Source organism: Rhinolophus hipposideros (genome assembly GCF_964194185.1).
Source record: "Rhinolophus hipposideros genome assembly, chromosome: 5".
Classification (NCBI taxonomy): domain Eukaryota; kingdom Metazoa; phylum Chordata; class Mammalia; order Chiroptera; family Rhinolophidae; genus Rhinolophus; species Rhinolophus hipposideros.
The window spans coordinates 2,854,943-2,996,428 of NC_138051.1; the positions used below are offsets into that span (position 1 = coordinate 2,854,943).

At 53.6% G+C, this 141,486-nt stretch overlaps 2 protein-coding genes across 2 annotated transcripts; one reads left to right on the plus strand and one right to left on the minus strand.

Moving 5' to 3' along the window:
• Positions 1 to 14,296: 14,296 nt before the first annotated feature.
• CYP11A1 (cytochrome P450 family 11 subfamily A member 1) lies at positions 14,297 to 27,640 on the plus strand (the record flags this gene model as incomplete). Its single annotated transcript, XM_081049185.1, has 9 exons — positions 14,297 to 14,565; positions 18,981 to 19,136; positions 21,011 to 21,210; positions 22,222 to 22,425; positions 23,180 to 23,337; positions 25,940 to 26,106; positions 26,368 to 26,446; positions 26,941 to 27,138; positions 27,509 to 27,640. 9 exons carry the CDS (start codon positions 14,297 to 14,299, stop codon positions 27,638 to 27,640), a joined length of 1,563 nt encoding a protein of 520 aa, XP_080905311.1.
• Positions 27,641 to 29,602: 1,962 nt separating this feature from the next.
• CCDC33 (coiled-coil domain containing 33) lies at positions 29,603 to 113,470 on the minus strand. Its single transcript, XM_081049183.1, has 17 exons — positions 112,681 to 113,470; positions 99,613 to 99,746; positions 95,620 to 95,729; positions 93,985 to 94,101; positions 90,818 to 90,909; positions 89,270 to 89,381; positions 84,028 to 84,157; positions 83,337 to 83,470; positions 82,351 to 82,422; positions 70,261 to 70,455; positions 35,978 to 36,143; positions 35,636 to 35,724; positions 35,288 to 35,419; positions 35,112 to 35,202; positions 33,977 to 34,143; positions 32,857 to 32,943; positions 29,603 to 30,476 (listed from the first exon to the last, which is right to left on the minus strand). Exons 1-17 carry the CDS (start codon positions 112,788 to 112,790, stop codon positions 30,093 to 30,095), a joined length of 2,322 nt encoding a protein of 773 aa, XP_080905309.1. The 5' UTR covers positions 112,791 to 113,470; the 3' UTR covers positions 29,603 to 30,092.
• Between the last annotated feature and the right edge of the window lie 28,016 nt (positions 113,471 to 141,486).

A 141,486-nucleotide genomic window follows, 5' to 3' on the forward strand; every position in this document is an offset into this window, starting at 1 on the left:
ATGTAGGAATAACTTTGTGGTATTCTAGAAGGGCCTCTAGAACACCTCAAAAGACTGTCTTTTATGTTAAATTGCATGGGAAGCATTGTAAAATTAGTGATGAAAAACTTCCGGGGTATATTGTGTGTGTAAACAATGGTTGTAAATTAAACGAATAGTTGGGGTTATGGGAAAACCAGGATGGCCGCTTGGTTTTTCCCGGCTCCCTGGCATCATCACAGTGCATTTAAGTTGAACTTAGATGAAGGAAATTATGAGCTGACGTAATTGACAGGTGACGTCTTAGACTTTGGCCAAGGTTTGATAAAGTCACTTCAAGAAAATGTCAAATAAGTAACTGCTTTCACAGCGAACTCCCAGGAGACAAAGACTTCAGTTTTGTTTACTGGAAAGGACATCAAATAAAAGACTTTCCAACCTCATCGGACGAGACCTTATCAGGCGCCTAATCACAGATGGACATCTACCCCTGTTTCTGACACTCGCTTCTGTCTACAATGGACATCAAAGACTCCTCAAGGACAAGAAGCTGCTATCCCAAGGCCTCATCATGGCCTGTATACCTGTGAATTAATGTTTAACTCAGAAACCAATTGTGTGATTATCTTTACCTCTCTGCTAATGACATTGGTCATAAAAATAGTTATTCTTTGGGTTTTTCTATATAGTCTAACTGTTTATGGTTACCAAAGATGTATAAGGTAGCTATTAATTCTCTTTCTGTGGATTGTGTAAATGTTCTACAGGTCAAATACAGAAAAATGAGACAGACGACAAAACTTAGGTCATGATAGTTCACAGGATAGAAATGATCCAGAGTGGTTTTCTTTTTTGCAATGAAGGCCATAAGACCTGACTGCCTTCCATTTACCTGCCCTTCCCTTTTTGGGAAAATTCGGACTGAACTCAGATCCCATGGTTACCGTATTGCCACGCCCCCAGGGGTCCTCTGTTTCAGCAACACGATGTCAATACTGAGACTTCCTGAAAATGAGCCTTCCTCGCGTAATGAGACCACACTCTCCAACCAAAAGTTTGGTTATCAGTGCATCCTTCAGACTGATATATGACCAAAAGGTGGAAACTGTGGACAAAGAAAAGGGGGCTATGGAAAGTAACCTCACAGGGTGGTCTGATCATAAATTCCTCACTGGGCAGGTCATGGTGGGTAGACACGCCCCAAGCGTATAACTTCTTTAGTGAAAGACTTACCTTTGCCTTAAGCAAGTCCTGTCCACTGTTTCTGTGCATTTAGGTTAACACACCTTTGAAATACCTCTTTTTAGACCCCTCAGTATCAAACCACCCTCAAGAGAACACATAACTATCCTGTAATCCAATCCCCACCTTGCCTTTCCCCACCTCCACGTAATCTTCCTTACATTCCCTCCTTAATTCCAAATGCATAAAAGAAACAGCAAAACTCATTCTCTGGAGCATTTGAGATGTTCCCTGGCATACGTCACCAGTTTGGCTCAAATGCTTATAAAATTTATCTATGTTCCTTACTTCGACAAAGTTGGAAGGGGCCCACAGGGTAACTGAGTGAAGGTGAGATCTGGGGCTTGTTCTTACACCATGGGAAAGTCTGGCCCAAGTAGAGTAAGTTCTCATAGCAGGGCTTCATGGCTGGGGCCTGGAGCCAGCCCTCAGAGCTGCCTTTGGCAGGGGCCATCACACTGGGAACGCTCCTCTGCTGAAGGCTTGGGGCCCTTGGCTGCCAGGTCCCACCTTCTCCCCTTCCCCACCCCGTTTTACTTTCTCCCCAAAAGTTCTGTCAACTCTGTCCCATATTTCCCTTCGTTTCACTCTCTGGCCAGAAGGAATAGCCCAGGATCCATTACAAGAAACAGTTTCCAAAGCGGGATCCCCTTTCCTCCAGGATACAAGCACTCAGTCTTTATAAACCTTGGATATAGGTAGGGAGGAAAGTCTCCCGACCTTTAAATGGCCACATGACCCCTCTCAGCCCTCCCACCGCCCCCCAAAAGAAAGAAAAGAAAAGAACAATGAACAGCAAAAGGAATTTAGTGTTAATTTAATAATAATAAAAATGTTTTAAGAGTCACACTCTGTTACTTAAGATTAGAAATGTCACAATCTTGAGGCTTGTCTCCAGAGCTGGTTTCTCTCCAAACATCCCTGGGTTCTTCCCAACCCCCGACCCAGATTCTTTAAACTCTTAAGAGTCAGGTGAGATGAGAACACAGAAGAAACCCACTCTGAGGAAGGAATAGGGTAGGAACGGGGTTCTAGTTCGACCTAATGACAGTATAACACAGCCTGGAGTTAGCTGTGCCTAGGAGTAGAAACAGGAAAAGAAGCACATAATTTTCATATGTGGTATATACACAAGAGGGTGGTAGAGTGGGATTAATGAAGTGAAGTTAGGACTTTTCTAAGTGCTTTATTATCTTACTTAATCTTTGCCACAATCCTGAAAAACAGGTATGATTACCCTCATTTTAAAGATGAAAAAATTAAGCCTCAAGTAGCTCACTCAAGGCCAATGACGATGCATTGTGTGACCCAGGACTTGAACCCACGTCCATCTGGCTCCAAAGCCTTTGCTTGTTTCACAAGGCAAAACTGCATTATTATGTCTGTGGTCTGCATAGTACCTCCTTGCATTTGGAGACCGCCTTTCCCCCATCCTGTGTGGTTCCGGAGGCCCCATCCATCACAGGGGCTGCTAGTCCCTGGCTGCAGGGTGGGTGGTGGCAGGCCTGGCATAGCCCTGTCCTCTATGAGTGAAAGGGGTGGGTATGTGGCCCAGACTGTCCGATCAGAGTTCCTCTGCAAGATCTGTGGATATTGGAGCAGGGGACCCTCTACCTCTGGGAGTGTGAGCTGCCCTGGCTTCCTTCTTGCCATGTGCAGGTGGCTGCAGGAAGACACAGCCAACGTGGGAGAAACAAGAATCAAGAGACAGGGAAAGAGTTGCAGAGAGAACACGCGGGCCCCGAAACACCATTAGGTCACCAGCTTCTGCCCTGACTTTTTTCAAATTTATGTCAATGAATTTTACTTATTTATGTGTTTATTTTTGTTTAAGCTAATTTGAGCTGAATTGCTGCCCCTTGCTACTGAAAGAATTCTGATGAATTTTATTCTCTAATGAAAGTTCTTCCCTTTTGGGGAGGGACAGGTAACTGGCGTGATCACAGTTCTTGATGGCAAGTGACAGAAACCTAGCTGGAATTGGGTGATGCAGACTGGGGTTTACCAGAAAGGCAGAGTTGTAGCTGGGCCTCTGGGGCTCTGGGAATGAAACAAGGTCGTAGCCATGACCTGTGCTCAGAGCTCTTCTCTGAGCCTCTTCGGCTTCCTTCTCTCCGTTGGCTTTCTCCTTCCCGGCAGACAGGACACAGCCTTGCCCTCATCACCTGACCACAGAGAAGGACTGTTGCTTTTTCCTCACATGAACTTTAGAAAGTTCTGGAAGGGAGTGCACATGGCCTAGTCTGGGTCAGTTGACACTCAAATAGAACTATGTGTCATCTGTGGCCAGAGGGAAGACTTACTCAGGACCCACCTCTGTGTTTTGGGGTCTTTCTCAAAGAAGAGGGGTTTATTGTGAGACAGAGAATGACCCCAAATGGAAGCTGTGGTCATTTGTTCTGTGCCAGATGCTGGGGACTTCTTTGGTTCCAGGCAAATCCCTCCCCCTGCAAATTCTGTAGTGATTTGAGCAATAGACCCAGATGTCGGACAGGGTGAGATTCTCAGCTTTACTCTTTGTTGGAAGAACCAGGCTTCCTTCCCATTCTCTCCTTACTTGTCCTAACTTACTGTGGCCAAGACTGCTAGTTGGGCATGTCGCCACCAAATAAAAACTACATTTCCCAGCCTCCATGTAGCTAGGTGCAATCATGCTTCTATATTGTGTGGGACCTAGCAGAAGGCTGCTTCAACAGGGTCAGCAAGGAGGCCCCTTTTACCTTCTTTAACTCTTCTTCCTTTTTCCAGCCAGTAGCACAGCTAGGGCTTTAGCAGCATTTTGGGGACATGGTTGCGGGTTAGCATGCTTGATGTACATATGTATATACCGTGTTTCCCCGAAAATAAGACCTAGCCGGACAATTATCAGTAATGTGTTTTTTGGAGCAAAAATTAATATGAGACCCAGTCTTATTTTACTATAATATAAGACCGGGTCTTTATAATATAATAAATATAATATAATATAACATAATACCGGGTCTTATATTAATTTTTGCTCCCAAAGACGCATTAGAGCTACCTTATGTAGGGACACATGGTATAATATGAACAAGAAATACATATACGATGGAGCCTGGGTTTTCCATGGAACTGACTCGCTAGCCCTGGCCTGCCCGGTTCTGGTTCCCTTAGTGAGAATGTGCAGGCTGGTGATTTGGATCTTCTGTTTATCGACCCAAATCTGCTCCCAGTCAGTGTATCACCTTCTAGATTACAGGCCACATTTTAGATGGATCCCAATATGTATGACCTTCACCCTGAGAACTGCAGGGTAGTTACAGAGTGCAGGAGGCAGGAGGGGGGGAGTGCGCATGGCCTTTGCAGCACTGGCCAGCCCTCCCAAGAGACAAAAGAAAGGCTCAGCGGCTCAGCATGCCTGTTCACTTGTCCAGCCATACCCAACAGAGAATTCCCTGTCCCATTGCAAAGGGCTTCGTGACAGCGGACCCTAACGTCTGATCACTTTTAAGAAGGTGAAAGTTCCAGTTTGGGCACCGACAGGAACAGAGGGAAAGGGAGAAAAGAATCACATGATATACATTTGTGCACGTATATATAATATTTATAAGAAATGCACGTGTGATTTTATTACTTCCTGCAATAGTCTGATGAGGTGGGTACTAATTCTCTGTGAGCAGAGGAGGAAACCAAACATCTGCCAGGGGCCCCACCTGGTGAGGAGTGGATATAAAACTCAATCACATATTTGCCACACTCTTAAAATTGTCTACGGTTTTCCCACCTCACACAGGTGTTTAACTGTCTGAGTTGGAGGTTGAAGGCACAGAGAGGCATCTCGGGAACGACCTTATGGAGTTTAGAGGGTGTAGGACCCATCAAGACCAAGTGCACGGACCTGTCTCACTATTGGGACCCCACTAATGGGTCTCCTGGGATTTGGTTTTGATCTAAAAAATCTAGCATATGAGCATTCTGTCTGGGAAAAAAGATGAGAAAATGCCAGATGTGTGAGTGTCCCGGACTTTCTTCTAAACTGAGTTTCCTCAGAAAGAGGGTACTTCTCAGCTGACTGTCACTTAGGTAAGAGCCCACCATCCCCTGCGCACAGAACAAGTGGGGTTGCCCTTGAAACATGCCATGATGTTGGACCGTGTGGCTGCTGTTTTCTTCATTCCTACGAGGGGATCCGAAGACATTTGATTCCAAGCAGTAGAAATCCCGACTTAAACTGGCTGAAACTCTAAAGAGGATTTGTTGGTTCACGTTACTGGAAAGTCTCAAAGAAGACCTGGCTTAGGGCTGGTCTAATCCAGCATCTTTCCAGTGGCCGAGTTTCTTTACATCTTTCTATAATAAAAACTGGGTTCCCTTTGTTACAAGATGGCGGCCAGAAATCTCAGGGCTGAAAGCTTCATCAGTGCAGATTCAGATGTCCATGGATGATTCCTTGAGCCTTTACAAAGTGGGGCCCAATTTTGTTCTCCTTCAGTGTGGGCTGCACTTAGTGCCTAGCCACCAACAAAGAGAGAAAAGCAGAAGTAGTGGTGTGTGCTTCAGAGACTAGGGGCACAGAAGAGCATGTAGCTTTCTGCTTGCTCTCGCTCAGGTCACTGGTTTGGGGGAAAGCCAGCTGCCATGTTGTGAGGACATTCAGGCAGTTCTCGGAGAGGCCCTTGAGGTGGAAGAATGAGGCCTCCAATCAACAGCCAGGGAGGACTGAGGCCCCTGACAACAGCGGCTGAAGGTTTTGGAGTAGGGTCGGTTTAAGCTGGTGAGTTGGGAAGCTGATCTTCAGCCTTGGCCAAACCTCAGGTGACAGCCTCCCCTCATGAGAAATCCTGAGCTACAGCCACCCTGCAAAGCTGCTCCTAGATTCCTGGCCTGCAGAAACTGTGAGGCAACAACATTTGTTGTTTTAAGCCACTAAGTTTTGGGGTAATTTGTGAAGCAGCAATTGATAGCTAACGTATTCAGCCTCATCCAAGGAGAACTATGTGCTTCTAGGAGTTCTTTCAGAAAAGTGAAGAAGCTTCTCTCCCAGAAGTCTTCAGCAAACCCTTCCTCACGTCTCGTTGGTCCAGACTAATCATAGGCCTATCCTTCAACCAATGACTGGCCAGTGGGTAGGATGGGGCCGATAACCTCCTGCCTGGGCCACACCTGGTGGTCCATGCCCCAGACACATGGGTTGACAGGGAGGTGTGGACGCCTGACTAAAGCTGGGTGCTGCCAAACAGAGGACCACAGGTCTTCCAGGCCACACCGATCAGAGCTCCTTCCAGGGAGGAATGTGGACCACTTAAAACAAAGGGATTGGCTTTAAATCAGGAATTTATAAATGTCACCTTGGTTCTGAGATTCTGTGAAGGAAAACAAGTTCACCACTTTTCCTTGTAGAAGCTCCTTGACTCAGTGCTGCCTGTGAGACATGGCCTTCCCTGGCTGATGTCATTCCAGACTCGAGGTCATCGGTGAGGCAAAACGGCCTCTCTCCAAACTCTCTTTATCAGAAAGTCCATGCCTGGGGGCGGGCAGCAGCCACTGTCCTAAGGAGAATAGCAACCGCTCTTGATAAGTGCAAGTATTTATTTTATTTTATTTTATTTATTTATTTTTTTTTTTTGCTAAAAATCTGTTGCTTTACATTTGTATTGGAATCCTGGGTCAAGTGGCTGTGTAGTGACAACTTTCATTGTCATGAGTAATCTACTGGCTGAGAAAAACAACAGAAGGGGTCAACAGGACATTAGCTTGTGCATGCTTGTGCAGCTTTGTTGAGATATAATTCACATACCACACTATTTACCCATTTACAGTGTACAATTCAATGGTTTTAAGTATATTCCCAGAGTTATATAATGATCACTACAATCAATTTTTGAACATTTTCACGTTCATCACCCCCCAAAAAGAAACTCCATACCCTTTAAATATCATCCCCTCAGCCTAAAGCAACTGTCACTCTACTTTCTACTTTGTTTTTCCTTTGTGTGTTTTAAATACATCTTTTATTTGCCAGCAGGTAAGATTTTGAAAAATAAAATGGAGTCATATACCTTAAAACATAAGGTATTGTGTAGATTGTTGTCATGACATGTTTTATATGGCACGTGTGTGCTTTCTGATATACACATTTTTACAAGTGGGCTGTAGTTTGTTGAAACTATTATGATGGATTCCGTTTTCTGGGAAGGTGGTGGGTGAAGGGAGGGTTGGGTATAGGCAGTGAGCTCAGCTGGGTTGGTGTCTGGGTGTGGTATGGTGGGGGGTTGTGCAGGCAGATGAGACAGCCAATGTGCTGGCAGGGAAGAGTTCACATCCTGGGGTGCGTGGTAACCCATTTTGTCAAGATCGTGGAGTGAGTTCAGAGTGGTCTGACTGCAGACCTCAGTTCAAGGGACCCAGGGCTCCTTCTGAGTCAGCCATACTGAATCATGGCCCCAGATCAGAGCCAGCTGGGGAGGGATGACGAAGACTGGGGTTCAAGGTGAAATTCCTTTGTTTCTTCAAGTTCTTCAAGGGCTAAGGGCTGAAGGCCTTCTCATTTCCCCACTTCCTCCTCTGGCCTTCCCCTCTGTCATCAGCGAGGCATTTACTCTGTGCAAGTCTGCAGTGGCCTCACACAGAGCCAGCTGCTACTCCTTTCTGGACCTCAGTCTTCCTATCTATTTAATGGAAGACCAAAGAAATGATATCTAAGGGCCTTTCCAGGTGTCTCTGCCTGTGACACTTAGTCCAGTCATCACTTTACAATTGGTAGGGTGTTTCACAGTATGCTCTTCCTACCATACTGTGCCACTTCTTCCAGGCATGGAAGTGGAGAAGCAGGAGCTCCTTGGTGTTCCCAAATCCAGGTGCTTGGGAGCTGGGCCCAGGCTCCCCGACCTGCGCCTCCCACAAGCACACCTCAACCTGGGAGCACACATCCCTATTTCCACCAAGTGCTGGTCTGGTTTGCTGTCCAGAGGCTGTGAGTGATTCTGAAGCCTTGGGCCAGGAGTCCAGGGTGATACACTGGTAAGGGTGGCCTGTGGGGTGAGCTTCCGGCAGCTGGACAAGGCCATGTCCTGCTCCCTGGGGGCTGAATTATTCACTCTTGGAGGGGTGCAGTGAGGTGAGGGCAGGGCCCTAGGGGTTCACTTCTTGTCTTGCAGTCTGTTTGTCCCCTCCCTCATCCCGAGCCCTGCTCATCACTGCCTGACACGGTGTCACCCAGAAGTGACTTTCTCTGGAGCTGATTGTCTTTCTGTCCCCCTGGCTTTGCTCCTACCCATTGTGTCCTCCTGCACCTGGGCTCAGGCCTTCCTCCTACCTGGCCTCTCCTTTTCCCCTCTGCTGCCCTCCACCTGCGTAGTTTCCCTTATTTTTCCCATCAGAATGAAAGTAAAAGGCATCTGACTCAACCTGTCTGCCCCATCCAGGTACTCCAGGCTCCTGCCCCCATCATGCGCCCCTCCAAGGGGAGGTCCACGCCATGACTCCGGAGTACAAGGCCTGTGTGTGTGTATGGAGGTGGGGGGTTCGGAGGACAGTGTTCTCTGACTCCCGGTGGCCCTGCCGGTAACTCATTTGACGGAGGTGGACATTCACTTTCGGGGAAGAATGGAACATTTTTCAAGGTTACCACCTGGTAAGAGGCAGGGCCATTATCATAACTGGTTGGTTTGAATACAAGTTATGACTAAACGCCTCCCTTCTCACTTGTTCGATGGAGTTGATTCTTCACCTGTTGCCTTGGCGAGGGGGAAACCAGCAGGCTGTGCATAGTGATTTTTAACTGAGGCAAACCCTGCCCTGATCTAGCCCTCCAAATAGCAGCTTGGTATTCAGGGCACAAACGCACAGGAATGAGAAATGCCCACATGCCTCAGTTAGGTTTGACAAACTCATGCCGTCTCCCCTGAAACTCGGGCCTCTGGGCCCTCTCCTGGTTCTCTCTCGCCTTCTCCAACTGCTTTTCCTTTGTCCTCTGGCTAGGATTCTCATCTTCTCCCACTCCCACCATGGGGAGCAGCAAGCCTCAGCCCAGAAACCCACTTCCTCCCTCTCCATGGAGGCTGGAATCCTTCTGGCCTCACTGACTCATGGCTTTTCACCGCCTGTCCCCACATGGTGCCCTTCCTGAGGGCAAGGCCTATGTGTCTTGGACCTCTTCTCTCTGCCTTCACCTGGCCCAGTGCCTGGAACACAGGTGTGCAAGGCCACAGGTGTGGGAATAGACACATGTACCTGCCCCCCAGGGTTGCTACCCTATATGGTCTAGCCCTATCTACCCACCCAAGCTGACCTCTGAACCTCAGAGTTTTGAACTTAAAATACTAAGGCACAGATAACCTCACTCACAGAATGTGATGCAGGTTTTCCGAGAGATAGTTCAAGAGCTTTTACTAATAAATGGAAAATGCTTACAACAATTTGGGTGAAAACACAGCAGCACACTAAACTGTGTGAACGCAATGACCACAGCTGTGTGCACAAAACCCCCGGAGGGCTTCTGGATCAATGTGGTAAGCTTTTTTCTTTGGATTCATGGCACCAAGAAGGCTCCAGACCTGGGAACGTAAGCCACAGTGAGGCAAGTGAGCAGTCCTGTACTGAAAATGTAGAAGATGCTTCCTTAGGGAAGACGATCGGCCTCCCTGGAAGTCATATAACCACGGATACTTGGGGCCTGTCGGACTCCTCCCTGACGGCCCTGTCCCAGAGCCACAGCTGGACAAGCTCCACTTGCACGCTCCAAACTGGCCAGATGTGTGGGTCCTGACTCTTAAATTTGGAGTCCAGGCACAACTCCTAATGGACTTCCCCAAATTAGCAGACATTTGAGGAAACTTCTAACATGAAAGGCAGGGATGAAAACAAATAGAAAAAGGAACTCAGAGGAAACAGGGATAATACAGAGAGCAAAAGAAAGCCAAGTTAATAATAATAATAATAATAATAATAATAATAATAATAAACAAATAAGTAAAATAAACCAACAACAACTAGAAAACAACTCTATGACTTATTTCTTCAGAGAAGCTATCATGTCCATATTATGTCTACATGCAGCTATAGGAAAAGTTCCTAGGAAATTGAAAAACAGATAGTGGAAATAAAAATTACAACAAAGGGATTAGAAGCTGAAGTAGGGAATCTCTCATTAGGTGGAATGAAAAGACAAATGTAATATGGGAAAGAGAAGAAAAGGTAAATAAAAGATAAAGCCAGGAAATTCACAAATGAATAATAGGAGTTTCAGAAACAGAAAAGATAAATGGATGGGAGAAATTATTAAATAAATTATGCAAGTAAATGTCCAGAATTCTGAGAACATGAGTTTCTAGACTGAAAGCGTTTGCCAAGTACCCAGCAAGGCCAGATGTGGCAAGATGCACTGTGAAATCTGAAGCAGCCCAAATCAGTAGGAGGTCCTGAGTGATGAGAGGGGACAACGCAGGGGTTCCGGAATCAGAACAGCTTTGGACTTCTCAACAGCAGTTCCAGGAAATGGAAGACAATGGAACTATGCTTTCAAACATTATTTTAAAACATGGAAAATTATTTCCGATCTAGAATTCTATGTCCAGCCAACCTCTCAATCAAGCATGAGGGCAGAATAAAGATATTGCCAGACAAGTAAGGTCTCAACATTTTACCTGTTATGTACTCTTTCTAAGGAAAATACTGAAAATAGGAGACATGGGATCCAGGAAACCGGATCAAGAAAAGGGAAATTTCCAAGGTGACAGTGAAGGGAGGTCCCCCCGGATGATAATTGTTCATAAGCTCAGAAATTAGCAGCATGGGAATGGGGAACGTGAATGGGTGGAGGGTCCCAGAAACAGAGTTCCTATGAACCTGATATGCTTGATTGTGTTGAAGAGAGATTTCCTTTCCCCTCTGGCAAGAGGCATCAAGAGTGCGGAGGTTTGGAGCAGACAGATTGCTATTTTTCTTTATAAGCTTGGTAGTGCTGTGATGGTCAGTTTTACATGTCAATTTGGCTAGGCTATTGTCCCCAGTTATTCCATCAAACACTAATCTAGGTGTTGCTGTGCAGGCGGTTTGTAGATAGGATTCAAGGCCGCAATCAGTTGACCTTAAGTAAACGAGATGATCCCAGACAACCTGGGTGGGTCTGATTCAATCAGCCGAAAGGCCTTAAGAGCAGAACTCAGATTTCCCTGAAGGAGAAGAAATTCCGCCTGTGGACTGCAGCTTCAGTTTGTGCTGGAAAGTTCCAGCTTATCCTTACTGAGCCCCTGACCTATGGATTTCAGACTTGCAAAGCCAGTCTCACGATTGCGTAAACTAATTCCTTGCAACAAAACTATTAATGCATATCTCCTACTAGTGCTGCTTCTCTGGTTGAAACTGGACTGATACGTTTCAGATTTTAAAAGTATCTACATAAATTATTTGGATAAAACTATTCATTGTAGTAAAAAAAAATTTCAACCACTCAGATAAAGAAAACAAAATAATTAATTAGAAAAGGACTGGAAGGAAATATATCAAAATGTTGTTTAGCAGGGTGGTGGAACCACAGGTATTACAATGGCAGTCCCCATAACAAACCTTTGTGCTGCCCTCTTTTCATCAAATACCACCTGTCATGAGGTTTTCTTTCTGGTTCTTAGAATGTCCCCTTAATGAGTTAAAGCTTATGAGGCATAAATTAAAAATAGAATGAAACAAAATGACTTAGCTGTATTAATTTAGATGCAAACAATGTTTGAAGTGTAGGAGTGTGATGGACTTTTATCGATATAATTAGTTGTTTGCTGTAAACAATATTAGAAACAGAACCACTTTAAAATGGAGCTGGTGCTACCAACCCAGAGGAACTGCCTTGCACATCTTACATCTCGAACCTTGGAATGTTAAAAACAGGGCAAAACAACCTTTGGTCTGGGCCTAGGTCTACACTGTGTCCCTAAGAACACAGTGTCCCGACTATTTGCAAAGATAAGAAAGCAGTTGACTACCGGACTGATGACAACTGGATTGAAAATGAACAATACTGTTTAGACTTAATACCACTATGTTTTATTACCTGCACCAATAGAAATTCCTTCCTTCTATTGATGTCATTGTTCCCCTTCCCTTTCTCAAAAATACCCCCTGCCTTGGTCTCCTAATCACAACACTATGTGGGCTTCTGCCTAAATCAATGGGTTCAGAATAGCTATTCTTATTGATCTCAGTAAATGCTGGTTGCCTCTCACTTTGAAAGGCCTTTTATGTTTAGATTAACATTACTGTAATATCATTTAGAGTTTTCAGTTGTCAAGAACAGAATTCACTCCAGCTATTTCGCAAGGAAGGGATTTATCAAGGGATACGATGCAGTTCCACAAAATCTGCAGGAGGGTGGGTGGTCAGGCTTGGCTGCCTGCCAAGGTGTCAGGAATATCACCCACGTTACAACCCAGGGCTGCCTCGGGGCCATTCACTGAGCCCCACAGAGCTTCCATCCTGCAGCAAGCCCAGGCTGGAGGTCTCTCCATCACATGGTGCCTACTTCCTCACCAGGGATGCTGGGAAAGAGCGTTGGAAAATTCTTTTTAAAAAAAAGATGATTTAAAAAAATTTTTTTTGAATTGCTACTGGGTACCTTATTTGAGCCAGAGAATACACCTACAAGCAAGATCTCAACAGACTGAGAAAAATGCTTCTTAGAGTGGCAGTTTGCAGCTTCTTTTATGCATTTGGAATTACGGAAGGAAATAAGGAAGACCATGTTTTCCCGAAAATAAGACCCAGCCGGACAATTAGTTCTAATGCATCTTTTGGAGCAAAAATTAATATAAAACTCAGTATTATATTATATATAATGCATATATAATGTATATATATAATGTATTATATTATATTATACCCGGTATTATATTATATTACATTACATTACATTACATTACATTATATTATATTATACCTGGTCTTATATTATAGTAAAATAAGACTGGGTCTTATATTAATTTTTGCTCCAAAAGACGCATTAGAGCTGATTGTCCCGCTAGGTCCTATTTTCAGGGAAACCCAGGATTACATGGAGGTGGGAGAAAGCAAGGTGGGATTGGATTACAGGATAATTAACAACATTACGCGCTCTCTTCTGAAAAGAGGCATTTCAAAGGTATGTTAACCTACGAGAGGCACAGAAACAATGGGCAAGGCTTGCTTAAGGCAAAGAGAAACCTTTTACTAAAGAAGTTACATGGCTGGGACATGACTCCCTGCATGACCTGCCCGGCTAGGAATACATACATGAGCAGCTCACCCTCCGAGGTGACTCTCTGTGGAACCCCTTTTCAGCCACAATTTTGTATCTGGCTTCTTTCACTCAGCATTAAAGATTCAGGAGATTATATTTTTTCTTATTTGTCCTTTTCCTCAGCACTCTACAATGAGTAAAATTAGTTTATTTTTATAATTAGTAGTATCTTTAAAAATAGTAATAGCAATACCTGCCGATTACATTTTCAGAAAATGGTATTTTTTTGGCAAGCAGAAATCATTTACATATAATATATTCTATATATATAAATTGTATATATATTACAAATGTATATAATATGGTGCCTGCTTCCTCACCAGGGACGCTGGGAAAGCATATAGTTGTGTATATATATGATATACATACGTATATAATGGAGTTGCAATTAAGATGTTTGCTGCCCCAAAGCTGAGTTGTCTCTAACCTTCCCTCAGGCCCCCCCATTATTACCCCCAACCCCAGGCTGTTGGCACACGCTGGTAGACGTCTGCCAGCAGCAGGGTGTCACTGCAAGGGCCAGCAGGGGCCCCAGCCGAAGAAAGACACAAACCTGTATGATTTCTGTACCATTTCAAGGGCCTGTTGGGGCTGGCCCTGAGGACAGAGACAGAGGGCTCTCCTTGTGTTTCTGCGAAGCTCTCTGGCTGCAGAAATTCCAGACTGAGCCTTGGTACCCCCTTCTGGGAGGGGCTGCGTGTAAGCAGGAGCCAACAGGAAGAGGAGGGCAGATGACTGCATTGTCAGTTTCTCCCTTAACCTTGAGCTGGAGGTTATAAGTTGGGCCCCAAGGGATCAGGGCCAGAGTCCCTTGTCAGGTCCTGCTGCAGTGGGAGTTGTAGGGACAACATGCTGGCCAGGCCACTTCCTCTGCGCTCAGTCCTGGTCAAAGGCTGCCAACCCCTCTTGAGTGCCCCACAGGAGAGCCCGGGGCATTCCAGGGTGCCCACTGTAAAGGGAGCCCGCATCTCCACTCGTGCGCCTCGCCCGATCAGTGAGATCCCCTCCCCTGGTGACAATGGCTGGCTAAATCTGTACCATTTCTGGAGGGAGAAGGGCTCACAGAATTTCCACTATCACCAAGTCCAGAACTTCCAGAAATATGGTCCCATTTACAGGTAAGCCTGGTGGAGTGCGGGGGCTGGTGGGACAGGGAGGTTGAGGGGCCTAGGCCTCCTTGCTGCGCTCCCCTCTCCCCAAATGGTCTGCTTGACCATCACAGGCTCTTGTCTGCTTTTTGACTTTATTTCTTTCATGCCTGGGGATGGTGGCAGGAGAAGGGGTGAGGCTTCCCAGACAGCGGGTTCATTCCCCAGCTCCAAGGCCTCAACCCTTCCCAGGTCCTACACCCTTTGAAACTTTATGGGTGGGGGAAACGGGGGGGTGGTAAAGAACAAGCCCTGTTAACTGTCTCCCTATATCCATTACCCTCAGGACCCCTCGGGAGGCAAATTTTATCATGCCCATTGTCAAAAGGGACTGAAGCTCAGAGAGGTTAGGATTCTTGCCCTGGTCCCCCAGCTAGATCCCTATCCTGCTGGGATGCTGGCCTCGTCCCTCAGCCCTGTGCGGCTCTGGAGCGGCTGAGTTTGTCCTTCTACTTGTTTTGGCTTCCACTTCTCCAAGCACCTGCCTTGCTCTCCTGTCAGGAGGAAGGGACTTTGGTCTTTAGGCCTCTGAGCTCTGCCACTCCTGGGGTGGGGGTGTTGGTGGGGGGCCCCTGGTGGCAGTCTTTGTTTGTTCTGGTTTAGCAGTTTCTAATGAAGGTCACCTGCAGGCCACACCTGAGTTCTTTCCTGAGAGCATAGCTGAAGGGGATGGGAGGTGGTGGAGGTGGTAGTTGGGACAGGGAGAGAACATCAGGATGGACAGTGCATTTTCCTTTGAGTGAAATGGTAAGATGGGGAAAGGGCATCATAGGACATGTTGGGGCTGGCTGGCTGGGTTGGGTGCAGGCAGGAGGGCAGGTTTGGTTGTGTAAGGGTCAGGGGTTCAGCTGCTCATTTAATAGGGTCATGTCTTCCTTCTCCCACCACTCCTTTGGAAGTCCAAAGTGCCCTTTCCCCAGCTGGTTTGGAGGCAGGGAGGCCCCAGTCTGTGTCAGGCTTAGGAGAAGGTAGCTCCTGAGACTGTCTTCTCTCTTCTCTCCCGTAGGCCTGTCAGTGTCTCTCTTCCCATCCTCACTTCCAGGTGACCTCCCGCTGTTCCCTGCTATCCTCCAGCAGGAACTCTTTATTTTATCAAACCCCTTTCTGTTTTCTGAACCACTTTCACCTGAACCTTGCAGCATGCCCTTGAAGTTGGTGTTATAATCCCCATTTTACAGATGAGAAAACTGAGGCCCAGGGAGGAAAAGATCTTGCCAAAGGTCTCACAGCTCATCAGGACAAAGCCAGGACTGGAACTCCAATTGTCTGACTTCCAGTTCAGCGTGGCGCCATTATATTTTAGCGTATAGCCTGGAAATGACAAACTTCTGAATAAACATGAGGAATTTAGACTATAACTTTCATAAGTTTTTCTTAATACAAAGGCTGTTCCTGTTCATATTTATTGAAGAATTTGGAAAATATAGACAAACACAAATAAAAAATTGACATCAATATCTGAATTTTGATAATTTGTATGTACCATTAGGAATGTGACTATAGTATATATGCTGTTTGGTGTTGTCCCATAGCAATGTATCGAGGACTCTTTTCCTCTGTAATATGATTTAAAATGGCAGCGTCATAGGCATATGATGAATAAGCCATGTTAGCCAGTTTTTAAAGTGGACACTTAGCCCACTCTGGGTTTTTCTGCGACTAGACATGATGACATGATAACCCTCCTCATCCATCAGGCATCATCGCCCCACGTCCGGCCATTGTCTGGGCTCGATTCCCAGAAGTGGAATTGATAATAAAAGCAGTTCAAGGACTTTGCTGAACCAGGGTGGGGGTATGGAGCTAGTGGTGTGAGGACATGTGGTAGCTGGAAAAACACTGAGGGGATTTTCTGAGAGACTTGGGAAGGTAGGCTCAGGGTTTATAGGTGAGCGGTTAAAGCAGTGCTCTCTTTTTCCCCCTTCTCCTCTCCCTCCTCCCAGTTCTTTCTTCAGACAGGGAAGCAGGAGAGCAAGGGAAGGGGAAGGGGGAAGGAGGAGGAAGAGGGAGGGAGAGAGAACTCAGCTCGTACCTGTATGTATTTCTAATATTTTGCCTTAAAGTGTATATTGAATTAACTTTCTTTTGCAAAAGACATACATACATAAGTGAGAAGTGGGATTTTCTGTGATTTCCCAATTATTGTATTTTATTATTATTATTTTTAAAGATTTTTATTAAAAATATAGCAAACATACAATATTATATCAGTTTCTGGTGTGCACCATAGTTGTTCAACATTTACACACCCAAAGAAGTGATCACCATGACCAGCCCAGCCACCATCTGACCCCGCACCAGCTGTCACAGTAGTATTGACTACATTCTATGCTATATGTTACATTCCCGTGACTTGTTTGTTTTATACCTGGAAATTTGGACCTCTATAGTCCTTCACCTTCCCGCACTTTTTAATTTTTCAATTACAGTTAACAGTCAATATTATTTTATATTAACTTTAGGTGTACAGCATATGGTTAGACAATATATAACGTAAGAAGTGGTCCCCCTGACTCGTCTAGTATCATAGTTATTAGCACCTTATTGACTATATTCCCTGTGCTGTACTTTACATCCCCGTGACTATCCAACATTTGTATTTTAAAAGAGGCTGTTTGCAAAGTGTCTTGTGAGGTTTATCTTCGGACTAAAAAAGAGTCTATGGAAAGTAACCTTGCAGGGTGATCTGATCATAAATTCCAAACTGGGCAGGTCATGGCGGATAGTCCTGCTGCAGGCATATAACTTCTTGAATGAAAGGTTATTGTTTTGTTTTGTTTTTTAAAGGCGGGCACAGCTTACAGGGGCCCATGCGGGGATCGAACCGTCAACCTTGGTGTTATTAGCATCACGTTCTAACCAACTGAGCTAACCGGACACCCCGAGTGAAAGGTTTTTAGGCAAGCCCTGCCCAGTGTTTCTGCACATCCAGGTCAGCACACCTTTGAAATGCCTCTTTCAGAGCCCACCTTCTAATGTGTGACCACCCTCAAGAGAGCACAATCTGAACAATCTTTAACACAACCCTCACCTTGTAATCTTCCTTTCATTCCCTCCTTAATTTCAAATGCATAAAAGAAACTGCAAAACTGTCGTTCTCTGGAATCATTTTAGATCTTGATTCCTGGCAATTGTCCTCAGTTTTAGCTAAAATAAACTCTTATAAAAATTCTCCACAAAACAAAAAATGAAAGGAAAAAGATTAAAAAAAAATTCGGGCGGGCCTGGTGGCTCAGATGGAGCACCGTGCTCCTTATGCCTAGGTCAACGGTTCGATTCCCACATGACCGGTGAGCTGCGCCCTCTACAGCTAAGATTGTGAACAACAGCTCTCCCTGGAGCTGGGCTGCCGTGAGCAGCTGGAGGTTGGCGTGAGCAGCTGGAGGTTGGCGTGAGCTGCTGTGGGCTGCTGTGTGCTGCTGTGGCCTACCTTGTGCTGCCATGAGTGGTGAGTGGCCAGTGTGAGTGGTCAGCAGCCAGTGTGAGTGGCCGGCAGCCGGCGAGAGCTGCCGTGAGCTGCCAACCAACCGCCTGCCTCAGCCGGGGGAGCGCAAGGCTCATAATACCAGCATGGGCCAGGGAGCTGTGTCCTACACAACTAGACTGAGACACTACGGCTTGAACCGGAGTGGCAGTGGAGGGGAGAGGGGTGGAAGAAGAGGAAAAAAATTCTCTATAGGTTTGGACGTTTCTTACATCGACAATCTGTACCTGGGGCAATGTTGTTCTAATAGAGACAAAGTGCTTTGTTAGGCCTATGACTCTTGGAGACAGGGTGCCCGTGCCCAGAATTTGAATTCTAGAGCCTAGAAGGGATTGACTGGCCCAGTGTATGACCTGCAGAGCAAGCAGTCCAGGGTCACTCCAACAGCGACATGAAGGAGCCATGTTTCTGAGCCATACGGTGGGTGAGAGAGTGCTGAGGGTATGAACGCACAGGAAGAATGTGCGTAGGACGAGCATGGGATGGAGCACTTGATGGCCCGCGAGGCCAAGCTGGGAGCAGGCCAGGACCTGGGGGACGTGCTGTGGTACAGCGGCTTCCAACATGATAATATGAGGAGCATACAGCTGTCACTTATAGAATGCTTAACAGAAGTCATAGACATAGACGCCATATCATCCTATCCTCTGGCAACCAGTGGCAAATACAGTGTGAGACAGGCACTGTATTTTTCTCCATTTTATAAAAGAGGAAGCTAAGACTCAGAGGGGTGAGAAGCAGCGAGAAGGCTGTGGAAACGATCCACTTCCAGGGCATTCAGCTGTGCATTCTCAGCCCTGAGGTGATTACAAAGAAGCTGAGCCCCCTGTCCTGATAGCACAAGGTCTGCGCTGCTCTCCTGGAATCCTCATGTCATAACCCTTCTCCTCCTCCCCTCCAGGGAGAAGCTTGGCAACATGGAGTCAGTTTTTATCATTGACCCTGAAGATGTGGCCCTTCTCTTTAAGTTCGAGGGTTCCACACCAGAACGATATTGCATCCCTCCCTGGGTCGCCTATCACCAGCATTACCAGAGACCCATCGGGGTCCTGTTCAAGTGAGTCCTCGGTCATCTCCCAGGGGCTGGAGGGAGATGACGGGCAGCTGTGGCAAGGGCAGAGGCTGGGTGAGGGGCTGGGGCATGCTTGCCCTGCCCTTTCTGGCTGGGGCTCTAGGCAAATCCCTGTCATCTTCCTGCCTCTATAAAGGAGAGAATGGTGATGGTGAACTGCTATGGCAACCATCAGGGAAGTGATCAGGCTGAAAGCTCAATGAGTAATTGAAGACCTTGAGAAGTTTTCACTGGTTCATTCATTAAGTCCCGTCTTATTGAGCACCTACTATGTGCCAGGCCTTCTGCCAGGGTCTGGGGGTTCAGTGACAAGTGGGGCAGGGCCCCGCTACTCTGAGTCCCTCACAGTCTGAAGGGGTAGTGAAACACATGACAAATCGGTATATTTAAGTGTAGTGGATATTGTTTTCCACCAAATTACTCATCACAAATTTAAAATGTGACCATATCAAGTGTTGGTTAGGATGTGGAGCAACTACAACTCTCATAGGTTGCTAGTGGGAGTGAAAACTGGGGCCACCACTTTGGAAAATGGTTGGATGTGACCTCCTGCAGTTGAACACTCACATACCTATGATACAGCAGTTCTGCTCTCAGGGATATACTCCAGAGAACATTCCCCTGAGGAGGAAGTTACTAGAATGTTGGCAGCAGTGCCATTCATAAGCGCAAACCCCAGGAAAACCCCTAAACGCCCAACAGGGGTGTGAATGCGTGAGTGGTGGCATATGCCACTCAGAATGAACAAATGCAGTGACCCCCAACAATACAGATGATACGTAGATAAAATTGAGTGAAAAAAGCAAACCCCCCCAAATCATGACAGCTTTTTTGTATGAAGTTGAAAATAAGCACACATTTTAAGAAAGTATATTTTAGAAATAAGATGTCAATCAGATGAAACTGTACACGAAAGCAAGCAAGGGAGTCAGGCTGGTGGTCCTCTCAGCTGGGGATAGGGTTTCCAGGCGGGAATTCCTGCCCGTTCTCAGGAATTTTTTTCGCTTTCCTGTTCCCGAACCCCAAGATATAAACTGTTTTCTGTTCTCCTCGATAAATCGTTTCCACAAAGTGACGGCCCATACTACCAACCACCTGGGTTCAAGGAGCCGATTTTCCTGATTTCCCGAGCAACTTTTTTCAGGATTCGGGTATGGGAAAGCAAAAAAAATTCCTGAGAATGGGTGGGAATTCCCACCTGGCAACTCTAGTGGGGAGGCCCACCTGGGCACACGTAGGTGATTGTCAAGTGCCCGGTTTTCCTATTGGGCGATGGGTTTGTGATATTCTTATAAGCAAACAAAGTCCCCAAAGTACAGAGGGCTTTGCAGGGATCTAACGGTCAGATGTTTCCAGAGTAGGCCATACGCTGAGGTTTGTCATTAACCCGGTTTGGGCACCTGACATTGCCCACCACTGTGAATAATGGGACATTCTAGGGGTGCAATGGAGAGGTTGGTCAACTGTGTCAGAGGAAGTGACATACTGGGGCCCTTGAATGGCAGGAGAAAGGAGAAGTGGCAGGGAAGGCATGCCTGCAGTTGAGGTGAAGACTAGAGGGCTTGAAAGAGTCTTAAAGTCTCTAACACTGAGTTCTGGGCTCGCAGCAGTGGGGGGGTGATGGTGGCCAGGTTTTGTTCTCCTTCACCCGTTTTCTTCCTGTCTCCTCCCTCAGGCCCTGCAGAAGCAGGGCGCTGGTGCGAGGCAGAGGGTTTGGGAGGAGGTGAGGGCAGGTGCTGGATGTGGGTGCTGGACTCTGAGCTGCGGCTCAGCCTCTGGGAGAAGCCCATCAGCCCCCTCTGTGTTTGTGAAGCCTGGGGTTTGTCACCGTGAGGGCCCAAGGGCCTGTGTTTCCTCAGGAAGTCGGGAGCCTGGAAGAAAGACCGGCTGGCCCTGAACCAGGAGGTGATGGCTCCAGAAGCCATGAAGAACTTCATCCCCCTGCTGAACGTGGTGTCCCAGGACTTCGTCAGCGTCCTGCGCAGGCGCATGCAGCAGCAGGGCTCTGGAAAGTTCTCAGGGGACATCAGTGATGATCTGTTTCGCTTTGCCTTCGAGTGTAAGGGGCTTGCACCTCCCTGGCAGCAGTCTTGGGGGTGGGAAAACCCAGTGTCCCACTTTGAGACCCACTTTGAGAGCATGGACTCTGAGGACGTGTTGGGATTGGCTTTGGGACGTGCTGCTGACCACACCCTCTGTCACAGCTGAGCAGGGGGAGCTGAACACTCTTATCTGGCATTCGCGCTACGGGGGCAAGGGTCTCCACAGTGTAGGTCCCCATTGCCACTACCTTCCAAAGCCAGAGCGTGGCGCAGCCCTCCATTCTGCAAATTGCTCCTGGGACATAGACTTTGGAGGTCTGGGAGGGGAAGGGACGATTGGGTCATTGATCTGAATTGGGTTTTCAAGGGTGCAAAGGAGTCATTCGATGGGATATGGAGGTTGGGCGGTCCCGGCAGAGGGAGCAGCACATGCAAAGGACCTATGTCTGCGTGGGGGTCATGTGACCACTGCAGGCGATTTGCGATGCTCAGAGCTCGGTATAAAATCAACGTTCTAATTCCTGAGCCCAGAGACAGAAATAACGTGGGGTTGTTATAACTTCTTAGGTCCACCAGAGTGGGTCCTGTATGGCCAATTGATGGGGTTTTGTCTCCCATTCTCCTATCTGGCCTGTTTCAGGAAGTATTTGGCCAATTCGCTCAATTATAGATGAGAAATCTCTCTTCCCAGATGCTGCTTGGGGTGTTGTTGGAAGGTGGGTGGGGAAATTTCAGCCCAGCCTGGGCCTCTTCCAGCCCTGCCATAGACTGCTTTCCACCTAAGTGATGCCTTTCCAGGGCCTTCCATTTGCCCCTCTGAAGGACCTGAGTGGTTGTCAGAAGGGCACTTTTTCTCTGCCTTGTAGTTGCAGCCCTATGGGCTTCAGGCCTCAGTTTCTTCACTGAAAAAGACTGAGGTCGGGTCCTGGAGATCCCATGGGCTGGCAAGGGCGGGGGTGGGGTTCCTGGGAGCTGCGGCTGCAGATGGCAGGCTTGGAAAGGGCTCCTCAGACTGCTTATCCCTGCAGCCATCACAAACGTCATATTTGGGGAGCGCTTAGGGATGCTGGAGGAGGTAGTGGACCCTGAGGCCCAGCGGTTCATCGACGCCGTCTACCAGATGTTTCATACAAGTGTCCCCATGCTCATGCTGCCCCCAGACCTGTTCCGTCTGTTCAGGACCAAGATATGGCGGGAACATGCGGCTGCATGGGATGTGATTTTCAATAAAGGTGAGGATTCCTCTGGCTGTTCCTTGGGCAGCTCAGTCTGGGGGCCGGGAAAGCCCTGTCTACCTCAGGGGGTGGGAAACCCAGGCGGGTGGGGGGCAGCGGGGGAGACAGAGAGCTGGAAGCCCCAGGCCTCGGCCTGCCTCTTTGTCTCCACATTATGTCAATGGGCAGTGAGTTGTCTTATAAGAAACCCACACTATGTTGGGCAAGGATGGGCATCAGGAAGGCCCTGGAGGCCTGGAAATGGTGGCTTGAGGCCAGCTGTTGGGGATGATGAGATTTTTATGGAGAAGAAGATTGAAGATGCCCATCGTTTTCTTCCAAGGAGCCCATGATCCCCATCATGGGTTAAGGACTAGTGTCTCAGATCTGGCGATGGTGATAGGTTGGGATTTGGGTGAGAGACATTAACCAAGTAAGGGAGAGAAGGCTGACTGAAGTGTGGCAATGATGCCAGACCTGGAGTCAGATCCTGCCTGCGCCCCTGACGCCATCTGACCTTAGGCAAGTCACTACCCTCTGTGGGCTTTTCTTTCCTTACCTGTAAAATGGGAATGATATCGCTTACCCCACAGAGTCATGGTCAAGAATTAAATGAAAAAACAGATAGGAAAGGCTTAGCAGATAACACATGCTTGGTAAAACGGCAGCCTAGAGAGTGTAGGGCTGCAGAATCCCCAAGCTCTTGGTACTACCTCTTACCAAGGTTCCGTTCCTTCACTCATTTTTTTCGTTCCTCCTGCCTGCCCCACAGCTGAAAAATATACCCAGAACTTCTACTTGGACCTGAGGCAGAAAAGAGACTTCGACAAATACCCCGGCATCCTCTACCGCCTTCTGGGAAATAACAAGCTGCTCTTCGAGGACGTCAAGGCCAACGTTACAGAGATGTTGGCAGGGGGCGTGGACACGGTGAGGTGGCCTCAGGGGCGCCCTGTCCCTTCCCGTGGCCCGTGCCCCTGCCGCAGCAGCCTGGCTCATTGGAAACCCTGCCCATGTGGGGTAGACCCTCCTTTCCTGCCTCCATTTCCTAAACACTCATCTCCCAGGCGGGGAAGGTCGAGTCAGTCGCCCATGGAGCGCTTGCTGTTGACCCATCTTTTTTTCTTAGCCGACGAGAAGGGAGTGATGAGGCATAGGTGGGCCACGCAGTCTGTAGAGGACAAGTCCTCCATTCACAGGTGGGGACACAGCTCACTGGATTCAGGAGGGCAGGCAAAACCTCAGAAAAGCTGAAAGCCGGTGGAATCGCCCTGGGCTCTACCTTGCACTGTCTTTTCTGCCTCTCTACAGGCAGCATGATACCACAGAGAATTATTTTCTTGAACATCAAAACCTGTCTTCCTGTGTACCATCCCCTTCTCCAATATCTTAAACTTTCTCAGGCTAATGTGATAGGGAGGGTTAATTATTTAGTGTTTATTGATGATTAGCTATGATTCAGGCACTGAGACCATAAAGATGAATACAATAGACTCCAAATGTTTCAAATGGCTCAGGGAGGTGGAGTATATTAGTTTGCTAAGGCTTCCAGAACAAAGCACCGCACATGAGGTGGCTTAAATAACAGGCGTTTATTTTCTCACTGTTCTGGAGCTAGAAGTCCAAGATCAAGGTGTCAGCAGGGTTGGTTTCTTCTGAGGCCCCTCTCCTTGGCATGTAGATGCCATCTTCTCCCTGTGTCTTCACGTGGTCCTTCCTCCATAAATGTGTGCGTCCTAATTTCCTCTTCTTATAAGGACACCAGTCCTATTACATTAGGGCCACCTCGTTTTACCTTCTTACCACTTTAAACATGCTGTCTCCAAATAAAGGCACATTGTTAGGACTTCCACGTGTGAATTTGGGGGTGGGGACACAGGCCAGCCCTGACAAGCAGGCAGTAGTGCACAGATGACACCACACCATGTTATAGCACTGGATGGGCAGGTGTGTAGCGGGTACTGATAATGCTGGGAAGAGGGGAACGACCCCCATGGCCTGGTAGGTCAGGGAAAGTGCTCCACAGAAGAGCTTAAATTCAGCTCATGTCTTGAAGGCTGTTACCAGGAGGCGAGAGGAAGAAGAGCATTTCAGGACTAGGGAGAAGCCTGCGTCAGGACCTTGGGTGGACAACTATTTCCTAGGTGTCTTAGTATTGGGGTGCTGTGATGGAGCATTTTCAGTCCCTGTGACAGGCGGCAGGTGGAGCCTTTGAGCGTATTTTAAGACGAGATCTCAAAAAAAAAAAAAAAGAAAATGCTCACCCACACCAAAACAGCTATTATTGTTAGGTAACATTTATTCAGCCTGTATTACTCATATGGCAGGCAGAGTCCTAAGCTTTGGACATGTATTAACTCATTTAGTATTCACAAACAAAACTCTGAGGTATGTTGCTATGAACCCCCTTTTTCAGATGAGAAAACTGGGGCACTTAGTGGTTAAATAGCTTAGTTAAGGTCACACAGCTAGAAACTTAGTTGACTACCTTTGGACACAAGTATTTCCTGAGTAGCCACTCTGTGGGGCTTGGAGAAGTAGTATAGACTGGCTTCTTAGTCTGGGAAGGGAATTCTAGGAAGAAGAAACAGCACGATAAAGATTTCTGGGCTTCAGGAGCTTGTAGCTCAGTGCAACTGAAGTATTAGGTGCATGTTGGAGAGATGTTGGGGGAGGGGCTGTGAGCAGCAAGCAGGTATTGGTCAGCCTCTGGATTTGATCTGGGGGATTCAGGGAGCCAGGCAAGGATTTCAAACTAGGAAATGACTGGGTGGCACTTTTTCCATGATTGCTCCTTCTGGGAGGAAGAAGGAGGGTGTCCAAACCTCTTGGACAGAAATATGATCCTGGGTAAGATAACGTTCGACCTGCATCCTAGCCCTGGGAGAGGGGGCTGCGCCAGCTGGGGGTCCCACCCTGGGGGGACCTGGGACTGTGGGCTTGATGAGGGCCACTTATACCCCAGGGAAGCGCTAATGGTCACAACCTCCAGCTAACATTGGTATTAACTGGTTCATCGCAGTACATACCACAAGCTAACAGTTACAGGGACAGGAGCCAGGTCTGGTTGTCTTGGTTTCAGTATCTGTGAGCTTTGCTGCAATAGGTAAATGTGAAGGTTTGGGCAAGTTCTGTTGGGGCGAGGGCTGCCTATTCAACTGGCATTTCAAAAGGAACGGCAGTGAGGCGGGACAACTGTGAGACCCCGGCTTTGGCCTGTGGGGGCCCCTGCAGTGTCTGGAGGAAGGCATTGGCTGTATGGGCGCCTTCTGCTGGCTGGGGCGATGGTGCGTTCTGGCAACAGGAGGGCCAAGCACCGAGAAAAGCGCTGCCCCAAACATTCCTGCCTGGACGGGAGGAAGACTTCGTGGACATTTGCCTTTTGAGCTGGGCTTTGCTTTTGCGGATGATGGTCTCTGGACACTGGGACAGGGTGGGGAGAGGTCCTCAGAAATGAAAATTTAGCATGGGTCTGAGTGCCCCAGGAGTGACAGGCCCTCCTGGTCTTCTGTACCCCCACACTCCCTGCCAGACATCCATGACCCTGCAGTGGCACTTGTACGAGATGGCACGCAGCCTGAGGGTGCAGGAGATGCTGCGGGAGGAGGTCCTGGCTGCCCGGCGCCAGGCTGGGGAAGACATGGCCACGATGCTGCAGCTGGTGCCACTACTGAAAGCCAGCATCAAGGAGACATTGAGGCAAGCCCACCCCCACCCACCCCCTAAATCCTGGACAGGGGCAGTGTGGTACCTGGGCTGGTGGAGGAGACTAGTAGCAGGAAGTGAGAAGTCTGAGGGAGACAGCTGGGAGTGGGGAGGAAGAAATAGAGCCCAGGTCCTGCCTCCAGATATCCCCATCCTATCCCATCCACCTCCCCCACCCCCCACCCCCATCTGTGCTGGGTGGGGCTTTGTCCCCGCCTCTGTGAACATCGGCTTCTGAATACCTTCCTCTGGCAGACTCCACCCCATCTCCGTGACCCTGCAGAGATATGTGGCAAACAATTTGATTCTTCGAGATTACATGATTCCCGCCAAGGTAGGTACAGCAAGAGGGCTGCAGGTCCTGTCAGTCAGAGGCGGGGGCAGACCTGCAACTGCATGCAGAGGCCTCCAGATGGTGGTGATAAGGGCTTCCACCTGCCTCTTCCTGGAGCTGGTTGGTGGGCCCCTGGCAGCCCAAAGTTTGAATGATGGGCAGAGTGCTGGCACAGTGGGTGATTATCTCTGGACTGCTGCCCAAGCCCAGGGTTAGAAGGGACGTCCCGCAGGCTTCCTGGGTCTCGGGGACTCTCAGGTACTGAGGAAAGGGTAGGACTATCCCTTGGGCCCTCCTTGGCCTAGCAGTTTCAGTCCTGCCTGTTGGAAGGGGTGCTCAGGGAGGGGTGGGGTCTCGTTCAACGTCACACAGTGGGCCGTGTCCGTGCTGGACAGCTGGGCAGCCAGGCTGGGGAGGAGGAGTGGAGAAGCTGGGCTGTGCTCCTGGCTCTGAGGAGGTGAGGCCTACTCAAACTCTGTTCACCTTGTCTCCAGACATTGGTGCAGGTGTCTGTCTACGCCATGGGCCAGGACCCCACCTTCTTCCTCAATCCGGGTAAATTTGACCCCACCCGATGGCTGGGTAAAAACAAGGACCTCATCCACTTCCGGAACCTGGGATTTGGCTGGGGTGTTAGACAGTGTGTGGGCCGCCGGATCGCTGAGCTCGAGATGACCCTCTTCCTCATCCATGTGAGTCTGGCCCTGGTCTTAATAAAGGACCAATCCTCCTACTCCCATCTCTGTCCAGAGCCCTCTTCCACAATTCCCTGCTGCTTCCCATTTTAGGCTAATCCACTTGTAACCCACTGGTGCGCTGCCTTCTCTTCCCCTACAGTGGTGATGAGATGGGGGTGGGGTGGGATAAGGTTTTGTGGAAAGTAAAGTGAAAGCCTGAATCAAGGAGGCAGCAGTAGTGGTGAGGAGTTAACTGGGAGCTGGCGTGGACCCTTGGAGTTCCTCAAATCACACTCAACAGGCACTGCCTAGAGATGAATGAGCCTGGCCCGGGGAGACGGACCCTCCCCATCTCTCCCCTAAGCCCACCACCCCTCTTTCGCAGATTCTGGAGAATTTCAGAGTTGAAATCCAACATCTCAGTGACGTGGGAACAGCGTTCCACCTCATTCTGATGCCCGACAAGCCCATCTTCTTCACCTTCCGGCCCTTCACCCAGGACCAGCCCCCAGTGTGATCAGAGAGGGTGGTGTGGGAGGACAGCCTGAGGGGGGTGGCCCATGGAGGTCCCTGCGTCCTCAGCCCTTGGTTCCCTACTCCTGTCCTTTCTGCCCCAGCTCAGCTGAAGCACTCCTCTTTCACCCAACTCTTCCCCCTCCTCGCCTACCCCGTAAAGGCAATAAAGGGCTGAACTATGTGAAGTGTTTTCATTTCCACCTGGCCCCTAAGGTATCCTTCGCCCCTGTGGAGATGCTCCCTGACGGTCAACAGCTGGATCTGAGCATGAATGGGGGGCCTAAAGCAGCCATGCCTGAAGCCATTTCTGCTGAGATCTATACACCTACAGCAGCTCAGGAGCCAGCAGCATCAAAGCCTCTGCTGCCTGGGGTTGCGGGCGAGGTAGGGCTGATGGAGGACTATCGTTACTGTGCTGGAGGCGGCAGACAGAGGGGCAGAGCGCCTGGTGGAGCTCTGCTGAGAGAACAGCGCAGCCTGAGAGGTGTGGGCCAATTATGGCTTCCAGCACATGCCCCCCTCTCAGGAGGCTCATGCAGCGTTCTGCTTAGCCGAACCCTGGGTGGGAGTTCCCAGTGGGGTCATGAATTCCTGCCAAGGTCCAGCCAGAGTCTTGGCATGGCCAGGGTTGAGGCGTATGGGTGACTGACCTGGGCACAAAAGGCCAGTATGCTTCCTCTACCCCATCTGACCGTTCTCTGGGCTTCCCCGGGCCTCGACTTCCTGTAGGGGGACATGCCAACATGTCCAAGTTCTAGGCAGAAGGCAGCGTTTTTGGTCCATTATTTGAACTGCCCGACACTGGTCTCAATTTCGGGCCCTTCACCCGCTCTGAGTCCCGTGGCTCCTGACCTGAGCAGGTGCCTGATCCTTCCTGGCCCTTGGCTGTCTGAGTCTATGTTCCGCAGGCAGACAGCGGAGCTAGTCCCGCTCGGGGCAGCAGCCCCTCTGGCCTGAAGTTTTCTACCAGGATCTGCAGGTTCTGAGTCCACTCTTGGAGCTTTCTGTTTTCCCCCAGCACAATCCTCTTCCTTGTCTCTCTCCTTCCAGCTTCCTTTCTCTTCTGGCCTGAGTCATATTTTACTCAGAAATGTTAAAGCTGGAAAGGGACTTACCATCAACGACAAGCTCTATGTGGGATAAATGGGGAACAGAAGCCTAGAAAGGTTGCTGAGTCACCCGACGTCACGCAGCATGCTTGTAGCTAGAAGCCAGGGCTCCTGACTCAGTGGAGGACTGCTAACCCTAGTCCCATCTGCTTTCCTGCCGCTGGCTCCACTGGGTACAGTGTGGCAGGCTCAGCCTAGCCCTGATTATTGGGGTATTTCACACTTAACATGTAACCGATCGCCACAGGCAGGCTTCAAGTCTTCCCCTTCCCAAGAAACAGATTAAACCAAACTTAAAAGAAGGGATTTCAGTTATGATAGATGTTTGGGGGCAGGTGGAAAGTTCCATCCTCCCTCGCATCTCCCAACAGAGTTGCCTCTGGTGATCTCACTTCTTCCACAGGTCTGGAAGGAGTTTGTCGCCCTGACTCCTGCTTTGGAAGGACTCTTCTCCCTAGCCTGCCGGGTCCACTATGGCTTTCGGCTCTCCAGAGATGGTAGGCAGCTCCTAGAACAGGCTGTGGAGCTGCCGCAGAGGGCCAGGCCCAGAACGGGGTCTGAGAGGAGGAAGCCGGGCCCCCAGGGCGCCCTGCTCCAGGAAAGAGGCGAATGCTCGGTGATTTATAGCAGTTCATGAAGTCATTTTTTGGGGGGTGGGGATGAGACGCCCCAGCACACAGAGGGGGAGGCTGCTTCAGTACTCAGGTCTGCTGGGAGTCTGAGGGCTTGTTGATCTTAGTCTCTGAGCTGGGCATCAGAGGGTCCAGCTTTGAGGGTCGCCTGTAGTCTTTGGAGTGGGTTGAGGGGTTCTGCATTGTGCAAAGCAAAATAAGGTGAGTCTACTCTTGCCCCCCAAATTCAAATGCATGTTGCCTAGCAAGCCATGTGTCAGAGGGCCATGACTTCTCAAAGATTTCCAGACCCATGTAACCACAGCAGATCATATCCAGTTTCTCCCAAAGTCCCCAGGGTTTAGCAGGTGACTTTGCAAAGGTAACTGTGTTCCCTCTCAGCACCCCCATCTTTTTCGCCTGGAAGTGAGCTGAGTACTGATGGCTCTGGAGTAGGCTTTTGCTTTGGGGGCTGGGTGGCCCGGGCTGAGCTTGAGGGCGGTTGCGAGTAGGTCTATTTGTTCTTGGGAAGCTGGCAGTATTTCTCTCTGACAACGTGCTTCCATCCCCGGAATGTATGCAGTGTTGCAGTTTCCCAAGAAGGGTATGCTCATGGGACAATCCTAGGCACTGTGGAGTTGGGTGGCTCCCCTCTACTCTGCCTATCAGTAAATCCAGTCCTAAAGTACAGCCAGAGCCAGAGCATTCAGGAAGTGCCTGCATGGGCAACACTTCATCCATAGCCATCTCCTTGATTCTGACCACCACCAGGTGGAAGGGGGGAGTTTGGGCAGGGTTTTCTATGCCCCTTAGACAAGTGGGGCACTAAGACAAGGCAAGGGCTTCTGTCGGTAACAGAGGAGAAGCTGAGCCCAGGTCCTGTGACTTCCAGCTGGGAAGCGGGGCCCCCTGGACAGTTTTTCTCAAGGCCCAGGGACTTGGGATGGGGGTTGCCAGCTCTACCACCCAAACCCCAGGGAACTCCTCCAGAGAGGTCACTCACAGGAAGATTTGTGATGATGGAGTTTGAGGGGGGCTCCAAGCCATACTCTTGCTCCTGCAGCCGTGTGGCCAAGTCCTGCTTCTCTCGTCCCCAGCGTCGAGCTGAGTCCTCCAACTGCCAATAGAGAGGGACAGATGGGGAGACACTGGACAGCAGGGCCCATCCCTGAGAACTGGGATAACCAAAGCTTCATCCTACTCTCTGGGCAGAAAGCAAAACCCTGGATAATGAGAGCTTGCTACCTTCCCAAGAGACCTCAGGGGAGGTAGAGGTGGGTAGAGACGAGCCAAGTGACAGTTCACTGAGACACAGATGGACCTTCTCTTAATTCCAACTACATACTGAGCCCTGGCCCTGCTCACACATTGAGCCCCGACCCTGCTCACACACTGACCCGACCCTGCTCACACACTGAGCCCCGACCCTGCTCACACACTGACCCGACCCTGCTCACACACTGAGCTCCGACCCTGCTCACACACTGAGCTCCGACCCTGCTCACACACTGACCCGACCCTGCTCACACTGAGCCCTGATCCTGCTCACACACTGACCCGACCCTGCTCACACTGAGCCCTGATCCTGCTCACACACTGAGCCGACCCTGCTCACACTGAGCCCTGATCCTGCTCACACTGAGCCCCGACCCTGCTCACACACTGAGCCCTGATCCTGCTCACACTGAGCCCTGATCCTGCTCACACACTGAGCCCCGACCCTGCTCACACACTGACCCGACCCTGCTCACACACTGAGCCCCGACCCTGCTCACACTGAGCCCCGACCCTGCTCACACACTGACCCGACCCTGCTCACACTGAGCCCTGATCCTGCTCACACACTGAGCCCCGACCCTGCTCACACACTGAGCCCCGATCCTGCTCACACACTGAGCCCCGACCCTGCTCACACTGAGCCCCGACCCTGCTCACACTGAGCCCCGACCCTGCTCACACTGAGCCCCGACCCTGCTCACACACTGAGCCCCGACCCTGCTCACACTGAGCCCTGACCCTGCTCACACTGAGCCCCGACCCTGCTCACACACTGAGCCCCGACCCTGCTCACACTGAGCCCCGATCCTGCTCACACACTGAGCCCCGATCCTGCTCACACTGAGCCCCGACCCTGCTCACACACTGAGCCCCAACCCTGCTCACACTGAGCCCTGATCCTGCTCACACACTGAGCCCCGACCCTGCTCACACACTGAGCCCCGACCCTGCTCACACTGAGCCCCGATCCTGCTCACACACTGAGCCCCGACCCTGCTCACACTGAGCCCCGACCCTGCTCACACTGAGCACCGACCCTGCTCACACTGAGCCCCGACCCTGCTCACACACTGAGCCCCGACCCTGCTCACACTGAGCCCCGATCCTGCTCACACACTAAGCCCCGATCCTGCTCACACTGAGCCCCGACCCTGCTCACACACTGAGCCCCGACCCTGCTCACACTGAGCCCCGACCCTGCTCACACACTGAGCCCCGACCCTGCTCACACACTGAGCCCCGATCCTGCTCACACACTGAGCCCCGACCCTGCTCACACACTGAGCCCCGACCCTGCTCACACACTGAGCCCCGACCCTGCTCACACTGAGCCCCGACCCTGCTCACACACTGAGCCCCGACCCTGCTCACACTGAGCCCCGACCCTGCTCACACACTGAGCCCCGACCCTGCTCACACTGAGCCCCGACCCTGCTCACACTGAGCCCCGACCCTGCTCACACTGAGCCCCGACCCTGCTCACACACTGAGCCCCGACCCTGCTCACACTGAGCCCCGACCCTGCTCACACTGAGCCCCGACCCTGCTCACACTGAGCCCCGACCCTGCTCACACACTGAGCCCCGACCCTGCTCACACTGAGCCCCGACCCTGCTCACACACTGAGCCCCGACCCTGCTCACACTGAGCCCTGATCCTGCTCACACACTGAGTCCCGACCCTGCTCACACTGAGCCCTGATCCTGCTCACACACTGAGCCCCGATCCTGCTCACACTGAGCCCCGACCCTGCTCACACACTGAGCCCCGATCCTGCTCACACACTGAGCCCTGACCCTGCTCACACTGAGCCCCGACCCTGCTCACACTGAGCCCCGACCCTGCTCACACTGAGCCCCGACTCTGCTCACACACTGATCCCTGACTCTGCTCATACACTGAGCCCCGACCCTGCTCACAAATTGAGCCCCGACCCTGAATCCACACCGATTCTTGCCTGTGGTCATAGACTGAGCCCTGACCCTGATCACACACTGAGCCCCGACCCTACTCACACACTGAGCCCCGACCCTGCTCACACTGAGCCCTGACCCTGCTCACACTCTGAACGCTGACCCTGCTCACATACTGAGCCCCGACCCTGCTCACACACTGAGCTCCGACCCTGCTCACACTGAGCCCCGACCCTGCTCACACGCTCAGCCCCGACCTTGAGCTGTGAACCCGCCCAGTCTGACCACTTCCTGTGCCTCACCTACCTGGCTTTCCAGGGACAGGATTCGGCTCTGAGCTCGTTCCAGCTTAGCCAGGAGATTAAACTTGTCTGAAGTATTGGCAAGGAGATCCTGTGGGCAAAGGAGAAACTCACATATAGCCCCAGTTGTGTGCTGTGGCCTAGTGAGCTCAGAAGTCCAGGAGCTGCTGAGGGAGGAATAAGCCAGGTCTAAGTTCCAAACTCCGCTCCCAGTGCAGAGCCTGAGACCCAGGGCTGAACCCTCTTCCTGAAGTTCAGACCTGACATGGCATGTGCTGTTTTTCACAGTTGTTTTCCACAGAGTTGGGGTATGTGAAGTTTTTGCACATGAACTTTTAAATGTAAAATGCACAAGCAAGTGCCTGTTAGTGCACAGAAAGGAGTCTTGAACTGGGAGTCTTTTTGTAAAGTGAAGCAAGGGCTCCCACGGTCCCCGGCACTTTACCTGCATGTCCATGCATTAGGTGTGCTTTTAAACAGAACTAACCTGCTTTAAGTCCTTAGATGTACAGAAAAACTCTCCTGTGCCCTGGGCCACACCTCTTCAGTAATTCCAAATGTCCGGTCTTTGGGTTTGCATAAACCAGGGGCACCTGTAGCAGCCTCAGAAGTGGAACAGGGCCAAGGCATGCCTGGGGCCTAGGGCAGCCACCTGTACAGGCTGGGTTTCTGTGCACCTGGAATGGCCTGGGCCATCTGTTTTACGCAGCTTCTCTGCCAGCTCTCCTGCTCCCAACTCCCCGGGTTCCACCTGGGATGGGGGAAAAGGGCTCTCTAAGGCTGTACTATTCCCAGGAAATGCTCCAGATTAGAGTTTCTGAGAGGCCTGTGTAGAGTACAAGTGCAGGCCAGCCAAGGGTCAGGGGTCAAAGACAAATTAGGGGCTTGCTTTCTCCCAGGACGCCAGATAAGGGTCAAGGTGAAGCTTTTGGACCCATGTGTGTTTCCCAGAAGAAAGAGCAAGGCCTGAGAGCTGGCACTCCAGTAGACGCCGGGCACAGTGGAGACGCTGAGAAGCCTGGCTCCTGGTCATGGTCTTCAACTTGGATGGTGCTGAGTAATGGCTGCGCACCAGGGGACCTGCATGGGCAGGGCCAGGCCACGCCTGTGCCAACGGCTCTTACCGGTAGGGCCTGTTGCTGCAGAATGATGGGGGCCGACTGGTGGCGGCTCTTATCCAGCTCTGCCCGCAGCCTCGAGTTCTCTGCCAGCAGCACTGAGTAAAGGTCCATAGACTGGTTCTCTCCTGTAGGACCCGGAGGAAGGCCAGAGGCTGAGAGCATGGGGAAGGCTGCAGAATGGCCACAGATGTTTGTGAGATGGGCTCTCCTGCCTGCACGTCCCTGGCCTGAGCTGCCCCAGCATTTTACTCCATTCCACCCCTCCTGTACTCCCAAACCTTCACTGGCTCCGCACTGCCAGCAGGATCAGGTCCACACAACTCAGGCCATTGTTCTTGGCTCTTTAGCATCTGAGCTCAGTGCGCTCCTAACCGTTCCCTGGCCATTTGCTCTGGGTGTTGCAGCTCTTCATCTCTCTCTTTCCTCCCTTCTCTGCTCTTGGCATGGTCACTCCGTGGGCCTTTGCCCTGGCTGATTCTCCTCCCCTCCCCAGGTTGCCTTCTTGTCTCTCAGTCCACTCCTGGATGATCTCAGGGTTTTTGAAAGGTGGCCCCTACTTTCATTGTTTCCTAAAGGCCTTCAGAAACTCCCCGCCCACCCCCAGCCCACGCAGTGAAGGCTGAGTGCAGGTGGGCACGCAGGGCTCCCTGGTGAGCTGCACCGATGGGCTCGGGGAAATCCTCTGCCTGGGCCGGCCTGACGTGGTGTGACTGGTTCTCTCCTGCTTGAGGCAGCCACCTCTGAATGGCAGCTCTCATATCAATGGAGAAAACAAACCATTGATTTAACGAAAGTGTTCTGTGGGTGTTTGTTTTGTAGAAGCAGACTCTTACAGGTATAGGAGATGAGGAAATCATCTGAAGGGCCTAGAGTTTAGAAGTCGGGAATTCCCTCGGTAGCCCTTTCTGCTTGCTCTAGTCTGCAGGGCCTACCTCGTTCTAGTGTGGCTCATACACTGTCCCGTGTCCTGCGGGGCCCCCTGGGAACAGAAGGAAGCGCACAGGACCTCTGGAAGAGCTCAGAGCCTGAATGATAGAGGAGTACGACACTCTGCTCCGACTGGAAGGTGTGCCTGGAACTGGGAAGCTCCAGGAAGGCAGGACCTCCTGGAGGGAAAAGCGCAGGGGAGCAGCCTCACCCACACGGGGCTTTCCCTGCAGCCTGTTCAGCAGGGGCTCGTTCCTCTCCTGAAGCTTGTCCTTCAGCACCCGCTCCATCTTCTCGATCACCTGGAGGGCAGAGCACAGAGGCTGGGCTGGGCTGGGGGCGCCACACCTCCCCTCTGTGGCTCAACCCTGGCGGCCTGGCCCCTGCCTTCTCCTGCTGCTGCACGGTCTCCTCCAGCGCCTTCATCTTCTGCAGCTTTTCCTGGTACCTCTTCAGCAGTGCAGCCTGTGGCTGCTGAGCTTGGTACAGGAGAAGCAGCTCCTTCTCTCGATCATTCTTCTGGTGTGGGGGAGGCGGGGGGACAGGAGAGAGAAGGGGTACGGGTGTTACTGTTGGCCTAGAGGGTCTGCTCCGCTAGGCTCCTCTGCTGAGTCCTGTGCGGCCCGCCCCCTCGAGGCCCCTCTCCTTTCTACCCCCTGACACTTCTCCGCACACCCTCACCCCAGCTCCCTTCCCTCGGCTCCCCATGCCCACTGCCCCCAAGCCCCAGCTCACTCGAATCAGCTCATTCTGCAGAAGCTGCACCTGGTCCCTCAGTTGCTTCATGTCCAGCTCACTCAGCAGCAGTTTCTGCTTCATGGACACTGGTGGGGGCAGGGTGAGCTGGCTCAGGCAGAAGGCACCTCCAGCTCATATCATATAGCTGGGGGATAGGGGCAGGTCTGGCTCAGCCCTGGGACTTGAGACAGGACTGGATTCTCCATTTCCCACTCTGGAGAGGGCCCAGCCAGCTCCTACCAGGTTCTGTCCAGTAGCATGCCCGTCTGGGAAAAGTTTCCCGCCACCCAGTGCCAAAATCCAGAGCCAGGGCTCAGGCGGGTGCCTGTGTGCCCTCACCCAGCTTCTGCATGTTGTTGGCGCTGTCCTGCCCCTCGTCCATCTCCCCCTGGGTCATGTGGCTCATCAGCATGCGGTTCTCTGCCTCCAGGATGCTGGCCTGTTTCCGCAGCGACAGGATATCCTTGGCCATCTTCTTCATGGCCCGCCGGTAGTTGTTCGTCTCCTGTGGATGCCAGCACTCAGAGTTGAGCCCCCAGGTCATATCTGCACCCACACTGAGAAATCCATGGGTCACCCCCAAAGGCCAACGAACAGAATGAACCCTAAGCTACGCCCTCAAGTCTTAGCAGTTCCTCAGAAGCGTGGATATGACTTGGTCTGCACCCCTCCTGGCCATGTGAGATGGCACACTAAGGTTCTCTGCCAGGGCCATGTTTTTTCCTCTCATGACAACTGGGGGGACTCAGGGCTCAAATACCAGCTTAGGAAGCCTGTGAGAGAGGGTCTGAAAGCCAGGTCTGAAAGGACCTGGAGCCAGGTTTCTAGGGCCACGTCTCTGCCTTTTCCTGCTCCTTTTCCACTTTTCTAACCCCTCTTCTTCCTCATGTCACTGAGAACCCGGGGAAGAACCTCTCAGAAACTCCACTGAATGGCACTTGGGAGCAAACCCCAGGGACCCGGTGCCCCCTTTCCCAACCAGCCCAGAGGGCAGGAAGGGGCACAAAGTTGGCTGGAGAGAGCCAAGTAACGACCCAGGGTTGGGATCCAGCTACAGGATCTGGGGTGTGAGGTGGGCCAGGGTGCCAGGCTCTGTCACTAGGTTAAGAGTAACGATAGTCCTAGTACTTGGTGTTCACTGAGCACCTACAATGTTCCAGGTCAGGAGGGGGCTTCCCTCATTTACCCTCACAACAAGCCTGAGAAGGCCGGTACTATGGTCATCCTCATGCTACCAACAAGGAACCGAGGCCCAGAGAGGTGAGGAACCTGCTCAGTCATGAAACTGAGTGGCAGAGCCAGGGTCTGAAAGCCAGGCCTGCTGGCACTTGAGTCTGTCCCCAGGCACTGTGCATTCCTGCCACGATGCCCCCGTACCTGGAGACATCACAGTATGTTGAGACGTGATAAAACAGGCTACTAAAAAGAATTATCAATGGGATCTGAATCTGGGGGAAAATTCATGCTGTCCTCAGGTATGCGTAGGAGAATTAACAGGCCATACGAGTATTTACATGCATTTGTCTCATAATCAGAAATTCCCTCCTGTTATTTAGGAAAAGTTTTGTAAAGGGTGTTTCTTAAATCTAAACAGTGCAAGCTATAAGAGGGACACAAAATGTGAAGGCAGAATAGTCCGTGGAGGGGGAGGAGGTGGGCGCTGGCTCGGGCAGGAGCAGTGAGGCCAGCGGGAGCGTGCTAAGCCCTGGTGCCTTGGCCTTGCTGAGGCTGTGGGGGCTTGCACGTGGGCTGGAGGCTCCTAGGACAGCCAGGCTCCCAAATCTCTGGAAGTAGCGCTCCGCCCCCAACTCCCACCTAGGCCTTATGCCAACTGCTCCCAGCCACTGCCACCAACCTGCTGCAGGGTGGTCACTGGCTTTTGGGGGAGGGGCTCCCAGACAGCAGGGGTTCATCAGACCCCACTTGTCACCTGCTGCTGTCCAGCCTTCTGGCTGGACTCCCCGTAACCGGTCTGTCTCCCCAGCACCCGACCTAGTCGAGTTCCAGGTCTTGGCTCCCCCAGATCTGCTCATCTGGTGTCCCCAGACAGCCCTTACCTCGGGGCCAGCCCAGACCACACATGTGCACGCGCGCACGCATACACACACACACACACACACACACACACACACACACACACCGCTTTGTGCTCAGGCCCCGGTCACAGCCCAGCTTGGCCACTGACTTGCTTAGTGTGTGCAGACAGGCCCTTCCCTGTTCTGAGCCTCAGATTCCTCACACGGGATAAGCATGGGTTGCTGCGGGGCTCAGTCAGTGCGTGTGGTGGCTGGCTCAGGGCCCTGCCAGGGCAGCCGTGGCCTGGAGGTAGTTGTTCTCATCCCACCCCATTTCTGTTCCGAGGCTGCTTTATCAGCAGGTCAGACCCCTTCCTCTTCCTCCTGGCTGCCATCACTCATCACTTAGGAGAACAGCTTGGATACTAGCTACTATTAAAGGTGAATGTCTGCAGAGCCTGAGTATATGCCCCGTAAACACACAAGTGTGACTGCATCCAGAAGCAGAGGTCAGGACATTGCTATCAGCCTTATCTGTAAAAGTCCCAAACTGGAAACAACACCAATGCCCATCACAGTAGAATGGTGAGGGTCCTACGATGGAATATTACACAGCAGCAAAAACAAGCCAGTGCCAGCTCCATGGAACCAAAGGGAGGAAATTCTCAAACAGCTGGGCACAAAATGCCCACTCCACGACTCCATACAGATTTGCTTCAAACACAGGCCAACTCAAGCAGTGAAGTTGGAAGTCAGGGTGCGGGCTCCACGTGGGGAGGTGGGGCTGAGGACTCGAGGCACCAGCGAGCTGCAGGGGTGCCGGCAACGCCACGCCTTTGACCTTCCCTGAGCACTTACTGTGCACTTTGTAAAGACTCATCCCAGTGAGTACACTTAGGTTTTGTGCAATTGTCTGCATGTGTGCTGTACTTCACATAAACAAGTGAAAAACATTGAACGAATACAAAGTAAATGAAAGCTTGGCTGTAGTTTGGTGAAGTACACGGAGGTTTCACATTGTTCCCCTCCTGTGGGGACCCTCCCAGCTCCAGCAACAGTGGGTTCTTCCTGGCCCAGCTGTGGGTGATCCCGTGGGTGCTGCTCCGAGGCCCTCGCGCCCCTGCAGCCTGTGAGGCCCCAGCAGTCCTAGCCTGGAGGGTCGAGCAGGTTCAGCTGGGTCTCACTGCAGGGCCCTCTGATCCTGGTCACGAGCTGACGCGATGCCTCAGAACATCCTGTGAGATTCAGAGTGGTTCAGTGAAGTAAGGTCACGCTGCCTGCTAACGGGGAGCTAGCAATGGAACCCAGACTCGGCTCCCCAACTGCTCTGTGCACCTACTCGATTGAGGAAGGTTGGGGACCTTACCCAGATAGAACAATGGCTTGACTTTGAGCTGAATGTGTCCATGGAAGTGAAGGGGCTCCAATGGGGGAGGTGGTCAGCAAAGGTCCGTGTCATGCAGGGTGACATGCAGGGCCTCAGCTCCCGCTCCCCACATAAGAACGCAGGACATGGTGAGGCCAAAAAGGAACATCCACGGAGCCATAGGTAGGGGAGTCATATCACTATAGTCTCGCTGGCGGCTGGGTTGGAGACACAGGAAGCAGGAGACACACTATCTGCAACCCGCCGTCCACTTCTCTGACAACCAACCCCACTTGCTAACTGCAATCCGCGCTTGCCAGCTCAGCCACCACCATCTTGCTAGCCCCCATTTTCTGCTAGCGTAGCCACGGCAGTTATATTAGTGGCCAACGGCCAACTAGTTACAGCTAATGGCCAACTAGCCACAGCTGATGGCCACCCAATCACAATTGATGGCCATTTACTACCCGAGCCAGCACCTTTCCACGTGAGGCCGAGAGCCTGGAAGCTGCACTCCTGGCTCTGTCCCCACAGTCCCTCTGATGTCCTGAGGCCCCGTTCTGCCCTTTGTCCTTGAGGATAAGGCTGCCTTGGGGTAGAGGTGGAAGGAGGGGCTCCCCGGTCTGCTCCCCAAGGAGCTAGACGTGGCCAGGCCTCCCTGTGTCAGGAGAGGTGTGTGGCCTCGTCTCACTGGCGCCCGCCCCACCTGGCCCAGCACGAGGCGGAAACAGCAGATTCAGATTTGAATACACCAGCCTGATCCCATTGCTGGCTCACCAGCTTCTCCTTCAAGTGGGGCCTGTCCAAGGTAGGGGTGCGGGGAGAGGGGCCCTGGATAAGGAAGAACACTGCTGTATGCTGGAGCTCATGTGTGTGTGGCTGGATGGCTGAGATGTTCACGGCTATTGTTCAGAGTGAGCTCCTGAGGTTTGGACCAGAGGCAAACAGTCCTGGCAGGCAAGGTCTCTCACAAGCTGACCGCCCCGCGCCCCATGCACACTAGCCCAGGCCTCCTCCTCCAGCACATACTCTTATCCCTCCTTTCACGCCTCCACTCGTACTGAACTATCTGCAAAGAACCCTCCTCCCCCATTCCTACCGTCTAGTCTGTCATTTTATAGTCCACCAAGCAATGTTTACTCCTATGAGGACTGAGAGTGCGTGCGTGTGAGTGTCTGTGTGCACGTGTGCACACATGCACGGGCAAGGCAGGAGTCCCAGGTAAAGAGGCTGTCAGCACCTCAGCCTACCCCATGGGTCTGATCACCCCCTCTTCTTGTTCAGGGCTCATCCTTTCTAGGATTTCATTGTTCTTCATCCCAGCAGTCCCAGGAGTGTGCAAAGCTCTGTTTTTAACACCCCCCTCTGACAGACAAAGAAAGCTGTGCCCAGATGAAGTGGGTGCCTGCCTCACCCCAATGGCCCCTGCTGGAGGAAGGGTCATGGCTTCTTCAGGACTCCACCCCTCAGAGATGAGGCCTATAGCCCTTCCCCGGGCCCCTAGCCACCCGCAGCCTGGCTGCTCTCTGAGCGTGAGGTCTGCCTGGGGAATGGAGAAAGACCCTTGCCCTGGCTTACCCCTCTCATTCTCTTCCCTGACTACTGCCCTCTGTCCATGAGACTCAGAGAGGTGGCACCCTGGCGGGCCTGCCCTCCCTCCTCAGTTTTGCCCACCCCCACAGCTAAGCGGCAACCTTGGGCAGCACAGCTGGGCTGGGAGGCTGCAGCCTGACCTATCCCTGCAGCCTGGGCTGGGCCCCCCGCTCAGGGACATGATCTGCGTCACAGCCCAACCTTGAGAACACACAGGTCACCATGTCTCAGATTCCTGTTGTCATCCTGCTCCTCTGCCTGCTCTCTCCCTTCCCAGTTTCCAGCCTGTTTGGGCTAGCACATCCTCTAGCACACCTGTGCCTGACCCGGGGTGCCCACCGCACCCCCTCACTGCCTCACAGCCCACTAGGACCCCAGCGCTCAGGTGAGAAGCATCAGGTGACCCCAGGTTCGAATCAACCCCTGCCACTGAGTGTTGGCAGCTTTTGCTGCACCAGTGCTTCCTCTCTGGCTCTGGAAGAGTGGCAGCTGTGCTGTGAGCCTCAGTATCCTCTCCTGTGGGAGGGGAAGTAGTCCCACCTCAGGGGTGACTGTGAAGTGAGGGCCTGTGAGGAGAGGCAGCTGAACCCTGGCACCAGGGTGTCTGTAGACGAACTCAACGGTGAAAAGCTGAAAGCTTTTGCTCTGCGATCAGGAACAAGACAAGGATGTCCACTTTCACCACTGTTATTCAACATAGTATTGGAAGGCCTAGCCACAGCAATCGGGCAAGGAAAAGAAATAAAAGGCATTCAAATTAGGAAGAAAGAAGTAAAACTGTCATTATTTGCAGATGGCGTGATACTCCATATAGAGAACTCTAAAGATTCCACCAAAAAAACTATGAGAACTAATAAATGAATTCAGTAAAGTAGCAAAATACAAAATAAATATTCAGAAATAAGTTGCATTTTTATATACCAATAAAAAACTATCAGAAAGAGAAATTAATAAAACACTCCCATTTATAATTGCATCAAAAATAATAAAATGCCAGAAATAAATTTAACCCAGGAGGTAAAAAAGTCTGTACTTGGAAAACTATGACATTGAAGAAAGAAACTGAAGAAGATACAAATAAATGGAAGCATTTACCATGCTCATGGATAGGAATAATTAATATCATGAAAATGTCCATACTACCCAAAGCAATCTACACATTTAATGCAACCCTTATCAAAATACAATGGCATTTTCCACAGAACTATAATAAAACAAATAGTCCTAAAATGTATATGGAACCACAGACCCAGAATAATCAAAACAGTCTTGAGAACAAAGAACAAAGTGGGAGGCATCACACTATCTGATATCCAACTATACTTCAAGGCTATAGTAATCAAAACAGCATGGCACTGGCACAAAAAACAGACACAGAGGTCAGTGGAACACAATAGAGAGCCCAGAAACAATCCCAGGCCTATGTGGTCAATTAATCTATGACAAAGGAGGCAAGAATATGCAATAGGGTAAAGACAGGCTCTTCAATAAATAGTGCTAGGAAATCTGCACAGATATATGCACAACAATGAAACTGAACCACTTTCTTACACGACATACAAAAATAAACTCAAAATGGATTAAAGACCTGAAACCATAAAACTCCTAGAAGAAAACAAAGGCAGTAAACTTTGAGTAATGTTTCTTTTGGATACATCTCCTCAGGCAAGGGAAACAAAAGAAAAATAAACAAAGGCAGTAAACTTTTGAGTAATGTTTCTTTTGGATACATCTCCTCAGGCAAGGGAAACAAAAGAAAAATAAACAAATGGGACATTAAATTAAAAATTTTTGCACAGCAAAGGAAACCATCAATAAAATGAAAAGACAACCTACGGAACACAAGAAGATATTCTCTAATAATACAGCCAATAAGGGGTTAATATCCAAAATACATATGGAACTCATACAACAACACCAGAAAAACAATCTGGTTAAAAAATGGGCAGAGATTAAAATCCCAATGGCATTTTTTAAAGAAATAGAACAAAAAATCATCAGATTTGTTTGGAACCACAAAAGACCCCGAATAGCCAAAGCAATATTAAAAAAAAAGAACAATACTGGAGGTATCACACTCCCTGATTTTTCCTTGTACTACAGGGCTACAATAATCAAAACAGCTTGGTATTGGCGGAAAAACAGACACATAGACCAATGGAATAGAATTGAGAACCCAGAAATAAAACCACATAAATATGGACAGATAATTTTTGACAAAGAAGCTAAAAACATACAATGGAGGAAAGACAGCCTCTTCAATAAATGGTGCTGGCAGAATTGGATAGCTACATGCAAAAGAATGAAACTGGACTGCTATCTGTCACCATGTACCAAAATTAATTCAAAATGGATCAAAGACTTAAGCATAAGACCTGACACAATAAACTGCATTGAAGAAAACATAGGTACTAAACTTATAGACCTTGGGTTCAAAGAGCATTTTATGAATTTGACTCCAAAGGCAATGGAAGTAAAAACTAAAATAAACAAATGGGATTATATGAAACTGAAAAGCTTCTGCACAGCAAAAGAAACTATTGACAAAATAATGAGGCAACCAACTGAATGGGAGAAGATTTTCGCAAACAGTTCCTCTGATAAGGGGCTAATATCCAAAATATACAAGGAACTCATGAAACTCAACAACAAAAAAACAAACAACCCAATTGAAAAATGGACAGAGGATCTGAAGAGACATCTCTCCAAAGAGGACATACAAATGGCAAATAGACATATGAAAAAATGCTCAACATCGCTAATCATCAGAGAAATGCAAATGAAAACCACAATGAGATATCACCTCACCCCAGTCAGAATGGCTTTCATCAACAAAACAAATAGTAACAAGTGTTGGAGAGGCTGTGGAGAAAAAGGAACTCTCATACACTGTTGGTGGGAATGCAGACTGGTGCAGCCGCTATGGAAGGCAGTGTGAAGGTTCCTCAAGAAATTACGAATAGAATTACCATATGACCCAGCAATCGCTCTCCTGGGTATCTACCCAAAAAATATAAAAGCATTTCTCTATAGAGACACTTGTACTCCAATGTTCATTGCAGCTTTGTTTACGGTGGCCAAGACATGGAAACAACCAAAATGTCCTTCGATAGATGAATGGATAAAGAAGTTGTGGTACATATACACAATGGAATACTATTCGGCGTTAAGGAAAGATGATATAGGAGCATTTGTGACAACATGGATGGATCTCGAGAGAATAATGCTAAGTGAAATAAGTCAGACAGAAAAAGCAGAGAACCCTATGATTTCACTGATATGTGGTATATAAACCAAAAAGAACAAGACAAACAAATGAGAAACAAAAACTCATAGACACAGACAATAATTTAGTGGTTACCAGAGGGTAAGGGGGTGGGGGGTGGGTGATGAGGGTAAAGGGGATCAAATATATGGTGATGGAAGGAGAACTGACTCTGGGTGGTGAACACGCAATGGGATTTATAGACGATGTAATACAGAATTGTACACCTGAAATCTATGTAAATTTACTAACAATTGTCACCCCAATAAATTTAATTAAAAAAAAATGGGCAGAGGATACTCTGGTTTCTCTTCAGATCATATAAATCTTTCGCCTTTTACTAAAAATGGGCAGAGGACCTGAACAGACATTTCTCCAAAAAGGACATGCAATGACCACTAGACATATGAAAAGATGCTCAATGTCACTAACCATCATGCAAATCACATGGAGATGCAAATCAAAACCACAACGCGATCACTTCACTCCTGTCAGAATGGCTGTCATCAATAAATCAACAAATAAGGTTTGGCAGGATGTGGAGAAAAGGAAACCCTTGTGCACTGTTGGTGGGATTGCAGGTTGGTGCAGCCACTGTGGAAAACAGTATGCAGATTCCTCAAAAACTTAAAAATGGAACTACCATATGACCCAACAACTCCACTGCTGGGTATTTACCCCAAGAAATCCAAAATACTAATTTAAAAAGCTATATGCACCCCTATGTTCACTGCAGCACTATTTACAATAGCCAAGACATGGAAGCAACCTAAGCACCCATCGATGGGTGGATGAAGATGAGTACTGATGATTAAGTTCTGACAGTTAAGATCGCGAACTCATCCTAGAAAAAGTGCTACACACCTCACCGCTGAATATCACTACGGTCACCTTTGAAGTCCTCCCCTGGGGAAGCTGTGCACTGACGCCAGTGCCTAGTCCACCCTTCAAAGCAATCTTGGAACTCTTTTTCTGGAATGGCCAGCAGAGCTGTCATCGTATTACCCTTGGTGTCCTGAATGTCATCAGTGTCTTCCTTTCAATATTTCCTTTAGCTTCGGGTAAAGAAAGACGTCATTGGGGGCCAGGTCAGGTGAGTAGGGAGGGTGTTCCAATGCAGTTATTAGTTTACTGGCTAAAACCTCCCTCACAGACAGTGCCGTGTGAGCTGGTGCTTTGTCGTGATGTAAGGGCCATGAATTGTTGGTGAAATGTTCAGGTCTAACTTTTTCATGCAGCCTTTTCAGCACTTCCAAATAGTAAACTTGGTTAGCTCTTTGTCCAGTTGGTGCAAATTCATAATGAATCATCCCTCTGATATCAAAAAAAGGTTAGCAACATCATTGCAACAAGTTGGTGAACTTAATTGTCTGTGTGTGTGTCTGTGTGATGGAATATTACTCAGCCATAAAGAATGAAATCTTGCCATTTGTGACAAGAGGGCTAAACCTAGAGAGTATTATGCTAAGTGAAATAAGTCAGACAGAGAAAGACAAATACAAAGTCAAATATGACTTCACTCATATATGAAATCTAAAAATAAACAAACAAAACAGAAACAAGTTCATAGATACAGAGAATAAATTGATGGTTGCCAGATGGGAGGGGGTTAGGGACCGGTGAAAAAAGTGAAGGGATTAAGAAGTGTGAATTGCCAGTGATAAAAACAGTCACAGGAATATAAAGTACAGCACAGGGAATATGGTCAATAATATTGTAACTAACTATGGATGGTGTCAGATGGGGACTAGACTTATTGTGGTGATCACTTCATAAGTTATGTACATGTCTAATCACTATGTTGTACATTTATATGACATAATATCGGATGTCAACTGTAATTGAAAAACTAAAAAAAAAATTAAGACAAAAGGAGAGAAGGCTTAATAGCATTCAAATCTTGGGAGAGAGCCTCTGGGTGTGAGGAGGTGGCCCTGTGACTTTGGCCAGTGCTCTGGGTGCCAGGGTGCAGGAGAGAAGGGACTGAGGGAGACAGTGATGTTGTGAAGGGGTGGAGGCAGCTGGGGACACAGAGTGGAGGAGAGGCGTGGGGTGGAGGGAGAGGGTTTTCCAGGAGACTGGTGGCGAGGGGTATGTAGGGAGGGTGGGGCTGGAGCAGGTGGGTGGGACGGGTGGGGAGGGGCTTCACTCTCCTAGAGAAAGGAAGGAGGCCCTGGGCAGGTCGGGATCTGAGGCCGCGTGGGTGGCAGGGCTCCAGCGGGTGGAGTGGGTGGGAAGCGAGGCTGAACCAGGGCAGCCGGTTTATTGGGCCTGATGCACGCCCTTCCGTCCTTTGCTGGGTCCCCAGGTTCCGAGGATAGGTTGCCGGCAGGCCCAGGCTACCTGCTATGTGGTTTGCCTTTACAGCCAGCAGAGGGCAGCTCCCTCCCACAGAAGCTCCATCTTCAGCCTGTAGCAGGAATGAGACCGGAGTTGGGAGCCTCACTGCTCTCGACAAGAAACGGGGCATGAACAGGAGAGCCTCACCGCTCTTGACAATGGAAGGGGAATGAACAGGGGACTTGCTGTCCAGCCCCAGGCAACATATCTCCCCTCCAGATGGTCCAGCCTGCCTTCCTACACCTCCTGACCCCAAACTCCCAGCTCTGAGGTTTTGATGGGTCCCTTCTGTTGAGAACCACCTATGGAGTCCAGAGAGGTGCAGTGACTTGCCCGAGGTCACACAGCAAATCCTGAACCTCAACTAGGGCCTCTGCCATGAGCTGCTTGGTTGAATAGCCATTTCAAGGCACCGAAATGATCTCATCTGAAGTGACACCTGCACAGCTTCAGACACTTTGAGGCCCACCTTTGTGCACAAGGACAGTTGAGAGGGTCTTGGATACAGTTTAGAGAATAATACACACACACACACACACACACACACACACACACACACACACACCTAAATCTTTGCAAATCAGACAAAATTCTTTGACTCACTTGGGAAAACACAGTGTGGACACCCAGCCAGGGTAGGGCCTGTAGGGTCCCTAATAACAGCAGGGGTCCCTTCCTTTACTGAATGCCCACTATTGGCCAGGCCCTTTGTCCACTTTGTCTCTAACCTGAGCAATGAATCTGCAGGGAGGCCTTTTCATTCCCAGATCCCCAAGGAGGAAGCTGAGGCCAGAGTGGAAGTGTTGGGTGATGTGTTTAAAGTCGCCCCACTGCCAGGGGCAGAGCTGTTGCACTTGGGTCTCTCCGGGCGTTGGTGAGGGTGTGTGCTGCTATCAGCCCACACAGACAAGCCTGGGGGGGCTAGGAGCTACTGTCTCCAAGGAGACAGGGACTGGGGCCATTTCTGTGGGGGGGGGGAGAGGAGGTACACACATCACGCAGGTCCATCCCATACCCTTCAGACAGGGAGGTGCTCTTAGGGCCCAGAGGGGCTGCCTTTCTGATCAGGAATAGAAAGATCCCTGTCTCCCTGGGCCTGGCTAGGCCTGTTTCCTGGTCCCCTGGGCCCTTACCCAAGGCAAAGAGGGGCCAGCTCTATTCAGGACACCCTTCTGCCCCTGAGAAGACTTCTAATAATGTAATGTATCCACCCTCCCCCAGGGATTTCTTCCACTCAGGGAGCATCCCCTGATTGCAGGAAGTGCCCAGGCCCCTCCCAGAGTGGGCAGGCCCCTCCCACTGTTCCTGGCTAACTGCTGAGATCTGTATAGGCTCCTCCTTTAAGCAGGCCTCCTTCTTCTCCGCCTCTCATATAGAGGGCTTTCTTTGTGCTGCCTCAAAACACAGCCTTCCTTTCTGGTAGATAAGAAAAGATGCCTGAAAAGCTGCACTGGGGCGGCCAGATAGCTCAGTTGGTTAGAGTGCGAGCTTTGAACAACAGTTGCTGGTTCGATTCCCACCTGGGCCAGTAAACTGCGCCCTCCACAGCTAGACTGAGGACAGTGAGCTGCTGCTGAGCCTCCGGAGGGGCGGCGGGATGGCTCAGTTGGTAAGACCATGAGCTCTCAGCAACAAGTATTGGTTCAATTCCCACATGGGATGCTGGGCTGTGCCCCCTGCAACTAGATTGAAAACGGCAACTGGACTTGGAGCTGAGCTGCGCCCTCCACAACTAGATTGAAGGACAGCGACTTGGAGCTGAAGGGCCCTGGAGAAACACACTGTTCCCCAATAGTCCCCAATAAAATTCATATTAAAAAAAAGCTGCACTACTCTCTCACTGAGAGGCGGGAAGTGGGGTCTAATTCCCCTTGAGACTCGTAGAACGCAGCGTTGCAATGTTCGGGGACTTCTGGGCCAGGTCATCAGAAGCCTTGCAGCTGCCGCCTTTCCTCCGGGAACACTGGCTGTTCCCCTGATACAAGTGCCCTACCCTGAGACTGCCATGCTGCGAGGAAGCCCAACGCCACAGCGTGGGGGGCAGTCGTGTCCACTGAGCCCCAGCAGCTGCAGCCCCCGCCAGGTGGGCCAGCCCAGCTGGAGACCCAGGCTCCCGCTGCAATGGAGACCAGACGTGCCTGCTGTGCCTCGGCTGAGCTCCTGATCCACAGAACTGCAAGCTAGGATAATCAAGGAAAACACGATCACCCTGAGCCACACCGTTTCGGGGTGATTTGTTATGCTGCAGCAGATAACTGGAAGAGCCTCTCTGGCCTCCCAGAGCCCTTCAGTGGCTCCCACATGTCCTCATGATAAACTTCCAACTGAATTCCAAGGCAGTCCATCCCAGCAATAGACCCCCTTTCAGAAGTTAGCTCTGGTCACTCTGCTCAGGGGTCAGCCTGGGCCTCTTTCTATCTTCAAAGCCTCACCTACCTCTGCCAAGAAGCCATCCCTGACCTATCCCAGTCCGGCACCCCCATCCCAGCAGGGACACCTGCACACTTTCTTTCCCTCCAGCTCCCAGGACATCCTAACAGGGAGGAAGGGCTGCCCCTCCTCTCTGCAGCTTCTGGTTGTCTCCTGAGTTGAGGAAGTAGGGCCAACCAGACTATTCCAGGAATGATCTTTCTCTTGCCAGATTTGCCATCATTTGAGTACAGGTCCCTCAGAATGTTCCAGAGACCCCTTGTGGCTAATCTAAGTTATCTAATACTGTTAACAGGAATTAACCACATTTCTTGAAAACGGAAACATTCAGCTTATGCAAAGTGGTGTGGCCTCCCCCAGTTCCCTAGATCTGAGCTCTGAGTAGGGGGCTGTGTCAGGGCGGGGGAAGCCTGGGAGGGGATGGGGGTTGTGCTAAAGATCTGGTGAAAGAGAACGGGTCTTTCCTGGGGGGAAGGCTCCCGAGAGCTAGTAGCCCCTTGCTCCCAGGTACACCCAGCCTGACACCCCTGCATCCACGGCCCCTCTGCCCGTGGCCACTGCCCACCCAGCCCAGCTCCCTTCCAGCCTGCCTGGGACAGTGTGACAACAGAACCCCTCGGTCGTGAGAACAAACTTTGTCCTTTTCCTCATACATGTTCTTCTCTCTCTCTCTCTCTCTCTCTCTCTCTCTCTCCCCCTCCCCCCCTCCCCCCTCTCTCCCTCCCCCCTCCCTCCCTCCCCCCCTCCCTCTCCCCACCCCCTCTCTCTCTGTCTCTGTCTTTGTCTTCCTCATCACCACCAGAGGGCAGGCTGGGGAGGCCTGTGAGCACCACTGCCAGTAGGGGATGAGGCCCAGGGCTGGCCGTCCAGAGGTCAGATAATAAGGACAAGGGCATATCGGAGCAAGAGAGGTTACACTGCAGGCCAGGGCACGGCAGAGAACAGGCAGAGGACGGGCGGTCTCTGTGGTGGGAGCCTGGAGGAACTGTGGTGCAGGAGGCTGACTGCATCACCAGCCATTGCTCGTGAGGCCAAGCCCAAGAGCTCTGCTTCTGCCCTGAAGGCAGTCCAGAGCCACAGAGGTCCTAGAGCCAGGGCCCGGCTCACCCCATCCCTGCTCCAGGGTCCCCCTGAATGTCATGAGCCTACCAACCGCAAGCAAATCTGTGCAAATTGCTATTTAAAACAGTCTTCCTGAGGGGGAGGCAGTTGCTTTGGTTCAGCCCAAGGTTATAGCAAAGAAACAAAAGGAGTGAATTTCCCTTTCTTCTGTTCTTTCTTTTCCTTTCTGCTGCAGCAGAGAAGGTGCCTAGCAAGCTTTTGTACTTAGCCTGGTGAATGTGAACGTAAAGCACCAAGGGGTGGTGAGACCTTGGCCACTGACCCCAGTGCCGGCCTAATTGGCCCCTGCAGGAGCCAGGACTGCTAATTGGGCTGTGCCTGGACAATGGGGCTGGGGATAGGACTGGCTTGGGGGAGGGGCTTCCCGGAAGATATTCTGTCTTGCCATTCTGTTCTCCTTCCAGGCCTTCCAGAACCCTGCTGGACCTTCAAGGCTCCACTCTGGGCCCTCCTCCTCCAGGAAGACCCCCTGGGCCACCCCAAGCCCAGCCATCAGTCACTCCTCCTCGGGTTTGTGGCTCAGTGTCCTGCCTCTCCTGGATTCAACTTGGAGCTGGCCCTTGCCCCAGCTCAAGGAAGTATAGGCCAGTCACTCGGGACTGGTGAGGGGACAGACCCCAGCCCTGGTCTCACAGGCCCTGCTTACTCTCCCATAAAGAACCTTACCCCCACACTGGTCATCCCCAGCCAGAGTCGCCCGGTTAGAGCTTTGCTGCTCTGAATGCGCCTGTGAGGTGTCCAGCCCTGGCTGGAGTCCAGAACCTTGGTTCTGACCCAGCCTCTGCTGACATGTGCTGTGAGACCCTAAGCAAGGCCCTTGCCCACTCTTTGCTTCTTCATCTGCAAGCTGGAGTGCTGATCTCTGTTGGGGTGTGCTCTGGGGTTCTTGCCACAGAGGAAAAGCAAATGCTTTGGCAATTGGGGTTCGAATGAGAAGGTTGTTGTCACTAAACCAGGCACTGCCAGCCCTCTGGCCTGGGTGTGATGTACCTGCCCGGGGATGTCCCCATCTGCCTCATCCCCCTGCCTCCCAGTCGGTGTGAGCCTGCACTGCCATCAAGCCCTTCCGGTCTGAGTCCCCAGGCTGGCCCCGGCACAGCCCCTTTCTGGAATATAGAGCTGGGCCTCGCAGAGGTTAGAGCCGGACTGGGTTAGCAGGAGACAAGGGCCACTTTCAGGGATTTTCCCAGAAGCCCCTCTCTCTTCCCTTCTGGGTGCCTGTGTGTGGGCTCAGGGGGTCCGGGCAGGGGCTGTAAGTGCCACAGAGGGCTGCCCTGGTACCATGGCACCTGGGGCCAATGGCCACAGGCCTGATCTTCTTGTCCTTCTCTCCACCTTGCTCTGGGAACACCTCTACTGGTTGGCAGGCAACACCCCCGAACACACCTGCCTGCTAGGTGAGCAAACCCATCATTTCAGACCCAGTGGGTGTCGGGGCAGACTTACAGAGCAGCTGTCAAGGGGGCCTGGGGCCTCTGGCTCCCCCATTCTTTCTGTCAGCAGTCCTGTTCCCCGGGATGGCTCTCCAGAGACTGTTGCTACAACAAGTACCTGCCTGGTGACGGAGCCCAGCCCTGAGCTGGAAGCAGGCAGGCCCATGGGAACACTTCCTCTTTGTACCAGGGTGGGGGGTATCTGGGTGGGGTGGCTGAAATCAGGCTGCACTCATTTCTTGGCCAGGGAACTCTAAGGAGATGCAGGGCCTGAGGGGGCTCCAGGAAAGGGACCTATGCCCTGCAGGGCTGTGGCCTTCTGTCTCCCCCACCCCCGCTCAGTCAGCACCCTTCCTCTCTTGCCCTGCCCTCTAGCTGCACCTCAGTCCCCTTCCATCTCCACTTTCTCTGCCCCTTGTCACCCCTCCTCCCCCTCTGCCTTGCCTTCCCCCTCAAGTTCCCCCTCCCCCTCCGTTACCCCTTATTTCTGCCCCTCACTGTCCCCTTCCTCTTCTCCTCCATCACCCCTTACCCCCTCAGCAATGCCCCTTCAGCAGCCTGGCTCCTCCCACGCCTGCCCCTGGGCCTCTGCTTTCCTGATGGTCTGAACGAATTCCTTTCCCTTTACTTCAGTGCAGACATGGGTGGATGTTTTCCAAAGGAACTCACTGGGAAGCAAAGGGAAAACAAACCCAAACAAGGCAGCCCACCACCTAGAAACGGCCTTGGTCACTAAGGCGGGTCCATCTGCTTTAACCGTTGTCATGCAGGGAGTCACGCAGGGTCTCTGGTCCCGCTCCCCACATAAGAACGCAGGATATGGTGAGGCCAAAAAGGAACACCCACAGAGCCACAGATAAGGGAGTCACACCACTATGGTCTCACTGGTGACTGGGTTGGAGACACAGGAGGCAGGAGCCACAGAATCCACAATTTACACTCCACCGTGCTAGCTGCAATCCGCGCTTGCCAGCTCAGCCACCACCTTCTTGCTAGCCCCCATTTTCTGCTAGCGTAGCCACAGCAGTTATATTAGTGGCCAGTGGCTCACTGGTTACAGCTGACGGCCAACTAGCCACAGCTGACGGCCATCCAGTCACAGTTGATGGCCATTTATGACCTGAGTGAGCACCTTTCCATGTGAGGGCGAGAGCCTGGAAACTGCACTCCTGGCTCTGTCCCCACAACTGTCCTGGGCCTGCAACACAGAGACCCCCTCCTAGGGCATGGAGGGGTCTGTCTGCCTTTTTCTCAACTAAGTCTGTCCCAGGCAAGCTTGGTCCCAAAGCCTTTCCTGATGGGCACCCCCATCGGCACTGAGCAAGGTGCCTGCACAGAGCTGGGACTCCATAAATAGTTGTTCACCTGTATAATGAACAGGTGGATGAATGTTGGGGGTCTCTAATGGCATAATAATAATAATCCCTGATTGACTGGTCAGTTCCAGGACAGACAGCTCGACCTGTTCCAAAAGCCCCACCCCTAAGGCACGCCTGGCTCTGGCTGGTGAATGCTCAGGACTGCATGGGGGACGGCGCTCTGGCCTTTGTCTGTGTTGCAGGGGAGCCCTACTCTCCTCATTTGCAGCTCTAATATTTCACTGAATTCACTTGGAGACCTAGGAGAGCTCACTTTTTCTGACTGGGGTTTCTTCCTCTGCATAATAAGGATGGGGCAGGGGAGCTGGACAGGACTAACCCCACATTGCTCCCTGGCTCACATTTGAGCTGGCCAGAAGCTGGGGACAGGCTGCGGGCCGTGAGTTTGCTCAGTGCTGGCTGCGAGTCCTTGCTCTCCTGCTGACTGTCTGTGTGACAGTGGACAGAACAGTCACTGGTCTCTCTGAGCCTCAGTGTCCTGTCCTGTAAGATGGAGAGCATGACCACGCTCATATCCCAGAGCTGTTGGGGTAATGAGATTGTTGGTATAAAGCTCCAAGCAGAATGCCTGGCACGTGAGTGGCTCTGGAAATGTTACTCCCTCCTCTGTGTGACTCATGGGGGCAATGGAGGGTCTAACATTCCTCTAGGGAAATGAACATGAGACTCGTGATAGAGATGCCTTCCTCTCTGGATGGCAGCAGCCCCCTAGATGGCATCCCAGATGTGGGCCTTCCTGATCCTGCCCCTTAGCTTCCCCATCGGGAAAATGGGCTCCGCCTTCTGCTGTGTGTGCCCCTCCCATCCCAAGACCCTGGGCCAGAAGCCTGGGATACAGGCACAGCCAGACTCGTGCCCCTCCCCGCCCGGTCTTCCACTGCCCCTCGCTGACAGGGGCCCCGCGCTCCTGCGCCCGCTGCACTGCCAATCGATCGAGTCTGCTCCCATCCTCGGGCGTGCCATGAATTTTTCATCAAAGGCCTGTAGACTTTGGGAAACGTACAATTAGAAGCCCCATCAATAATGCACCACGCGGAGCCACCGTCTGTGCTCAGCCAGGCCCCAGACGAGGCTGTCTTCCAGCCCTGCTCTGGCGCGAGGCAGGAGGGGCACCGAGTGGGCTCTTTTGGGGTCCTCACTGTACATAGAGCAAGAGGGGGACACTGAGAGGGAAGGGAAACATACCCGAGGAGTTCAGCCTGCTCCTTGAAGCCCTAGTGGGACCTGCGGGGTCTCCCGTGCTTTATCTATAAAATGGTGCTGAGGAGCCCCCACCTCTTTAAGTCTGGTGAGACATAGCAGAGAGCCACTATGTGGAAACCAGGGTTCTTTGTGGGGCTAGGGGCAGTCCTTCTTCCATGGGGTCCCAGGAAGCAAAGTGGGCACGAGGCTGGGGTAGGGAGGATGAGGAAGGGCGCACAGAGATGCCTGGTGATTGGGGGGCTGTGTTAACCGAGCTTGGTGGTCAAGGTCCCCTGAGGCCCGACCCCATTGCCCTCCAGCCTCAGCACAGCTCCCCTCTACATGTGTCCACTTGCTGCAGCCTCACAGCTTCGGGGAAGGACAGAGGTTCTCTGTCTTGTCTCTGACGGAGGTGCCCTTACCCTGTGTCTGCTGACCCATTCTCTAGAGAATGGATCAAAAGCTGTTCCCACCTGACAAAACCTTTTCCCACCTACCTTGGCTAGAAGGGATGGCTACTCCCTTTTCTGAATTTCTAGAGCCTGAACCTGGCAGGTAGTAACCACAAGTGCTTACCACGGTGAGTAATGTTCTAAACACGTTATATGGATCAATCTAACTTCATCCCCTCAGCAACTGAACAAGACAGTCCATTCTACAGAGGGGAAGAGTGAGGCAGGAAGAGCTGAGGGACTTTGTCCCAGCATGGGAGCTGCTTCCAGAGTCTGCACCGTTAACCACCTCTCCAGACCCTGGCGCTGGCTCTCCTGTCCTCAGCGGGCCTTAAGAGTCCACGAAAACAGGGCTGATACTCCCCACTTCTTCACTCACTAGGGCTGAAGTCTCCCCCCTGCAGGGCCTGGGGCTCCCCTGCCCCCAGTTCAGGGAAAAGCAGGCTGCTAATATCCATGGCTGTCTGCCCTCCCACCCCTCAGGCTCCAGGTCTGGCTCCTGCGTGCTGAGGCTGTTCCTCCCTGAAGTATGGCCAGGGAGGAGAAGAGGGGAGCGGGGCTCAGGTGCTTTGTACCATTGCTTCTGTCTTTGGACCCTGTCTAGCTGTGGACCTCTGCTCTAGCCTGTGAGGGGGCTCGTGGGCACCCAGGGTTCTGTGTCCCTGTTCAGGGGCCTGTCATGGAGAGGCACCTGGAGGCCTGGCATTTGCCAAGAAGGCATAGGCCTCTAACTCTCTCCTGGTAGAAATGCCACCAGGGGGCCACCAGGGGGCCATGACCAATACCCCCTCCCCCCTCCCTCCCCCCCCCCCCCCCCCCGCCAGCTCCCTGACCAAATCCCAGCCCGGTGCCCCTGCAAGGCACATGTGGGAGTTATCTGCAGCAGAGGGTTCCTACAACTTCAGCAGGCTCTCACAGGGCACTGGGATGGGCCCCGGGGTGGGGAGCAGTTGGGGGGTTGTGGGCAGGAAGCTGGGTGCCTCCCCACTTGTATACTGCCTTTGGCCCTAATGCATTCACTGCCTGCCCCTAAGACCTCCGTGACCCGATCCGTGGGCAGCCAGGGTGGCAGGAGGAGCATCGCCTTCCATCTATGGGGCATGGTGAGCACTGCCTTTCCCCTAACCCCGGCAAAGGGCTCTAGGTCCATCCAGTGCAGCGCACTCTCTCTGGCAGCCACACTTACCCACGCCCTGTACTGGGAGCTGGGGAAACAGATGGAACAAGGCTTAGTCTCTGTCCCTGAGGAGCTTGTATTCCAGTGGATATGGCAGCAAGCACAGTACAGCCCTCAGACAGCCCCCTCAACACAATGGGGTGCAGGCAGGGGTGTAAGGAAGGGCATGTCAGTGCCGAAATGGGTTTTGAAGAGTGCGTAGGAGTTTGTCAGGTGATGAAAGTGTGAGGAAGGGGTGCATTCCTGGCAGAGGGAACAGGAAGAGCAAAGGTGTGAGGGAAGCAGCAGCCTGGCCCAGTGGCACAGTGGGGAAGTGGAGACAGGATGTGTGGTGAGGAGGGGTGGAGGGAGATGAGGCTGGCGTGGCTGCAGGGCAGTCCCTGGGCCTTGAATGCCAGGCCAAGGCCCAATGAGGAGCCTGTTATAGTCGGGTGAAGTGTGCTGAGCTGGAGCCACATGCTGGCACCAAGCATGACTCTGAAGGCCCTTCCAGGATAAGGCCTGTTGCCTTGTAAACACGCCCAATGTGCTTTGCAGGACACCAGAGCCCAGAGAGGGCAGGAGATTGCCCCGCTCCCACAGCACCTTTGTGGCAGAGCCAGTTCAGATTCATAGCCTGCAGGGCCATGAAAGCCAGACCGGCTGGGGAATCTGTGCTGAGAGTGGCAACACAGTCTGTCAGAGCTAGAAGGGGCCGAGACCTTCTGGAGGGAAGAGTGGCCTTCAGTGGGGTAGGTTGGGATGTTAACCTCCAGGAACCTTGGATGGGGAGACAGCCACAGGCAGCGACTTCAGGATGCAGTCCTTTCTCAGTTCTTAGGTGAGCCGCCTGCCCCGGCATCCCGGAGCCACCAAGCCATGCCACCCCTCCCTGGGGATGGTCTGAGTCCAGATCCCTGTGTCACCCTTTACTCACATTGTGCGAGGGAAACGGACCTGGCAGTGGCTTCTCATCCCCCTCCGACCTTGTGACTGTATGATGTCACATGTTCTTGGAGGAGGAGCCAGAGTTGGGACTGGAAACTGAGCCCTGCTTCTCAGCCCCCAGGGGTGGGCAGCCGGCCCTCTAGGGGATGGCTTGGTGTGGCACTGGGGGGTTTCCTCTGGGGGGCTGAGGCTGGGGTCAGGCTCAGAGGGGGACTGTGTGGCTCTCCAGGGTGCGGGCCCGGGGGTTGGGGGACGGAGATGAAGGAAGAGGAAGACTTGGCTCCATCTTTAGGAGTCCTAGACTGAGGGAGGAGCCTGAGTCTGAGAGGGGAGACATGGTTCTGTTCTGGGAGCTCTGGGTTGAGGGGGGTGCCATGTCCCTGCTCTGGAGAACAGCTGAAGAGGAGGCAGCGCCCACACACTTTCGATAAGGACACATGAAAAGAACAGATGGTGACAAGTGCAAATTAATTGAGCGAAACCTGTGTACATAGGCACTGTGAACAGGCGAGCTGACAGGCCAGGGAGGGGTTGGTAGGGGCAGGACAGGAAGCAGGAGAAGCTGTAACGAGCACTTATCGATGTCTCACTGGATCTGCAGCCCCGAGCACAGTTATTGACAAAGCCTGTCTATAAATCTCCAGGCCATGTCTCCAGAAACCTTAATTATGGGGCCTCATTACCCTTCACACCTCTAGGCGCAGGGGACCAGCCTGAACCAGAGCGGCTGCTGACACTGCAGCTGGCCTCTGACAGTCAGGCACAGCCCCTGCAGAAAGATGCCCCACTGGGATGCCTTCAAGGGACACAATTTAGGGTCCTGTGCCCCCCGGAGTGAGACTGGATGGAGGCTCAGCCTCCAGGCCAACGATGGGTGTGGGGGTGGAAGGGACTTAGGAGGCAGGGAGCTCAGGGTTTACATTCGTTTGGCAGTTACTTGTGACTCTGACGAGCGCTTTGCCTCTCAGAGCCTCAGTTTCATCATCTGTACAATGGGGTCAGGGTGGTGGTGAACATTAAGTGGGCAAAGTCTGTCTCGGGTTGAGCACAGCGCCTGGCACTGGTGCGTGTGTAACACATGCCCCTTCTCTCTCCTCTGTCACTCTGCCTGAAGCTGGCGAGAGAGAAAAAAGGTGGCCGGGGGCTGGCCTGCACGCACAGCTAGACCCTGCTGTTCTCCTGTGGACCATTCCTTCATAGCATCCCACAAGACCTCTCTCTGACTGTGACGGAGCCAGACAAAAACAAGACCACTCCGTCCATCATCAGGTCTGAACACAGATGAAACATGAGTGTTATCCAAACCACAAAAACAACCGCACAGCCACCTTCCCTGAGCACCTGCTCTGCTTTACCAAGGAAGTTTCGGCCTCGTCTCATTCCTCCTGCCTTCTGGATAAGAATCACAGACTCATCATGCGTCCCGAGAGCGTACACAGAGCAAAGCCCTGTGTCCTTGAGCTCTCCTCAGCCGAATCCTCTGTGTCCTTTCCCACATACTCACGCCGATGCCCCCACTCCCCATCGTGAACAGCCCCTTGGCTGCAGTGAGTTAATAAACCCAACTTGCTTCAGTTGCAGGTGTGTTCCTGCTCGCTTTCGCTAAAGGGAACTGCAATTCTGTGAGAGCATTCTCTCTCAGAGTCATGTGCTCTCCCGGCCTGAATTCCAGGCTCTCCTTTCCTCCACCCAATTGCATTACTTCTGTGAAGGTGTGGGAAACTGCTTCCTATTCACTGTCCCCTCCCCAGGCCAGGCCGGGAGAAAACCTCCCTCAAGCAGGCCCATTGTAGGGAGAGGTCCTAGTGCCTGCTAAGTCTCTGGGATAGGGACAGGAGCCCCAGGCTGGACATCTGGGCCTCTTGGGGGATCCAGGGAAACACAGATGATGGGGGTGGGCCTGGTGTCATGGGGGAGCTAAAGGTGGGGCCTCCCTTCCCTCTGCCCCAGGCTCTTCTTAGCCTCTGGAAAGGCAGCCCTGGAGGGCCAATGGAGCGGGCGAGGTCTTCTGCTCCAAATGCCCTGTCCTGGTGGAAACTTGGGGATGGGCACGTGAAGGCTGCCACCCCTGGGAGCTCACCTACCTCGTCTCTGCCTCTCAGGCCCTATCTAGAGTCTTTTTTAGGGGCCGTTATATATTCTGCCCCATCCTCAGCGGACTCTTCCTGGCTGGTTCACCCCTCTTGCCTCCAGCCCAGGCCAATACATTTTCCCCACTCCATTTCTGCTGGGCCCCAGGCTCATCCCAGAGCTGTGTAAAGTGTATGCGCTTTCGGAATTCAGTGCAATGCTTCTGGAAATCCATGTGTCTCACTTTGCCTTTGGAGGCCTGAGTCTCATGAGAGTTGGTGCCTACAGAGCCCCTTCTCACCTGGCTTGTCACCACGCTCTTTTGGCCATTTTCCCTTTTATGACTCGCCCTCCCCCAGGAATCCTCCTGGGCCCAGGCCCTTACAGCAATGAGGGAGGGGCTTTATGGGGCTGCTCCATTGTCTTGGGGCGCCCTCCCTGCCCGGGCCCTCAGTATGCCCATGCCCTGCCCACCTCGGGGTCAGTGTCACAATGCAAATGCTGAGTAGCAGAGCTTTTGCACCAAGTCCATCTCCAGTCCTGCCTCAGGGGCACCCTCCCACTTTTAAGGTGCAGGCCCCAGGCCCCTCCTGCTGAGATGGCAGTGAACTCCGGGTGGGGCAGAAGCCTTGGGGGAGAGTTGTGATGCATTAGGCAGAGACCCACACAGAGTGGAGGAATGATTCCCCGAGGTAGTGGCTGATGGTTGTCTGATCTGAGGGTCTTGGAGGGGCTGACAGAAATCAAACTGGTCTCTAAGCCCTTCATCCACCCCCACTCTCCCACACTGTCCTCCTCACCCCTGCTGTGAGGAGGCTCTTCCTGGCTGCCCCAGCACTCTCTGGGCACCTCGGGAATTTTGTAGCCAGCCTGCGGGGTAAGGGTTCCCATTATCCCCATTTCACAGCTGAGGTTCCTGTAGGTGTTGGCTGGGAGCTGAGAGGGGAGCAAACGTTCCCTCTCTGGTGCACATCTGTCATCTCCTCAGGCCACGTAGTTACTTAGGAAGGGGCATCTTCTGCTTTCGTTGGACTCATTCACTGAGCACCTACTGTGTGTGGGGTACCCGGGCTGGGGTGGGGAAGAGATATAAGAGCAGAGGAGCAAAGGCCGGGAGCTGGGAGTACCACCAGGGTTGGGTATGGGTAGAATATTCTGGGTTGGCCACAGGCTTCAGATGTCACAGGTGCCATCAGGCCGAGGGGCTCATGGTACAGGTGAGAGAGCCATAGAAGAATCCAGAGCAGGGGCAATGCACCTGACAGCTGTGTCGTAGGGTGGAGGGGGTCAGGTGGGCAGGAGGGCCCCATCCGGACTGTCAGCCCCTGGACCCTGCGAGAGCCCCCCACCCACAGAAAGGAGAAGGTGGGAGGGAGGGGCCTTCATCTGGGTCTCCACAAGATTCTGCCCCGAGGGGAAACAAGGCTCCGAGTGGCCTCGCGCACAGCCAGAGGAGGCAGGGTGGGACGGCTCCAGCGGGGCTAGCCGCCAGGCCCTTGCCCCTGCTGGTCCTTCCAAAGCCCTGCCCAGGGTCCACCATGCTGAGGTGCATTTGCATATCTGAGAGCAAAAATAATTCTGAGCAGAAGCCTAGCGCCATCAGGGCTGCAAAGACCCCTTTTGTCTGTTTGAGTAAGAGCTGGCCAAAGGCTGAAGGATAATTAGTCCCCCATGGGCTACGCTGCCCCCCTCCTTAAAGATTTAAAGGCACAGCCACCCTACTCAACCCGCTTCTCCTCAGTGACCACGGTTCCCACTCATTTCCAGCCCCTCTCCTGCAGCCACCCCCACCCACTCACCCATCCTCTGTCCTGGGGGCGTGGAGGAGGAGACGTCAGTCTCTGGCAGGAGCCGATGAATGGGCATTTTATCTGATTAAACTGGGAGTGAACTGGCCTGTCTCTATTATCTTTGGACCTGATTGGATATTTAACACCAAATGTAGTGTGTGTGTGTGTGTGTGTGTATGTGTGTGTGTGTGTGTGTGTGTTTGCCACTTGCGTGCACAAACATTTGCACACAGGCTAAGCTTTTCTAGTCCATGTCAGGAGGCAATTGGATTGTACTGAAAAGCATTTAATCTAAGCTCAGGAGTCCGCACTAATAGAGTTACTAAACTGGGGGAGGGAGGGTTCTGCCCTTAGCCCTGGACAAGCAGAGTCCCTGCCCTGGCCCACGGTGCTCGAAGGTCCTGCTCTGGCCCTCCTAGGGCCGAAACCCTCCCCATGGGATGAGGCGTGGTGGGCCAAGGGGACGTGCCCAGCCAGAGCCGAGCACCCTTCCACACCACAGCCCTGCTACCTGGGCCCCTGGAATTCCCGCCTGCTGCCAGAACCTGTCCTCCTGAAGGTGAAGGTGTACTCTTATGTACCTTATGTGAAAGGTCTCCGTGGTCATTGGGTCTTTAGGGTTTGGGACTGAAACTGAGCCAGGTGAGGAGGGGACAGGTGGGGACTAGGGGTCGGGGCTGGGATCTGCTCTTCTCATGTTGCCAGGGTCCGAAGTGAACTCTGATAATTCTCTGGGGGAAGGTGTGTTTGTCAAGGTGGGAGAATACACCATATTTAACAGTTTGTTAGCTACAGCTTGATTTATAATTTTTCATTATTTGGAGGTTAGACATTTGGTGTGTAGGTCTCCGCGTGAACTCTCAAAGGTTTGGGGTGGGCCTAGGAGGGGACCTGCAGTCACAGAGCCCTGTTTCTATGTTTACTAGGAAACTGAGGCAGCCCCCCCACCCAGATGGGTGGGGAAGACGGTGTGTCAAGCTCACCAGGCTCATGACTTCAGAGTCACAAGGTGTGGCCAGGGCAGCTGCAGGCGAGGGCCCTGGGCTGGAGACCCCAGACCTGTGTTGGACCAGGGCCCTCTCTGTTTGTCTTGCCCCATGGCCCGGGAGGGCTACTGTGCTACCAGCAGTTTCCTTACCTGTAAAATGGGGATGATAATTGTGCATGCTTCATCAGACTGGTGTAGGGATGAAATGAGATTATGATTACAGTTCTGGGAGCAGAGAAGGAGCTCAATAAGGATTGATGGACATAATTAGTGTTAAAAGGAGGGCTAAGCTGATAGTTTGCAGAAGGGGGTAAGCCCCATTTCCTAGGTTAGCGGTCTCTCCCAGTCACCCCTGGTTCTGCAGACCCTCCCACCCTCACCAATCGATGACTCAAGCCCTCAGCAATTTATGGCCTCATCATCCTGGCTTTATTTACTGGGAGAGCTGCACTCCGGCCCGCCCACCCACCGTTTAATCAAGGAACTGTGATGGACAGTGATATGAGCAGCATGACATCTTGTTAAGGAGCAGAACCAGGAGGCCGTCCCACCTCTGCCTGCCTCGTTTGCCAGGATGAAAGAGAAAATCATCAAGACCAGGCCCCTCACTGCATGGAGGGGGAGACTGAGGCCCAGGGTGGGTGTGGGGGGCAGCCAGAGTGAGGTCTTCTGGTGCCCCTCCAATCCTGTGCTCTCTCAGCTATTACTTTCCTCTTCTCTGGGGCGGGGGAGGGGCTCTGTTCCAGTGGCCCTCTTATCCACATCTTTTCTGAGCCCCATCTTTTGGGGACTTGGAGAGGTAGGCCCTGATTTGGCCAATCCACTGTCACGCTCACCTCCTCAGTGCTCTCCTCCATATCCCTAGGACTTTCTCATCCCTCTCTGGAAGGAGGCATTCTCCCCATTTTACAGATAACGAAACTGAGGGCCAGAGAGAGAATGGTTTACCTGAGGGCCCCACAGTACCTCTCAATGGGAGAGAGATATGGAAACACACACACGTAATCATCACTCCACAGACTCCTCCAGCAGGATCAAGGTCATCTACCTTTCCTTCTGTTCTACCAGTAAGTAAAAGATCTGTCATGGTTTTTATACTAACAACCCTTGACGATAGTGACATCTGTGGACCACTCCCTGGCATTCTGTATAAAGTGCAGCTCTGCCCAGGGTGGGGGGTAGGGTTAGGTAACTATCCCACTATCCTGAGTGTTTCCACAATCCCCTGAGCAGACTGCACCCTAGTCCCGAACACACGCTTCTCCATGATTCCTGATGTGTCTTTTCCTCTGAACTGAGCTTCCTGAGTGTAGGGACCTTTGCAGGGGGGTTATCTTTGTTACTATCACTTTGCTTTGGAGAAGGGGGAGGCCTGGGCAAGGCGTGCTGCGTCTCTCTCTCCCTCAGTCTGAAAGGGAGCCTCCTGCAAAGTGAAAAGCCCTTCACAGTTTCCAAGGCACTGCCATCCACTTGCTTTAATCCTCAAGAGTCAGGTAGGGGAGAGTATTCCCTCCACTTAACAGATGAGATAGACTCAGAGAAGGGGAGTGATTTATCTAAGGTCACACAGCTCTTGAGTGGTGGAGATGGGACTCAAACCTGCTATGAGTAGAAATGAGTACAGGTGTCTGAAGGGGGAGATAACAGGGCTTGGCAAAGCTAGTCAAATGAAAGTGTGAATGACTGAGTGCCAGACTGCAAAGTCAACAAGAAGGAGAGAGGCAGCCCGGGGTCCGCGGGAGTGGCAAGCACTTGACATTTTTGTTCCCGGGGCCCACTTGGTTCCTCAAACACTGTGCATACATGGGCAGAGCTCTTCCACCTTCCCAGCCTTGGGGGCTGGCGGCCCTTGCTCACCAGCCTTTCCAGGCCGTCTCCCTTTCCTTGGCCTCTGCAGGCTCCTGGCCAGTTAGGCTGGAGCTTTCTCCATGGAAGTGTGCCTCCCCTTCTCCATCTCTACCCCCTAGTGTCTGTGGGGCCCAGGGCAGGAGCAAAAATGGAGGCTCCCAGCTCGTGCCCTCACCAACAGCCATCCCCTGGGCCTCGGGTGCAACCCCCTGAAAGTATTCGATGATTGAGAGGATGGAGTTCAGTGGGGCGTCTACACAGTCCTCAGAAGCAAGCTCAGGCCCATTTGGGCAGGGAATTCTGGGGTCTTGGATAACCAGAGAGTGGTCTAGAATTGTGGAGTTGGGGCTCTGGGGCACATTTACTGGCCACGTGGCCCTCTGCTCTGTGGGGAGACATGAGGCTGGAGGATACCCAGAAAGTGCCCTCTAAATCATCTAAGGATGGCCCCTCCCGTCTGTCTAATACCTGGTTCCATGGGGCCCTTTCCTGGGTCACTTGTGTCTCTGGCCAAGTCAGTCAGGAAGACACATTCCCCTCCAGTTGCCGGTGGCTTTCCTTGGCTGGGCAACACCAGGCTCCCCACCAGCTCCATGGACTGGGTGTGGGGGGGCCATGGGGGTCAGGAGCCCACCAGGCAGTGTGTGTGGAGTGCGGGAGGGGCTGGCCTGCAGGGGGCTTTGCTCAGCCGCTCATACAAACCAAGAGACAATAAATCGACAAACACTTAATCTCTTTGCAAATTGAAACGGAGCCGTAAATATCTGCTATACCCCAGCAGCTGAGTTATGAGTCTCGTTTATTAATCTCTTTAGTCCCAGGTGATGGATGGAGGAGGAGAACGGCCCACCAGGGAGACTCCAGGGATGGGGGGAAGGAGGGAGGAGAAATGGGTCAAGGGTCTGAGAACAGCCCTCTGGAGAAGGGGTCAGAGGGGGGCGGGGGGGATTTGGCTTCCTCCCTTTTATTCTCAGTCTGAAAGGGCCCCGTGAGCACAGCAACTATTAGTAAGCGTCCTGCAAAGCAGATAGCCCCTCACAGTTTCCAAGGCACTGCCATCCACTCATTGTTCACCCTCCCCACAGCCTCGGGAGGTGGGCATGGGAGAGTATTCCCTCCACTTTTCATTAAGGAGATAGTCCCAGAGAGGGGGATTGGTTTATCCAAGGTCACACAGCTCTTGAGTGGTAGAGATGGGCTCAAACCTGCTAGAGCCACAGGGAGGAGAGCCACGAGGGGTTTGCAGGGGAGATAACAGGGACACATGTAGCATGAATTCTTATTTCTTCCTTTCCACCTTTCTCCTTTTCCTCCCTCCTCCCTTCCTTCCTCAAATGCTTGGTAAATGTTGTCTCTCTCTTTCTGTCTGGAGGAACTGCAGGAGAAAGAGAAGAACAGAGATGGGAGAGGAAGAGGAGGGGAGCTGGTGAAGGTTTATAGCAGAGCCCAGGATCTGTGACTATTGCAACCTCACAGGATTTATTTTTAGAACGCCCCCCTTCCCCAGAGCCAGCTTTCAGGGCTTACAATTTAGGGGCACCAGTGCAGGGGAGGAGCCGAGGAGAGCTAAGAGCACTCCTGCCTGCAGGAGCGGGGCCTGGGAGGGGGCAGGAGTTTGCTATGGTGCTCCCGTGTGGTGAGCACGTGCTCTTATGGGGACCTTGCAGCCAGGTGGACAGGACGGGCTGTTGTAGAGGTGACCGGGAGAAAGACTGACCTGGCAGAGTGCGGCCACGAGGGCTACAGAGACAGAGCTGTTGGAGCAGGAGGGACGGGGTGACTGTGGCGTTTTGGGAATTCGTCTGCTGGTTTGTGTAGGTGGCCTGCAGGGGACACTGAGCCAGGGGCATCTGACTGGAGGCTGTTGAGGCGGGTACCAGATGGCTGTGCTTTCTCTGTCTCTGTCTCACTCTGTGTCTCCTGTATTTTCTCTGCCTCTCCAAAGGCTCTGGGTCCCCGGCTAGGGCTCAGGCTCTCAGGACCCAAGTGATCTGCCTCCCAGGTTGGGCTCGGTGGCACTCACTCCGCCTTGTAGGAACCAACCTCAGGCTCCTGGGCCTCGTGATTCTGTGACCCTGGGCTCATGGTCCTGCTATTAGTTGCCAGTATGTGGCAGTGCCCATACTTAGGTGGCGACTGCCGGTGCTGCCCGAGGCTCCTGCTTAGACCCATTACCTGCCACCAGGAGGTGCCAAGGGAACTGAGGCCAGGTCTCAGCCTCAGCCTCACCAGTCTGCAGACCTCACCTTGGGCGGGGGCCAGGGGCTGGCACCAAGGCTCCAGTCACCGCTCAGGAGCCCCAGGGACTGTGGAACATGTGCTCCAAACTTCTCCACAGACAGAGGAAGGAACTGGGGTCTAGGATGGGGAAGGGAGTTCAAGGTCCCTTCAAGGAGCTGGTAAGAGCACTGAATGCAGGGGACAGTGTGGAGCTGGGCTGGTGGGCGAGGGTACGTGCCCTGTGACTGTGGGTGCAGCAAAGTTGAATGGAGCAGGGCAGGGGCAGGGGAGAGCCATGCCATGTAGGGTGACCCCTGTCCCAATTTACCTGGGACTATCTTGGTTTTAGCACCACTAAACCTCTCAGTTCTGGGCAAACAAGGATGGCTGGTCATGGTAGAGCCGTGCCAGGCAGACACAGAGAGGCAGGTAGGGCAGGGTAACATCCTGTGCCTGTATTGCAGATGGAAGAATCACGGCTCAGGAACACAAAGTGCTCCAGGTCACCCTGGAAAGGTGTGGCAGAGCCAGTCCCTCTTCACCTTCCCGGGAGGGAAGTGGGGCCTGGGCTAGGAGGCTTGCCCTTCTGGGGCCCGGACCCCACTTACCCTGCTCTGTGACCTGCGAGGAGCCACAGCTCCTCTGGCCTTCCTTCCTCTCCTAACCCATGCCATGAGGCTCCTTTTCTTAGGGATATGGTGTCCAGAGGGGCTAAAGTCAACTTACCACCCTTAAGAGCAGGTTAAATGGAGGGGGGTGGAGGGGGCTAGGGAAATGGACACAAAGAAGCCGGGGAACTAAGGGATCATTCTGGGGTCGGCAGACTCAAGAAAGGAAGAGAAACAAAAGCAATATGCTCTGAGGGGGATGGCATGTGGGGACCAGGATGGGGAGAGATGGAGGGAGGAGGAAAGGCTTTCAAAGAGAGAATGAAAGAAATGAGTTATTCCAGTATGGTGAGGTTGGAGAAACTCCACTGAATCTTTAAACAACCCTTGTCAATTATTCATCTGCTGGTGTGAAGGCCCTCTGGTCTGCCACAAATCTCTGAGCAGCGGAGAGGAGGGAGGGAGACAGAGAGTGGAGGAGCAGAGCCTGTGCTGGAATTTCTGCACTGGAAACAACACTGAACACACACTTCTTAAAGAGCAACTGAGTACCTCTGCCTCTATCCAAAGCGTAGCTTGCCTCCTCCACGAAGCCTTCCTTGCTCCACTCTCTCTTTACCCAGGGCTCACCAGATATGCCCAGCAATGCTTAAGATACTTCAGAAGATACATTGTCTCAGCCATGCCCCCTTGCCATTCATCCCTCACCAAATATTTACTGTGCTGTGTTCTGTGTCATCCTGTCTCCCGAGGTTTGGCTCGCTCCTGCTGGCTGGGGAAACTCCAAGAGCTCGGGGCCTTGGCCACTTCCTTCCCTCAGCCCTCGCCTGTTCTCGCTCCTTGCACAGCTGGACAGAGTTGGTCGCCTGGCAGGAGTGGGAGTTCCAAGTTTTGGGGCTGGTTGGACGCTTGCTGATGTGGCTGCTGAGGCCGGGGCGCATGGCGGGTGTTTCATAAGCCTTGTGAGTACAGAGCTGGGCCCTGTACACAGCACAGAGCCCCTCATCTTACCTGCTGTCCCCTGGTGCCTGGGATATACTGCCTGGCTCAGCATGAGGTGGGCAGGGGCGTCTCGGTGTGAAGGAGATCCTTGCAAGTTGTTAATGTTGGGAGAGCTGTCATGTTCAGGATGACTCTACCCCACTCAAAGCCTGCCTCTTCCAAAAGACTTCGGGGCTGCTCAGAAGGGAGATGAAGGCTTCCCTAGCTCTGCCCAGGCCCTACGCTTAACTCAGGATCGTACCCACAGGACCCTGACCCCAGAGGTCCACTCAGGACAGGAACATTGCACCACATGGACAACATGGCCCTTGAAAGGCCTGTATCTAAACCAAGTGTCCGAGATGGAAAAATTGTCTGGATTGCAACCTGGGAAGAAAGATGGATCCTAGGGCACAGTGGGGGGAGGAGCCTGATGGGACTGCGGGTGTGGCACTGGCAGGCCAGGCAGCAGGGAGCATGCATGGCACCCTCCTTGAAGGGAGGGTACAGACCTGTGTGTCCTCCACTCCCTTCTCCATTCCCAAGGCGCCCCTTTCTCCAGAAAATGTTCAATTTCCCATTAAGCAGAGTAGGCTCTGGAGGGAATGAGACGCAAAATTGTTTGTTGGGCTCTGGGGAATATGCTAAAACACTAGACATAGACAAACGCACTCTGGGAGTCAGGGGACGCCAAGGCTCCGCGCCTGCACAGAGCGGCCGAACGCCTAGGGAGGAGGTTTCATCCTGTGCTCACCACACTGCCACGTCACTGGGGCCCACGGCTGCACCCGAGTCTCTGTGACGCCCTGACTGCGCGTCAGGAGTCACGCACCTTACGACCACGCCGCTGCCACCAGGTCTGTTCTCGTGCTCAGCTGGTAGCTGAGGCTCTGACTGTCTTACAAGCATGTCCTACGCCCATGGCTGTGCCAGGGCTGTGCCTGTGAGAGCTGTGTGCGAGCGCATGGCCTGGATCTATTGCTAAGCAACGGCACTCCACTGCTCCCTGTCTGCAAGCTCTTGCTGGTCATTGCGTCTCCTGAGTGCCTGAGCTCGTCCACTGCCGTGTAATTTTGCTCTGTTGTTATGGAACAGAGACCCATTGCTACATGGCTACTTGTGATTGTCACGGACCTGTACACCATCGCTACCCACCCAGGTTCTATTGCTGTGACTGGGCTCTACTGGCCACATGAATGTTTGTCTAGGTCCTACCTTTGTCCTTCCAGGCGCTGGCTAGTAAGTAGGACCTGGAGCTGGGTCTCCAGGACCCAGTGAAGGCAAAGAGTTAGGGAGAGAGAGAGGCCCGGATGCCAAGCCCTGGATCCGCTGGGCCCCTCAGACACTCACGTGGTCTTCAGGGCAGTGGGCCTGCGCCTCCGCCTTGCCCAGCCCAGCCTGTCCCCGGCCCCTATCCTGTTCCCTCCTTACTCCTGACTCTTGACGGCATTTCATTGTTTCTTGGGCTCTGGGGGAGTGTGCTGAAAGACCTGCCTTCAGCCCTCCAACTCATCGTTCCTCTACAGCCATCTGGTACGCACTAGGCTTCATGCTAGGCAGCACGGGCCAGCAGGGTCAGGAAGGCTTGAGCAGGGCCGTCCCACCTCTGGGCTTCCTCATTGCCATCCTTTGTACAGTTAGAAGCTCAGGCTAGATGCCTTGGAGGTTCTTTCTGCTGTACTTCCTGTCCAGCCAGGGGGTCTACCACCTGGCCCAATGAGCATTTACCTACATCCGTGTTGGGCCAGGTCTGAGCTGGGCCGTGGAGCCCAGAGATGAGGAAGCCAGTGTCCTCTTAGTTCAAGGGCTGGATGGTGGTGGCTGAGTGGACCTGACCCTGCAGCAAACCAGGGAGAAGAGCCAGTGCTTGTGCTCTTGCCAGGTACTCCGCAGGGGGGAGGGTAGAGGGGTAGCCCACTGATGGGCATGCTGGGCATGGGGGGTGCTCAGAGGGCGTGCTTCAGTTAGCTCTGCGTTGGGCCCACGCACATCTCTGACAGCCTGAGGGCGTCGGGCAGCACTGAGCTCCTTGCCTGCACTCAGAGCCTCACGGAACCCTGTGTGAATTCCAACGGGCCACTTATTTCTCCTCGCCTCTGTCACTCACAATGGTTCCTCAGCCTCTTACTTCAAAACCGTGCTTTCTCGTGGCTAGCCTTGACTCCTCAAGCTGCAGTCTCATCCCACCTCTCATGGTTGAACTCTTAACTGCAGGCGGGGCAGCCCGATGGCTCAGTGGTTAGAGCGCGAGCTCGCAACAGCAAGGCTGCCGGTTCGATTCCCGCGTGGGATGGTGGCGACAGGACTTGGAGCTGAGCTGCGCCCTCCACAACTAGACGGAAGGACAACGACTTGGAGCTGATGGGCCCTGGAGAAACGCACTGTTCCCCAATAAAATTTTAAAAAGTGAAAAAGACTAACTGTAGGCATTGGTTCATTGATGCTTTTCAAAGTCTCCAGACACAGAGTCTGAATCTTTATTTCCAACCCAACTGACGCCTGAGCTGGAAGGCCACGCCTGAGGGCTGCTTTCCCCAACAGCACAGGTGAGAGGAGGGGTGCAGAGGTGGCCTGTGAGCGCTCCGGGCCGGGCAGGGAGCATGCTGGCCACACCCAGCCCATAGCAACCCTTCCTACTCGTCTGATCGGACGGATTCCAGAAAGGTGCAGAAATGCCAGGGAAGACGCGGAGGCTGTCGGTGGAGAGGGGCAGGTCCCAAGAGGAGAGAGCCCGGGGCTTCCTCATGGGCCCATGGCCTTGGCTGGGGCCGTTTCTCAGAATCTTCCAGAGCAGCGTTCCCCATGGGACCCGCTTTGGAAGAAGGGAGGGCACCACACTTGAGTTCAGCTGTGGTTGCTGGGTGGTACCTTAGGTAGGGACTTTGCCTGGGGCGTCTTTTTGGCAGCCTTCACTTGAGCTCTGCGTCAAGGGACAGGGACTCAGCACTGGCCCCTCCCAAATTAAGGCTCCACCTTGGCCACCTTTGCCCCCCTTGCCCAGCATCTGGCCAGTTCCCATGATCAAAAACACAGACTCTGACCAAAGATGCTGTCGTCTTTTCTTTGAGCCTCAATTTTCTTTTTCAGAAGCTCAGACTCATCTCTCTGGGTGGCTTCCCATACCCAGTGCTCCTGAGCAAGGTCTGCGTGGATGACCTACTTAAGTGGGTGGAACCAGGTCATCCGAGTGTTGCAGGGTTTGATGTGAAAGCAATCATACAGAAGTTCCATTCAGAAGGTAAAGACACCCGGCCAAATGAAGAAGCCACCCCTTCCACGAGTTTGGCTTTGGGGTAACTCACATGCAGAGCGTGCCCAAGGGGAGGTCTCCTTGCCACCTGAGGCGTTAACCAGGCCCCCAGAGGGCAGTCAGCCTCTCATGTGGCACCTGTCACGGCTCCAGCCCCCCGTCCCCACACAGGGGGAAGACACTCACCATTTCACGGGACATCAGTGGCCTCTGAGGCTCTTCCTCTGCTTTCTGAGAAGTGGACGTGCTGGAGTCCATCGTGGAGCTGACTGTGGCCTTGGACCAGGACTCACGGATGGAACCCAGCTTCTCATCTAAGATCTTGGGGTCCAGGATGGGCAGAACCTTGCTGCTGTTTGGTGTTAAGAAGTTTTCTGGTCTCTGGGAAGAGAAGATGCAGAGACATGTTCTGTGCCTCTCTCCACAAGTGCACCTTCCACACTCCGTGCTTCTCCTCCTCGTGGCTCAGGACGCCCTGCACGTCTGGCCCGTCTACCACGTGCCACCTGCCCTCCTGCTCACTGGGCTGACCACTCTGTCCTGACATTCCTCTCACAGCCACGCCTTTCATGTCTCAAGGCCTTTGCGTCTGCTGTTCTCTTTATCCGGAGAGCCTCACGGGTCTTTACATAGCTGTTCCCTTCTCTTCACTCAGGTCTCAGCCCAAATGTGGTTTTCTCAGAGAGGCCCTGCCCTTTGAGATAGAGGCCCAGCCTATCGAAAGTGACCCCTGCTCCAATATACTCTCTATTCACATACCTTTTTACGGTGTTCATAGTACTTCTGTACTAGAAAATTAACTTTCCAACAATGTGTTCACTTGTTTACTATCTGCCTCCTTCCTCCAATCCCACAGAACGTAAGTTACATGGAAGCAAGGATCTGTTTATCCCTCATTGTAGATGCTCCATAAATATTTGTTGAAAGAATAAACTGTACCATAACAGCTTCTGAAACGCCCACACGTCTGTGACACCCTTTGCTGCGTAGGCTCATTTTCCATTCCATCTCCTCTGTCACTTTCTCCTCTTATCACCCATTAAACAGAGCACAGCTCTCCTCTCTTCTCTCTGATAATCCTCCTTCTCCCTCCATGGCCCTTTCCCTCGTCTCTTCTTCCCCTCCTGGCACAACCATCACTCTCATCTCTGCTTATCTAGAAATCGACCCCACTCAAATACAGCCCCTCCAGGAAGCCTAATGGCTCTGCCCACACTTGCTCGAAGTTTTTCGGCGTTCTTCCAGCCCAGCGGCTGGCTCTCTCCACTCACATTGGTCTCTAATTCCAGGACTGTTTGCCAGTTTTGTTTTTCTAACAACACTTTCAGTTCCTTGGACTCAGGCACATGTCTCATGCTCCCCTTGTGCAGAGGTTACTTTAAAGCTCTGTTGAAAATCCACGGTAAGCCCTAAAAAGTACTCATTGTTCGAAGAATTATGCAGTATCACATTTGTAGGGACCTCAAAGGTGACCCACTTCCACCCTCCATCAGCTGACGGAATTTGGTGTTGGCCACTCGGCAGACATTTATGACACTGTCTAGAGTGTTGTGTTAGAAACAAACAGAACAACGGACACAGTACCAACCAGAACAGATGTGTTCAATGCTAGAGGTGCCCGAATGTCTGACCTGTAATCAACAGGTGGGAAGGAATGCAGCTGGGCCCCTCTTTAAGTGGATACTCTGTGTGAAGACACACACATATAAACCAGATAAGTTGGGACAATGACCCTTCATTTTACCATTGGGATCCTTTAAATGATTCCTTTATGCCCTTTAAAAATCACAGTTGGTGTGCAGAAATTCGTTAACACGAAGCCTTTTCAGGCTTGTGCCAGTAGAGTAAGGGATAGTCAGCTGCACGAGTACAGAGGTCCCCAGTCTGGCCTGGGCCTCATTCTACAGCCTCCCCCCACCCCTGGTCAAATAAATACAAGGATAGATAATTCCAAAGAGAAAGCAGCTATGTGAAGACTCTCGGATGGGAAGAGGGGAGCATTGGACAGCCCTGGGGCTGATTACAGCACCCACTGTACTTCGTAATCAAGATTTTGGGCCTGTTTTGTCCCTGGGCACTAGGCCTGGCTGTCTCTCACCTGCTCTTCTCAGTAGCTATGGTTCAGGGAGGGCAAGAGTCACTTGGTGGCTACCCACTGAACACCCCCAGCGCCTCTGTGCAGCACCTGAGTCAGAGGTTTGGGGGTTTTGAGTTTTCTGTGTGTTTTATGTAAGAAAAAGCACCACGTCTCTCTCGGTCAGAACAGCTGAACACCAGACTGGCTGCAGAGGGAGAACAACAGAATGCATACTGGATGGATGGATGGATGCAGGAGAGAATGAAAGAGTAACTAGCCAGGGCAAAGACTACCTCCCCATTGATGATGTGGCCCCTGGGGCTGGGGTGAGATGCTGAATCAGGACCTGTAATGACATTTCTCCTCATTTCTAGGCAGAAAGCCAATTTTGATGCCCTGGATTTCATAGACTGCCATCTAATCCAGTTAGAGGAGGAAGTAGGAGTAATGAAATCAAGGGACAGGCCTCCAGAGGTGCCTCAGCACTTCTGAAAGCAGGGACACATGGCTGAGGAAGTCCCCTCTCCCACAGCCTGTCTCCTTGCTATCCACCCTGTGTGGCCCCAGCACCAGCTCAGTGACCCAGAGCTGACATTTACAGGGCCAGAGTGGAGCTGAGCACCCACCTGGTAATTTTATGTGGATTCAGAAATTTATTATGTATAAGTCATTTAATTTCATCACAAAGGTAAAATAAAAAGGAGACTGACCCCTCCGTCCAGCCCAGTGGTTTCACCTCATCAGCCTAGGGTGTTCTGAGAAGGAAGAAAGGAAAGGCAGACCATCTATGGCCTGCCTGTCCCCTGTTCCCGAACCCCTCCCCTCACCAGACTCAGTGGTTCTGCTCTGCTCAGCCCTCTCCGTGAGTGGCCTTGACCTGTATCTGCTCCCACAGCTGTTTCATGCCAGCCCCTCCCCATCCAACACCAACCCTGCAGGTCTCCTGCCAACATTTCCAATTAATTTTGCCAAGATTTACCTTGGCCTGGGGGTTGGGAGCAAGGTGGATGGGTGACTTTTGTAGAAAAGTCTTTTGGACTTTTCTTGCACACAGGGAAGGAGACAGCTGCTCATCCACATGCCTCACTTTAGGGAAGAGCCCAAATTCTCCCTAATAGTCCCCTTTCTTTCTTTAGGGCCGACATTACCTCTTCAGGCTCCTTAGCTTCAATTTGCCCACGATTTGGGGATTGTGCTCCTCATGAGGAAGGAGCTTGTCTAAGACCACAGGGAAGGGCCATGCTGCTGGAAATGGAGGATGGGGGCCAGTGCTAAAGTGGGGATGGGAGAGAGAGTTGAGCCTTGGAGACTAACTCCTCCCCATTCAGGCCCAGCCTTGCATGGCTCTTCCCGTGTCCTCCAGGTGGGGGCTGCTGGCCCACCCCACAAGCCTGCCTACTTGTTTTCCTATGTGGCAGGCCCTGCCCCACCTGCTGAGGCAGCTTGGGCTGACAAGTGGCCCCGTGCTCTGGGGCTCCAGGGCTGCAGTGCGTCCTGCTTCATTAGGGCTGCAATTGGACACCTACTTTGAAAGCACAAAGTGATGCTCAGACATGCAGTGGCTCAGACTCGGAGCACAGCCCGCCGCTCCTTGCCTGCCGCAGCTGCCCCACACCACGAGTGAGGACGTGGTGGGGAGAAGACACCCCTTCCTCATGTCTCTCAGCCCTCATTGTTGCCTGCAGCAGGGTCTGTTGAGACAGACCAGACCAATAGTATCACAAGCTCCAGGCTTCTTGGGTCATCTGTTTCCCTTCCACCGCTAACATCTTCTGCTTCCCTCCTGCCCATTCCTTTCCCCAGGTCCCTGATCATGCAAAATGCAGCAGCTCCAGCCGGCTCTGGCAATTACAGACCAGCCAGGTTGCAGCTGCTGTCCTTGGTGCTGAAAGCGCCCACCTTCCGGCCTCCCTGCCTCTCGCCCCGCCCTGAGCCTTCCCGCTGGAGCACACATGCTCTTAATTCAATTAGCTGGCCCTGAACCCTCCCCAGGGAGCCTGGAGCGGAAACTGACAAATTCTGTTTAACAAAGACATTTGTCCCCCGCCCCACCGGCTTTGGGCTCTGCCCGCCTGTATCCTGCTCATTAGGTATCTAACAAAGTGCATCCCAAGAAATCTGCTTCCAATCGCTAGTAATTCAGGAGGCCTGATGCAATTTTCTCCCTGATAAGGGTGTCTCGCCCGCTGGCAAGCACCATAATGAGCCCTGTGCAGCGGCTCCCGATCAGTCACTGCTTTGTCATTTCCTGTGGCCACAGTTGTAGGTTCTTATCTCTTCAGCTGAAGGCGAGTCCCAGACAACAGGCCCCTCCAAGAGGGCTTGCTGCCTTCCTGCATACTGCAAGCCTCATTGGTGGCGTCCTGCGCCGTCTGGCAGCTGCAGCCGGCCGGGTTTGAAGCTCCAAGTCTGTCTGCCAGCCAAGAAGGGCCCGAGTGTTAATCCTCACTGGGGACATGATTTTTTCTCCAGCAAAAGGTGTCAGAGGGTTAATCTAAAAGTAAGTTGTGGGGCCAGGGGAGGGGAGCCAGTGATAAGGATTTTTAAAAATTCTGGCCGGGATTTTAGAACTAGAGCCCTGTCTGTGGTTCAGTGGATAGGCTGCGGGCTCACTTTTATAAGCCTGAAAGCTGGTCTTTCTACATTTATTTTTTTCCTTTGCCTTCCTCCTGTTCACATCTAGAGAGACCTTTCCAACATATCCGTCAGATCATATCCTACTGCTGCTCTAAGACCTTCCTTAACTTCTCATCACTTTGTGACAAAGTCTAAACTCTGTCATCCAGGCCCTCCAAAATCCTGGCCCCATCTAACTCTCCAGTGTCACCGCCCACAGCAGCTGCCCTATGTCCCATGCACTCAGACACTGTCACGCCTCCGTGGCTTTGCCCTTGTGGTTCCTTCTGCCGGAAGCAACCTGGCCTTGCCAATTTCTATGCCACTCTTTGAGGCAGAGCTCACCGTGTTTCTCTTCCCCTGACCTTTGGATGTTCAATGCACCTACCTCAGCACCTACCTCAGCAAGACGGGTGATCCCTAACCTTAGGACACGTTAGGGCTCTACATCTAGTTTGGCTGAAGGGAGGTCTAGGCTATGGTAGTCTGGCTTTGATATGGGGAGAAACCCAAGAGCACCCCCCATTTCTGAGAAGTTTGGTCTGGAAGCTTTCGCCCTGTCTCTCTTCCTCTCCTCCCCCTTCTTCAATCCACCAATTATGCATTTGGTTCATGGGAGAGCAGAGCGGGCCAGTTTCCTTAGCCAGCCCTGCATTCTGACTCAGTGCACTCCATCTGTGGCTGGAGTCGCAGGCTCTGTTCTCAAAGCAACACAGGATCCGTGGTGGGTGAGGTATTGGCGATAAGCCGGCAGTGTGGCTCTTGGTGCAACCCTGTCCACCCTGGGAGCTCACAGGCCGGGAAGCAGGTCTTCGCTTTCTTCATTTCCTTTCCAGCCCCCAGGGTACACTTGGGACTTTAGCAAGTCTAGTCTCTGGAGAGATGATTGTCTCTTCTCTATTCCTTGAAAAACTGCTGTGAATTCAGGGTGTTACTGGTGATGCTTGTCTTCAGCACTTGACAAGGCTTCCTGATGGATGTGAATCTGGTGGAGCGCCTGATGTGAGGAGCGGGTACCAAGTGATGGGTCAGCAGCGTTCTACGTTCCCCTCCCCAGAGAGCTCTATCCTCATCCCTGACGAGTCCAGCACATTTGTCAGCAGCCTGGGTGACCCAGCACTTCCTGCACTGGGTGTCGGCAAGACACAGCCGGGCACTTACACATGCTCCTTCACTCAACTTTCACTACGCTCCTGGCTGGTAGGGGTCACACCCCCTCCCATAGATGAAAAACGTGAAGCTCAGAGTGGCTCAGATGAAGTGGGAGATCCAGGATTCAAACCCAGATTTAAGGATGAACACTTTTTAGTGTACATCACAGCATTGGAAGTGTCCCGACCACCTCCACAGATGAGCTGGAGGTTGGGGTGAGGATGGAAGTGGGACTGTGAATGTGATACGTGATAAAATCTGGGTCCAGAATGATCTCAAGCCCAGATGATGGGCTGAGATAAGAAGGTGAAACATCACAGGGAAGAGAAACCCTGCCTAACTTCCAACTAGAGCAGCAGAAATACAAGGTGAAGACGTGCTGCCTGATAATGGCTCATGGGCCAGACTGGACTCACAGGCTCTAAATGAAACCTATAGCCTTGGTTAGTAATAAAATAAAGCAAATGATAGATTTTGGCTACACCAAAGGAGAGAACGTGTTTGGAGAAAGGGGGTGATGGTCCTATTCTATCCTCTAATGTTGATCCAGCCCCAGAGTTTTGGGGGTACACTGTAAGAGGAATCTTGTCAAGAGGAGACACGCAGGAAGATGAGAAGCAGAAACCAAGTGTGACAAAAAGCAGTCAGGGAAGGAGAGCTGGTCAGGCGGGAGATGACGTCATAAGTCTGCAGACATCAGCAGGGCTCATGTGGCCATGGGAGCTGACTTCTCCGGAGCTGGCCTCAGGAGTGAAAAGGCAGGGCCAGGGGAGGGACTGGAGAGTGGCAAAAGGGACATCTTGACGTAGGAGCTGACAGAGGCTGGAGAGGGCTTCCTGGGAGGTAATGAGCCCAGCACAAGAAGTTGGCCAATAGTCTATAGAACCCTGTGTATTAGACGGAGTGTCAAATTCCCTCCCTGAGTGGGGAGAATGAGGGGAACTGTATGAAAACCAAGACGCTGTGGGGGAGCAATATTTATCCCCAAGGCGTGGAACACTACTGGGAAGGGTTCACCATTGTGCAAAGCGGGCAAGAGCCCCTTGTGGTGGGACGGGGAGCCCCCCCCCAATGCTGGGTTTCTCATCTGTGAGCCAAGGGCCAGGCTGGTCCTGGAAAAGTGCAGGCTCTCACCCGTGAGTCCCCAGCTTCCTTGGGGTTGGATTGGGCCTAGAGTCTGAGCAGGTGGGGGAAAGGGTACTGTGAGCTTGGGAGGGCTAGGCCTGTTCCTGCCACCTGCCATCTGGCCTGGGAGAGTGAGAGCACAGGGATGGTTTGGTGGTGGAAGCAAAAACAGGCAGGGGTATTGTAAGGTTGTGGGAGGGGAAAGGGTCTCTCTCTGGATCCATTACTGTCCTTACGGTAGTTGCTTCAGAGCTGGAGTCCTGGGGGGTGGGGACAGAACCTTCCATAGGACACAACCAGCCAAGGAGGGCTGCTGTGCCATCCTAGACCCTCGGCTTTCCTGGCAATGTGAGGAAATGGAGGCAGGCTGGTGTTGGGGCTTCTCTGAGGACCAGCCTATGGCTGTCATGTGTGCCTTTCAGAGAAATTCCTAAAAATCATCAAAAGCCAGCAGCCTGTCCCCTGCCCTCCCATCCACATTTTCTAAATAGCCACTTGTCCCCACTCTGGGTGGGTCTCCAGAGAGAGTTTTGTAACTAGTCTGAATTAAAACACCAGGGCAGCATTTTGCCTGGCACAGAAGACCATGCGTCCCTTTCAGTGAGGGGAACAGGGAGAAAGAGGGTCAGACGGACTTGGGAGCTGCTCCTTCCCCCATTCAGCAAGTGCCATATCCTCCTTTCCTCAAATGCACCCTCCCTGTGCCTAATCCTAGGAAGCCAGTGGATTTCAAGTCCCGCCAGCATCTCTCAGGGCTGCGGGCTAAGGAGGGGTGGCCACCCCTCCGAGAGGCCCTACCTCTGCCTGGTGCTCTGGCACCTGCCTAGGCGAGACTCTGGAGCCCACCCCAGCCCTGCGGGGACGTGCTGCTGACCACCCACGTGGCTGTGTAGACTCATCTCCTCCCGGGAAGCCAGGACCTACACAGGGAGCGCCTACTGTGTGTGTGCCAGGCTCTGGTCCTGGGCTGGCCTAGGAGACCTGGTTTGCATGGGCCTCACTTCAAAGAGGCTGTCTGCCAGCTGGAGGGCACCCAGGATGCTGCAGGATCTTGAAACCTGTTCATTAAAAGAGAAGGCTGCTTAGCCTGGAGAAGCGGAGACTCCCAGGGGACGAGATCCCACTCTTCAAAGAGAAGAGGCCAGCATCAGAGAGGGAGTGGAGGAGCCCAAAGGTTTATCCGAGTCTGTGTCTGTGGAGTCGCCACAGGCTCGGGGATTCTTGGAACCTAAGGATCTCCAAGGTCAAGCCCCACAGAGTGTGCGACAAGGGGCCGTTTTCTATCTATCTGTGCGTAGTTATACACGTCCTCATCAACACACACAGTCCAGCTTCGAGGATTACCAGAAGCAGCAGGTGCCATAGAGAAGCCCGGCCAGAGGGACGAGCTTCATTCATCGCCAACAGAACCAGCTTCACGCACGATAGCATCAACCAGGAGAGCGGCCTTTTTGCCATTCACTGAGACTGCAGGCTTTTTTGGCTAGTGTGCCTGCCACATGCTGGTCGCCTGACCAGGTGCCAGAGCCTCCAGACCCGGCACAGGAAGCCTGCTGGGGTTGCCCTGTAGCCCGGAGGCCAGAGCCCGGCGGCTGGGGCAGAGGGAGGACTCTGGGAGGCAGAGTGGGCTCAATGTCGGGGGTTTCTATCACTTGCAGCCGCTGTAGCGTGGGATGTGTTCCTTCTAGAGGTGGCGAGCTCCCTATCATGGCAGAGCACGAGGAGGGGCTGACCGCCCATAGTGGGTATCGTCAAGGAGAGTCCTACCCAGGGTGGGCTGCTGACACACCGCTGGGGTCTCCAGCTGTTTGGGAATGCCACAGGACTCTTGTTCCTAGAGCGCTGCGTGATGGGAAGCAGTGGGCATGGGGAGCCTGTTCACCAAAGTGTCAATTAACCAGGACGGCCTGTTCTGTGGAAGGTCACCGAAACGAGGCTGTCCTTAAGTGGGAGGGACACACGTAGGGCTTGTGTATCATTTCTTCGGAGGTATTTCCTCTCTATAGCATGTCTGACTATGAGCGAGAAGCTGCCCCTGAGACGGAACTGTTAGCCACACAGACAAGGGGTCCCCAAGGGCCCATCATCGCACCCTTGCAGCTGGAGTGTCCACAGGACACTCTAAGGCCTCCAGACTTCAGGTGTGGCTCATAGAGCTTTGAACAGCATTTGATTTAAATGATGGAAAAACTGATGGTTGTGGTCCCACAGGCTGGAAAGCAAAGATGAAGGCCAGGTACCTTCCACCATGAACTTGCGGGAGATACCTTAGGTGGAACAATAAGATGGAAGGAACCTGGTCTTTTTGTCACAGCAAAATCCACAGAGCCTGTCTGAGCACTCTGTCATGTCACCTTGTTTGGTTTCATCAGGCCTCTTCTCAGGAGCTGACATCTGCTCATGAACTGATTTGCTCATTGTCTGGTCCACACTCCTTGCTCTCTAAGAATGCAAGCTCTATGAAGGCAGGGCCTTTTTCTCATCTTCTTCAATGTAAGATCCCTGAAACCAGGACGTATCTGCTACAAAGCAGGCGCTTAGCCATTGTTTGCAGTTGCATGGAGAACACGGGTGGTAGGCCTGTGAAGGCGAGGATGAGGCAAGGAGCGGGGGATGGGTCTTCAGACGGAGCTGCAAAGCTATGTGGCCTGTTCCCTAGTTCTCAACATTGTCCGTCCAACCCAGAGGGAGGAGGGCACCAAAGGGTTCAGATGCTGGCAGAGAGCCATGTCCAAGCCTGATGAGGGTGAATTCAAGGCAGATGGGTTGCACGGCTGCCGGTACCCGCCCCCTGCACCCCCGTCCTCATTGCAATCCATAAAGGCAACCAAAGTTCTTGTCCTCGTTAAACATATGCGGAGTGAAAGAATGAATGGATGGGTGCTATGGGTGCAAGAACCTTACGCCAAACCTTCCACCTACACTAGCACTTCACCCCTAGGCTCCTAGATTGGACTTCAAGATTCTAGAATCAAAGTGAGTTGGAACCAATTCTCAGATAGGGTCACCAATAAATTGGTGAGACACAGAGAGGTTTAGCTTCTGTGTGTGCCAACGTGGGCGTGAAAACGTTTGTGCGTCGGTTTGCATGTGTGCGGGAGCCTGTATTGTACATTAGGGGTGTGTGCCGTTGCAAAGGGGTGTGTGCGTGTGTGTGTGTGTGTGTGTGTGTACGTTAGTGCACATCTGACTGTCCACGTGTGGGTGTTCAGATGCCATTGTGTGAGGGAGTGTGTATGTGTAGAGCTGTGTGTATGAATTCTTGGCTGCAGAATCTGAATTTCCTCTAGTAATATTTTCCTGGTACACACCCAATCTCGGTCCTCTTTCTTTTCCTTTCTTCTCAGAAATCCATTACTGAAAGGTTTTTACCCGCCTCCAGGGGGAGGGGATTGGGGGAAGGGGAAGCTCAAATCACAAGGCCCAGATCAAAACACTCAGCAGCTCAATGAATTCACAGCGTTTTCCCGCATGACTTGGAGGGATAATTTAGTGAGGTCGCCAGCTGGAAGGAAAGGGATTAATTCTGCACTTAGCACAGCTCGTGTGAATAATTCATCACGGAGACCTTTGTGCCCAGCCCCTGGGCACCTGGGAAACTGTCCTGCCCACCTGCCTGTTGCCTGCCTGGGTCCCCCGCTGCCCTAACCAGGGGCACTTGATGCTCCTCTGCCCTCAGAACACATGTGTTCCAGTGAAGGGGCAGGAGCAAAGCGAGGTAAGGAAGGAAGGAGCGGGCAGTGGCCTGGCAGACGCTAGGTCCTGAGAAGAGGGCGTAAAGTGTTGAGTCCAATCTGGGACATTTTTCTCCAACGACTTTCCTTTCCTTTTGGGGGGCATTTTGCTGCTTCTGTGTCCTCTCTTCTCAGTACCTTCTTGGTCCTTTACCTGGTTTGGTGGTGGTGGTGGTGGGGATATCAGGTTGTTATCTAACAAACTCTCTCACCAGGAATTAGAAGAAGCTCCACAAGGCAATGCAGGATATCACACAGTGGGGCACGCTACTGGGAAGTCTCGGGCACTCACCAGAGGCCTTGTGGGGAGACACGGGCTGGCTGGCACCTTCCCAGATAGACACCTCTTCCCCCACACCATAGGATTCCCTGTGTTCTTCATGCATAAGGTCACAGGGCCACGTATTACCCCAGAACTGTAGCTAGTTTTCCTGGCAGAAGAAGCTGGAAGGAGTGGGCTGCCCTGCTCACCAGCCTGCCATCATTTCCTGGACTCATGGTCCTAAACTGCCCGCAACCCAGCTTCACACCTCCTGTCCCAGCACCACAAGAAGACACTGGAAAAACTCCAGCAGGTGCCTGTCAGGTGTGCTGGGGCCAAATGACCAGGCTCCAGTCTGGACTCAGAGCCCAGGTAGAGCTGGCTATAAGAAGAGATCCCATCCATCAAGCAGGGCTCTCGTATCTTTCCTCTTGGATCGACACAGCTGTGGCAGGCAGCATTCCAACAATGCGCCCCCAAGAGCCCACACCCGAATCCCAGGAACCTGTGGGCATGCTGAGCTGTCACTCCTGTGCTTGTCATACAGCACAGAGGACGTTAGGATGGGGACATTATCAGAGTGGGTCTGACCTAATCACATGAGACCTTTAAAAGCAGAGTGTTTTCTCTGGCTGCAGACAGAGGAGGAAGTCAGAGTTTGGAAGTGCAAGGGGGATTTGACGTGGCTGTGGCTTGAAGGTGGGAGAGGCCATTGTGAGAAGGAAGGTGGATACCTTCAGGAGCTGAGAGGGGCCACGGACAGGAAACAGCGACCTCAGGCCTACAACTACCGGGAACTGGATTCTGATGACAACCTAAATGAGCCTAGAAGCTCACTCTTCCTAGAGCTTCCAGAAAGGAACGCAGCCCTGCCGACACCCAGATTTCAGCCATGCTCTGTAGGACTGCCTGCTGGTTTGAGCTCATAAATTGGTGTTGTTTTAAGCTGCTAAGTTTGTGGTAGTTTGCTATGCAGCAACAGAAGCTGATTGCCTAGTTCACCCTCGTAGAACCTCGATCCCAGTGAGCCAGGTTTGGTATGTACCGGTTAGAGGTTCACTCCCAGATCTGGGTGGCCCTCTGCTCCAACTCTGTTCTTTCTAATCTCAGCTCTCTCTTTCTGGTTTTCTGGAGCCTCAAGTCACCCTCAGACATTTCCATGCAAAGCAGCAGTTCCCTCCTCCCAGAAGCCCCTGAGCCCAGCCCTGAATAAGGCGGGCAACTGTGAAGGAGGTTGGAACCCAATGAGAGTCCACAGGAGGTGGCCCATGGGTTCCAGGCCCTGACTTTCCCCTGATCTGCAGCCTTACCTCAGAGGAAAGCAGCTGAAAGGAGAGATCCACCGTGGGGGCCTCACCATTCATGGTTTTCAGCTTGGTGTCCTGGGGAGAGAAGAAGGGAGAAGACCGTGGTGTCCTGGGCAGCTTCTGTCTCTGCTCCGCCCACTGTCCTGGATTCCCTGCAAGGTGCCTGCTGAGGGCTGTGCCCCTAGAGTAGGAGGGAGTGGGCACTGCTCTGCTGCTGCTCACCCTCACCACTCTGTACCGCCCTTCCCACCTCCAGTGGAGTTGACTGTCACCTCCTGACTTGCGTCTTGCAGAGTGGGGACGTTCCCAATTGCTGAGGTCTATTCGGACCATATGGCCAGAAGTGGTATTTAGGGAAAAAGGTGGCGTAGAAATAGACAATGATAATACTATATTAATTCTCATTGAGAACTTACTCTGTTCTAAGTGCTTTATAGGTATTTACCCCCCAAATCTCACAGCAACCCTATAAGAAAAGTACTGTTACTATGAACCCATTTCATGGACAAGGAAGCTGAGGCACTAAGACTTTACATAATTTTCCCATGGTCATGTAAGTTGGTAAGTGGTGGAATCAGAATTTGAACCCAGAGAGTCTGGCTCTGGAGCCCGGGCTCTTGACTCTTGTTAAACAGAGAGATGGTGCACAACCATGTGCCCATTTTAGAGACGGGTGCTCTGAGGTTCAGAGAGGTCAAGTAACTTGCCCCAGCTTCTACAGAGAGGAGGAGGGCAAGTGAAAACTTAAACTCACTTTAAGGTCTGGCTGGCTAAAGGCCTGAGTTCTTGCTTCTATCCCAGAGGGCTTCCCTGTGCCTTTCCCCAAGTTGGTCTGGGGCAAGGCTGACTTTTGGTGTTTGGGGGAACTCCTCACCCCTGACAGTGGTCAGCTTCCATGGTGGGGGTCCCTGCTGGAAGATGCTGGAGAAGCCACATGCACCTGTGTTGGTGAGGCGCAGTGGGACCTGGTGGGCAGGGTGGGGACTCACGGTGATGGGGAGCCTCTCCACGCGCAGCCCATTCAGGCCTTTCCCTGTCAGCATCTTGTGGTACAGACGGCTCTTCAGTGGCAACACGGAGATGCCCAGGGGCTTGCGGAGAGCCCCCAACTCGCCGCCTGTCACTGTGGGGGAAGGACTGCTGAGGCTCCCGCCAAAGCTGCCACCCGGGCTTCTCAGATCCCAGCAGCCGAGGCCCACCGGGCCCATGCTTTGGTCCTTAGCACCGCGTCCTCCCATCCCTCACCACCCACCTGTCCTGGTGCCTCAGTCTTTGCTCGCACGTTTATCCTCCTTGTTCTCCACTCTTCAGGGCTTGCTGAGTTCAAGGGCAGCTCTAACCATACTCCCGTTCTGGGTTTCTACATGGATCTCCCTTGTCCCTTCAGCCTTACAGTGTGGACCTGAGACTGTGCTCGGCTCTGATTCCTGGCTGCTCCCAGGCTGCGAGCCCTGCGAGCCCCACCCGGAGCAACAAAAGCACATGGATCCAGTAGGGAAACAGGGCTGCCATGTGGGCAAGGAGGGCAGCCTGGTGCCCCCACCTGTCTGTGTACACTGGGAGACGGTTCTGGAACCCAGACCCCTGACTCCTCCCCACGGGGCAGAGACAGCTGGCCTGAACACGCTTATATGCACGTCCTGGTGCATGGCTGCCCTGGCCTGGCCCCAGGAGACCTACTCGAAGTCGAGGCGTAGTACTCCAGCACCAGCGCCGTGTCGTCTGAGAAGCTGGTGGCTCCATCTCGGCCTTGGAAGAGGAAGGACTGATTCCACAGGGGCAGCTCCGGGGGTCCCCCAGGCTTGGATAGCTGGAAGGAGCAGGTGGGAGTAGGTGGCGGGGCCAGTTTCTCCCAAAACAAGCGATGTCTGGACATTTGGGTATGTGTTTGTCTATATATGTCACAAACGTTTGTCCTAATTATAAAAGCAACACACACTTAATGAATAAATTTGGGAAATACAGAAAAGTAGAAAGATGGGGAAAAAAACCCTAAATTCCTATATTAAAGACAATTGTTCATAAGACAGTATGGTTCTTTCTAGTTCTTTCCTATGCCTATTTTGCATATAATTGTCATGCTAACATCCTTCCTCTTTCATGTACCGGGAAAACCTCAGCATATGCACCGTGAGAAGTAATGCTCGTTACTGAGAATTTCAGTAGCTGGATGGTCCACTATGTCCAAGGGCCCTGGTTTCTGCCTTCCTGTTTTGTCCTGTAACAGGACGGCATTGAACGTTCTTTGACACATGTCTCTGTACCTCGGATGGTTTCCTTAGTCCCCAAATGGAAATGCTGAGTTAAAGGAAACGCATATTTTAAGGCACTGGGTTCACCATGAGTAGACCGTTTTCCTAAGAGCTGCACCAGCGTCCACACCCACGGCTGGGGGCGTCGTGGATGCCAAAGTAGACATGACCTCTGCCCTAGTCCCCAGCCCTCTCTGCCCCACACAGGTTGCCCAGCCCCTCGCAGAGGCCATGACAGGTCTCCCGCAGGCAGCAGGGGACCTGATGGCACGCTAGCCAGTAGCTGGAGCACCACATGTGGACTATGTAAACAATGAAACAAGACAGCGTTGGCTGTAGCCCGCAGCTAAGGGGCTACAGGAGACATTCCGTGGGTGGTCAGAAAAGCCATCCTGTAGGAAAATGGACCAAAGGAAGGCTCTGAAGGAAGAGCCTTGGCAGGGTAAGAAAGCGGGGGAGGTTCTGCGTGGGAAACAGTCCAAGCACAGATGTAGAAGAGGCACCGAGCATGGCATGGGCACCGAACGCCTGGGACGAGAGGGACCCCAGGTGGCAGTCCCTCTGCAAAGGCAGGGAGGCAGGGAGTGGGACACGGGGCGGCAGTCTGTAACCCCAGCAGGCCGTCCTGCGCATCCCAGCACAGGGAGGGGCTCGGGGTCATTGGCGCAGGCTCTGGGAGCGGCTGCCTTGCCTCTACTCCCAGCCAGGGGCTGTCCGCAGCCCTGCGGCCGCTCGCACCCCCAACTCCCCTGTGGGAATCAGTCATCACTTGAAAGGTCAGCACAAATGCACCAGGAGCTATCGATGCAGGATCTTGACAAATCAGTATGGGGCCACTCCCCCCGAGGTGGCAGGGTCCTGAAGCCTGTCACACTAATGTGCCTGCTCCGGCTCCCAGAGGCACAGTCTGCAGCTCAGCTGTGGCACTTGGGAGTGGCCCTTCAGGATCGATCCACAAACCATGCCCATCCCAGAGCCCCCCCATTCTCCTGGGTGCCAGAGGGGCATCCACATAGCCTGGACCACCTGCCAAGCTCTGGGGAACTCAAGGACCTATGTCTCGGTCCGCTGCTGCCCCGTCCCTTGCTCCCACCTGAGAGGGGTATTTAATGAATGCTGGCTGTCCTCTCTGGGATTTATTCTTGCGTCTCACTGAAGTCTCCAAGGAATGGTGTCTACCTGCCCAGTACAGACAGCTCCTTCCCTGGACGGTTTCCCAGGGTGAGTCCCCAGAAAAGATCCCTTCAGACCTAGAATTGGAGAGGGAGGGTCTCATGTGTGTGTGGTGGGCAGAGGGAGTGGAGCAAGACACCAAGGAAGGACTCAAGGTCAAACCCCCGTCAGAGCCTGATGCCAAGGCCCTGGTGAAGGTGCTTGGTGGCAGGTGTATGTGGGGGTGGGGCAGGGTGAGGGGGAAGCCAGTGCCCACAGATGCTAATAGGAAAGGCCGTGGGCTTGTGGAATTAAGGAATGAGATTAGCCTTCAGCCGTGATCTTCAGCAAGGCCATTAACCCCCAGCCACTGAGGCAGACCCGCCTTCCCCGGGGGACAGTCCTCCTTACATGCATGGCTCATGGTCCCGCCTTCCCTTTCCTGGGGCCCGTCACACCTACACCCACACCCACGGCTGCCTGCTCTGCCCAGGTATGTGGCTGCCATCCTGGGGAGAGTAGCTGCCAACAGCTGATGCTGGGTGGGGCATCGAGGGGCTACAATGCCTTGGCTCGGGGCCCAGGCCAGCTTCCCCCTGGCCATGTGACCTTCGGCAAGACCCTCCCCTCCCTGGAACCTGGTGGTGTTCACTGTCCAATGTCTGATACTCTATGCCTTGAAAGACTTGTGAAGGTTGAAGGAGATAATAGATATTTCGCTGTGAAATTGAAGTCTGCAAATGTTGACTGGAGGCTTCTCCAGGCTAGATGCCTCGGCAGTGCCACAGGGCGTATGGGGGAGTTCGAGCCAGAGCCTGCTCCGCTCTGGAGCTCATCGTCTTCCAAGGGGGTAGGACACACACACACACACCCCTAGGATCCATGCAGACGCCTCAGCAAGTTGTGGGAGCTAGGATGTCACGGGAGAAAGCTTTGACTTCTGACCGGGGGAAGGGAGGACCTCAGACCTTGTGGTAGGTTTAGTGGGAGGAAGGCTGTCCCAGGCTGACAGCAAGCAGACAGAAAGACTGGGAGGAGAGAAGGGACAGCATAGCTGGTGCACAGAATAGCCAGTCACCCAGTGGGGCTAGAGAATGCCTGTGAGAACTGGAACAGCAAGCCAGGAGGCTGGAGAGAATGAGTCCTGTCTACCTGGCTGAGAGTGAGGGCTTTGTCCTGTCAGTGACAGGGACAGGGGACCAGGAGAAGGGCAGAGCCCTGGGTAGAGGGTCGTTGTGGCTGCTTCTCACCACTAATGGGAGGGGCCCGAGTGGAGGTTGCAGCAATGGTCCAGGCAGGAGAAGACCCGACCAGCACTGAGGCAGGGTCTGTGGGTTGGAAAGAGACCCCATGGGAGCTTGGGTGTAAATTGGCCAAGACAGGAGACGATGCTGGTCATTGACACCTTTTCTCACCACTGCCGGTTTCGTTGGCCCCAGGTCTGCCTCAGCTCTGGAGGAGGCCAGTCTAACAGGAGCAGCCCGTTGGCAATGCCCCACCTGCTTCAAAGGTGTGGGGTTCAGGGTGGGTAGAAATACTAAGGCTCACCCTGTGCTGGGTCCAGGAGGCTGGGCCAGGTCATGCCGCCTGATCCCCTAACTCATCAGAGCTCAGGTTATGCCATCATTACTGGGCTCTAAGAGGGGCAGCTCTGAAAGGGGCAGAATCCATTTAGCTTCCATCCTGGGCTTGGTTGCTCTGCACGGGTGAGCCCTTTAGATTCACCTCACAGCCCAGCTAGGTAGGAATCAGTAGATCTGGAGAAATTGAGCAGCTTGCCACAGGTCACCCAATTAGTAAGTCACAGAGCTGCGGTCAAACCCAGGCCTGCCAGCCTCAATCCCCTGCCCACAGTGCTTTGGCATTGTGGGCAGCTGGTGAGAAATCACAGCACTCCAAGGTATCAGAGAAGCAGGTCCTAGAATAACCTAGTCCAATCCCCACCCCCAACTATAGTGATGAGGGGACTGACGTTCAGAGCGGGGGTGGGGCAGGGGTCTGTGTGAGCTCTGCGCCCAGGCTTCTGACTGGTGCCCCTTCCAGGTGGGGCTCTGCACACCTCCCCTCCACCTGGTACCACAGAAGCCTGCCCCTGCCGCTCACTGCTGGCACCTGGGCACCTCTGCGCTGGCCATGGTGCCAAGTGACTTTCAACGTGTCCTGCCATTGCTGGATCTCTGGCCTTGAGTACCACACATGCAAGAGGGTCTGAGGGCAAGTCTCTGTAGGGAGGGGCACCTCCACCCCCACACCAGTTAGGCAGCAAAGGCAGCCAGAGAGGCCTGGGGGTGGGGAGGGGCCCGCTCATTAAAGCAGCCAGCACCTCGGGTCCCTTGGGACTGCCCGCTGATTGGTTCATAATTTTCTGGGCAAATGCAGGGCCATGTGTAAGATGACTCTGGGGAAATCAGGGCAAGGATTGCTTTGGGTTTGAAGCTTCTGTCCCCAGGGCTCCCCTTTGTCCCACCCCTCCCTGTGACCATCACTCTTGTCCGGGTCTGAACCTTCTTCAAAAGTCTTTGCCTTTAAATGAAGGTTGGGGCTCCAAAGAGGATGTCTCTTTCTATATTTGCCATGCCAGACATGAACACTGGTGGTCAGACAACAGGAAGGACTCCCAGGCGCCCCGTGTCCTTTAAGGCCCCTGGGAATGCTGGGACCACCATTCGGCAAGCTCGCACTGAAGTGCAGACTGTGGGAAAGGATGAGCAAGCCACTCACAGGGACCCGGCCACAGTCTGTCCCCCTCCCCCACGTACTCAGGCTCACTGGCCCCTCTGCAGCCCTGAGGGCATCCCCACCTTCCACCTGCACAACCCCTCCCCTACATTTTCGTGGGGACCAGGTGGTGTGGGCAAGGAGGGCAGGGAGGGCAGAGGATGGACGAGGGAGAGACTAGAAACCTGTCCTCGCCAGTCCTGTGCTTGGATGCCCGCCCTAATTACCTTCACAACCCTCTCTCCTCTGATTAAAAACATTGTTGTGTGTGTGATAAAATATACGTAACATAAAATGTACTGTTTTAACCATTTTAAAACGTACAATTTGGTAGCATGAAGTACATTCCCAATGTGTGTAACCATCACCACCATCAAGTTCAACACCCCAGACAGAAACTCTGCCTATTAAGTAACAGCTGCCCACCCTCCCCTCCCTGCAGCCCCTGGCCGCCACCGTTAATCTTTCTGTCTGTCTGACTGCCTATTCTTGCTACCGCGGATAAGTGGGATCATACAACATTTGTCCTTTTCTGTCTTCTCTCCTCCGACTTTTACAGCTCTGACGTCCCTCCTACTCATTAGATTGTACATGACCTCGTGTTGACCTTGAACTTTTCATGTGTGACTCTTCACCAGAGCTCCGCATGGGCAGCTTTCCCCCAGCACAGACTCACAGCCCTAGGTCCACGGCAGGATGCAGTGAACTTTTACTCAAGTCAGGTGAAGGGTGACTGGCTGGGTGGGTGAATTACGAGAAGTGTGAAGCACTGAAAGAGGGCAGGAGGGAAGGAGCTGTACCTGAGGGCACCCGTGCTGGCTGGCCCGAGGTACATCAAAGTTCATCATGGAGGGGGCAGGGAAGGAGACTGGGGTGATGGGTAGCCCCAGGGAGGCCGGGCCCTGGTTCATCCTGGGGAGGAAAGGAGACAGGGCTCAGGACGCGAGTGCCTGGGTGGCCAGCACTCAACGCTGTGCCCAAGCCTGAGAGCCAAGGGCTCCCAAGGGGACTCTGGATTGATGCGAAGGAGGAGAGTGCACTGACCCTACTAGTTCAGGCCTGGACGAGGGGATGGACCTGGGTCCTTCTGATCACAGCCAGGACTTTGGGAAAGCTCCTCTCCGTCAGGAGATTGGGGGCAGCTCCCAGGTGCCCTTCCCCACCACTCACTGTGGCCTTGGCCACATTCCAGTGCCTCAGCTGCCCCGTCTTGCATTGTTGACTCACCTTTGGAAGACCTTGCCGAAAGGACCCACTCTCATGGTGGGAATTCCCGTCTAGGCTTGGGGGGCATGGCAGCTGCAGGAATGGGATTCAGGGTGTGTGTGTGTGTGCGTGCGTGTGTGTGTACATGTCTGCGTACATGTCTGTGTGTGTGTACATGTCTGTGTACATGTCTGTGTGTGCACGTGCGTGTACATGTCTGTGTACGTGTCTGTGTGCGTGTGTGTACATGTCTGTGTGCGTGTGTACATGTCTGTGTACATGTCTGTGTGTGCACGTGTGCATGCATGTCTGTGTGCATGTCTGTGTGCGTGTGTGCGTGTGTGCGTGTGCGTGCATGTGTGCGTGCGTGTGTGTGTACATGTCTGTGTGTGTGTGTGTGCATGCATGTCTGTGTGTGTGTGCGTGTGCGTGTGCATGTGCGTGCACATGTGTCCCGAGCTCATTGGAGGGCTCGGAGCAAGCACATCAGTAATCTTCTTTCCTCCAACCAGCAAGGGGGACTCATAGGTCATCAGACAGGTGAATCAAGGGGTCCTCCTGGGCCATCAGAGTCCGTGGAGGTGACAGAGGCACACAGCTGACCCCAGGAGATGGTGCCGTCACAGAGGGCACATGTTCAGGGGGAACTCCCCACACTGCCGCCTCCAGGGTCTGAACTAGCCTGAATGCCCTCCTGAGGACTGTGAATCCACCAAAGCTAAAAGGAGGTCAGGGGGTGCTGGGGCCAGGGAGACCGCTAGGAGGGCAAGGGGAGGGACCCCCGAGGCAAGGCTCAAGGTCAGAAAGTTCTGAGATGGCCCTTAGAACTGCCTCCTCTGGGGACAACCACCGGCTAGTGGACTCGAGTGGGAGGGGGACTGTGGGTGTGGTGGGTGTGAGATGGGGAGGTGGGGTAGGAGGGCTGAGGATCCCCTCTCCTCCTCCACACACTGCCCCCCCCCCCAGCCTGCCCTCAGGAGGGGTCTGAGCTGCCCCTTTCCAGGGGTTGTGGGCAGATTGTGGGGACCTCAGTCCCACTGGGGAGGCTGAAGGGCCTTGTGGGGAGGGCAGGTGTCTAGCCTCACCCCCTCCATCCTCTGCCCTCCCTCCCACCTTGCCCACACCACCTGGGCCACGTTCACCTAAACTCCTTGTAGTTGGGAACCACTCTGGCAATGACCACCATGGGGCTGGGGCTGTTGACCAGGGGATCGTTGACTCCCCGGAGAAAGACCTGGAGGAGAGAGAAGGCAAGTGAGTCCCGAGTGGCTTTGGGCCCACTCGGGGACATGGCTGGCCAGCCTCCCTGCTGTCTTTCTTTTGTTCCAACAGCGGACACATTCCTGCCTCCACACATCTGCACCTGCTCCTGCCTCACGAGGGTCTTTCTCTGCTCAAGGCTGCCCTCTTTCAGGCTCTGTGCCAGGCACTGGGCAGCAAGGGGAGAAGACACGGATTCTGCCCCACGTCCCCCCACTGCCAGGCCACGCAGCTCCTGACTTGGCTCCAGATCGTCACCCCTTGTCCCCCAATGGCTCTCATTCTTCCCTGAATACTTACCCAGCTCCACCCAGCTGAGATTCCTGTGGTTCCTTTACTTCTCTGACCCCTCACTGGCCTCTGCTTCTACTCCTACCCCCAATCCATCCCCTTTCCCAGGCAATTTGATACATGCCAGCAAAAACTGCCTTCTTAAGAATGAATTGGACCATGTCATTCCCTTGCTTGAGACCTGCAATGACCGCTGCCCACCCCCACTGCCCTTAGAAGGAACTCCATGTTTCCTACCACAATAGCCAAGACCTGCATGTATTGGCCTTTCTGCTTCTTGGCCCACGTCTCGTGCCAGCCTCCAGTCCTCCTCTTTTTGCCCCAGCCTCTTTTGTGTCACCCTTCAACATGCCCCACTTGTTTCTGCCTCAGGGTCTTTGCACGTGCAGATCCGTCTGCCTAGGCTCCCCGCCCCCACCCAGCCCCACCAACTCAGTGGCTGGCTCTTTCTCTTCCTTTAGAGCTTAAATGTCACCACTCTTCTGTGACCACTCTACTAAAGTAGCCCACCTCATTCTCTTAGCCCTTGCATGGCCTCTTCCATAGCACTCATCGCAGCTTGTGTTTATTCTAATTTCTGTGTTGTTTATTTTCTGTCCATTTGACTAGAACCCAGGCTGCACAGGGGCAGGGACCCTTCCCTGTGGCATTCCTAGGTTTTGGCAAAGGCCTGTGGCAGGAGCCCCATGTGTGTCTGTAGGATAAGTGAGTGCCCCTAGTGGAGGAGAAAAGGCGAGGAGGAGAGGGGAGGGAAGGACTGACTATTTTTGAGGGTGGGAAAGACAGAAGCACAGAGACTTAGGAGGGACAGAAGCACAGAGAAGCGGTGGAGACTGGAGTGGCCTCAGGGAGGGGCTGGGGTTGAGCTGGTCTCGGAGGCTGGTGGGGATCCCAGTTACAGGTGCTGATGGCAGAAAGCAGGCCGGGGGCCACGTCTGAGGGGCCATGCCTCAGGCCATGCCTCAGGATGGGCAGAGGCTCCTGCCAGATCCAAACCATCTTAGCCACTCATTCCAGCTGAGTCACTATGAAACCGTGGCCAGTCCCTGCTCCGCTTTGGGCCTCAGTTTCCCAACTTGTACACTGAGGGATTGGCTGTACTCTCCCTGGTCCTTCTAACTCTGACCTTCAATGGGAGGAGAGGGCCTAGGAGTCGGGGCTTATTCTGGGTCTCTTTCTTTTCTCCTCCCTGCTCCCAACCCCTAGCACCCATCTCAGCTGGCTGTCAGCTAAGGCCACATAGGTGTGAGCTGGCAAGGGCTTAAATAGTGCTCAGGGCCCTTCAGCTGCCACTGGAGCCTCTGGAGACGGAACCCCTTCACCAAATTCAAAGGACGAAATCGTTGGTGATGGTGTGTCAGGCTTTGGACGGGGTTGGGGGTCTGGGCCTGAGGGATTTCACTGGAACACTGTCAGGCTCTATTTCTCACATGTGTAAGGGCTGAGAGGGGGGCCGGAGAAGTGTGTGTGTTTGGGGACTAATTTACAACTGTTCTGCGCCCAATGGTCAGGTGTGAACGAGACAGCTGCCCAAGCACACCTGCTCCTGACAGTCCAGTGAGAAATTGGAGCGTTTTCTTCTCCCTCTGTGCTGTCTGGTCTGCCATCAGAAGCAGACAGGGAGGACACCTGTGCTGGGCAGGGCAGTGGGCAGGGTGCTGGGCGGCTACAGGGTGTGTATGGGGCAGATCTGCAGTGGGCCCCTGCAGGCCGCGGTGTTCCAGGAGTGGGCACTGCTACTGGGCAGCCTCAGAAGGGGGAGGGTGGTAGGCAGAAGGCACCTACCATGGCGTGGCTGTGGAGAAGCAGATGTGTGGGTCAGGGGCTCAGGGCTCCCATATCAGACCCCCCATGGGTCTTGGTGTCCCCAGCTGTAAAATGGGACTGAAAAGCACTTCTTGCCCTGCCAGCTCATGGAGTGGATCCGATCAGCCATGCTGGGGCATGGGGAGCCTGTAGCTTGGGCGCCCCGGCCCCACCCTGATCCTCCGCAGGCCCTTTGTCATTCCTACCCAGTTTGAAGGCTGGGGGAAGGAAGGGCGAGGGGCTAGGTCCCTGGACCACATCTTCCTGAAGCACCACTGTCCTCCTGAGACTGTGAAAGCCCTTGGGGCAGAAGGTAATGTTAGGGTGTGTGTGGAAGCAGGGCCAGGCCCTGGTCTGGCTAATGGAAGAGGCTCCATAAATAGGTGTAGAATGAGTGAATGAATTGATGGATGAATGAATGAATGAATGGATATCTGATTAGAAGACCAGCTAAACCTCTTCAGAAACAGCACCCAAGGAACGGTGGGGCGGCTCTAAAATTTTAACTTTGGGATGTAGGCCCAAGGTCAGGGGTCACTACTCCAGGAGGGACAGAATAGGAGAGAAGTGGCCAGGGAACGTGGGCCAAGGTCGGGTGGGGGGTGCTTTTCCTCCCCCCGTGACAGACATAGGGCTTTTGAAGGTCTCCTGTCCTGGCAGCACTGCTGGCATGGTGTGTGAGGAGCAGAGCAAGGGGAGATGAGGTTAGGGCAGGGCTCCATGCCTGAAAATTGCTAGAAAAGGTAGGCACCACTTATCATCATCTCCATCCCATCATCCCTGCCATCGCAGGGCTGTTCCTCACAAACCACTTCACCTAGTTTGAAAAGCCCTGTTGCTTTCTCCCTTCCTGGTGTCTGCCCCACACACCCCTGCCCCCAAAGGGCAGGTCCTGAGGCCTGGGAAAGCTTGGCACCTTCCCCCCACCCTCACCAGGGGCCCCATCCGGCACCTCCAGGGCCGTGTGGTTGCAGCCAATATAGCGGGGAATGAAACTGCCCTTCCGGACGACTGTCGCGTACAGTTGGGTCTTGGCAGTGGCTTCACTGGCGTTCCCAGACTGGGTGGGCTGGAGACAGCGTGGGGGAAGAGGACACACAAAAAGGGGGATGACTAAGGCGCAGACCCTGGCCATCAATCCAGCCCTCATCAGACGACCACTGGCATTGCTCCACCGAGGCGCCGAGCTGATAATTAAAGTCATGGTCCCTGCGAGCCCTTCCAAGGAGATCAATATAATAAATCTTCCCTTTTCTATTTGAATATCATCACCCTCACAAGGACCGCTGCCTGCCTGCCCTCTGTGTAAAAATGTGATAACGAGGCCTGACGGGCAGGCGGGAGGCCTGGGTGATGCCCCTAGAACTGCAGCCGAAGTGCTGAGTCCCCAGGTGGGTCACTAATCTCTGCGCTTCGCTTCCCTGCCCTCCCCTGGTGCCTGGTCCTTGGAAAGGTGCAGACCCCTGAGGCCACCATTGAGGAGTCACTTGGAAAAGAGGTCAGCACCGGGGCCTGGGAAAAGGAGGAATGAGGGAACTAGGCTGCATTGAGCACCTACTACGTGCTGTATGCCCATCATTGAACTTAATCTTCCAAAGGGTCATGCTAAGAGGTATATTGTCTTAGTTTTGCTGAGGAGAAATGGAGGCCTGGGGGTTAAGCTGCTCTCTTTGGATATGTAGCTAGCAAGCAGCAGACCTGGGATAGAAACTCAGACAGGCCAGCTTCACATTGTTCTTTACTCTAAGGTACTGTAGAGGCCTGAGTGCACACCGGAAGGAGGGAAATGATGCTTCTGCTCATCTCTGGCCCAGTGCCTAGCACACAGTAGGTGCTTAACAAGTACTTGAGCAATCAGAGAGTGAATTCTCCTCTCCACCGATCAGGGGAGCGGGGGCGGGCAGGGGAGCTGGCTTGGGAGAGTCAGACCACGGGTTGAGGGCCCTGAGCCCCACTGGATGGGTGCATTCCAGGGAACACTTTCTCTCCCAAATACCGTACCTGTCCTGGGGCTTCGTCCTGCCAAGGTAGCATGTGGAGAAGCACAGAGAGAACTGTGCCAAGCCTGGGAGATGGTGTGACCTGGGTTCACCCTCGACTCTGCTCCTCACTTGCTCTGTGACCCAGGAGGAGAGGATTGTACTCTCCTGAGCCCCAGGCCTCCGCATGCAAAGTGTAACTCACCTTGAGGATTAGAGGTGGTATATCTAGTGTCTAATCCAACCTGGAACATAGCAGGTGTTCCATAAATACTGTATTGCTTTGATTTTTAAATACATCCCCATCCTTCCAACATACTTGTACATAAAATCAGAATACATCTTTAGTTGGTGTATTCATTTAATGTGGTAGATGTTCTACACCAGTTGGGCTGTTTGACAGAGATGAATTTGGAGAATTCCAAATTCTTATGGAAATCATTCCTGTCTACCTGCCTAGAGTTGTGTTTCCTGAGACCCATGGTCCTAGACTTGTCATCGTGCAGGATGGGCGTGGATGCCCAGGGCTGCTCTGAGGGAATAGCTGGGGGCCCTCCCACTGCCTCTGCCAGGCCTGTGTGGGCCCAGAGCCCAGGGCTCTGACTCACCATCCCCAGCTCAAAGTGATAGGGGTGGAAGACACGCAGGTACTTGATGGGGATGTGGTATGACAACAGCTCCTCTTTCTTTTTCTTGTCCACCACTTTGAGGACCACATCTGGGAAGAGAAAAAGTGAGTACAGGGTCAGGACCAGGCTCAGCTGACCACCACCCCTCCAACCAAAGGGAGGAGAGTAGGGGAGCAGGGGCATTGCTGAGAGTAGGGGAGCAGGGGCCACAGGGAGGAATCCACACGCATGCACACATGTACCACACACACAAGCACATTTCACAAGCCCTGTCTGAGCCCCTGCACAGGACAAGGCTGTGTGCCAGGTGCTGCTAGGACCCAAAGATGCATTGTCTCCCATGGTCTAGAAACTCCCATCCCAGGGATAGACACGCAGAACTGGGCCACACCCTCCCTGGCAACAGACACACATGTGCATGCAAAGAGACACACAAGCAAGCAGGAATAGTTTCCCTTCCCAGGAATAAAGCTCCTTCCTTTGGTTACAAACACGCTCACTGCTCCTCAGGCAGGAATTATCTCTCACATATTGCAGATAGGGAAACTGAGGCTCAGTGAGGAAAAGAGATCTGCTCAAGAAATCTTTCAACACAGGGCGGCCAGATGGCTCAGTTGGTTAGAGTGCAAACTCTTAACAACAAGGTTGCCAGTTTGACTCCCGCATGGGATGAGGGGCTGCACCCCCTGCAACTAAAGATTGAAAATGGCAACCAGATTTGGAGCTGAGCTGCACCCTCCACAACTAGATTGAAGGACAATCACTTGACTTGGAGCTGATGGGTCCTGGAAAAAGACACTGTTCCCCAACATTTCCCAATTAAAAAAAAAGAAATCTTTCAATACAAATACCAATAAAAGTCTACTCCAAGTAAATGCAAACTAGTCTAAATACTAAAAATAATGCACCACTTAGAAAACTCTCTCTAAAGAGACATTTTGTCATCAAATGCATGAACTTTGGGATAAACTCTGAGGAGAACACCAATGACCTGGAAATAATCATGGCGGTACTACTTAGTGAGCACCTACTAGGTGCCAGGCATGGGGATGCGTGTTCCTGAGCCATTATTCCAACAAATTCCCCCACAACCCCTTAAGTAGGAATCACCATCTCTGTTTTTAAAATGTGGACACTGGGGCTCATAGAGGTGAAGTAACTTGATCAACATCACACAGAGGTTGGACTGGTGACTCTTGAGCCATCTTCCCCTCTCTAAGTCGATGATTTGATAAGGAAGAGGACATGGGGAAGGAGGAAAGGAGGAGACGGGTGGAGGAATGAGGGAGAAGGAGATAAAAGAGAGATCTAGAAGCTAATGGGAAAGAAAGGATTGAGGTAGACAGACCTACCTGAGGGAGACTCTTGGGTAGCCTCTTGCTCTCTGCCTGCCTTCCTGTGACAATGGCATTTCAGCACCAGGGACAGCTGCTGGCTCTGTGGGCTGAGCAGGCTGGGAGCCCAGCGCTGCTGGGTCATTTGGAGCTGGGGTGGGTCATTTGGATGAGGGGATGGAGGAGGAAGCTGAAGGTTTGGCTGACTGCTCTTGCTTTCTTCCTCCTCCTCACAGCTACCCTGGACACATAGAGGGTAAGGCACTTGCTATAAAGTCCCTCAAAGCTGGCCATGTGGGATCCGTGCTCAAAGGAAAGTGGGAAAAATGGACACCAAAAGGATTTGAGGCTACCTTGAAGAAAGTAGAGTAAGGCAAAGGAGTTGAAGTCAGGAGACCTGGATTCTAGTACCACCACACCAAGTTGCTCTGTGACATTTAGCCAGTCACTTAACCTCTCTGAGCTTCATGTTCCTGCTCTACAAAATGTTAAAACTTTAGAAAAGAAAAACCCTGTCCCTCTCTTAATCTTGTGGTAAGGAGGGGAATGTGTTTTCAAGCTATAAAATTCTAAGCAAATGCTTTTTGTAGCTGTCACTATTTTTCTCCTCATTATCCATCTGTAGTACTCCAAATACTCACCCAGCTCTGAGCAGACTGAAAAGCCTCAGCCGGGGGATTCCATGCTCCCAGCTGAAGCTACAACAGTAGCTGTGGAGGCCACTGAGCCCCCAAATCCCCTGAGCCCCCAAATCCAGCTGGAATTTGCTGAGACCAAATAAGGGTGAACGTCCTGCCTTCCTCCCCGCTGCCCCCAATATCTGGAGCTCTGTGTGGGCAGCCAGCAGATGAGCTGTAATTGGGGGGAATGGACAGCCATCCCTCCATGTTCCTGTCTCCATGCTACAGACACGCTTCATCAGCTTCTTCTCTGGGCACTGTGCCCCTCAGCCTCCCACTGGTTCCTTTGTGTGGCCAACAGCCCTTTCTGCCGCCTGCCTATTTTGGCCCCACCACAGGGTCTGCAACTCCCCCTTGCTTTTCATTAACACATCCTTGAGCTACCTCCTGCCCTCCCCCACCTCTTGGCCTGGTCCCCGTCTTGCCCACCCCTCATTGCAGATGTCACCACAGCAACCGGTTTCAACCAGGTTCCAACAAGCATCCAGCTACTTCGATCTGCAAAGCGGCACTTGCCAATACTCCCTGCCTGCCCGAAAGGCTCCCTCCCCCAGTGAGTCCCGCTCCCCGCTCTGCTGCACAGATGGGCTCAAGGCCACTGGCTCATCATACCCTTTCCTGTAGCGCCCAGGGCAGGATCCCGGCCCAGGTTCACTCACCACAGAGACGCATGCACGCACATGCACGCACACACGCACACACACGCACACGCACACACGACACAGACACGCCTGCCTACAGGCAGTCCCTAGCACATACTCACACACACAGACCAGCATCATGCAGACACTCACACAGACAGGCACACACGTGCCTTTGCATGAAATCCTAGATCAATTTTTCCTCCTCTGTCACGTTCTCTCATATCCTCCCAACAGCCCCACCCATCCCTTTATGGCAGAAAAAATATCCTCTGGCTTGACCCAAACTAGCCTCTTTTCCTTTTATTGACGTCCCTCCTCCCCCTTTTCCCCTCTCCCTTTCCACTGTCTTCAGCCACTGGCTTTCTGCTCTTTGTGAGGTGGACAAGGAATTCTAAGTCCCTGGTGAGGTTTCAAAGGGAGAAGTAAAGCCCGTCCTCTGAGGGAAGGACCACCTGCAAGATGGGAGCCTGAGGTTCTTCTGACCAGATAAGACCAGACGGCACGGGCACCTGCGGGTCTGTGCTGGCAGTGCCCACGCCGGTGCCCTCAGCAGTCCTGCCATCAGCCAGCCAGTGCTCCCGTGTGTCTGCCTCAACTCCCGCCTGAGAGCCCGCAATGTGGAAAACACAAGCGTGCACACGTGTGGGTGTACACTGGTGCCTTACCTTGCCTGCAGTTAGAATTTGCCAAGACATGCGGGCTGGAGGACCTCCAGGGGCGGAGGAGTGAGAACCCTGAGACAGTTTCTATGAGCGTGGACCCCAACCCTTGGAAGCACCGGGTTGCTACTGTGTGACGGTGCCCGGGGAGGACGAGGCAGGACAAGAAGCCATGCTAGGAAAGCAGCCAGAATGCTGGCCCTACGGTGAGTGCATATAGTGCTGAGTCCTCTGTCCTCCACTTACCGATGACTTGACCTTGAGCCAGTTACTTAAGTTTCCTGAACCTCAACGTTGTCACCCTGCCCCTAAGCAATGGGCAGGGTGACGCGTCCGAGCGGCTGGTGGGGGCGTGCCAGGAAGCTATAACGTGCCATTTCAGTGAGAGATGTGGTAATAACCACCACGAAAATAATAACAATGGTCATAAAGAAGATAAGCTTTCATTGTCTGGAAAATTCATTTATGTAGAACAACTCATTTTTCGCGCAGGCCGGTGAAATGAGGCATGACAGTATTATAATTTTTTTTCTTTAAAGTGCTTTTAACTGAACCCAAGGAAGTGTTCAGGTGGCACCCAGCTGAGCTGAGAGGGACCCTGCTCCTGCCTTACAGCCCCTCCCACACATACAGGCCCACCCAGCCCCCACCTCACCTTCTTGCCCCACATCCTCAGCTTGGATCTCCACTTTGACCGTGTCCCCCCAGATGGGAGCTTTGGTGGGCTCCGTGGTCACAGACGTGACTGCCTTGGAGTTCTGGTCCTTCGCTTCCTCAGATGTGGTTTTCCTGGGGAGGGGAGGGGCAGGCTGACTCAGAGGGAGGGTGTCCTACCTGCTGCTCACCCCTCCTGGACTCCACGGTCCATGAATCTGAGCGGAGTGGACAGAGCATGAAAGCTCCCTCCCAGGCAGACACACCTGTCACCCCAGGCCAGGGGATGCCAGGTCTGTCTCTGAGGCTGCCTTGCCTGCTCGGGGGAACAGACCCTCTTGCTGGCCACTGCTGAGGCCCTCACAGGACTCGGGCACCAGAGTGCAGGGTGGGGGTGGGAGTGGGGCAGATGCCTTGCGGGGCTGATTGCTGCCCCTGCTAGCACAGGGCTCCCAGAAGCCGCCTACATACATAGACTCCCGTCTCTTGACCTTTTTCTCTAGGCCTGTTTGGTGGGCAGGGCGGCTGTGTGGTGCTGCCTGCCTGGCCTTCCTTTTGCCCTTCACTTCCCTCGCTTTCTGGGCCAGGTTCCCCAGGCTCACCAGGCTCCCACAGCTCTGAACCTTTCAGTGGAATACACTTATGCTCCTGCCTCCTGGAGCACCCACTGCGTGCAGGGCCCTGGGCTGGGCAACTGGAGCTGGGCACGGGCAGGCCAGGGTGTGGGCTCTGAGGCCGTCAAACACTCCCAGGGGGTGCAGTGCCAAGCTGCCCAAGGTAAGATGGGAGCCGGGGACCTCTGCACCCCAGGGCATCGCACAGGTCCCTGGGATAAGTGTCCCTGATATCCGGAAGCTCCAAGCAGCTCAGTGAGAGTTAGTACTTCTCCTGTGGAGGCGGTTTTTGTGTTGGGGCTATAGAGGCTGCTGCTCCATTAAATGCGGCCATCACAGGGAAGGGGACGTTGGACAGCCTCACACGCACTCGTGCACAAGCTACCTCAGGGTCAAAGCAGCCTTGGCCCCACCCTCAGGGGCCCCCACAGGGAGTGTGGGGCAGGTGAGTCCAACCAGAAGCTCAGAGCCCTTCTGCACCCTGTGTTAGCGGCACCAGCCTGCCGTCCTCCCCAGCCGGCTTGTTCCTCTCCTGCAGGAAGCCCTCTGGGCCCCTGGCCCGTACTGCTCCCTTGGTCCTCTGGACCTGAGTGACACAGTGGCCTGACTCCTCTGTCCCCACTCGTCACAGCCCCACTCCTGTGGATAACCATTCTTGTGGGAATCCGTCTCTAAGCTCCAGGGGTCAGCTAAGGATTTCTTATTCTTATTCTATATTCTGCTTTGACGGAGAGGCAGCGTGGCATGGTAAGGACAACAGGGTCCCTGATTCAGACCATCCGGGTTCCAAATCCCAGCTCTGTACCTTACTGGCTGTGTGACTCTGGGCAAAGCATGCAACCTTGCTGTGCCTGACTTCCTTCATCTGTGAAATGGGGATGACACAGGGCTGTTGAGGGTATGAAGAGAACGACTATGTGTGAAGTACCTGCCACATTGTTAAACACCACGAAAGTGTTATTATTAATAATAGCCCCCGGTCTGCTGTGACCCCAACTCTGATATACAAGTGGGGATCACTGGCTGCTGTGAAGTCCCAGAAAGGGCACAGGCTTTGGCTGCACACAGAACTGGGTTTGGAGCCCAGGTACCCCCTAGCCGGGTTACATCCCTCCTCTCTAAGGGGTGCCGCCCCTCCCTCCGAGGGTGGCTGTAGGGACTGGAAAGAACACGGTGACGCTCCTGCACGCAGAAGGGCCAGTTCATTCTATTCCTTCATTTGTGATATAAAACAACCTGGGTGTTTCTCACAGGGGCCTGAGGGCAACATGAAGCGAGGGAGGGCTGAGATGAGAAGGGTGGGGCTCCCCGAGAGCTGGAGCCCCCTCAGACTCAGGGCCCACCAGATGCGCATCGCTGCCCCACCCTGCAAAGGGAGCTGCCCGGCTGGAGAGAAGGCATCCAAGGCGGTGGGCACAGCTCAGCCACCTCACTGCACAGGTCCTTCCTTTGGTTCTATAACCTCTGCTGGCTGAAGGGTGCCATCCACACCCCGCCTCCTGTGGCTCTGGGCCCTGGTTCTCCCTGCCAACAGCTGCCCCCAAGTCAGAGCCTCAGCTCTCAGCAGCCAGTCACCCCTGATTTCGCCTGCTCTGTGCATTCCCACAGGTGTTCACCTCCACTCCAGGGGCAGGTTCCAGGGAGGTGTGTAAGGAGGAAGTCAGTCCTCTACGCCCCACACATAAAGCTGCTCCTGCACCACATGTAGTATTTAAGGTCAAAGCTGCTCCTGTACCACTCGTATTTTGTACCCCCAGGGGCCTCCCAGCAAGCCAAGAAGACAGAACCAAGGGTGAGGGCGGGCCTTGTGTCACAAGCAGTGCAGTGACAGAATCAGCTTGCCACCTGTCACCCACACTTAGCCTGCCTTCCACCCTCCTGATATCTTTGGCCTCTTGCCCGCCCCTTTTCTCCACAAACTGCTGGGTGTCTGGCAGGAGGAATTCTAGGTGGAGAGAGACAGGAAGGACCCTGGGCAAGGCCAAGGGCACCTACTACCAGTGCTGACTTAGCTCAGGCATGGGAAGAGTTAAGCAAGCATCTCTTTCCTTCCCTCAAACACAGGGGAGAAGTGTCAGGGCTAGGTGAGTGGGCATGAGGTCCCAGGGGAAGGCGGGAGCTTTTAGCAGGTGGAGGGAGGCTGTCAGGGTAATGGCTTTTCCTGGCACAGCTGACTCCTCTGGGCCTTGATGCTATTCTAGAAACTGCAGGGTTAGAGGAAGCCTCTGATTCCACAGAGAATTGGAGAAAGAGACCGACTCACTCCCTGCTCCCAGCCCCCACTCAGCTGGGCACACGGTGAGCTGGCCCCTGAGGGAGCGAGGTCTCCCAGTGTCAGAGCCCAGGCGGCTCTCCAGGCCCCGCTGGCACACAGCCGTCTGCGAGACTGAGACCCTCCCTCCCTGTCCCCAGACCCTAGGGTACACCTGCTTTCCTGGGCCTCAGACTTAATCCAGCCATGGTGGGGAGGGCAGCCACTTCAAGATGGAACTGGGGGTGGGTTCAGAGGTACAATGCAGCAGTCCTGCGTCGCAGGCTCCCGGGAAATGTGCCCACCCCCAGCCTGGCCCAACCCCAGGGTGCTGGAGGGGTATGTGTTTGCCTGAGAAACACCAGCCAGTGGCCCTGTGGGGGCCAGGCCCAAGCACAGCTGGGAGAGGGAGGGAAGGAGAAGGACTCTGCTTTCCTTCTGTGAGGCCCTAACTACGGCAAGTGCATGGTCTGGTTCCCAGGGGCTGCTGCCGTGGGCGGAGGTGAGTGGGGGGGGGGAGCTCAGGACATGGATGAAGCGTGCCCAAGCTCCAGAGCACCCCAACCCTGCACTGTCCTCTGAACACCCTCCAGGGCACACACCTGGGGGGCAGAACCTGTGTGCCACTGTCCCTGCCTCCGGAAGTCTCCCCTGACCAGCCCCTCTCTTTGATGCCCCTCCTTCAACACCAGCACGTGTGTGTGTGTGTGTGTGTGTGTGTGTGTGTGTGTGTGTGCAGCCATGCTGGGGTGCCCACGCGTGCACACACACACACACACACACACACACAGTCAGCCCCAGAGAGGTCTGTGTGCCCCACTGTACCCAATCTCCATCCCCCACCCCCAGCTGCCAGCCTTCAAGCTGCCTCTGAGGTCTCTAAGCTCAGCTCCCGCAGCTGCCCTTGGTCTCTCACCTCCTCAAAGCCTCAGAACATGAACAGTTATCAAGCTCTGGCCCCGTCCTGGAGAGGGCTTTGGAAGCTCAGGATGCAGGCCATCAGGCTTGTCCTGAGTGCCAATCCCAGGGCAGCTCCCAGGGTCCAAGGAACATGGGAAAGCCCCAGTTCAGCTCTGTTCTGGCTGCGGGGTCCTGGCTGGGCAGTCCCCCGAGTCCTGAAGCTCCTGGGGCCGGAGATGGATGGGCAGACTGAGAAAGAGGGAGGCTGGGCAGAACTTTCAGATGGGTGGGTGATAAAATGAGACATCTTGAGACCCTTTGACCTCATCCGCCATAGCCCTGTTTCTCGCTAACCTGGGAAACTTGGAGATGGGGGAAACAGGTTCAGATTAAGTTTGCTCCAGGCCAGATGCCAGGTGTGCCATGATGGGGCCTCATTTCTGTGCTGAGAAGGAAGGGCTAGTCCCCTCTACCTGCACCCTCCGCGCCCGCCTCTGAGTCAGGACGGCCAGCCTCCCCCAGCCTTCTGAAGGCCAAGAAGCAGCAGACCGCAGGCCTACCTCCATCCCTGGAAGGCACAGAAAAAAACCAGTGACTGCTCCTCAGCTCAGGAGCCCAACATCATGCAGCAGGGACAGAATGGGAGAGTCGGCCTCGGCAAGGGTGGCCACCTGAATAGGACGAGCAAAGGCTGGATTCTTGTGTTTCTGACCCTCCCTCGGCTGGCCCTGGAAGGGAAGGTTTTCTGGAGGAGGGAGGGCTTGAATAGATGGACATTCCCAAGTAGAAGATACCGTGTTTCCCTGAAAATAAGACCTAGCCAGTCAATGAGTCTTTTGGAGCAAAAATTAATGTAAGACCCAGTATTATTTTACTAATATAATATTAGACTAATTACTAATATAATATAAGACCGGGTCTTATATTAATTTTTGCTCCAAAAGACGCCGTAGAGCTGATTGTCCGGCTAGGTCTTATTTTTGGGGAAACACGGTGGCGCCTGAGGCTGGGAGGGGCCGTGAGCTGGCTCGGGGGCAGGTCTGGGGAGAGGTTGGCTGGCTGATCCAGGTCTGTGGTTGGGAACATGGGATTGGGTGGTCAGAGAGGAAGAGGGCAAGGCTTGTGGTCCTCTCTGACCCTGCTCTCTCTCCAGCCCCCTCTGGCCACGCCCATGTGTGGCGTGCTCCGAGGCCAGACAGTCAGGAGGGAAAAGCACTGGGCCTTACAACGTCTGGCCCTGGGCAACAGGAGCCACTCAGAGGAGGAGGCAGATAGTACCTGGTCTGAAGTCCCCTTCTCTCTCCCACTTCACCAGACAACACCACATCGATGACACCCCCACTCCATGCTGTCCCTCCCCCCGCCCCCAGTGCAACTGGTCCTTGTAGGTTTTGAGCTCTTCGGAGGTTCCCACTGAAGGCATGAACAGAGCTGTTATTCTCAGCAAAGCGATGGGCTCTCATCCTGGGTTCCATTTATTAATTGGACTGTAATGAACCATCGCTAATTGCCAATGGAGCTATACCACGACAGGTGGACCTCGATTTAAAGAATGACTGACTGGAGCAAGGGGGCTATAAACTGGAGACCAGCCAACTCCCCACCCACAGGGCCTGTCTCTCCCTGCACTTTCCTGCAGGGAGTGGGGACTGCTCTGGAAGTCAGAAATGGCACATCCCAAGCACCTCTGAGCTGAGCACTCTGCCAAAGGGAAATGTCTTTCTATAAAATAAGATTGCTGCTTCCCACCTGCCCCCACACACTTTATCTGAAATAGCCCTGCTGATGTCGGGCAGACCCTCGTGGGCAACACACACTCCCCATGGCAGCTCCTGGAGGAACAGCAGGGGTATTCTTTCCTCCTGACCCAGGGGAAAACCACAGCCCACAGAGCTGTAAACAGTGCAAACGCAGGCTCCAGCCCTGGCCTGAGGGACACTGTCACACCCTCTTCTCTCCTGGGGGGATTTCCTCGTTCAGAGAAATTGTTTTTCTCTGCTGAGGCAGGAGATGATGCGAAGCCAAGAAGGACCCCGGCCTGCACCATCTGCCAGCCAGCCTTTGGAGAATCCAGCAGTAGTCTGCCCCGTGGCCAGCTGGGTGAGGGGCCCTGGGACATCTCCTTAGGAGAGGGGGAGAGCCAGCTGTCAGCCAGCACAGCAGCTCCCGGAGACGGAATGACAGTCTCCTTGGCAAGGTAGTGGCCTGGGTGAGACAGCCCTGGAAGATCGCGCCATGACTTGGGATTGTGTGGGTCGCTCTGATCATGCAGTCTTCTGAGTATCGCCTTCCTCAGGGATGCGGCCTCAGAGCAGGAGAAATGTGGGCAGACATATGGGTGAACTTCCTAACCTCACAAGAATCACCTGAATCAGTCTGATTCTGGTTCCTGGCCTTGCTTGCATGGTGTTTAGTTGAAGCTCTGAAGTCTGGAGTATCTTAGACACACAGCCCTGCCTCCTGCCCCCTTCGCCAAAGACCAGCTTCCTGAGGGGTCCTGCTACCCAAGTGCAGAGGCCTGGACCCCGCTAACCACTGTCCACCTTGGGAGATTGTGGGCAAAGGATGAGTGAGGGAGATTTATCTGTTTACTCGCCACCACCTCCAACCCCAACTAGACCGAGCTCCTTGAGGACAGGGACCAGCTTTGACACTGCTGGATCTGTTCCCAGCTCCCAGTCCGGGCCCAGGGGGACCCAGCAAGTGTTTGTGAATGAAGGAAGCGGTGACAGGCCCTTGGAAAGTCCCATGGAGACAGGTAGCCCCTCTGCTCCAGCTCTGCTAGGCCTGCCCCGGCCCAGATGCTGGACCCTGCTGTACACCGCCCTAGAAGCAGCTCTTGGGCTGGGAGGGGGGTCCAGGTACCCTCCAAAAGAAAAGGAGGGGTACCTCTCAGACACGTACAGAGGACATGCAGCATGGGGAAGTCACTGGCCCCTGGGAGAAGAGGACAGTTGGCAAAACTGGAGGGGGAGGTTGAGTCCGAGTGGCTTGGGGGCTCAGGGGGAGGTGATGAAGAGAGGTCCAGAGATCCTAACTGAGCACAGGTGATTGGTCTTCCTGTAAAAGCTGGCCAGTCTCACACTGCTCTTTGGATTTCTGGCCTCTCTTGAAAATTTGAGAGAGCTGACAACCTAAGCTTGCATTACTCCACGGCAGAAATGGGTGTGGGGTGGCTCGGGGCTGCTCCTTAAACTGCCCTGTGTGCTCTGGAGTTGGCCGCAGTCACTTCTCCTCTGCTGCGTCACACACCTGGCTGGCTGCCACATTCCTGCAACTGGCTTGAGCCCTGAAGGCACAGACTTTGCCATCGTTGGTGCCATTCCTTCTGACAGAAGCTCGCTGTGTGTGTAGGGAGCACAGGTGACAGAAACGGGGAGACCACAAGCAGGAGGAGCTGAGCTGGAACCCAGATCCCAGCTCCCTGCCCGGTGGCCCCCCCGACTCTTCCACAGATGCTGGACCGTGTAGCACTTGACCATGAAGCCCATGGGGGCCAGGCAAGGGCAGAGGGAAGCCAGACACCACAACTCCTGGCTGCCCAGGTGTCCTGGGAGGCGGGAGGAGCCCTGCTGGCAGCTTTGCCCTCGCTCAGAAACAGGCCGGCAGCCTGTACAGAAGGCCCCACTGGCCTGCCTCGCTGCCTGAGGTCTCCCCAGGCATACTTGCTTCTCTGGGAAAGCACTGCCTTCCGGGGCTGTTTCTCCAGGAGCAGTGCCCCTGGGGAGACCTCGTGCTTTTTGGGTCTGAATAAGTGCTTCGGGCACGAGGGGCCCTGGGCGATGGTGATAGGGAAACATCTGGAAAGAATCCTTGTGGCTTCAGTCTGCCTGGGGAGTCACAGGCCAACCGTCCTTAACCACTGACACCAGCTGTGTTTACAACTGTGGGATGCAGGGATGTTCTCACCGAACAACAATTGTGAGGCTCTGAGACTTGAGACGTCGCGGGAGCAGGTGTGGGTAGGTCAGGCCACAGTGTGGGCTGGGGAACTTGTGGCGGGGATAAGACCCTGGCTCCCCAGGTCCTACCAGGGCCGTCTTTTTCCCACAGGCATTTTGCTGGGAGGGAAGGAGCCTTGACCTCTGGTCCAATGAGGATGCTCTTCAATGAGGATCTTCACATGCTCCACGCCCCCTGGACAGCCATGTGACCTCAAAGCAGTCCCTTCCTTGTCCTGGGCCTGGGCCTCCTGGGCTATCACGTGGAGCCAATGCCATCTGCCTCCCGGGCCTGCTGGGTGAGTGTCAGAGTGTGGAGAACCAAGCTTCACGGGAGTGTGGCATGGGACATCAGCGGCTGTTTTATTCCTGGGACTATCCCATGATCACTGTCACTGTCAGTGGGAATATCACTGGTTCACTGAGCCCATCTCTCTGGCTGCGGACACAACTCTGGGGTCACCTGTGAGTCGTGCCAGGCCTCTACCCACGTCACCCAAATCCCTGCCCTCTGGAGCCCTTTGCCAACGCCCTAGCCAGACAGGGGAAGGTGTGGGCAGTCCACACCTAGGAGAGCTCTGCAGGCTGGTCACTAGGTCTCTGGAAAGCTGGCTTAGAGTCCTGATGCCCACAGTCCGCTTTCGAGAGGGCGACTGATGCTCGAGGATTAAGGCGGGATGAGGTGGGAAGAGCTTGGATTTGAGAATCCTGGATCCCGGCTTGGGAACTTACTAGTTCTGGGACTTTGGCCAAGTCCCAGAAATGCTCTGAGCCTCGATAACCTCTTCTGTAAAATGAGGATCGTAGTTTACCTGGCTCACAGGACTAAGCAATGATTAAATTATGTGACACACACACACACACACACACACACACACACAGCACATTTGCCAGGTGTATGGTAGGCACTAGATAAATATAACCTCCTTTAACCTTCCTTCTTCATCTTTTACCAGGGCCTTAGACAATTGTCCCACTTTCAATAACTTCTTCAATTAATCACCAGGATCAGGGCTCAGTCTGTGACCAGTGTTGGGGCTCAGTCTGTGACCAAGGTCAGTCTCAGTCTGCGGCCAGGGTCAGGGCTCTTATGCTTATCCAAGAAAACCAAAGACTTCTGAGGACGACTGAATGGCCTTGCTCTGCACCCTGCCCCTCCACCAGGGCCTGGGCCAAGCTTACTCCACGTACACAGAAGGGGCAGCCCTCCTTCTCTCAGCGTGGCTATATCCCTGCTCATTAGCTCTGGGCAGCAAGCAGTCAGAGAGGCAGCTGCCAACTGGCAGCTCAGCCATCAGCTTTTGGCCAATGGTCAGAACCCCACAGGCCATCTCCTGGCTGGCCCCTTCCCCTCACCCTGCCCACTGGGCACCCCCACCTGTCAGGGCCACTGCCTTCCTGGTCCCTGCTGTGCTCTGATTGGCAGGTCTCTCTGTGCCAGGCTGGGAGGCAGGTGCTGGACACTGCTCAGGCCCCAGGGCCTTGAGCCAGGCACACAGACCAGTCAGGGAAGAACCCAGGCCGGGGCACTGGCTCAGCAGACCTGGGTGTAGAATCTATCTTGGGTGGTACAGCTGAGGCTCTTATTGCTTCTAAAGAACTGAGACTGTTTCCCAGGCCAGAGCACAAACACAGCAAGCTTGGAACAGCATGGAGGCCAAAGCATACATCCTGGCCATGGGAAGACGGAGACTCAGACGGGGCAGGGACTGGCCTGAGGTCACACAGAGTCGGGGGCTATGGCCAGACTCTGGGCTTTCCTGATTCCATTCTGGCTTCTCTCCACTGCCTTGTGGCTTTCTTCTGATAGGTCTCACGGGCCCACTGTGAGTACTGTTAAGGCTATCCCTCACCCCGCCCCCTGGCCCCTGCGCCATGATTTACCTGGCAGCATCTCTCCCTGTCTGGCTCCACCATCTCTGCAGCCCTTTGAAGCAGGTTCCCAGGTAAAGTATTCAGGCATTGAGAGGTGAAGTAACTTTCCCAAAGTCACAAAGTAAGCTAGAAATGGGGTGGATTCATTCATTCATTTATCCACTTATTCATGCATTCAATAATTACTTATTGACAGCTTCTTACATTCCAGATACTGTGTTGAATAGCAGGGATAGGATGGTGAGCAAAAGATACCTGGTGGTCGTTCATAACACAAGTGGGGCACAGTGGAGGGCGGCACTGAAGAAGAGGAAACCAGGAATTATCTAAAAGCACATAAAGCATGTGAAGCTGCAGCTGAGACACTGGAGAAGCACACAGCCCCACAGTGGGAAGCGTGTCATGGAGGAGCAGTTAGCCTGGTCTAGGAGGTCTCGGAGAGTTTCCTTGAGGAGGTGATGACTGAGCTGAGATCCAGAGAGGGGAGAGAGAGTGTGCAAAGGCCTGGAGTGGGAGGGAATGGGGTCTGATCCGAGAATAGAGAGCTGTCCGCTGTGACTGGAGCAAAGAGAAGGGGTCGTGTTGCTGGGGAGCTGGAGGGGTCGGCAAAGACCCAGCTGTGCTGGGCCTGGAATCCTCTTTATTCTGGGAGCAATGAGAAGCCATTGGACGATTGAAAGAATTGGTTCCTTTGGCAATATGGTACCATGGTGTCAAACGGTAACCTGATTTTGAAGGGGGTTTGAAGAGGGGCAAGATCAGAGGTACCAAGAGCAGAAGTGTAAGGTGGTGGAGCTGGTGGAGAGAAGCAGCCAAATCCAAGACAGGGGAGAAATTGGCATGACTTGGTGATGGATTGAATGGGGGTGAAAGAATGTGATCACTGATGTCAGGATGGGCGTGAGCTCATGTGGAGAGTATGGAGAAAGAACAACCGAGGGTTGAAACCTGGACAAGCCAACATTTAATGCCAGGTGGAAGAGATACAGGGGTGCCCAGGGAGGAAAACAAGAGAGTGGGGCATTTGGAAGCCTGGAAAAGAAAGGTCTTCAAATAGAATGAGTGGTCATGAGGGGCGGAGAGATTGAAAATGAAATGACTGACTGTTGGATGTAAGACCAGGCAGGCGATCGCTGGTGACTTTAAAGCTATTTCGGGGGAGAGGTGGGTCAGATTGGAAGCAGGTCAGTGGCTCAGATGCAGAGACAGAACCACAAGATGAGCCAAATGGACGCGTTGGCCTGGGGTGGTGGCCCCTGGAGGATGCACCTTGTTGCTAGACTGGCTCAAGGCTGGAGCCTGCATGGGCCGAAGGGGTCACACTCCAAACTAGGGAGGCCCCATCTTTGCACCTGAACCCTCTCCAGCTCCCCACTAATGGGCTCAGCAAGTGAATGGCTTCGGGGCACTCTCTGGTGCTTCAACCCCCACTCCCCACCACCATGGGTCTGCCCGCTGGCGATGCAAGTGGGGGGCAGAGCTGGCGGCCGCAGGAATCCCCAGGGCCCCACCTCCAATCAGAGGTGAAACGCCGTGGGATGGCAGCGAGCAGGAAACTAGGCCAGGAGACTAAGCTGAGAGAAGCAGAAAACACAGGCAATAGCAAGAGAAAAAATATTTTTAAAGAATATGACATTATATACTCATATATTTAATACATATTATTTAATGTACTATTTAATAGTATTTAATGTACATAACACATATGTGATATTGATTTTAAGCCTCAAAATACTCCTGGTGAGAAAAGCAAAACCTTTGGTGGACTCATGCCCCTGTATGCCTTCTTACTGTGCCTGTGGAGTCAGGCGCACGGGACTTCCTGTTCTTCCCAGGGCTGGGGCTGCAGAGAGCGTTGGTCCTCCCTCTGGGGTTCCTGCCTGGGGCTGGGGGCTCGCACTAAAAGCCGCTTTCAGCCTCCACCAGCTGGGCCTGCCTTTTCCGAAGCCCTCCCTTCTGCTTTCATTTGCATCTCATTAGCACCACCTTGGGCTGGTGGCAGCTCACCCTCCTGGCGCCCGGACGGCCGGCTGCAGCCTCGCGCAGGCCCGGCTCCCTGCCTCCTCCCGAGGTGGAGCTGGGTGCGGCGATGAGCTCCCCCCGCCCCCACACCCTGCACCCGGGCTTGGCTCCAACTGAGCGTTCCCATGGCAACCGGGTGATGGCGCAGGTCGCGATGCCTGCCGAGGAGCAGCGCGGGGCCCCCAGCTCCCCGCCCGCCGCCAGGCTGGATTGGTGATAGGCAGGGCCTCAATCTCCCGAGATGATGGGCGATAATTGGTTTATGGAAATAGCTGAGCGGGGAAGGCGAGCTCCCTGACAAGCCCGCTCTCCGCCACCTGTCCTTCCTCACTGCAGAAATGGAGCTGGGGGAGGGGAGGACCCGCGAGCTGGGCGAGTGGAACCGGCGCTTTGGACACAAGCAAGTGTTTCACCTGTTGGTCTCCAGCATACCGTCTATCCTCGTTTCACTCTGTGGGGGTTCAGGGGTTGTTGTCATAGTAACCTGGTGTTCCTCGGGCCCTAAGTCTGTGCTCAGGCCTATGCTGGGAGCACTGCAGGGGGAAATGGAGTCGAGACCTGGACCTGTACTGGGGAGCCCCATTTGGGGGACAGAGGAGCAGCACATAAGTTATATAAAGTGCATGTGACCAGTGTAGCCACTGCTGCCAGACTCCAGAGGAGGAAGGGCTCAACCCTGGTGGCTGCCTGGAGGAGGGGGCAGCATGAACCGGCTTTGAAGGTGGGATTTCAGCAACTGTTGGGGAGAGGGCTGGCTGGGGCAGGCACTCCCCAAAAGAAAATTGGGGAAAAGTTTGGAGGCAGGCACTGTATGATGCTGTTATTGGTGAAGGAGGGGAGGTGTAAGGAAGTGGTGGGGGGGGGCTGGTGGCTCCCACTGTCCACAGAAGGGGCTAAGGGAGGACAAGCTTATGGCAGGGGCCACTGCACAGGGCTTTTAATCAAGATTGAGCGGATGTCCAACATCCACGTGGAAGGCTCCGTTCAAGGACCAGAACTAGGGAAGCCCCCATGATAGACAGGACTGGAGCAGTGGTGGGGGCCAAAGAGGAGCATGGCCATGAGCAGCTTACCCCAGGGCTGCGCATGGTGGAATGAGGCCCCCCGAGGCCAGACGCAGCAGCCCCCAGGTCTTCTCCTTCCTTTGACAACCCCCAGACAGGCCTCCTCCCCAGGCACCCTGCCTTCTGAGACCAGGCTGTGGCCAAGCCCAGCCCAGAGGGCGCTGGATTCAACAAGTGGCCCTTCCTTCTTTCCCCAGCCCTAGTGAGCAGCTTCCACACAGCAAGAGGGTGCGAGGCCTCGCGTTGGCAGATCCCTCAGCCCCATGTGATTCACACTTGGCTTTCCCCCTGGGTATCAAGGCCCAGCCCCGAACCTTTGGGTGCTCACATTCCAAACATCCATACTTTGGTTTCTGTTCCAGCTGACACCAGCCCCCGCCCCACTCTCAGCCAGCTACTTACACTTCCACGTAGGGCCATGGCTCAGAGCCATCCTTGCAGGCAGGGAGGTTGGTGGCCCCATGAAGAGTGACAACGATGGTCTCCTTATTAGAGGGAGACAGGTGGCTCATGACAGATTCCACACTCTGGGAGCTGTTCAGGGGGTCCTCTGGGCCTTCCGCGACCTGTGGCGAGATCAGGGGCTAAGTGGCCTCTTCTGGTGTGCTTCCTTCCCAACTGCCTCCGTATAACTCGAATCCTCTCATAACGGTACTTCCTCTCCAAGTGTTTCCCTCTGTCAGGCCCCAACCCCGTCTGGAACTACAGGTCCCAAAGGTGCAGTCACCGTCGGCCCCATTTTCTCCTGACCTCTACCCCACACCCCACATCTCTCCTAGTCTCTCTCGTGCCTCTCCCTTCATCCTGGATCCATCACTTCCGGCAGAATGAGCTAGGCTCCTTCACCATTCAAGTCCAGTCCCACCGTTAACCCTTTACTTTTGCAGGTACACTTGCCTGTGATTCCCAACTCTTGTCTGCTTCTGAGGCCCTAGCAATTGGCCTTTTGCTGTCCTGTAACCTCATCCCAGGTCCCCCGTGCACACCACTTTACAGTTTACAAAGCTTATCCAGGGAGTCACCAGTGCATTAATGGAGATAAATGAATATGTCTGTTCCAGATGCCTCACCCATGTTCTACCCAGAGAACTCTGCAGGCCAGGAAGGAGGAGAGAGAGGTGCCTGCCCACACCTCCTAGGGGGCCTCTAGGCTGGTTGGCCCAAGCAGACTCACGTGCAGGGGCTCAACAACTCAATAATTTGGGATTCGTGGCCCAAAGGGCCACAGTGATGAGAGTTGCTGAGAGGAGACAGAAGCCATTGCTGGGGCAGTCAGGGAACGCAGGGTTGGGAGAACAGGCGTGGGTGGAGCAGGGAGGACAGGCTGGAAAGCAGAACTGGAGTGGGGACACAGAGCGGAAAGGGGCAGGAGCTTCCAGAGGCCGAGGGCGGGCCCAGGCTGTCTCTAGAGGCAGTGGGGAGTCGGTGGGGTGGTACAGATGGACGTTGTGGTGAGTAAAACCCTGGGGTGGGAGTGTGTGGACATGGGGCTGCTGTGACTTGGGGTGTCCTGGTCCTGCCGCTGCACTGGCCAGCTGACTCTCACTCTCAGTGCCTGGAATGACGTTGACACAGTTGACCCAGATTCACCTGGCAGGAGGCCACCCCACGCTTTGTCCTTCTGGCTGATAGACACTGGCTGATGTGAGGGGCAACAGAGGGGCCCTCCTGGCCCTGGGAGGGGAGCAGTGGACCTTTCAGGTTGGAGATGGGGCCCTGAGGGAGCCACTAGGGGCTGACCCTCTTCTCTGCAAAGCTCAGCCTGTCGGACTCTGCATTCTAGGCCAGGCCCTGGTAAGGGTGGGCGGTCCTTAGAGCGGGAAGGGTCCATGGGGACCATTGAGAACGCTGTCCTGTTGTGCAGAGGGGAGACCAAGGCCCAGAGAGGAGTGAGGACATGGTCCTGGGCAGGCTATGGACTGGTGGTAGCCCCAGCAGGCTGGGTCGCCTGGCTCAATCCTGAGGAGTGTCATGAGAGCTGGATTTCAACCTGAAGCCAGTCGTGCTCTGAGAGTCATTTTCCCCAAGGGGACGATGAGGGCTTGGACCATTCTGTCTGGAACCCTCCCTGCTGCTGTGTGACAGCACAGGTTCCCCACACACTGTCTGCTCCCACCTTGAGCCTGGGGGTCGTAGCACGGTGGCTCCTTGCTCCTGGAAGCCTCCAAGCAGAGGGAAAGGGAAGGGCTGCTATTTCATTCTGTTCTCATGACAGTGGTGTGCAGTGACCATAGATATGAGCCCCATGCGACTCTAATCCGTCAGCATGTCCTGCTAGCCCTGCCTTCAAACCATGTCTAGAATCTGACCCTTTTTCACCATCTCTAAGCACTAGCCTCCGAGACACCAGATTTCTGCACTTGATTCCTAATTGCTTTCCTATTTCCCTTTGACTCTCTGCCCCACCTCACAGAGCAGCGGGAGTGAACCTTTATAAATTTCAAGCATACCATATTACTCTGCTCAAATCCTGCAGGAGCTCCTCATTTCACTCAGAGCCTCACAATGATGTAACGACCAGCGTGCTCTGGCCCAGGAAACTGACCTCACCTCATCCCTAGGCCTCTTGCTCGCTCGCCCCAGCCACCCGGGCCTCCGAGCGGTGTCTCCCACACCCCAGGCTGGCTCCCGCCTCGCAGCCTGTGCCTTCTGCCTAGCCTGCTCTTCCCTTCATACACATACATCCCTGTGGCTTGCCCCCTGACTTCCTGCAGGTCCCACTCATTATCAGAAAGGCCTTCCTGGTACAAGCTGTGGTTCTTGTCTAACAAAGTGACTAATTAGGAGGTGAGAACCCAGGCCCAGCGCCAGAAGTGCCAGCACTACAGAGACTCCTCTCCTTCTTCTGACTGAGCAGCCCCCCCACCTCAGGACCCTGCCATCATCTACTGAGGGGATGAGTTACCCCTCCCCCTCTCCCTTATTCCTCTGCCAGATCAGGGTGGGAGGAGGGGGACGCAGGTCAGCAGAAGGAACCCCTGCCAGGTGTCAGGAGGAAGTAGGGGAAAGGAGCCACAGAGCCACCTCCACCCCCCATAGTCAGAGATGCTGCCTTTTCAACGTCCCACCCTCACTGCATACCCCACAGCCCACCCTACTCCCCAGCATGTTTGGTCTCCTTGTTTGGTGGTATGGGAGCAAGAATAGCAGCCTGGGGGTCCAAGACCTAGATTTCAGTGCAGCTCTGCCCCAACTCTCTGTGTGTCCTCTCTGAGCCTTCATTTTCCCGCCTGGTCAAGGGGGATATCTGGAATGGTTTAGAGTCAGTCTTCCCAATAATTGGCCTAAGGTTCCTGCAGTGAGGTCAGAAGGGTTGACTAATGGCCCTCCTACCCCCAGATTCCCAGGAGACAGTGGGCCCAGCTCCCGCATTGCTGTGAGGGAACAGGGTCTGTCACGAGCCCCTAGGGCCCCAGAAGTGAGGGCCCAGCGCACGGCAGTTTGCCCAAGAGCTCTCACAGACTCCCTGGCAGCCCTGGAACCCTGCCAGGCATTTTGCAGACCAGACCATAGTTGTGCCCCCTCTCTGTCCTCTACCTCCTCTGCCTCCTCTGTGCCTCCCCTGTGGGCAGCTTTCCAGGAAATAAAGCTTGCAGGGGTGTTGGAGAGAACTGCTTGTGCTTTACTCTGGGCGTGAGGCCAGGTGCCAGGCTGGCGATTCCTGGTGTGGTTTGAAGGCATGTGCCCACTGGGCAGGCTGGGCCCTGGAACCAAGTGGGAGGCCAGGAGCCAACCTTTCTGCCTTCCCCTCTTTCCTGCATAACTTGCCCAAATGACTGATCAGCTTCCTGGGTGGAATGCGCAGGCTTCCCTCAGAGACATGCCTGTATCAGTTCCAATGTCCTCACTCCACCCCCACCCTCCCCGGCCTGCGTTGGAGAAATTATCAGGGAATAGAAAATACGTGTGCTGGGTTACATGTGGGGGAGCAAACTGTGGGTGATGGCCAAACTCCCCTACGTCCGAGGTCTCACAGACCCATCTGTGGGGCTGAGATGAACCCTGGATGGTGGTGGAAGTTCATGTTCCTGGATACGCTTCCTGCCAGCCAGCAAAGAGCTGAGTACTCACTCACCATTGGCTTATTTCCGTTCATTCGCCCACCCACCACTGCTGGGGTGCAGACTTTGGTGGGCAACGTTTGCAGGTAGGGGTCTGGCCGGCCCCCAAAGAAGCTCTCTCAGCTCCTGTACTGGGGCCTGGTGCGTGGCAGGCTCAGACATTGCTAAGTCCAGTGTCTTTATCCTCCGACAGTTGGCCTTGCCCTCAATAAGCCAGGATTAGCCAGATGTCCCGAAGGACCTGGGCTGCCTATCACTTAGGGTGTTTCGGGATGTATGTACTGGGGGAGAGGACAAGGGTGGGGGTGAGAGATTTCACCAGCACTGAAAGCGTAAATGGCCCAGTACTTCAGCTCCCAGGGCTGGGGCTTAAACTTGTTCTGGTGGCAGGAGGGATGGAGGACACAGACTCCACCACTCCGTCAAGACCCCGTCCCCTGCCCCCTGCTGCCCCAGAAATCTGGGAGGCCATGGAAAGCAAGAAAGCACAGTTCCACCTGCAGATGCACCAGAGGAAGGCCCCGGGCTATGAGGCAGGCCCCTGATTAGTCACTTGGGCAAGTTGTTAGACTCAGGTGGCCTCAGTGTCCCAGTGGCATCACAAGGGCTTTAAGTTAAAAATGGCCCCTCATGTTTCTTCTAGTTTCAGCTTCTAAATTTGCCTGGGAGGCCCTTTTGTAGGTGAGGAAACAGGCTCAGGGACAAAGCTCTTGCACTTGCCCCAGGGCACACAGCCTAGCTGGTGGGGCAGAGCTGGAAGTGGAACCAGGATCTATCTGCCTCCACTCTGGTCTCCCAGACTCCTTTGGATGTGACCTGCTTTCTCTGGGCCACAAGGTTCCACCTTCATGCTCATAACCCAAGCAGCCAGAGCTCAGGTACCAGCAAGGGGTGGTGGTGTTTGAAGCAGGAGACGCTTTTCAAAAGATTACACAAAAGTCACAAATCATAACAAGAAAGACTTACAGATTTGATAACTAAAAAAAATCTCTACCCACTTCTACAATGGTCCAAAATTCACTACAATACAAAGACAAACAGGAGAAAATACTTGCAATGTATATAAATGGATGAATATCGCTATGTGTGTACAAAGAGCACTGAAATCTATAAACATCACCACAAGAAAGAGATGTGAGTGGAGGATTCTCCAAAGAAGAAATAGGAACGTGTAATACAATATTCACATTACGAACATACATTTTCTGTTTCCCGGAGCTATGAATCAAATAAATCAGACTCCTCCTCAGGGCTCCCACACGCACTGCCGGGATCCCCCCAACCAGCTTGGGGGGCAGGTGGCAATAAGTCTCAGGAGCCAGCTGGCAGATTAGGGCGCCCCAGTCAGGCCAGCCTGGGACCTGGCCCCCAGTGTGTGACTTTACCAGAAGAAGGCTTCACAGGGGAGGGAGGAATCAAGGGGAGGAGCCCACCCCTCCCCAAGTCAAGGGTAACATAGTAGAACCCACACTGGGGCCTGGTACCCTTAGCTATTTGGTTCATTTGACCTATGAGCATAACTGCAAAGGGGCTGTTCCCAAGGCAGCAAGTAGGCTGCGTGTCCTTGGTCTTAGCTGTTTCTGCCATCCTTGTTGGTAAGTGGCACAGTCAAGGGCATGGGTTCGACTTTGCCAGTTAGCAGAAGGTAGGGAACCCCTGGCATGGAACTGTGTGCCTTTAATTGCACTGACATTCTAGTCCATGCAAGGTTGTTCCGAGCCCACGGCTATTTATTAAGCACCTACTATGTGTCAGGCCCTATTCTGAGTGCTGGAGATATGGCAGTGATGAAAACAGACAAAAATCCCTTCTTTCCAGGCACTGGAGCCCACGTGGCTGGGGCAGAAGCTGGGCCAGGGCTGGGAGGGTGTGGGGTAGTAGGGTGTGGCGCTGCCAGGGCAGAAGCCCGGGAAACTCCTGGAAGACCTTGGAGGGGAATGGTGAGCCATCTCTGTGGGCTCTCAGCCTCTGTGACCCCAGCGACAAAAAGGCAGAAACTGCTTTCCTGGCTGTGGGGGTGCCACGCCAAGTTCAAGCCACACCCCTGTCTGGGTCACAGGGAGAGCGGCAGAAATCACCCGGTCAGGGTAGGAGGAGCCCATGTGCTCCGAGAGTATAGGACACTGAACCTGGAAGAGACACACAGATCACCTCGGTCCCCGTCTCACAGCTGTGGAAACTGAGCCAGAGAAGGAAAGCTTTGTCATGCTTTGGGGGCAATCATACATGGACTCGGGAGGAGAGATGAATCCATGCAGTGCACGGCCCATGCCCCCACGCCTCACCTTCTTTTTTTTCCGGCCCATCCTCCTGGGGGTGCAGTGTTTGGTCTTGTCTAACACTCTCGGGGACCAGTACCTCGTACTGGTGGGGAATTAGGCATCAGTCCTGTCCAGACAGCTGGCCTGGGCACCCTGCAGTCTTTGGCGTGGTGAAGAGTGTGACGTCAGTGTGGTCTCAGGGGTGCCATACAGTGGCTCTGGGACCTGAACGGTGTAAAGGGAAGGTGGGGTAGGTGGGGGCAGGGGAGCGTTCTCAGCAGCCAGCCATTCTGTGCGTGAAGATGCCCTGGGGAATCTAGGCCACGGCCAACTGGGCAATTGGCTCCTGGCACCTCCAGGGAGGTAAAGACAGGCTGCTCCTCTCTCTGCCCAGAGCTGGAAAAGCAGGGAGCTTTTCCAGCCAGTTGGGTCACCTGGGCAACACTGTGTGATGTCACAGAGCGAGGCAGAGGTTACAGACACCTGTCCAGGTGCGGGGGGATCAGGAGCCCGTCTCCCTGTTCCTGGAGCTGTGTCCTGACTGCTCTCCAGAACTCAGTCCTTACCCTCCCTGCCCCTGGGGCCCCAAGCTGCCCATCCACCAAGGTTGGCTAACGCCCTGCGCCCAGCCCCCTGCTGGTCACACTGCAGGAAAGGGGGAGATGCTGCCTGCAAGGAAGTTACAACTCGGTTGGTAAAATAGCTGTTTCTCTTCAGGAATCTGAGCCACCCTGCCTCTTTGGGTGCCTAGAGCCTTTTATTTGTTTAATAATAATAAAAAAAAAAACGCAAAGTTCAAGAGAACAGTTTTCTCTTGGAGTGTGGGTGGGAAGATGGGGGAGAGAATGGAGAATAAGCAGATCTGTTATTGCAATGTTGTCTCTTAGATTGGGTGGTTGGTTAATTGTTGAAAATAAGTTATAAATAACTAAAAAGGGCCACTTATGGGTCAACAGTGGTTTAGGGTGTGAACCAAAGATTATGACTAATCCAATTCTGAGCTCCACAAGCAACTATTACAAAGATACCTCTTTTTACTGAGCGCACTCAACTATATGCCAAGCACAGTTCTAAGTGCTTTACGTGTAGTGAGATGGCGGCATGAGGAGGCAGGAGGCCTCCCAGTTTCTCCCTCCACTTCTCCACTCCAGAGAGAGAGAGGCAGGGAGGAAGTACTTCTCCCCAATATAGAGACAGAAAAACTTAGGCCTCACCTTTGGTTAGAACCAAAGGACCAGCCAAGGTCACCCAGATGGTTGGGGATGGAAGCCGAGAGGCACTTCCAGTTTTCTCCCTTTCCACACCTGCCAGCGATGGTTTCCCTGGCTCCTGGATCCTTCTCCAGTACCCCCAGAGTGCCTCCCGCTTCCTTTGTCTGGAAGGCTGTGGCAGCAGGTTGGGGCTGGGGTGACGGTGGGGGTGACTGGTGCTGCCCCAGTGCCTGCAGGGGTCATTCATAGCCAGTTCAGGGCCATGCAGCAGGGCTGGGGAGAGGCCAGCAGGGCACTTAGGGAGCCAACTTTAAGAAGGCACCGCTCTCAGGGCTATGCCAGTGCACCTGCCACCACGCCTCCTTAAATTCTGTGCCCTGGCCACCTTGCCTGCCTTACTGTGTCTCCTGCCCGGCCCGCAGCTCCTCCCAGCGCCTAAGCAGCCCCTCTCTAGGGCCGCCCCTGGGCTCGGGGCTCTCATCTGCTGCCCTACTTAGTATCTGAGCTTTCTGCTGCTGCAGCCCCCAGCCTATGGGCCTTCCCGCCTGGGAGGAAGATAATGCAATTGGGAGATGGTTCCAGGCCGTCTGGCTCCAGAGCTCTAGCAAGCCCTGCATACTCAGCAGCCACCGGAAGGAGGACCTTCCTACCACCTCACTCACTGGCTACCCAGCTCCCTGGACCATGGCCCCCTAGGACATTCGCTCCTGGGCTGTATTATCCTTCCCCCAGAACTGCTTTCTCTTCACTAGTTGGAGGGCTGGCCGCCTAGGGGTTGGGTGTGGCTTTCCTACTTAACACCCCAGCTACTCTGCCTGCCTCCCAGCTATTCTATCTGCCTCATGCTCCGCTCTGCCTCCCTCAGCCAAGGGAAATGAGCCTGCTCCCCAAATGTCCAGAGGAAATTTCTGCTCCCCTGCCCAGGGGCCAACCCAAAGCTTTGATGACTCAGGGAGATCCTGGTATGCGGGGAAGCAGGTAATGATTGATGTCACAGCTAATAGGTAAGCCTGCCCCTCCCCCCTCCCTCCCCGAGGAGAGAGCACTTGGAGCTGCATCATTTGGGGGGGCCAGGGGTTAAACACAGTCATTAGAGAGCACACAGCTTCAGGAAGGCCCTAGAGAGAGGCTGCTGAGGCGCTGGGAGGAGCTGCAGGCAGGGCAGGAGCCACAGTAAGGCAGGCAAGCTGGCCAGGGCACAGAATTTAAGGAGGCGTGGTGGCAGGTGCACTGGCATAGCCCTGAGAGCGGTGCCTTCTTAAAGTTGGCTCCCTAAGTGCCCTGCTGGCCTCTGCCTAGATCTGAGGCAGAGATGGGTCCTGTTTCCTTGCTGGCTTTGCACTGGGCTTGCTGGGCAGACCTGTGGTTCACAGTTGTCCATACTCCCTCACACCGCACCCGAGGGCCTAGCTTCTGAGGAGGCAGCCCTTTGGCCTAACTATCCCTGCAGTGAGTCCCAGGGAAGTGTGTCTCCCTGAGCTCACAAACCTGGCCTTCCTTGACCCTTGGTCCTGTCTCACAACCTATGAACTTCCCCCCACTACCCCTCCCTCCCTCTTACACACACACACACACACCATCACTTTCTCTCCATTTCTTTTGGGCAGCTGAATTGGGAAAGGGAAGGGATGGATGAGGAGGGAAACTTAGTGTGATTTTGTAACAGATGGCAGCTCACAGCTGTGTGTTCTTGGTTCAGAATCCTACCCCTCCCTGAGCTTTGATCCCCTCCCTTATCCAGTGGGGAGATCAATGCTACTCTGAGGACTGAATGAGAAAAGGCAGGAAAAGCACTTAGCACTCACTAATATTCAGTCACATACTCGCTCTTTTTCCTGCTAAGCAACCTTGGACGTGGCAGGTTCTCCTCAGCAGAAATAGGCCCAAGAAGCAAGAACACGTGCTGCGTGCAGCCTGCACCTGGGCCTTCAGACCCCCCCTGAGATCCCAGCCCCAATTCCTCTCTTCCCCAGACCCACTCGGCCCCGGCTTCCGGGCCCATCCCGACAGCCACACTTTTCTCCAGGTGGCTGGCTCGCCAGAAAGGTCTCCTCCTTTCCTATCTAAGTCCAGTTTGAACTTAGGGTCCAGCTCAAGGCACTTCATCTGGAAGCCTTCCTGACCCACCCTTTGCGCTTGGTGACATCTGCTGAGTTCACTCCCAGTAGGGGACAAACCTGAGGTGGGGTGGGACCTGGCCAAGTCCCTGACCCTCTCAGGTTTTTGACAGTTGCCAACTGAGGCAGTTCTCTTGGGGGTGGGGGTTCTATGCTCCCAATGCCACTCCCCCTCCATCCCAGTGGTGTATAGAGCAAGGGCTTGCTTGCTGGCTGAAGGATGGCAGACTGCAGGAAGGTCCTCAGTTCTGACAGTGGTGAATGCACAGCCTGCATGGCTAGAACCTTCGGGGCTGCTGTGACCTCACATCAGCTGTGAGGCTCCACCTGGAAGTTTCTGCAGAGAGATCTGGGGAGCTGGTTCTGCCTCATGCTTTAAATATGGCTCCCACTGGGTCCCCCAGGGGTCACTTCACACCCTACTCCTTAAGGTACTGGGTTGTGTTTGAGCTGAAGTCACTGGAGCCAGAGCTGGAGGGGGCGGGAGAGGGGACCTCTAAGCCCCTGTCTGTGGATCTGCCCCTCCCACCTGTCCTCCTTCCGGCCCTGAGTCCCTCCCACACCAAAACAGCAGCCAAGGACTGACTGACTGCTTCCCTGAGAGAGTTCTGACTGGAAAGCAGTGAGTGTGGCTGCAGGGTCCCGCTGAGTCTCCTCTCCTCTCCCCCGGTGCTGGGTGTCTCCCATTTGTACTTCCTCTCCACCCTGTCCTGGGCCCCAGGAGGCGGACTGTACGCCTACATCAGGGGGTTCTGGTTGGGTTGGGTTCAGAGAGGCCTGCAGGGATCTAGGAGGCTCCCTCCTACTTGCTTCGCAGGGCTGGCTGGTCCCTCTACCCAAGCCCACCCTGCCCGGCCGGCCGCACTCTCCATGCAGTTGCCTCTTGGGTGGTGGTCATTGCTCCTCCTCCTTCCTGTTCAGGGTGGTGAGGGCTCCTCTCAGGAGCCCCCAGGGAACAGCACTCTGCCCCTGGTTTTTCCTAATCTTCACTGTCAGCTTTGCAAAGAGTCCCTTTATTACACTCCCCTCCGATGACCCAATTTGACTGCCTTCTTCTTCCTACCAGGGCCCTGCTGTCTGAACCCCTCTGTGGGCCTGAGCTCTCACCTGATCCCCTGTACGCCATCATCACCACCAGCAGCAGCACCTTCACACCCCGCTAACATTCAGTGAGCACTTACTCTGTGCCACGTGCCGCACCCAAAGTTTCACCTGCACTATCTCGTTTGATCCTCACGTGCATGTTCCCCAGGAGCTATTGTTTCTCCACGTTAGGATGAGGGCACAGACGCTCTGAGCAACGGAGGGTCATGCCCAAGCTCTGAAGCTTGGGCTCTGAATCCAGGCCTGCTGGCTCCAAAGCCTGTGGTCACAACCGCCAAAGTGTATTTCCTTTTCCTTTAATTCCAGGGGAAGGAGTCGCATCTCTCCTTCCTTTACTCCTGAAACTGGGGCAAATGGATAAAGGTCAAGTCCAGAGACGCAAACACCTGGCCTTTGAATGAGGCTCTGTGACAGTGCAGCCCACAGACACTGGAGTCCACAAAGAGGGAGGGGGAGCCTCCTGGAGGTGCTGCTGGCCCAGGTGGGCCAGGCTCCTGTAACCAGGAGAGCTGCTGTCAGGAAGAGGCCGTTCTATCCTGCACACACGGGTGGCTGGTGCTCTGGTGGGGTCAAGGCACCCCGGGGCTATGACTGGGATCACCCATGAGAGCTTGCTCCCAGTTCCACCAAGCCCCTGTATGCAGACTGCCTGCAGGCTGAGTGGGCCATGGCGGGGTACAGGGGATGCTGGGGGGCTACCCTTCTGACCTTCCTCTGGTCCCTTATTGTGCAGAGGTGACCTGCTCAGCTATTGGGCTACATGCATGTGCCTCCACGTTTTGTCACGTGTACTTGATAGTCCCGAGCTTGTCGCTGGGCCTAGTTCTTGTGGGCTCTCCTGGGACGGACCAGCCTGGCCCAGTACCACTATGTTGGGTAGCAAAAAGGCATGACCTCTTGAAATGCCCCAGGTCCCACAGCAAGCATCTGAGCAAGTCCTTTGACCCTTCAGGATTCAACTCCTCACCTGCAAAGCAGAGAGGATAATCCCACCTGCAGGGGCATGGGGATCAGGTGAGAGAACAGGTCGCCGGCTCGTGGCATGTGGCACAGAAACAAACTCCCCACGTTTATGTCAGTTTGTGCCAATCTGGAGGCCCGATGGCCCAGTTTTGCAATGGGAGACTTGGGTGACCATTAATGGACATACTGTTCTCCTCGTTAGCTGACAGCGTGTCCATTTATTTGCTCAGCAGTCACGTTCACTGGTCGCCATGTGGAAGGAGTTGTCTCAGTGTTTGGCAACCAGAGCTCTAGTTTGCAGCCACCCAGGGTCCGTCATCCTGTCATGGCTCACTTTGCTAAAGGTGCAACGTGGCTTTTGGGCGTTTTTCTTTTGGAAAATCCATAACTAATTAACAAGGGACTGAATAAAGGGGTCAGCGATGAAAGCCCCCTGTCGTCCTCTCCATGGGGATGGGGTGGAAGCAGGACCCTGCCAAGGTCCCCTCTGTGCACAGAGGTCTGGTCAGGCAGCAGACTCACCTGTTCCCTCGCCCTGACTCTTCCAACTCGCAAATCTGACCAAGTTGCTCCTCTGCTTCCATAAACACGTCAGTGGGCCCCACTGCTCTCAGGAGAGATGCTAATGCTCTCGGGAGATTCCTGCAGGCCTCACGGTCTGCTCACCCAGGCCCTCCAGCCTCATCCGTCACAGCTGATCCCTGCCTCACACCCACCATTCAGCCACGCGCCACGCCTGCCGTCCCCTGCATGGGTCTGGTCTCTCGAGCCTCTGGCCTTCATATATGCTGTCCCCTCTGCTTGGACTGGCCTTCTCCCTCTGCCAACCACTGGCAGGACACAAATGGAACCACTGGCAAATCTTCCCTTCGACCTCCCGCTGCTGCTCTCCCCCCCCCAGGAGCATCGGATCCACAGCACTGGGCCCCCCCTTGCTCTGGCTCATGACCACTATTGACTTTGCTGGGAGAGGGTCTGTCTCCTCTGAGGGCAGGCTCGGTGCCTGCTGACGCCCTGTTCCCAGGGCCCAGGCTGTTGGCCTGGCGCAGAGATGGTGCCAGGTGGGTGCTTGTTGAATGAGTGAGATATGACATTAGCGTTGGATGCCTTTCTCCCTGCCAGTTCCCCAGATGCCCCCACTTCAGCCTGATGTCTGCTCCCCAAATAGCCTTCTCTCCTCCAGAGTCTAAGCCATCAGGTGCCCTCTCCCCCTACTAGGGCGTGAAGAGTCGGTGTGTGAACCTCATGATAGACGCTAACAATGAACACTTGTTATGTGCCAGGTATTACTGTATGCATTTTACATTTAACTCAATCCTCACAACTACATATGAGGTAGGTGCCACTGTATTCCCCGTTTTACAGATGAGAAAACAGAGGTAGAACCAGGAGCAGAAGAACCAAGCTTTGGACCCACGCCACACAGCTGCAGAACCTGCGTCTGTAATCACAGCCCTCTCCCTTACTGCGGTTTCTTATGGGGAGTTCGGGGGTGGGAGAGACAGCCCAGAGCACCCCATTCCCCAGACAAGGGCCTCCAGGCAGGCTTGCAGCTGGGAAGAGCCAGCAGCTCTGAGGAGCTCCAGTTACAGGAAACTGCTTACTCAGGCCTGGGATCCCTGGATCCCCTCCCTTTCAGATTCCTGGCTCAGCTAGGCTCCTCACCCACACCTCCCACCTCTCCACCAGAGAGCAGAGCCTCTGGCCCTAATCTCATTTGAGGCCATGAAATCACATTTGCAATGTATTAATGCAGCATGGAGCTGGCCTGGCCCTGCCTGTCTCCTGGAGGAGAGGAGCCTAGAAAGCAATCTCACTCGGAGATGTCTCCCGGAACACCCGCCCAACAAAAAGCAATTATGCTTTAAGAGGAAGATGAAAATAATATCCACCCCACCAAGCCCACCTGAAGGGCTTAGCTCCACTGGGCCCCCACTACCCCCCAACAGGCTTCCTGCTGAGGTGAGTGTTAGGGACAGGATTTGCCCTCTCTCTGCAATGGGCTTTGCAGGTTCCCACTTTGTCAGCCTAGCTCCGAGCAGCCTGGGCAAATGGGATGGCGGAGGGCCCAGAGCTGTGGAGCTGGCACTGACCCTCTGTTCCCTTGGCAGCCCCTGCACCTCCCCTCCCACAGAAATGCTCTCTCCATGTCATCCTTCCGCCTCGCTTGCTGTTCCCTCACACACACCCCCATTTCTGCTTCCACATTGTTGTCACACTGTCCTCGCCACCTGCAAACCACTCTGCTCAAGCTCTACTGGCACCTTCTCCATTCCTTTAAGCGGGGATCGGATGTCCGCCCTGACATTTGTGAGGTGAGTTTTAATAAACCAAGCAATTTCCGAGCGTCTGGCTAAGCTGAACCTCACCCTCTCCCTGTCGGTAGCTACTACTCTGCCCATTGTACAGATGAGGAACTTGAGGCCCAGGGAGGTAAGTGATCTGCTCCAAGTCAGATAGCTCATATATAACTGTGAAATGGGATCCTAAACCAAGGTCTTTTGAACTGGTTTTCCTGTAGCCAACTGAGTCCATGGTGACGCAGCTCACGCCCGTCATACCTCCTGTCCTCAAGTTAGCTTGGAAAGTCATCATCTTCCAATTCCCCCTACTTCCTCTCCCCACCCAGCGTGGCAGCTCCCCAAGGGCTAGGGATACAGCTACCTTGTTTAGTGCTGGGGGAGTGGATGGGTGGGTGGACAGATGACCGCCCTGGGCCAAGAGAGGTTGGACCGTTGGACCCCAAGGCAGGTTGTCCAATTCAGATCAAGGACAGATATCCCCTATTCATCCTCCATCTATCCTGAGAAAAGGGCTGATCCCTGTGGGCCTCAGCTGCTCCTGAGGCCAGGGACTCTGCAGAGCCAGCCCCAGGACCCAGGCTGGGGTGTCTCGGCTGACTCCTGACAGGCCGACCCCTCACCAGGGCCAGAGCTGGCCGCTGGGTGCTGTCGGCCTTCATTCCCTGTGGCCCTCCCCATCTGCTCTTAGAGTTGTATTAAAGATCAATTATTAAAGATTGGTTTTGCATGGGGTTCTAATTTCATCTCATACATCACACATGCCACGTCCCCAAAGCCTCTTTTTCTTCTGGTAAAGGGTGCTCTTGCAGGGGGCTGTACAGGGATGAAGCCAGAAGGGTCCCAAGGAAGTGCTGGCCTGTGTGGGGGAGGATGTGCGCCCCACGTGTGTCCATCGGTGAGCCTGTGTGATGAGGTGGGGGACCTCTGCAGGAGCAGGATGTGGTGTGTGTGTGTACATTGCACGGGTGTCTGCGTGTTTCTGCACTTCCGTCAGGGTGACCGTGTTCTGCAGTACCCCTTAGGGCTCATCAACCCTCCAGTGGAGTAGGTGAGGAAGGAAACCTCCCACAGCCCCCCGCCTCCTTTCACCGGGAGGCTAATTTCTGGAGAGGAGAAAGCCACCACAGTCCCTCCCCTGAAGCTGCTCACTGGGGCTGGGCTTGGACTGGCTGGGAGGACCACAGGTGTGGAGAGCCTTTTCCTCCTCATCCTCCTCACCCCCGCCACACACACACACACACACACACACACACACACACACACACACACACGGCCTCCAGGAGGTGTGAGTGGGGGAAGGGCAGCAGGGCCATCTGCTGTGTTCAGTTACAACAATCTGCTAATGGAGCCCCTTCCCAGAGTAGCACCCGGGCTGAGGCAGCCTCCTCCATCTGAAACCCAGCACTGGAGCCCCAGAGACACTGGGGCTCACAAGGTCCCAATAGCTCTCCCCTGGGAGGCTGGCTACGTAAGAAGGAGCAGCACTATTTTCTAGATGCAGACACTGAGGCCCAGACCCTGTACTGCTTTGCCCAGTGTAGACATCCCGACTTATTACTAGAATGGCAAGCACTTATTACACGCTTCCTGTAGGGCAGGGCTAACCCTACGCCAGCTCATTTCATCTTTCTAGTAGTAGAAGACACAGGACACTTGCTCTCCCCCATTGTGCACATGGGAAAATGGAGGCTGAGGGAAGTTATATAACCTGCACAAGGGCACATAGCTACTAAATAAATGCCAGAGACCGATCTGAACCCAGGTCCACCTGACCCCAGGGCACCTGCCTCTCATTGTAAGCTGGCTGAACCCCAAAGCTCTCCTATACCCCTCTGGCTGAGCTCCAGGCACCGACCCCGCTAGGATTCCAAAGGCATCTGTTGATGACTTGGAAATAAGACAGGGTGGGGGGTGAAGGGACAGGCTTGGGCAAGGACGGAAATATGGGATCCCCCACTTAGGTATTTTCAGGTCTTACCCCCTAGTCCAGGGACCTCTGAGGTCTCCTGCAGAGGGCCCTGCAGGCAGAGAGTCTGTCAGTGCCACCGAGGAGGCAGAGGGCACAGTAGGAGGCCTGCAGGGTAATTGGGCACCTTTAGCGCTGGCCTTGATCTTCCTGGGGCGGCAGGCCCTATCCCCCACCCCGCCCTCCCTGGGGCCAGCACCAGCCAGCCCCCCTCAGCTCTCTGCAGCCCTCCGTGCATGGGTGACAGCCTCTCTGGACTGCCTTGACAGTGCTTTTGTTCCCCTGAAATAAAAGAAAATCGAGCTACAAAGGGAAACCTCAGGTAGCTTTTAACGGGGCTCAGCTGCCTGGGGCAGAGTGTGTTTAAGCTGGAGGCAGTTGTCACGGGAGCAGAAGGGGGAGCTGCCCGCCCGCAGTCCCCCCCTTCTCCCCGTCACCCGCGTGATTGAGTTTACTCAAGGAAAAGGCTCTTCCAAATAGCGGCAAAGAAGAAAATCAATGAAAATTGATAGAGAAATGTAAAGCAGCTGTCCCTCGCACGCACGTGAGAGAGTATGTATGAGTGTGTGTGTGTGGTATATTTTGTTGGGCACAGCAAAAGCATGCTGCCTGGACCCAGGCTGACCCGCTCAGGGCTGAGGCGAGGAGGGTGGGGGAGGGAGGGGGCTGGGAATCACTCCCTGGCACGTGGTAGTGGGGGGGGGCGTTGCTGGTGGCTGGGGGAGGGGCAGCAGCCTAGTCTCTCTCTCTCAGTTAAGAGAGAGATTAATACATTCAATCCGCTCAGGGTAATTGAGGGAACAATTGGAGTGTTTTTCTAAAGCCCATAAAACGGCCTCATTGGAAGGGAGGAGCTGACCTGTTCATATCCTCTGTATCTGACACAGGAAGGGAGGAGGAGGGGTCCCAAAGCAGAGGGACTGAGGCATCAGCCTGGAAGGGGGCTAGCCGTCCTGGCCTACCCTGTTCTCACCTTTCCCGCCTCTCAACACTTAGTTGGTAGCAGTTCAAACACTGCCTTCAGAGTCTCTGTTTCCCCACCTGTGAAATGGGCCAAGGACATTCCCCTCTACCAGAAGGTGGGGGCAACACAAGACAGGGAGTAGACACCCACCCAGAAGTCAGGCACTGAGCAAAGAGGTGCCCAGGTGTCCAGCTCCCCACCTCCACCCTGAGGTGAACCGGGCAGTCAAGTTAATGAAATCCACAGTGTGCCTTTCCCTGCTCACACCCTTCCAGTCTCCAGGGCACTAGAAATTGTGTATATAATAGGAAGCAATAAAAGGCATAATGATTTTAAAAGCAGAGCAGAGAGAGGAGGAGAGGGAAGACCTGCAGTGCATTGGGCCTAAGGCAGAAGGATGCCTGGGGCTGGGAGAGTGCAGACCTGGAGCTCTAGCCAGAATTGGAACCGAAGAGAATCAGAGAAGAGGGTGGGAGAGGGAGAGGGAGAGGAGGAGAGGGAGGAGGAGGACAGAGGGAACAAAGGGAGAGAGACTCAGAGACAAAGGTCGAGGGGTGCTAGGCAAGCCACTGACTGCTCCATTCCCCTCCACTTCCCCTTAATGAAAACCCCCAGCCTGTTGGTGCCAAAGCCACAATCAGAATTCACAGGCTGGGCTTAGCGTTTGGTGATTGCTTTATTAGCTTTTTCTTCTCTTTCTTTTTTCCCCTCCAGGGTAAAAAAAAACACACACACACAAAAAAACGTGTTTTAAATTGAAAGAATAATAATAATAAAAAAAAAACCAACCTTGAAAGCGTCATTTAAAAGGCTCCTGGGGAACGGAATCATTTCCAAGAAACAAAAGTGCGATTGTTTGGAAGAGGTAAATGCTGGGAGGGAATGGGGGAGGGGCCCACTGTACCCCTTCCTTTTCCTCCCTCTCCCGCTCCTCTCTGTGTGGGAGGAAGGTTCAGGGCCAGGCCTAGGGTGAAGGAGCCCCCAGGGTGGCCGCCAGAGCTACAAGCAAGGAATTTTTAAGATCATCTTTCCAGAAATTTCATCACTGGGATTTTCCAGCCCAAAAGTTTCCCTCTGAAAGAGCTTTCTGCCTGTGGGAGGTCGTCCTTAAACCTTTGGGATCACTTAGGAAGGTGAGTTAGGTGCTACAAGGGATGTAGCTCCAGGCCCAGGGCTCTTGTGGCCTTCTTCTGCCCCACCCCCCTCGGCCCTCCCGCAGCAGGAGTCACCCCAGCTGGCCCAGGAGCCAGACTGCTCATCACCTTGCTGTTTCCCTCACCCTCTGGGACCCACTCTGCCCAGCACTGGACAGGCCACCCTTATTCTGGCCAGATAAACTCCCTCTTTCCTGGGAAGGAGGGCCTCAGGGGTGCTGGGCGGGGCAGCCACATGGTCTCGCACCTGCCGGAAGCTGAAGGAGGCAGCGTTAGGGCACAGGGTGAGTCTTGCGGAGCTCTGAGGGAAAGGAAGCCGCTATGTACCCGGTGCAGCTGGCAGGAAACCGGGAGCTGGTTCCCCCCAAGCAGGGTAAGCTGCCCTCTGCAGCCCCTGCAGCATGCCCAGTCCCCCGTTCATGGGAGATATGCCCTTCACCAGCCGCCCTCCACGCTGCAACACACACACACACACACACACACATACACACACACACACACACACACAAGGAAACTTGGGGACTGGAGAAGGGAAGGGAAGGTGTTCCCTGTCGTACATTGTTAGCCCAGGGGAATCGATCATCCTGGAGAGCGGAGCCTCCAGGATGCAGGGAAGGCTATGACCAACACTGGTGTGGCCATTTACGGCTCTGTAACCTGTGGACCATGGCTAAGAAGCAACGTGATTCAGATTCAGATTCAAAGGCAGTCACCGAAGCTCCCACTGAGCCCTGCCTTCTGCTCCCTACTCCTTCTGGATCACCGCATTCCTAATCCCCTGCCCTCTGCCCCTTTGCTCCATCCTTACCCCATCTCTCAGCCCATGACCATCAGCAGTTCTGGTTTAAAACAATGACACACAAGTTGAAGAACAACTATGAGCTTACTGTGATGTTCAAAACTGAAGAGATTCGATGGTTGAAATGTCTGATACAGACAGCACAGGCTGGTTTGGAAGGGACAAAATCAGTTCAGGGAAGGCTTCCTGGAGAAGGTGGCCTTGAGCCTATCCATTTGCATCTGGAACCTGAAGTCCATTCCTGGCCTTGAACTGAATATGGCTGAAGTTGGGCTCCACTCAAGAATTCTCTGCCCTCCTCGCCATCCTTCCTACTCAATGCCTTTTCTTCTCTTTCCCCTACCCCCAACCCGTTTTCAGCTCCCTTTCTCCTCCTCCTCAGTTGAGAACTAAAGAAGACTGGGCTAAGTCTTTTCCTCCAGGGCTTCATTTTCCCATCGACAAAGACGGGAGGGAGGATGGTTGCAAGGGTCCCTGTTCTAGGCCACATCCACTTTCCCAGGGAGCTGGCCCGAAGGATGGCCTGTGGCCCTCCTCCCACTGAGAACCAGGTCTTGGTCTTGCTGCCATCTGCACAGCCCCAGAAAGACAGCCGCCTTCCTCAGGTGGAACCAGGGGATGAGTCCACCTGAACTGAAAGAAGCAACTTCTCTCTTCTCTGAAGGACCCCTCCCTCTCCATTGTCTGCCCCCCACCAGCTGCCTGGCCCTGTTATCAGGGTTGTGATTGCTGACCACCCCCACCCTCCCAGGAGGGAAGCGATTTTTCTCTCCCTTAAAGCCATTTTCTTGTCTTGCTAGGAGCAGACATCTGACACTTTAAGAGGGAGAATGGCAGGGAAATGATGGCATTAAGTAACAGAAATTAGAGCTGCCTGGGATGGTTCAGCCATCTCGTGCCCCCTCCTCCCTCAGTCCCACCCCTCCCTCACTTGCGCACACAAAGCTACAGTCTTCAAAGCACTGTCCCACATGGCCCCAGGCCAGGGCATGCTGAGACCTGGAGAGCAGGCAACTGCTTCTCCCTGAGCCTCTTGCATATCCAGTCCTGTGACGAACGCTAGGAGAGGGCCAGGGCTCAGGGAGCTTACAGTCTGAAGGAACAGAAGGCATGAAGGAACCCAGGTCTCATGCGGCTCGCTCAGCAGCTCATCACTGTATCCTCAGCAGCCAGCAGAGAGTAGGGCATATACCGGTAGTAGGTCCTTGATTGACTGACGAATGAATGAATGAACAGAGGCCAAAATGGTCCATGTAACAGGCTGAGACCTCGGCAAGAGCAGCTGATCCCTGGGTCCCTGGTCCACCCTCCAGTTCTCTTGGCACATGCTGCCAGACCACTCTGTCTAAACCACAGCTCAGATCCTGTTTTTCTCCTGCACAAACACCTCCGGTGGTCCCCCCATTGCCTCCTGAATTGAATATCCACCTTGCTCTTTTGCCACTGTACCCTGTCTGATTCCCTCCACTTTTTCCCACCTACCCTCCCTCTCCCAGTCTAACTTAGCTTACCACCGGGCTCCACTTCAGCCCAGACCACTGAGCTGCTGGGAGACAGACACTGCAGGACAGCCAGCCTCCATTGGCTGGAAAATTTTGGTTCCAACCTCAGCTCTTTCTCTTGCTGCCAGCCAAACCTTCCCTTCTCCTCAACCAGCCTATTCTGGTCTCTGCTCCTGGACTACTCTCCCCAAAGCCCAGAATTGCCATCCCAAATGGGATCTGACAAAGTCGGCACTTAAATGTTTGATGGATGAATCAATGGATAAGTGAGCAAATGAATGAATGAAGGAATGAATGATTCATCTCAAATGATATCTCTTTTGAGAAGCCTTCCCTATGTTCCAAAATCAGACATGCACATCCCCCCATCAGAGCTCTCCTAGCACATGCCTTATAGGAACATAGGACATTCTGTCTGACTGTCTTCAAGCCAGGTGGCACCTGAGCCCCGAGACTGGCCTAGCTTTGGATTCCATGAGCTGTTGTGCACTAAGGTTCCCAGGAAATGGTAGCATTAAATGGAATCAAGCGTCCTAGGGGATGATCCTCAGTTTCTCCACCTCTAATATAGGCTGTTACTTGCCCCCACCTGTACTGGCTCTGAGGCCCACCAGACACACACGCCTGGCTGCAGAATGCAGCCACATTGGGAATCCCTCCCGCAGCCCGGACGAGAATCAGATTCCCTCACCTGGGCCTGAGGCTGCCAGGGTCTTGGTTCTGGGCCGAGTCCCTCATGGTCGTGGTGAGAGCTAGATGGGCTTGAGGGTGGACACACAGAGGCTTCCATCTTGGGGCTACTCGGGGCTTCCCTCAAAACCTGGTGAGAATGTGTGAGATTGAGTTGGGGACACTCACCTCCTGGGCAAGAGACACACCAGTTAGCGGTGTCTTTGCTCTTCTCTTTGGGGCCTCTGCTCCATTTTCTGTCTTCCCCTTCAGACTGGGACTCCCTGTCTCCATCCTCAGACTGCAGGTTCTCCAGAATTGATGGAGGCAAAGTTGAGGAGTTCTGCTGCTCTGCTCAGCGAGGGATCAGGGACTGTCAGGCTTCTCAGAGACACTGGGACTCCTAACTGGGGCGTCAGTGATGCCAGACCCTGAGCTGGGACCCAGGGAACAGCCACCTGCAGCCTGGGCAGCTGGGGCTCTGGGCTCGGTGACATCGGTTCTGACCGGCTGGCCCCCAGAGGGCAGTTGGACCGCAGAGGCTGAGAGGCCTGGTGCACATGGGAAGTTACACTGCAGGCCAGTCCCCACAGTGGTGGGCAGTGGGGCCTGTGCTGGCGCTGAGCAGAGCCAGGTTGCTGCGGTCGCGTATAGGTCCTCATGCAGCCTCGCAGAGAGGTTCATGGGGAGCTGGTCTGGGCGCGGGGAGATGGGGAAGATGGCCTTGTCCACCTGCCGGCCACCTGGCCCGAGGCCCCGCCCAGCCTCAGCTCCTCCACCCACAGCTGCTCAGTCGTTCTTGCAGAAACCCAGGTGGGGAACATGGGCTCAGGGACACCTCTGGGGTCTCCCAGTCTAAGGACAAGCAGGAGCCTCAGGAAACTTGGGTACCCACCCAGACTTTGAGTTGAAGCTAAGATTCCGTGTGGGTGACCTCCTCTCAGGACCTGCCCATGGCCCCTTTCTTTACTGAAGGCCAGTCCAAGCCCATGGGGGCCAGGTGGGGAGGGGATGGCTCCTAGCCTGTGAGATGGTCCTGGGTCCTACCACCACCCTGGGGGAAGAGATCAACCTGCTTCTGATTGCTGGCCACTTGAAGGCCTGGAACCTGGTTTCCCCATTCCCTCACATCCCTCCTCCTCCAGGCAGCCTGTCTAGATGGACTCACAGTCAGGACATGGATCTTCCATTCTTTCCAGATTACTTAGCTATCCTCTGTTTGGGATTCCTGCCTTTCCATCCGATCTGGAAACTTCCTGAAGGCAGGGCCCTGGTCTCCACCTCTCTGTCCACTCCCATACCCACAGTCCAGTGGTGCTCATGGCCGGGCACTCAGGGTGATGGCTCTAATGTCACTCACTGTGCCATCCACTGCCAGAACTGGCCCCAAACCTGCTGTGTGCTCAGCTCTTATAAATTCACAAAGCCATTTCCCATTAGTCCTTTCATCTCCTCCTCACCTAACCCTGTGTGACCAGCATTAGTGTCCCCATGTCACATTGAAAGACGCGGGGGCTCACAGAAGGCCAGCATTTACCTCAGGTCCCACAGGCAGAGCTTCAGGATTCTGTATGGAGCTCTGTCTGTGCCCCTCACAGTTCCCCTGAGGCTCCCTGGGATCACTGCCAGGGGCTGGGGCAGGAGCTGCAGGGTCTTTCCCCCAATCCTCACCCTTACTTCATACCTTTGGGCAAAGTAAGGACACATTTGTTCCTGGTGAGGCTGAGTCTCTGGCTGGGATGCTGTGGCTCAGTGACATCAGTGACAGCAGAGCAGGCAGGGAGGGGGTCTGCATTGTTCATCTGCAACTGTACCCCAGCCATAGAGCTGGCCTGCAAGGGGTTCTCAGCTGACAGCCGCAGGGCATATCTGCCCTCCTAATTGAACCCCACGCTCAAGACCTGGAACTCCAGTTCCAGGCTCTTCTCCTCAGCCTTCAGCCCTCGGCGGGAATGCAGAGACCCTGGGTTCGGGCCCCCTAAAAGCCATGGCCACGTCAGGGACGGACCCCCAGACTGAGCACTGCCTCCATCTGGCCTCAGTCCCCGCTGGGCCCAGCCTGAAAGTATGCATGCTGGACATTCACCCCACCCCTCTCTGTTTTTTGGGGGAGAAACCAGGTAACAAGCTAGGAAGCTGGGCCTGTCCCAGGGAACAAAGGCAGCCATCGATCCCGCCCTTTTAGCATTTATTCGTTTAACAAATATTTATCGAGCATCCACTGTGTGCCAGGCACTGTTTTAGGCATTTGGAGTACAGCAGTGAACCAAACAAAAATTTCTGCTCTCCTGAAGCTTATCTTCTAGTGGGGGATGGACATGGAGACAGACAAAAATAAACATAGAAAATAAGTAAATTCTATTGTCTGCTAGAAAATGATAAATTCTACAGAAAAAGTTAGAGCAGGGTCAGGACAAGGAGTACTGGTGTCAGAAGCATTTGGGTATGGGGTAATCAGGACTTCCCGTTTCAGAGAGCCTGACTCCACATGCCTATTCATTCCCAAGAGTTCTTGATTTACAGGGAAAGGGCTTCCTTGGGAGCATGCCCTTAGGACCTCCTTTGGAACCAGTTTACCTTCTTAATAAAAAGTCACAATATGAGGCACAGCTTCACTTTACAGAGACTCCAGAGCTTCTCACACCAGAGTCAAGTTTGAACTGATCCTCCCTGATCTGGGGTCTTTCTGATACCCAATGGGAGGGGAATTCTGGACACTCCTTTGTAATAACCGTCTCTACCATCACTATCTTACCATCACCACCACTACCACCACCACTATCACCACCATCACCACCACCATCACCACCACCACCATCACCACCATCACCATCACCACCACCACCACCACCACCACCACCACCACCATCACCATCATCACCACCATTATCACCACTACCACCACCATCACCATCACCACCACCACCACCCCCACCACAATCACCACCACCACCACCATCACCACCACCACCACCACCACCACCACCACCACCATCACCACCACCACCACCACCACCATCACACCACCACTATCACCACCACCACCACCATCACCACCACCACCACTATCACCACCATCACCACCACCACTATCACCACCATCACCACCACCACCACCATCACCACCACCACCATCACCACCACCACCATCACCACCACCACCATCACCACCACCACCATCACCACCACCACCATCACCACCACCACCATCACCATCATCACCTTCACCACTACCACCACCACCATCACTAGCATCGCTTCCATCTTCATCTCCATCATCATCATGCTCATCATTAACCAATACATCATCATTATTTACAATGCCCTTCATTGAGCAGCTATGGGTACCAGGCATTCTGCATGGCTTTGTGAGGTAGATATAATTATCCCCATTTTACAGATGAAAAATCTGAGGCTGAGAGAATTTCAGAAGCAGAGCCGAGATCTGAACCTAGAGATTCTGTCTACACTTCCCCCTACTAAACACGTCATAGAACTGGTTCAAAGATTTAAATTCATTCTATTAGATACTTCTGAACTCTAAAACTGTAGAAGTACAGTTCTGAGTCTAAAGAGCACATATATGGACAACATAGATTTCATTCAAAAGAATTCATTTGAAGTCACCTTGACTGGAATGCATCATTTTCATAAAGTGAAAGGTAACCAGTCTAAAGATGCTATTGGCTAGCCCAGCTAAGGGCCCCAGTGTTTGTGGTAGGTAGGCTTCCTCTACAATGATTAAAATTCATTTTCTTCAGGTCCCCCGAGGAGAAGCTGAGGCAAAGAGGGTTTAGAAGACCAGAGTTGTGGTCACCTGACTTGCAGTCGAACTTGGGCAGATCCCTTCCCCTCTCTGGGTGTCAGTGACCCGAACTGTATACTGGGTGGGAGTCAGGTGGATGTCTTCCCACAGCTATGCCACTCTGAAACTCTGTAAGTCATTTTGGGAAAGGCCACAGTCTGGCTATTTTGGGGACAGGGTAGGTGGCAGAGGCTACATGGAAACCTGAGTCTCAACAGCTGGGCTTGGCCAACCAGTCTGGGTTCATGAGTCGCCTCTGCTAGCGCTTGGAGATTCAGTGATTCAGTAGTAATAGCTCTCTTTCCCTGCATGTTTGAAGTGACCCCCAGGATGTTATACGATGGAGTCACTCCCTCCTGCCCTATGTATTGCAAGCAGGCCCCATGCACACAGTTGGTCATCCCTCAACACTTCCCTCTTCCCACCTTCCTCTCTTCTTTCCCTCCCTCCAACCTTCTACAAAGGACCTGAGGTGACTGGGTTGGCCTCAGCATGGTTTGAGGGCCCTCCACATCTGACCCCCACCCCTTCCACTCCTGGCCCCCCGCCCCCACTCAGTCTCTAGGGCATTATTATGGTGTGTGTATGGTTGCTTTTTTAAAAAATTGTGGTAAAATGCACAGCCTAAAATTTACCATCTCAACCATTTTTGATTGTGCCGTTCAGTAGTTAAGTATATTTACATGGTTGTACAACCAAGCTCCACAACTCTCTTCGTCTTGTAAAACTGAAACTCTACATCCATTAAACAACAGCTCGGCATTCCCCTCCGCCCCACCCCCCACCCCCCGCAACCAGTATTCTGTTTTCGTGTCTATGAATGTGACTGCTTTAGACATCTCCTATAAGTGGGATCACACAGTATTGGCCTTTTGTGAGGCTTGGTTCACTCCGCATATGTCCTGGGGAGGCCGCAGGCCACATTTGCCCTGTCTCCCCGCCTTGCTTTTGCTGGTGCTATTTCCTCTGCCCACTGATGTCACCCTACTCATCCTGCAGACTGGCTAAAAGACTTTGTCTGGAACTGAGTGAACGACTCCCTCCTCTGCCACACTCTGCACCTTCCCGTCTTGTCTCAAATGATGGCTTGCTTACATGCCACTGACCATCCTTCAGGGTCACGTCTGTGTGCTGGACAGGCCTGGACAAAGGGAAGGCGCCTGGGGACCGTTAAGGCATTCTAGAATGAATGAATGAATGGAAGGATAAGTGAATTAATGGACAAACCTGACCCAGCTTCTGCTCGTGCAGAAAATAATTTTAAAAATGCTTCTTTCAGCTGTTTCATCTGGACTCCATCTGTGAGAAGCGAAGACCATCTGGGGCTTCTGACCCACACTTAGACTCAGAGATGCAATTTGGTGCCCAGGAGGGAGGGCAGCAGCATGGGGGTAAGCGGCAGGCTGGAGGCAGGCGTTCCTAATGTTCAGGCATCTCCCAGCCTGCCCTCAGCTCCATGGAGCAGGTCTGGAAACCTCAATGAATTTTAGCAGATCAGGGCTGGATAGCACTCCTATTCTACAGATGGAGAAACTGAGCCCAGGAGAGCGGAGCAGGACCAGATACCCTTCCCAGGGGTCTCTCTACTCCCAGGTGCCTCCTGTGGTTTTCAAAAGGTTCAAACTCCAGGCAGAGGCCTGGCTCTGAAGAAGTCAGGAGGGGGTGGCAGTAGGAGGTGGGGGGTGAGCCGAGGCAACAGTGCTGACGCCCAGGCCTCTTCCTTCCGCAGCCCCAGCATGAAAGGCTTTCATGGGGCCTCCAGCCTTCTTTCTTCCCTGGAAGAATGGCTACTCAGAGGCCTTTGGCTTTGTCTGGAAAAATGGGGCCTGTGATTAGTGCACCCCGGAGGGCCTCCTTCCTGCTTCGCACAATGGCTCCTTTGAGCCTTCCCCACTGACACCTCCTGCGATTCCTGTGGGTCCTCAGACCCCCATGTGAAGGCCCACCTCCAACTGCCCTCGCCCCACCCCACTCTTGGCCTCTGCTCAGAGCTGCATCCTCCCTGAAGGGACATCTGTGAGTTCACTGGACCTTCCCAAGGGCCTGGGGGCTGGGGCTATTATCCCCTTCTACAGATGTGTAAGACAGGCGCAGCTAGACCAGGTGGGGGACTGAAAGGATGGATCTTGCCCTCAGACCTCCTGATTCCGGGCCGGCGTGATCATGTGACCATCACTGCTCTACACTGGGACTTCAGTACCCAGCCCCCTCCAGCATTCTCCCCCTCCCCACAGTGGAACTGTCCCAGGCCCACACCCTCCAAGTCCACAGTGTCAGAGCCTCCTGGGGGTGACAGAATCATAGACTTAGACTCGCCAAGTGGAGCAGAGCAGCCAGGCTCTCTCCATTGCGCAGATGGGAAAACCGAGGCCCAGAGCAGGAATGGGCCTTGTTTATGGTCACTCAGCTAGTAAGTGGTAAAGGCAAAACTAGAAGCCTAGTGTCTTCCCTCCACTGATTATGGTGGTTACGGCCAGGGTCTGGCCACCGTGACAATCTCCCATCTGAGTGGTAACTCTGATCCAGTCCCCATGCTTCCAGGCCCACAGTTTGCATACCTTTCCCCCCTGGCCTCCCGCTCCAGGCTCCAGCACAGAGCATTGTCAGGAGAGTCTTGGGTCAGCAGAGCAGAGCTGCGTTGCACACATGACCCCTGGGCTCGCCGTGAAAGCCCCCCTCTGCCATCCTGGCCTTGGAAGGGATGAAGTTCCTGGGGTGGCAGGAGAGACAGAGTGCGCACCTCTATGGTGGCACTGACATCTGTCTTCCACGTGCCCAGTTACCCAGCTGCTCCCCTGTCTCCAAGGATACACCTCTGCTCGGAAGGCCTGCACAAGCTGGGGTTCTGGGACCAGCACCAGTTCTCCTATAGCATCGGGGACAGACAGAGAGGATAGGGGGCAGGGGCAGGAGCTGGCGGGGGCAGTACCAAATAAGCACACAAACCAGCCCAAGAAAAAGAACTGCCTAAGACCTTTAGGAGGAGAGACGAACTTCACACCAGGCTCAGAGAGAGGGAGACAGAGAAAAACAAAACAAAGAGCAGGAGAGAGACACACAGAGATCGACACCGAGAGAATGAGGCAGAGACAGAGAGTTGGAGGAGAGACAGAAAGATAGGAGACAGGCAGACTGAGTCAGACAGCGAGAGGGTGGGCAAGAGAGCTAATAATAGGGATGGAAGGAGAGACTGATGAACTGGGACAGACAGGTAGACAGAAAGACGGAGAGAGAGAGAGAAAAGCCAAACAGGAGATGCTGACAGACAGACCTACCTTTGGCAGCAGTGGGCAGATGTTCTGCTATGTTCTCATCAAACAGAAGGCCCAGAGGTGTGTCTCAAGCCTGCCACTTAACTAGCTCTGGGGGTCTTTGCCCAGCCCCAGGGACTAGGCCCCTGGCCACAGAATGGAGCAGCATCCAAGCTCTGGGAAGGGAGGTTTCTGGAGAGAGAGTCATGTGGGTGGGAAGTGATGGTGGTGGGGACTCTGGCAAAACATCTCCTAGCTCAGTTACTGCCCCTGGAACATCGTGCGGCCTTTCTGGGCCTTGTTTCCTCTGGATGCAATGGTGAGTAAGGGTAGAGCTGGGGTCTCTGAGGTCTCCTCCAGCCCTAACATCTGCCCTTAGCTTAGTTCTGTCTTCGTAGCTAACTTACTGCTTTATCCTATTTAATTCCTGACCTTCACCTCCTTGTCCAAGATGGCTCCTTGAGATCCAGCCATCACAACTGCATTTCAAGTAACTGAAAGGAAGAAAAGGGTAAAGAAAATACCTCTCTTTTAAAGAACACTTCATTTGGAAGTTATGCTAAACATTTTTTTCCCATCTCATTGGCCAATACTTAGTCTCAGGGCTGCATGTAGTCCGAGGGAGGCTGGGGAATGCACACTTTCAGGCTGTGGACTGAACCCATTTTACACAGCTCAGTGATGCCTTCACGGGCTTTCGTCACAGCAGGCTTCCACCCAGACTCATGGTGTTTTCGTTTTGCTTACTACCTAGATAGACAGATTTTAAATATACATTTCAAACAAGTGAAAATTCCCCTTCTTTTTCCCAAACTTATTCCTTCCCCGAATATGACCGCTGTGAACAATGTGCTGTGTCTCTGCAGATTCATTTTTTATGTATTTATACACACGCGTGTATACCTAGTTTACAGGAACGTAACATGGGATTGCGATTCACATATTGTTCAGCAACTTGCATTCGTGGTTATGGTTACTTGGCACCGTGCCTTGCAGGTTCTGCCATGCCGGTCCACAAGGAGGTGCCCCTTTCCTTGTGTCAGCTGAGTGGTACCTTACCATATTGGTACATCAAAGC

Coding starts and splice junctions, on each gene's coding strand:
- CCDC33 (XM_081049183.1), bottom strand. CDS start 112,790: ATGAGCCACCTGTCTCCCTCTAATAAGGAGACCATCGTTGTCACTCTT. Junction 70,456..82,350: donor TTCAGCTGCTTTCCTCTGAG/GTAAGGCTGCAG, acceptor TTCTCTTCCCAG/AGACCAGAAAACTTCTTAAC. Junction 35,420..35,635: donor TGCAGAATGAGCTGATTCGA/GTGAGCTGGGGC, acceptor CCCCCACACCAG/AAGAATGATCGAGAGAAGGA.